This window comes from Aristolochia californica, unplaced genomic scaffold (genome assembly GCF_029961685.1).
Source record: "Aristolochia californica isolate CCGP_79_NKW_82.1479 unplaced genomic scaffold, dmAriCali1.0.hap1 SCAF_2, whole genome shotgun sequence".
Classification (NCBI taxonomy): Eukaryota; Viridiplantae; Streptophyta; class Magnoliopsida; order Piperales; family Aristolochiaceae; genus Aristolochia; species Aristolochia californica.
Window position 1 is genome coordinate 50,010,694 of NW_027181881.1, and position 121,896 is coordinate 50,132,589.

Here is a 121,896-nt window from a genome sequence, read left to right on the forward strand (position 1 = left end):
GCAGGGGATCTCTTACTGATGAGACTGTTTGACTTGTTTCTATTTCCGGTCAATTTCGGTGGCTCCTCTGCCTTTTCCGCACCTTGTTCAAGGCTTCCAGATTTTTCATTCTCCTTGTTCTCCTCGTTCCTATTACTTTGATCCAAAATACTTCCATGTTTCTGTGAGGCTACTTTATCTGCTCCAGTATACACCCGATCGTTTGCTCTTCCGGACACAATTTCCCTTCTTCTGGCTATCACATTTGTCCCACTGACTGAAAGACTCAGCTGGCCGGTGTGCTTAAGCGTTGATCCTCCACTGGTTTTTGTAACTCCCTTTTCCTTATTCTTTCTCGTTTCATCAACAGAAAATCCCCTTTGATGTAGCACAGACGAACCTTCTATTCTTAGGCTTTCTGTAATGCCACTCTGGCCTTTAGTTACAGGAGAATGATCATTGATTTTCCCCTGACTAAATTGCTCTTTGCAGTCATCTCCTTGAAATTTTAAACTAGATTTCCGAGTCTGTTTCGCGTCTTTAGATCCTATGTTGCATCTAGTTGTTGAATGTCCTTGGAGAAGACAATGAGTGCAGTAGGAAGGCAAGTTTTCGTAGGTGATTTCTTGCCAAAAGCCTCTTTTCCCAATTCCAATCCAGAGTCTTTTAGGAAGTTCCTTGAGAAGATCAACCTCGACACACACTCTGGCAACATTCGTTCGAGTCATTTTTCTCGTTGCCCCGTCCATGGCAAGGACTTTCCCAACCAAGCCAGTAATCTTGAACAAAAACTCTTCTTGGAAAAGGACTACAGGGAGGGAATGGAATGAAACCCAGACTGCAGCCAAAGATGGCTCCTCCCTGTCGGAGGTCCTGAAAAAAGGGCTCCATTTGAAAACCTTCATTAGACTTCCTTTGATGAACCACCGCTTTCTCGCCCAAACGTGGACCATATCCAACTGGTTTTCTAATCTCAGAAACACATGAGAAGGATCAAGCAGTGTAACTGACCATTCACCTTTGAGCTTCAGTTGATCGCCGATCCATTCTCTGATGAGGGCCAAGGGAGGTCTTGAGCCTGGGAACCTCCCAACAAGGCAGTGTTTGAACTTCTCCGCTCGCGAATTGACAAGAGACTCGTCAAAGGATATTGAAGGCTCACCTTCACGATCTGCCGTTTTCCTTGCTGGAGTTTCTATCCTATTACTCGTCCTTGATGGTGACGGTTTATGGTGTGGAGCAGCAGATGTAGAGCTGATATTAACAGCTTTTGGTTTGCCGTAGAAGGATTTGAGCACCCATTCCTTGGTTGATGCCTTTCCATTTTTCCGTCCTTCGGGGGAAAGAGTTTTAATGGGGATTTTCCTGGATTGGGAATAATCGATGGTAGTCTGATTGTAGATTCTGTTCGAGAAGTCCATACCTTTTCTTCAGAGCAGCAGCCGTAGCTGTTTTCTCATAGTTTCGATCGTTTCTCCAAGTGATGGACGATAGAAATCTCACGATTTTAGAACTTCGGTCCGCGTTTTCAATTGAAAACAATTTAAGCGAAAACTGGGTTGAATCTTCGTCCCTAAACATAGTTAACGCCTTCACCAGAAATTGAAACGAAGCTTCACCGTGAAAGCAACCCAACCATTGAAATTTCCCCGAGGGAGTATACTTCGCGGCTGGTTACTGATGAAATTTCCTGCCAAACCAATGGCCGCAAAACTTGATCCAACTCCATTTATTTTATAATATTTAATATGTTCAATTACTTAATTACCTATTTAAGAGAAGGAAGAGCAAGGGCAGTTGGCTGCCTCTCCTCGTTTAGGCACAAATTCTGCCTCAAACCCCAGTCTTTCGGGATGTATTGGTTAGGTACTGGCACATTTGGTATGAGAGCTGGTAAGTCATAGTTTTGAATCCCGGGAGGGGGATGTCGACTCAAACGACGTGGGGAGCGTTAGAAACTGGCCACCCATGCCTTACGTGAGAAGGCCTGTTAAGTTTCACGCTCGGCCTGGATCCTCGGTCCGGGGTGAAGTACCTATGTCTTCCGCTCCTGACAGGCCGATCTTTTGAGATGTATTGGCTAGGTACTTCAACGGTCAGGGGTGAAGTACCTATGTCTTTGTCTTCCGTTCTTGAAATATCGGACTTTTGGGATGTATTGGCTCGCGGAAGACATAGGTAGTTAACCCCGGACCTCCGGACAGCTAACAGATTTAGGTTTGCCGTAGAAGAACTTGAGCGCCCATTCCTTGGTTGATGCGTTACCATTTTCTGTTTCTCCGTTGAGAGAGGGTTTTGATGGGTATTTTCCTGGACTGGGACGTTGATGGATTGAAGATTGGGTTTGAGTATTCCGTACCTCTTCTTCAAAGTAGTAGCAGTTCTCTCATTATTTCTATCATTTTTCCAAGTGATGAACGCTTGAAATCTCACGATTTTAGAGCCATGGTAGTGTTTTTAATTTTAATTTTAAGTTTTTAACTGTTTTTAAGTTAAGAGATACAAGTGTAAGTGCTCATGTGCGGATATCAAACTCTTTTGGAACCCAACAAATAAGAATTTCACTTAAATACCTATTTAAAATAAAATATTTTTAAAAATACCGACGTCATCAAAATATTTCTAAAATTACCTAACTTTGACCGGTCAAATGCCTATGTGTGCAGTCAAAAACGACACATAAGCTTTGACTGCTTATGTGTTGCCACGTCATCTATGCAGTAAACATAGATCGACACATCATCTGACACGTCATTTTTTACCATGTCGTTTGCCACGTAAGCTGACACGTCATTAAAAAAATAATCCTCACCGTATTCCATCGTATTGTTTTTCAAAATAAATTATTTTAAATACCTTATGTGTCCCCTCTCATCTTTCTCCTCTCCTCTCCTCTCACCCTCTCACCGCCGCCTCTCTGCCTCCTCTCCTCTCGCCCTCTCGCCCCCTCTCCTCTCGCCGCCGCTCGGCCTCCTCTCCTCTCCTCTCGCCCCCTCTCCTCTCGCCTTCGCGCCGTTGCTCGGCCTCCTCTCCTCTCCTCTCACCCCCTCTCCTCTCGCCACCCTCGCCGCCGCCACTTGGCCTTTCCCTCTCTCCTCTCGCTGTCGTCGCTTGGCCTCTCCTCTCCGCTCCTCTCCTCTTTCCCCCTCTCCTCTCGCCCTCTCACCGCCGCTCGCCCTCGCCCTCCTCTGGCCTCACCCTCTCTCCTCTTGCTGGCGTCGCTCAGCCTCGGCCTTCTCTCCTCTCCTCTCCTCTCCTCTCCCCCTCTCTCCCCTCTCCTCTCCCCCCCTCTCCCCTCTCCTCTCCTCTCCTCTCCCCCCTCTCCTCTCCCCTCTCGCAGTGCCTGCTGCCGCCGCTCCCCACCGCTTGGCCTCAGACTTCGCCCTCGACGCCCCCTTCTCAATTAAAAAATTAAAAAATTAAAAAATATTTTAAATCGATAATAAAATATGTTAAATTAGTAATAGTAATTTTTTAAATTAATTATATATTTATTTTATTTTTAATTATTTTAAATATAAGGTAATAATAAATTTAAAAAAAACGTATTGATAAATTTGATTTTTAAACTCAAAACTAAAATTTTCAAAAAAAATTATTAAAATAATTTTTAAATCGATAATAAAAAGGTGTTAAAATGGTTAGAGTAAGATTTTTTTATAACTTATTATTTTAAATATAAGGTAATAAAAAGTGTATACATTTTTTTTTAAACTCAAGTAAAATTTTTATATTTTTTTAGTTAATAATATTTTTAATTGATAATAAAAGGTGTTGTAAGATTTTTAATTAACTAATATATATTTTTAATAATTTATTATTTTGTAAATAATATGATAAAAATTATATAAATAAATTATATTTTTAAACTCTAAAATAATTTTTAGGCTTCGAGACATAACATTTATTACTTTTCCCAAAGATAAATGTCCAATATTGTAGATATTAGGTAATAAAAAATGTATCTGATTTTTTTATTTTTTAAAAAAAATATTTAATTTTTATTTAATGACATGTCAGCTTACGTGGTAGATGACATGGAAAAAATGACGTGTCAGACGACGTGTCGATCTATGTTTACTACATAGATGACGTGGCGACACATAAGCAATCAAAGCTTATGTGTCGTTTTGACTGCACACATAGGCATTTGACCGGTCAAAGTTAGGTAGTTTTAAAAATATTTTGATGACGTTCCGTATTTTTTAAAATATTTTATTTTAAATGGGTATTTAAGTGAAATCCCCTAAATTTAATGAACACTGCACAAAAAACCCGTACTCAATCTGTAGTTTCCCCCCTAAAATAACAAAAAAATTCTGTGAAGTTCATGCAATATCACAAAAGAGAAAACAAATTTACCAGAAATATCACAAAAGAGAAAACAAATTTACCAGAAATATCATACAGACTACTGAATTTGGACAGATTCTCGCACGAAAGAAGACGGAAACTATCAGAAGATTGATCACCTTCCACGCTGGTGCAGGGACGAACTACTTCGTATCGGAAGCCACATCGTCACGTCCCTCTATGTCTTGAAAGAATCCTGAACTGAAAGGATTGGGAGGCATTTTCAGGTCACCAGTTTCCCCTTCCAGCATCTGCAACACTTTGCACATTGAAGGCCGATCGACTGGTATGGCTTGTGCGCACCATAGACCTACTAGAATCAACTTACGCGCACATTCGTCCTCTGCAATCCCTGCTATTCTCCCAAGTCCCGTTTCTGCTTGTTTATTTGCGTTTCCGTAAACCCATTCTAGCATATACTTTCCACTGATATTGTCTGCTTTAGTATCGATCGGCTTCCTCCTCACCACCATTTCCAGAAGCATGACTCCATAGCTGTAAACATCCAACTTGTCGGAGAATTTTCCGTGCAGCAGTTCAGGAGCTACGTACCCTTTTGTACCTCTGATGCGTGAGGTGTTCGAGCTGCTCAAGCTCCAGGGCCTGGCAAGCCCGAAGTCACCTATTCTGGGAAGAAATTCCTTATCAAGAAGGATGTTGCTTGGCTTTATGTCAAAATGCACGATAGGGATGTTGAAACCGCTGTGCAAGTATTCCAGGCCTCTGGCTACCCCAATTGCGATCTGAACCAGCTTTTCACCTCCCAGGGAGTTGGACTCAGAGTAGATATACTTATCGAGGGATCCATTTGGGAGGAATTCATAGACAATGGCACCATTGGAGCCCTCCAGACTGTAACCCAGAAGCTTGATAATATTACCGTGATGAGTCCTCTTTATGATGGTGACCTCACTGACGAATTCCTCTTCAGCTCTCATGGAGCAGAAGCGGATGACCTTGACTGCAACTGGACGGCCATCAGGAAGGTCTCCTTTGAAAACGGTACCAAAGCCTCCTCGGCCTAGTAAAGTGCTAAAGGATCTTGTTATTTTCTCAATGTCAGAATACTTGAATTCTGTAAGAGATGAATGTCCAGTAGAATCCGGACTGTTTTCCGCAGATTGGCTTCGCTTTGGTTTCCTCTCCCAGAAGAAGAACGCTCTCCTAGATGAGGAGGTCCTGTAAAAGACATGTGGCAAAACATAATAAGACTAGCTAGAAACAAGTAAAGGGAGGCTGTTTTTCTTCTGAAAATAGCGCCCAGAAACTCATCTTCTGCAAATATTTAATTGAAGGAATTGACTCACAAACTCCGATATACAACTCTATAAGCAGAAAAGAAAACAGAGAAAATCTGGGTAACTCAGAAAAGCTAAGAATAATAACTGCAACATGCTGGTAATATTGGTCTAAGAAACTTTTTTCAAATGGTAATATGAAATCTTGCCTTGTTGGTGTAGTGGAGGGAGATCCTTTTTCCAATCTTTTCTTGCTACTTTTTCTAACAATGGGATTCAAAAGTTCCTTATCGTCATCCTTGAAAAGGGTTCTGAGCACCCTCTTTCCAATTTCAGCATCGCCATCTCCTTCTTTCGAAGCTTTTTTCACAATATTTTTGCTCGAGAAGGTTTCCAAATCTTCCTGCTGTTTCTGTTTCTGTTCATCCTTTTGAAGATTTGCACGAATTTCTCTCGCTACATCATCGTGGTCATTTTCATCTTTTGATAAGCAGTCACCATCCTCACAGATTTCTTCAATTATCTGAACTTTCTCAGCTCGGACTTCAAGTACAATCTTCTCTGCGTTCTCCATCTCATTTCTACTAAACTGTACTGTATCCGGTCCATTCGCTGGGAGACTCTGCTCGGTGATCAAAGTATATGAGGTCTCTCCCTTGCTTCCAATATTTCCTCCGTCGTCTTCCCCGGATTCTGTAAGAGCACTTCTGAGACGGGATAAACGTCCTTTCCTCGAACCATTACTTTCATCTCTAGTTTGGCTCCGAAGACTGATTCCATCCTGTTCCCCCAGACTAAACTGCACCTGAGAGCCACTTTTCTTACTTCTAGAATTTGGAGTCTTGAGACTAGAGTTTGAATTTTTTTCCTTTTCTCGAGAATCACCTCCATGAGCCTTGCATGTGTCGGATGAGCGCCCTTGTAGACGGCAGGTTTTACAGTAAGACGGCAGTTTCTCGTATCTTACTTCTTGCCAGAAACCTCCGTCCCCTATTCCAATCCACATCCTTTTTGGAAGCTCTTTGACAAGATCAACCTCCACACAAACTCTAGCCACGTTTGTTCTTGTCAACTTTCTGGTGGGTTCGTCCATGGTGAAGACTTTCCCTATTGCAGAAGCAATAGAGAACAAAAGCTCTTCTTGGAAGAAGACCAGAGGCAGCAGAGGGAATAGCACCCAGACAGCAGCCAAAGACGGCTCTCCCTCGGAGGGTCTGAAACTGGGTGTCCATTTCAAAACCTTCATCAGATGGCCGCTAATGAACCATCTTTTTCTTGTCCACACATAAAGCATGTCTGCTTGGTTGTCTAACCTAAGAAAAATATGAGAAGAATCCAACAAGGTGACTGAGCAGTCACCTGAAAGTTTCCATTCCTTAGCGACCCATTCTCTGAGAAGGACTAAGCTCGGCCTTGATCCAGAGAACTTCCCAACGAGGCAGAATTTGAACTTGTCTGCATGTGAATCGATGAGTGACTGTTTAAAGAAAACTGCAGGCTCACCTTCGTGTCGGTGTGGAATTTCCTGATATGCGCAGGCGAGTTTCCGATCGATGGCCACAGACGGTGCTGAATTCTCAGGATTCGGAGCAGCTGAAGTAGAATTATTTTCAGAATTTTTGGATTTGGTACAGAACGATCGAAGCACCCACTCTTTAGTAGACATCTTTCCATCTCTTTTCTTCTTGGGCGAATCTCTTTCCTCAAACGAGAGTTTATGAATAACTTGGCCAAGTGATTCACTGTAACAGATGGCCGATTGGTTGTAAACTCTGCTTGAGAAGTTCATCTTCTCATCAGTTCTTGTGCAAACACAGTTGATTTTCTGGTTTCAATCGTGCAAGCTTGAAACCTTTTGAGCTCAGAAATCAGTCATTTTTTTTGTCTCTAGGAATGATTCCTAAAGAAAAGGAACAAATAAAAAGGAATCATGGATCTTAGGGAGCAAGCAAATGGCGATTAGACCGATCAGTTTTTGTATTATCCTGAAATTTACGCGAATCAACCCTAATAAACGTTTTGACTATTCTTTTGATTGATGCCGGCAGGGTTTGATAAGCAGGTCCCGAGTCACACTTGATATTATAAACAAGTCCTATTAGTTCCTCTCCAAAACAACTGGACCAGCAAATTTATGACCAAAGTTGAGAATTATTAGATCACGGAGGACTCCTCCCATAATTAAAAGAGATGCGGGTCCTTTTCAATTTTTGTTTCCAACGATTGCTTGGAAGGGACTATTCTCTTGTCGAGTAGCAAACCACAGCCTTTAAACAAGACAATATTACTCTTATAGATATTATTTAAATCCTGTATTCTTAAATAAAATAATTTAAATTTATTTTTTTCAAAAAAACCATGATTAAGATATTCCTTGTATAATTTTTTTTCTAAAATTAATTTTAATTATATTAAATAAAAAAAATATCTTCCTCTTTTCCAAGCTTGTTTTTTAATAATAGGGCTAAAAATCCAATCTCATCCCACCCTGGTTTTTTTATAACTCTCCATCCTCGTTTTCTCGACCATCGATTGGCTTATGACTTATTCGATAATTTGCTTAACTTTAAAAATACTTCATGTGTGATCGCCGTCACCACCTCACCCATGCGAGATTTATCCCTTCACCTCCCTCTCATCCCGTTTTATTAAGATTAAGAAAACCATTTAAAATTTGGCCATGTTAGAACCTTTTTTAAGTATGTGTCACTTTTTGTAGTTCTCTTAGGTAATCCACATCAAGATTTTATCCTTAGTACGTGACACCATCCTTTAAAACCTGTTAGATTAGACAACATTAAAGGACAGCCATCTACTATCCTCTTGGTGTCACAACAACAACTCCAAGTGTAGTCTCTGGACTAGTTTGAACGATACTCAGATAGTAGAGTTCTCTCTTTTCATGTCTAGAACTAATCGTCCTCTTGGTATGAAAACCTTGAAACACACAATGAGATGAAAAAAGAAGTAAAGAAAATAATTTAATGACTTAGTGAGTTAACTCACATAGAATAAATTGACTAGGAATTTTAGCAACATATGACACAAAATAACAGTAAATTGTGTGGGGATGAACTACTCCCTCATCTGTGATAGACGAAGAACACCCATCTACTAATTGCACAAACTTACATGAGAAAGGAGATAAATGTCTAAACAAAGATGAGGATTAAGAAGACACATGAAGTGCAAAGTACTTGGTGTAGCAAAATTAGCATTAGTTGAGGATGATGTGTTAGCCATTGTAGCAATAGAGATAGTACTTATGAGCTATGTCAATCTATGAAGTTTTTGGGTTTAATCTTGAGAGCTAATGACATATTCCTATGTATTGACGAAACCTTCGTGTATAGATGATTAGTTGGGCCATGCTGTTTTTTCAAACTTATCCCAATATTTATTAAAATTATGTTTGGATTGTCCATAATGTATACATTTTTTATCACCTCATCCATGACCTCGTCCTCCACTAGGGGTGGCTTCGAACAGAGCCGACTGCAACAACTAAGGCTTTAACGTCCCCATTGGTTTTAGACACAACTATACTTTCAACTCTAATTACTCTAATATAAGCCTTTTATAAAGTAGGAACATCATCATCTGCTCATTTATGTGCTCTTAGAACCTCATATGCAGGTCTTAACTCGTCCAAAAACCCAACGACCTATATTTGACCTTCTTCTCTTGTAAATTACTAAAAGGGCCATTTTGAACATTTTTTTCTTAGTTTCATAAGTTTTCACTAATAATGGGCGGAGCGGGCCATGAAACCGGTTCTCTCTGATGTCTCCAATCGCCTATCGCCAGTCTCGTGTCTCCAGTCGTGAGAAAAATCAGAACTCAAAAATCTGTTTGGAGTTCCTAAGGTTTGCTTATCTTCTCTCAATGGCGCGAATTGGCGTTCACCAAACTTCGCTCTGACGTTCTCGTTGGACCCAGAAGCCTGTATGACAAGAACCCTGTATGGAATCTCTTAATACCCGATTTTTTTCTCCTATTCTCCCTTCACCACAAAATCCATTTATTCATTCCCGCAGTACCTCCGGCAAAAGAGGTCCGAGAAGAATTATTTCTTGTTCCATTTCTCCCGACCCTTGGACTCTCAGCGATGGAAGTCCTGACTATAAACCGAAGCCTTTCAAAAAAAACCAGAAGAAACCACTCTCGGACGATAATGCTCGGCGAATTATTAAGGCTAAGGCGCGGTACCTGAGTCAGCTGAGGAAAAACCAGGGCTCTCAGGCTCAGACGCCGAAATGGATCACACGAACTCCTGAACAAATGGCTCTGTGGCTTGAAGATGACAGAGCAGGGCATTTGTACGGAAAACACGTGGTTGCTGCGATCAAGCTTGTGCGGAGTTTGTCGGGGAAGAAGGAGGGATCGTATGACATGAGAGAGGTGATGCGTGGCTTTATCACAAAACTAACATTTAGAGAGATGTGTGTAGTATTAAAGGAACAAAGGGGGTGGAGGCAGGTCAGGGACTTCTTTGCTTGGATGAAATTGCAGGTGGGTTCTGTGACATTTCTTTCTCTTTTACCGGTTCACTGTTTCGTACGCTCTTTCACATTGTGGAAATGTGGATTGCGCTCTTATTTTGGCTTGAACAAGATCAGAAATTTTGATTGTGAATAGGAAAGGGGATATTGGACAAATAAGATTATATTATTATCGTCTGTCACTTTTGCAAAAGAAAAAAAGAATCAATAAGAATTTGATTCTACCGTTTAAAAAAAAAAAAAAAAAAAAGAGAATTTGATTCTATGCAACTGGCTTTTGTCACTTTCACAATCCAAATTTCCGTTTTATCATCATGCATAATGGAAGTAATATTAGCGCAGTAATTGTCATCCTCTTTTGTTGTACATATCAAACTAGAATTTTGCTTCACTAATCTTCTTTTGTCGTTGCTGGAGCCATGTTAGATGTTCATATATTGAATATACAGTTGAATTTTCTGATGATCTTTTATCTGACTTCTTCTGGTCATGCAGCTGTGTTATAGACCAAGTGTCATTGTATACACCATAGTTCTGCGGATATATGGTCAAGTTGGGAAGATTAAACTGGCTGAAGAAATCTTTCTGGAGATGCTTGAAGCCGGATGTGAACCTGACGAAGTTGCATGTGGAACCATGCTTTGCACGTATGCTAGATGGGGCCGCCATAAGGAGATGATATCATTTTATTCTGCTGTTCGACAAAGGGAAATCATCCCTGCTGTTTCGGTTTTTAATTTCATGATTTCGTCATTGCAGAAGAAAACGCTACATGCCGAGGTTGTTGAACTGTGGAAACAAATGGTGCTCTTAGGAGTGAAGCCCAATCAATTTACTTACACAGTTGTTATAAGTTCATATGCTAAAGATGGTTTTGTGATTGAAGCCTATGAGACATTTGAAAAAATGAAAAAATCTGGGTTCATCCCTGAGGAAGTCACTTATAGTCTTCTTATCAGCCTGTTTGTGAAAAATGAGAATACAGATGGGGCTCTGAAACTTTATGATGACATGAAAAGTCATGGAATTGTTCCAAGTAATTACACTGCTGCATCACTTCTTGCTTTACATTATAAAAATGGAGACTTCAACAAAGCTCTTTCACACTTCTCAGAAATGGAACATTACAAAATTGTTGCTGACGAAGTCATCTATGGTATGTTAATCCGTATATATGGTAAACTTGGTCTGTATGAGGATGCAGAGAGAACATTTAAGGAAATCAAGCAGTTGGGTCTTCTTAAAGATGAAAAAACTTTTGTGGCAATGGCACAGGTTTATTTGAATAGTGGGAACCATGAGAAAGCTTTAAATGTTTTTGAGATGATGAAGTCGGGAAGTGTGAAATTTTCTAAATTTGCATATAGTTCTCTGCTGCATTGTTACACTAGGAAAGAGGATGTAGCATCTGCAGAAGTTGCTTTTCAAGCTTTATGCAAGTCAGAAGTCCCGGAAGTAGCATCTTACAGGGACATGCTGAATTTGTATATTAAAGTGGGTTTCTTTGAAAAGGCAAAGTTGTTACTAGCTCAGATGGAAAAAGATCAGTTGCAGTTTGATGAAGAACTTTGTAGGAATGCCATGAAACTTTACAGCAAAGAAGGTATGATAAGTGAGGCAGAAAAGCTAGTAGAAAAAATGCATGGTAATGGATGTAATGTTGATAAGTTTATTCAGACTACTTTAATGGTTATGTATGGGGGCTCTGGAAATATGGAGAAAGCAAAAGACATTTTTAATACCTTAGAAAGACATGATACTATTGCTGTTGCCCAGATGCTTAGGCTTTATTTGGGAAATGATGATTCTGATAGTGCCCAAACAATGGTGAAAGGATTGCTGGAGACAACTGGTGGCTTGTCCAAGACTAGTCAGCTCATCAACAAATTCATCAGGGAAGGTAAACTTATATTGCACTTTTGTAGAAGCAACATTGGTTTCACATGTATACACCTTTTACTAAAAAAAAAAAACATCGGTTTCACATGTTCCTTGTGTAACCTCTGGGAGCTTTTGCTGCATCTTTCTACTATTTACTGAGGACTTATAGTTTTAGATTTTATTATGACAGACGATATATCTAAAGCCAGGTTTCTCTATGATTACACAATCCAGCTGGGATATATACCTGAAGATGCAGCTATTGCCTCGCTGATTAGATTTTACGGAAAGCAAGATCAAATAAGACAAGCCCAAGAAGTATTTACACATCTGTCTGGTTCTCCTTCAATTGGAAAACCAATATATAGCTCTATGATTGATTCTTATGTTAAATGTGGCAAGTTGGGTGAGGCCTACAAACTTTATGAAGAAATGGTTGAGAAAGGACACAATCAGGACTCAGTCACCGTAAGCATTATTGTGAATGCTTTGACTAAAAGTGGTAGGAGGACTTTCTCATTTGCTGGTCCAATTTTCTAATACTTATTTATTTATTGTTCTTCTTATTTAGATCTGGATTAGTATAGATTTGGCCATGGAGCTACTGAACTAAATGAAAAATTAAAATTTTGGTGCATCATTAAGTTACTATTGCCTCAACATCTCAAAATATATAACGGAAGGTTTAGCTTTTCTTTGTTCAAAGGAGAAAAATGACTCGTTTCTACTCAAGTTTCTCAAGAAATATTTACCGTGTATGTCTTTGTTTGATTGCTAATGACTCGCACCAGGCAAATATCAGGAGGCCAAAAAAGTTGTACAAAATATCTTTAAGAGAGCAATGGAGCTTGATACTGTGGCATACAATACATGCATAAAAGCATTGCTTGAAGCAGGTTGATGAACTTTTTCTCCTGATTTTTCTGTTAGCTGGAGAATGCTTCAATCTAACTCTTTTCTTTGCCTTGTAGGTAAACTGTACTTTGCAGCACAAATATATGATCGCATGGTTGCTTCAAGTGTCATTCCATCAATCCAGACATACTGCACTATGATTAGGTAATAGTGTAGTGTGTCGTTTTATTATTCTGCAATGAAGGAATGAAACAGGACAACATTAATCGGAAACAGAAAAGCTAATTGATTTTCATTTCTTAATTTTTCTAAAACTGCTGGCTTAAATTGCAAGTTGTTGTACATGCATTTGTGAGATTTTGGCTCTGGACGAACTTCACTAATAAGAGTAAGCTATCAAAGTTGGCTTGATCTCCAAAGAATGCTGTGAATCAGTATTATTTCCTTTTTTATGGGTGCAGTGTGTATGGTCGAGGTGGAAAATTGGATAAAGCTGTAGAGATGTTCAATACAGCTTGCAGTTCAGGTCTCCCTATAGATGAGAAAGCATATACAAACATGATAGTCTATTATGGGAAGGCTGGTACTGTCTTTCATTTCCTTTACTCTTGTGTTACATTAGAAATATATTATGCAAGTTCTGAACAGGCATAAAGACCTCATGCTTGTCTCTAATTATATGTCAGTGTTATTATGCATAACTGTTCAGTTTATTCTAAAAAAGAGGTTCATTTTCAGTCTCTGGTGCCTAAATCTAGCAAGACGTACCAAAAATCCCAACGGTTAACTTGGACTATAATTCTTAAATGGCAACAGTAAAGAAATAAGCCTAACATTTACATAAAAAGAAAAAAGAAAAAAACAGATGTATATGTAGAATTGAATTTTTTTTTTTAAGAGCTCGATCTTAAATTGTTTGAAACCATGTTGCTAATTAGGTAATAATACAATTTGGAGTCACTGGTCATTATGGCCTGTTTCAATCTCCTGATCAATGTTATCAGAGTGGCCCTGGCCATTGAATCACAAAAGTGGCTGAGTCTGGTTCACCTTCAAAATCCCAGAGATTGAACAGGTCTTGACCTTATGCAGATGGCAGGTGGGGTGAGGACCCATTCTTGAGAGAGGAGAGATGGGGGAGGGTCCCCTGCACTCTGCATCATTATGCAGGAGTGGTTCCCCTCCAAGGTAGAGAGAGGAGAGGAATGGTGGTCTGAGGTGGCAGTCTTCTTGCCACTCCCTTAGCACCAGTGTGGATGGGTCCCTGCCCTCCCTTGTGTCATATGGGGATAACCCTTACCCACCGTTGTGCAGGGGAGGTCCCTCTTCCATGATAGTTTTTTCAGACTCAAAGAGGGGGCTGAGTCCTGTTGACTCCGGTTCAACTGGCTGGTGCCATCCAAGCCTGATAGTACTGTTCCTGATGGTCAAAAATTCCGTTTATATAATATGTTTTTGCATGTCATATGTCCTTCTTAATTCAATCACTACCCTGTAAAAGTTCTTGTTATCAGAATGTAGCATGACCTTTGCTTTGGTTTCTCACTCAGGCAAGACTGGAGAGGCATCACTTTTGTTTAACGAGATGCAAGAAAAAGGAATAAGACCTGGGAAGGTATGGGCTTATATCAAATGAACTGTATACTCATTCCATCCTACACCACATGGCCTAATATCAAATATTGTTTCCAAACATATATTTCCTTAATATAACTTGTCCACTATTTCTTATTGTAAGCAGGTTAGCTATAACACTATGATCAATGTCTATGCTACAGCTGGACTTCATCTTGAAGCAGAGAGACTTTTTCAAGACATGCAGAGGGATGGGTGTTCTCCCGATTCTTTCACATACCTTGCCCTCATCCGAGCTTATTGTGTGTGTCAGAAATATGCAGAAGCAGAAGAAGTTATTCATAAAATGAAACATAGTGGAATACATCCAACGTGCGCTCATTTCAATTGTCTCATATCTGCCTTGACTAAAGTAGGACTAATTCATGATGCAGAAAGACTTTATGAGGAGATGAAGCAAGCTGGTCTCTGCCCTGATCTAGCATGCTATCGAACCATGCTTAGAGGATACATGGATTATGGGTATGCAGAAAAAGGCATCCATCTGTTTGAAAGGATCAATGGATCATTGGAACAGGATAAGTTCATACTAAGTGCAGCTTTTCATCTATACAAATTCATTGGCAACGAATTCAAAGCTGGGAATATTCTAGATATCATGAATAGAGAAGGGGTTGCATTTCTGAAAAATTTGAAAGTTGGATCAAGAACTTCATCAAGGTGAGGTCAATGTTCTTGCATTTGCAGAGGTACCAAACAAAGGGTCTCAAGTGCAACTGCTGAAGATTCTGTGGCACTGCATGCAAATACTTTTCTGATTCCCATAACATGTGCTAATCAATCCCAAAACAGGTGACAACAGGAATGAAAATGCTTCGAAAACATGATGTAACTATATGAGTTAGGCCTGAAGTCATAAGTCTTTGGAGATGATTAGATGGCACTAATAGCCAAGCCTGGTGTAATCTACTAAAAGAAAACTCATTTCTGGGATAAAGCAAGAGCAAAGGTGTTGGGAGTACTGGATGCAGACAGAAACATTGTGAAAAGAAAATTACTCTAGTCAGCTTTCAAGGAACAAGAAGATTTATTTCTACAGGAGAAAATGGAAAAAATATACGAATCAAGTCTCATAATGAGAGTGGATAAGTTTCTGGGTACAATTGGAGAATGACATCATGGCAAAGCTTGTCAGGTTAAATCACTGAAATCACACCAACCTTTTCTCTTTGTTTCCAGTAAGTAGATCTCTCTGTGCCTCCTTGTCAGCCTTCTTGGATGGTAATGTTCTCTCTACCTCTGGGAGTCACAGAAGGATTCTATTCTTTACAATTATTTAGTATCTTAATTAATATTTTAAAAATATTAAAGAAATCTCAAATCTCAAATAATCTTATCTTTCGGCGCTATAAGAAGCGTCACTCGCCTAAAGCAATATGGGGCGTGGTAATTTATGTGATATTCTGTATTCAGACTCCAGACGCGTTTGTCATTCTTGACGTACGAATTTACGTTTCCGCGGAAAAAAGGGCGAGGTTCAATTGAATGTAATTGAACTATCCAGTCTGAATTTATCATATTATTATATTTAGTCGGAAATAGCCGTTGTGATAGTATTATGTGTGTTCTTATTTATTTTAAATGAAAAAAATGATAGGGTGAGAATAATCGACAGGAAACGTTGCCGCCCCACCCCCTCCCTACCACAAGTAGCCAACGCCCTGCCTTACACATAAAAACCAGGGTCTGGATGCTCTTTGAGAAACGATTCATACTGGGTCTGTTTGAGGGAGAGAAAGAGACTGGAGAGAGATGGGAGTGAACAAAGCAGAGGTGGAAGCTGCGTTGACGTCGAAGATGAAGCCGACCCATCTCGTAAGCCTGCAATTTCCCTTCTTTTACCGTGTTTTCTGCCACCTTCCCTTTTTTCTCCGTGCATCAATAAAGTATTGTGAAGCCCGGGCTTTGTTGAAGTTGATACGACTGCCGCTTAGGGTTCCTTCTTTTCTTCGAACTTAGAGAAAGAATAGAACGTAAGGGCGTAAGCTGTTTTTGTTTTATCAGGTTTCGCTGGGTACCCATGACGCACTCGCTTTTGAAATTTGTTCTTTTTATGATTCTGGTAGTTGAAAAAGAATTGCTCTATGTATTTTGTCCAATCGGAGACTTGGCGGAGAATATCTTTAGCAGTTGGCGTTCAAGCTCACATATAAATTGATTGTGAGGTTGTTTGCATTGTTGCCTGTTAGTGTTGTGAATTTGTTCTGAGCTTGTTCGTAGTCTGCGAATGCCCTGTGAACTTTGGAATTGGGTTCTTGTTATATTTTAGGAGTTTGATAATCTAAATAAAGAGATTAGCTCAAATGATACTCATCGGAATTAGCTTGATTAGGTTTCCAAACCTGTACCATTACTCCGTTCCGCCTAGTCGGCTACTTGCAGGGCATCACTTCAATATATATAGCCTTGTTGTCCCCTGTTTGTCTGTTTTTCTAAATGAACACCAGATATTACAATATGGCTTTAGGCTGCTGTGCTACTTTGATCTTGAGGGGGTTAAAATCAAATTTGTGGCTTCAGGATTTCCAATGTTTAATTTCACATGATTTCTACAATGTTGCCTTCTTGTTGGAAATCAAACTTGCAAACATTTTGTATTTGATGTCTTCCTCATTTCCTATTCACTTCTTTTAATGCAGGAAGTAGTCGACACATCCGGAGGGTAAGATCAATTTGGCAAAAGGCTACTAGAGTGATTTGGAAACCTATCTTTTGAAAATATTGAAATGTCTGATTGGTTGAGAAAGTTCGTTATGAATCAAAACGCACATGTAGACATATCCACAGCTGTAGTAATAATAATGGGCTTCTTGCTTTCAGATGCGGTGCAAGTTTTGCAATTGAGATAGTTTCAGAACAATTCGAAGGGAAGAGATTGCTCGAGAGGCACAGGTTGGTAAATGGTGCATTGGAAGAACAGATGAAAGAGATCCATGCGCTTTCCATAAAGAAAGCCCTCACTCCAGCTCAGTGGCAACAGCAAGAAGTGTCCAACAAAGCTGCACCTGCTCAGTAAGTGCCTTCTTTGATGACTGAGTCTGTAAACTCTTTATCTGCATTTACATGCGCTAGTCTGTAATTAAACCGCTTACTCTGTTCAGATACATGAAAAAACTACAATTCTACTTTGTACCCACTTCTTATTCTTTCATGCCTATGGACAACAATATCTTTGCCAAGAGTAGATGTGGTGTAAGCATGATTTTGGACATTGAGGATGTACTGGACTGGAAGTAAGTGCTGCTTTCTGGAAATATAATGTGCAAGGTAAACCTAAAGATAAAACAAATTAGCAGATCAACAAAATTTACATAGCAATAAGCTCAAAAAATTTGTCTCATCCCCCAATAATTGAAATTTTAATAAATATACATAATAACAGCACACAGTTACACACTTGGGAAAAACAGGAGACGAGGAAAAAATATTTATAAGTACGAAGGATTCAATCATCTGCGCCTTTGCCGGGAGAAGCCTGGGGATCCAACGGCCTGTGTTCCCCGGCTATTTTTCGGAGAATCCACAGGCCCACGGAAGCTGTAAGCGGCTTTGGTGGATTCAGGAGGAACTGGGTCTGAAGGCTCGATAAAACATGCAATGTTAAGCCGAGTTCTCTCAAGTTCAGCTTGAAGCAGTTCACTGCTGTACTGCTGCGCCTGTGCCTGAACAAATAAGAAGTAATTCATAAATAGTTTCAAACAATGCAACATTCCCCATAAAATCAAGAATAGTACTAGTAATAATACAAAACAGAATGAATTCAAGTAGATGTCAGAAAAGCACAAGCTCCTAGATGCAGATTCCAGAAACAGGTGGACATCAGGTTTCCAAAAAAATTCTCATGGAGGGTTAGTAAGCTTTCAGATTCTTGTGTGGCATTTAATTAAACTAAATATATTCTAGTGAAATTCCAGTACGCATGCCCCTCTGATAAACTAACTGTTTGTCTATCTTTTGTGAATTCTTCAAGTTCTGAGGGGTCTGAGATGTTCTGGCAAATTTTTAGACATAATGGATAGGGTTTATCTCACATCCGTATCGAAGGACAATAAAGGATCCTTTAGTGCAGAAAGAAATCAGAAAACATAGGGCTCCAGGCATCAAGGAACTTACTATCAGATCATCTGGAGACATGGTCATGCCTTGCTGCCTCTCATCTGGCATCCCATCTTCGCTCCCTCGAGTAGGTCGACGCTGATGACCTGGATTCTCCAGAGTCTCAGGGGCACTTTCCGTTGCCTTCTCTAATAATGCTGCTCGTAGTGCCTTGAGTGCTTCGTAAGCGTCATGAGTGAAGTATGAGTTCAAAACAACCTCAAAATATTCAAGCTGCACAAAGAAATGATAATTGTAAGGCCACTCTATATAGCCTTTAAATTTACCTATTGAAGAACAACCTGATAAAAATTTGCTTTTGAATAAAGAGAAAAAAGTTAGGAAATGACTACGAGAACATTTCACCTCAAGCATGAGTTGACAGAAACCATTTGCATCCAAGGACTTAATTTCTTTGGCTTTTTTCTCCTGGAAAAGGCTGAGAAGCGTATCAATCAAGCCCTCCACAAGAAATCCCAGAGTCTTCTCCACCATAGGCTTTGCACCAGCAAAAACCTGAACCAAGATGCATGTATAAGATATGGAGGTTTCAAATCCTCTTTAGCTATTTCCTGAAGTGGGCTCCCTGTGCAGTGCACTTACTCTGATGTTACAGATAAATTACTCAGAATAAGAAAAATTCAAGATTTTTACAAAATACCGTTCTTTCTATTCACTTTCCCTTTGATTTTCCATCCGTGCATAATAATAGCATATTATTTAAAAAAACTAAATTAAGCAAGACAAGACAGCCAAAAGTTTTGAAACATTTCAGTAGCTTGAACAACTTGCAAGACAAGTACATGTCAGAAATTATCAACCAAATCTCAAAATACTAGTGATATATTTAAAAAAATACTAATCCCAAATCAATAACCTTTTTGTTCTCAATATATGACAAGAATCAAGAAAATACTCTCAACAAGGGAAACTTTGCATGACAACTGCAAGGAGGCAAATAAGAAATTGCATAAATAAGTCTGCCACAACTTTACCTCTGCATGGACAGCCACAAGCGTGAGAAGTAACTCTACTGCTGCATCTCGCACACCCTGAGTATAGAAGAGTATCATTAATAAATTCTCTCCAAAATGGAACCTTCTGCTGAAGAACCACACGGTTCTGGTGGTATTTTAATTTTCAGTTTCCAGAATTAGGTATAAGAATTGTATTTATAAAAATATTTGGGAAAAAGGCAACATCAACAACTTAAAACTTCTAAGTTTCCTTACTTTGACAATAGGTGCCCCACTCCATTGAACTCCAGCATCCAAGAGATAATTCACAGCTGAAGTTCTGACCAAGTTTGCCTGATGAGAAAACGTGAACCAAAATTTCAAAGCATAATAATCATGACTCTATGCCTCAGTGAAGAAACAATAATGAGGTTGAATTGCTAGAGAACCATTTGCAATTGGCCTATCTCTGTTCACTGAGTACTGATAATATGATTAACCAAACAAAAGTGGTTACTGACTCATGAAGCTGAATAGCGGTGCCTTAGAAGGAAAGTTTGCCACAACTACGTATTAAAACTAACACAAAGCAAGCAGTCTTTGAACAAATATGTTAACAAATCCACACCTTTGCACGAGTATACTGTTCAAGGATCTTTTCCTCAAGTGCTTCAAATGACAGCACCAAATCTTGTATATCAGGATCCACCTCCTCCTCTCTGAAGTTTCAAAAGAAACATAACTAATTTCATTAGCCACGTATCCTTTCAACTAACCTGTCCAGGAACTAGAAAATCAAAGCGTACAGGAATAAAAAAGGACTAATTATTGGCCTAGCCTCTAGTATCTTTTGGATTTAGAAAACCTACCTGGACTGTGACCAGATATGCTTGTACTTGTTGTACAACTCGTATGAAAGTTTATCTTTGCAATAACCAATGTTACTTAAGATTATGAGCAGCTTTTGATGAGAATCAGAAGTATCAATGACAGGCAGCACACCATTTCCCTCTGCCTCATATATATATCCATTTTGCCATTGAGAACCTTCTTTGGTAGACCTACTTTGTGAAAGGTCACCAGCAATCCATCCCAGATAACCTGCCATAATATATGTGGAATGAGGATGAAAGCTTTAGAAATCAGAAAAGAGAGAAGTACAAAACACAAACAGAAAGGACCAAAAATTAAACAAGAAAAGAGAAGCATGCTGCATGTGGAAAACCTACCAGCAAAATCAAGTAAACAATTTATGAATGCCAATCTAATGGACAACTGAATTTCTTGAACTTGTTCAAACATATCATCTGATTTTACCGCCTCAGACTTTAAATCCTGAATCATCCTATTTATACAAACAAAATGAATTCAGACAGGCTATATAGTAAAATAAGAATAACAAAATTCACAGCAACTCATAAGAAGTACCTTTCCCATCCCCTTGGACAAGTTTGCTCCATTTTGAAGCAATTTATCCAAAGATTTGATTCAACTTTCATCCGATTCTTCACATTATGTTTTTCTTGAGTATAAAATTATTACCTATTAGTTTATACCATTGTATATGCATAGAAGGTAATTGTGCAAACAATTTTTAAAAGATTTGTTCTTGTAATTAAAATTGAACTCTCGGGTTAAGGTCACAATTCTTTATTTTTCTTAAAAAATGGAAAAGTAAATAACAGATTAAGAATCTCTTCCCTAAAATTTTCCCAAAAATAAGTATAGAACATATCATTTTTTTCAATATTTTTTTTCTTTTTTTTGAATGTCTATTACAGACACACCTCTTTTTCCTCAGTGAAACTTGAAACAAAAACCTCAAGAACCCCACCCGAAAGCCCAATCCACCAACCAATGTTGTCATTAAACATCTGCATTAAACACATACCCACTGATCTGATCCACTGCTGAGCTTGTCATTGCACGGAATGCTAAAGGCAAAAATGATATTTTATAGGGAGATTTGTCCCTTTCAAGAACAGATACTGCAGCCCATAAATCATCCTTCGATATTTCCTCAGTTGTTGCTCGCATCCAAGAGCAAAGTCTTAAAACATAAATCTTTGTGACCTCTGAATGAAGCATGCGCAGAGTTCTGACTGGCACAGGATCAAGAAAATGCGGTCAGAATAAAGTAAACATTTCACCCAATCCAGGTGGAAAATCCAGGAAGGAAATTACCAGCATTTGGAGGACCAGCATCTTTCCCTTCAATAACTTGGCAAGCTTTAGATATTTCTTTAATGGCATTACTCATGAAGGGGGAAAGAATGTTGGACTCTTCAAGATCACGGAATGTGTGGTGAACCTTCATGTGAACAAAATAAAATATGTCAATTTAATTTAAGGAAAATTATAAAATTGAACTTTTTAAAATTATTTCTGTGGAACAAGCTCTTTCAAAGGTAGACGGGAGTGTAAAATAACAAGAAAGCAGCCAATTGTTAGTGGTTGACAACTCTTTTTTTTTTTTTTTTTTTTGAAAAGAAAGAACTGTACCAATAGGAAGAATGTATTCACCTTAACCTCAAAAATGGATATGGTACCCTGTACCATATCAGCTACTTCGTCAAGAGAATGGCTCGAGTATTTGACATCATTGACCTTATCCTCGGCCTTATTTGGATTATACTTAGCATTTGCTTCTGGATCAGGAAGTGTGTTGCCAGAAGCAACTTGTGAAGCCTGCTAATTTTGAGATGACTCAGAAAGATTAAAAAAATACATAAATAATTTTTTCCAGGAAAACTTGGTTTTAGAGCAAGCTAAAAACACCTTTGCAAACTTCCCACTGAACACAGAAAGTGACAATCTCCAGAATGCCGGCAGATGATGGATAAGAACAGCAGTTAACTGGCGAATATATCTTTCTCGCAGTACATCAACTTCTTCACCTGATAAATCCACCAATTGGGCATCTGCTGGCCCTGGTGACTCCCCCATAAGAACTGAAATGTCAACGTCTGACTGATAAGAAAGCATGAAACACGTTAGATATAGGTAATGCAACAATCAGCATCAAAATTGTTAAGTAGTATAATGTAGTTATTCACTTTAGTTCTCTTGCATTTTTCATAAGTAATCCTAAGGGCACTCTTATAATTTTCACCAAACCTCATAATACTTTTTTTTTTTTTTTGAAATAGTACTGAGTTATATTAAAAGGCTCCTAAGAGTAAAATTACAAGGAGGGGGAACCATCCCAAACAATGACAGATTGCAGGGATGTTCCAAGTTTAGCTAATCTATCAACCGAAGAATTGGTTGATCTAGGAATACAATTCCATGTACATGAAATAGTAGATACAATGTCTGATATAGAAGAAATGGTGGGCCAATGACGCCAAGGAGGGGACGCCGTGCTAGAGCACTAACTAATAACAACTCTGGAATCCCCTTCAATAAGCAACTTTCCATGAAAACGACCCTTGAAAATTTTTAATCCATGGAGAAGGACAGTCGCTTCAGCGGTGTGGGAGTCAGCAATGCCAATCGGCCCTGCATAGCAAACTTCATCAAATTATGCTCTTCAATGGCACAATGTGTCCGGGCATCTTTCACTGAGTACATTACAGTCATTAGTTCCTTCCTTGAAGTCAACTACAAACTTACCACGTGAAGTCTGTGAGTTAAGCAAGCATCATCGAAGTTCCTTTCCTTTTCAATTTGAGAAATTTAGTGTTACTCCTTTTTCTTTAACTCATTCAGATGTTTGGAGACCAATTCAAGTTCCTAGTATTACTCAATCAAAGTACTTTGTATTTGGTAACCTGGTTATTTTTAATGAAAGATCGATCTGAAATTTTTTCTATATTTGAATCCTTTTACTATATGGTTGAAACTCAATTCCAAAATAAAATTCAGGTCTTTCATTCTGAAATGCCAAAGAATATCTTTCCTTTCAGTTTCAACAATTTTGTCATAAAAAAATCATTGTTCATCAAACTTCATGTACTTGTACACCTCAACAAAATGGTGTAGTTGAAAGGAAAAACAAGCATTTATCAAAGGTTGTTCGTCTTTCACTGTCCATGAATGTCTCTCAATTTTACTAACCCTATGCTATATTGATTGCTTACTATCATATTAAACACAGACCCTCCAGTATTTTTGGTCATAAAACCCTATTTTCTTCCCTTTTAGCAACACAACACACCTTTTCCATTCCAACTCGAGTTTTTTGGTGTGTATATTTTGTTCGTAACTTCTTACCAAGAAAAACTAAATTTAACCCTAAATCTTCGAAGTGCATATTTTTAGGGTATTCAGAAAATTAAAAAGGGTATGTGTGCTATAGTCCCTCATTGCATAAGACTTTTGTGTCTACGGATGTGGCTTTTTTAAAGACCAGTCTTCTCAGCCATTCTATTCAAAGGTTCCTCCTCCTCCTCTTTCTCCAAGGTTTGAGAAGTCTACAGAGTGAACCCAACCACTTGAACCATTGAACCAGCATATTTTCCAACAGCCGGAGCAGCCACTACATCTTCCCTCCTCACCACTGGCCAACCTTTCACCTGCTCAACCCTGTTGATTGTGAGATTAGTAATACTCCCTCTTCTCCTATTGTTTTCGGTCCTCCCTTTGATACTCGTCCCATAGCTATTTGGAAGATTCTTAGTCCAAGGCTTCCACATCCTGTCCGATGTCTAATTTTATCTCGACTCATCGACTCTCCTCAAAAGTGTTGCATATTTCTTGCTGCCGTATCTTTTGTGTCTATTTCTAGAGATCATATTGAGGCTTTGAATCATTCAAGATGGAGAGTTGGGAGGAAAAGATCACAACCATGCATCACAATCATACAAGGGACCTGACTTTTTTGCCTAGTGGAAAGAAGCCTAAGAGATGTCGACAAATATTTAAAATCAAGCATAATCCAAATGGTTCAGTTGTTTGATTAAAATCTTGGTTGGTTGTTAAAGGCTTTACTCAAACTATGGAATTGATTATGAAGAAAATTTTTCTTCAGTTGCCAAACTCAAACTCTGTAAGACTCCTATCTCTATTACTACAAATTTAACTTTGTCTATTCATCAACTTGAAGTGAAAAATGTTTTCCCCAATGGTGACCTCCTTGAAGAAGTTTATGTAATCCAAGCACCTGGTTTTGTGGTCGAGGGGGAAAAAGTATGCAAACTTAACAACAAAATTATAGATTTAAGCAATCTTCTCGGGCATGATTTAACAAATTTAGCAAAGTGGTGTGGGTTTGGCTTTGAGAGATATGAGATGGACCATTCTGTTTTTTTTTTAAAACATGTTGTTAATGGTATTATTCATTTGGTTGTATATATTGATGATATCATTATCACGGGGAGTGATCAAAGGGGGATTTGCCAAATTAATAGGAGCCAGGTAAAGCTTTTCAAACTAAAGATCTTGGTATACAAAAATACTTTATGGACATCAAAATGTTAGAATCTCAACATAGCATAGTTTTGTGACAAAGGAAGTAGGTCTTAGATTTACTTGAAGAAACAGGAACATTGGTTGCGAACCTCTGGATACTCCCATGGATTAGAATGTGAAGTTATGTGCTGCATTAAGTAATGATGAAGTAGATGTTGGTAAGTTTCAAAGGTTGGTTGGGAAACTAATCAATTTAAGAGTTACATGACCAAACATCTCTTTTGTTGTTCATGTCATCAATCAATTCATGCACAAGTCTCAAGTCTCACATTGGCATGCATTGGAAAGAGTATTGAGGTATTTAAAACTAAGTCAAAGGCTGTTATATAAGAACCATGGTCACCTTAACATTAAAGGTTTTCTTGATGCAGTTTGAGCCAAATCACCTAATGGTAGGCAAGTTCACTTCTAGCTATTGTACAACTGATGGAGGTAACTTAGTGACCAAGAAGCAAAATGTGGGGGTTGATCTAGTGCGGAAGCTGAGTATAGAGTCATGGCACATGTAATGAGTTTAATGAGGTCTTTACTCATAGAACGGGCTCATAGCAAAAATTCCTATGCAACTTCTTCGTGACGACCAAGCAACCATTCAAATAGCTACGAGTCCAATCTTCCATAAGAGAACAAAACACATTGAAATTGACTACCACTTTATCAAAGAAAAGTTCAGAGATGAAATATTTGCACGCAATACATTTTCTCAAATAGTCAACTGGGAGATATTTTCACCAAAGCAATTTCAGGTCTACTTTAGCAATCATGATCCAAGCTTGGTGTGTTTGATGTATTTACAACACCAGCTTGAGGGTGAGTGTTAAGAAGTATAATTTAGTTATTCACTTTAATTCTCTTGTATTGTTCATACATAGCCCTAAGGGCACTCTTGTAATTTTTATCAAACCTCATAATATAAATATATTTTAGAGATAAGATCGCCCCATTCATGACCTCAGGTAGGAGCTCCTCAACATGCACTCTCTTTGAGCTTCTTCTCCACTTGTATTCTCTTTCAATCTCTCACCCTAGTTATCACTCATCTCTCTTCGCTCTTCTCTCTTCTCTTCCTTCTTCTTCTTCTCCACTCAACACCTTAAGATTATGACACCCTAGAATCTAACAAAAAATATCAAGAACAATGGACAAATGAATTACAGCACTTACAGACGTGTTTGAATCTTGCTGCATCTGCCTCCACCTGGCATTAGATAGAACTCGCTCTCGGAGGTCATTATGCAATGCTTCCATTCGTGCTTCATGTTCTGTCGTGCACCTTTCTAGCAAACCTCGAATCCTGCGATTCTGTCAAGAGGGAAAAGAAAGTAGAATGTCAAAATAGAACCTGAACTACTTGTACAGCAGGAACAAAATTTTGCTTTACTTTTGCATGTGTTTGTATCTTTCCGAACCTGTATATTCAGGTAATGCCACACAGGATCTGACTCAGGTTCCAACTCTAACAAAAGCCTCACTGTGTTTTCAAGCTAGAGTAAGCAAGAAGCGAGATTATTGATAAGTCAGCAAGTTTATTTTAATGGCAGCATATCTGGAGTTTAAATCGATTTGATATTTATTCAACCACATTATCAAACTTCTTACTTCTGCAAGCTCGATCTGTGGATCTTCCATAGACTTGTATAGCATGGCTCGGAACTCCTGCATCACCTTTTCGACCTCTTCAACCACACGTTTTAATATTCCCACCTGATTTTTCATTTTTTGGAAAACAATGAAAAATGAGGATTTATAAAGAAAACCATGAAAGATTAGAATTTACATCTCATGAAGGACCAGGGTTTTTAAGTAGAACCCAAAAATATTTTATGAACTAATGTGGAAGAAGTCTTTTTTAAGTGTCTACATAAATTCCTCAAAAAAATAAGTGTCTACTTAAAAAATAAAATTACAGACAGTGAAACACACATACAATAAGCAAGTTCAAAGACAACCATCTAACTGTTCTGACTAGTTAGAGACTACTAAAATAACATCCATTCCGTCATCAGAATAAATGGCTGAACAAATAGACAAATAAACCTAAGAGGAAGATTGTTACATACATGAGAAGGCAAACCAATTGACTTTGCTTTTTTATATTCCCTAACAGCTAAATCATATTCCCCCTTACTAATGCTGCCTCTGATAGCACTAGGCAAATTGAATAATGTTCTGAACCTTTGCAGCATCCCTTGAACAGATCTGATTTTTTCAGCTTGTGCCTGCATTGGGGCCATTTACATAAGACAAATTAACTAATAAATAACACACCATCATAATCAGAGATTTCTACTAACTAGATTGAGGTGTGCACCATTTTTACACAACTAAGGGTAATAGCTATTTATCAGTAAAATTCTGAATGGATGAGCGGATAGGAGATGTTTCATAGCCTTTGTCTATTCCAAATTTTTTTCAGTTTCCTAGAGATCCTCAAATTATGGTTTCCTCCTCTTCCGCTGTTGGGGGTTAGAACCTAAATTTGAGGAGGGATCTTAATGATCAGGAAGCTGCAGAAACAGCCGGCTTAATCTCCTTCTTCAAAACACTTTTGTTACAAGAGAGGATCAAGATGAGTCGGTTTGGAAATTCTGCTCTTCCAGTCTGTCTTCAGTTTCCTCTTTTTATGGAAAGAATATAATCATGGATACCCAGTGTCATCAAGCATTTGGTTTGGTCTTCACTGGTTCCCCCAAAGGTTAAGTATTTTCCTTGGTGTGCATCAAAGAAGAAAATTTTACTTGTGAAAAATTTAGTAGGGGTCAATAGGTTCAAAATTCTGAATGTATAGTTTTGGAATGATGTTTCTGATTACCATTTTTTACTCACTACCCTTTTGCTTTTTCAGTTTGGAATGACATGCTCAAAAAAATTTCCTTGAACTCCTGTTTCCTTTCTTCTTCCCTAGATTTTAATGTTTCAGATAATGAAACAACCACTCCCACATTTGGGGAAGCACCTTTTGTTACAATTGTCTGGGCCATTTGGGAAGCAAGGAACAGTAGGACCTTTTAAGGAAAGACTATATCCATTGGCAGTGTTATTGAATGGATAATTCATTTTACTCGATCTCTGGTAAGCAAATAAATGCTGTTCCCTCCATAGGGCAGTCTTCACATATCACTGGCGCATGCTTCAGTTGTTTTTGGTCTCTCCCCCTCTCTATCAAGAGAGATGGTTGAAGCTCAATTTTGACAGTAATTCTACAAGTAATCTGGGCCCTGTAGGAGAAGGTGTCTTTCAAGATCATTCAGGTATGGTTCTTTGTGTTTATTCTGCCCCTTTGAAGTGTGTGACTCTACAGGGCAAAATTTCATGCTCTTCTCCTTGATTTAAGGCTCTATAAGCAGTTCTTCTCGCCACATCATTTTGGAAGGAGATTCAACTGTGGTGATTAGGTGGCTTACATTTTCAGTTAGGCAGTTACTCCATTACTATGGTAAAATTTGTTCTATTTATCAGGAAATTTCATTTATCAGGAATCATGTTGTAAGAAGTGCTGATAGCATTGCTGATTCTTTAGCATGATCTGGGTTTTCTTTGCAGCAATTAATTCCCATTGGATATCGGCAACTTTGGGGTTAATTCTGCTCTCTTGTTGTATTTTCCCTTGCATTTTCTTTCTCTTAAAATATTTCTATCTTTTCTTCTAAAAAAATAGCTATTTGCTTCCCGTACCTGTCTCTCCAATAGGGGTTCCAAAGCTCTTATTGCAATCGAAGTGACGCTCTGTATAGCATTGAACAAGTGTGTAGTTCCAGCACCTTCTGGATCTTGCTCTATCCTGTTCAGTTTCGACTCAATATCTGAAAAAAACTATATTTTCTCAGTTAAAATCACTAAAGCAAATATCATCCAATTGGTTGCCTTGAAGTGAATGTGTGACTTGCTTCAGCTCAAAGCCCAGATGTGCCAATTCAAAGAACACAATCCTCAAATCAAACTCATCACAAAAAATAACATATAGCTGATATCAAAAGTACTAGCTTACCATCAATTGTTGTTTTACAAGAGATGAAACAATCAAAATTTTCTTTGACTAATTGCTTCTTCTGCTGCGTTCTTCCCCTCAGATCAGTCTTTAAAGCAAGGGCACCAGACTCCAGATCTGCTGCACTTGTGTCATAATGGACCCTAGAGAGAAACAGCTTTGGCTCAAATTTATCAGAGTAGAAGTTCAGCTTCTCTGCAAGATGCAAGAGTCGAAAGTGGAATTATAAAAAGAACAAAAAAAAGTAAAAGAATAACTCTTTTTCTAGAGATGCAAAGAAAAAATACTAGAAGAAAAATGAAAAGAGGAAAAGAAAGATATGGACGGACGTACCACGAATATTTGAATCTAGACTTTCTAGCTTTTCTATAGAAATAGCTGGTGAGCTGTCTGAAGCATCAGTTATCAATGTCAATGATCTGCTATCTATTATCCTGTCCATACAAATATATCAAGTTACAAGTAATTGAAAAAAAAAAGCTCAGAGAGGAGACTTTAAAAGTTTTGTGCAGTATGTGGTGACAGCAAAAAGAATATGATGATTTCGCCCTGAATTTTGGGGCTTTAAACCATTTCTTCTTTTCTTTTTCTTTTTAATCTTCTCTCCTTCTTTTTTAGCAGTAAAAACGACACAATGCCCAAACAAACAAAGAAAAGCACTTCAGAAATGAAAGCTTAACCATCATTCAGAAAACACACCACACACACAAAAGAACGCAATCATTATCATGAAATAGTCATGAGATGCCATATGTAGAAGTCAAATATACCTTGTTCCTTGAATAAAGACATCATTACTCAAATCCCCACACCCCCACCTCCCCCCACCCCCAAAAAAAAGAGTAGATGAAACATAACTTTATAAGTTGCACACTAGTAAATCCAATAAAGAAAAACATAAAGAAGCCAATACAGGAGATGTAGTCAGTTTACTGCTTTACTTTCTCTTCTGCAAAAGGGAGTTCAAGTACAATCATTCTTCAGTAGTATGCCTAAGACTTCCTTTGGGAATATTGGATCAAAGAAGCTACAGAGTCTTAATTGACAAAATTTTCTTGAAGATGACGATTTTGTTTAAGTAAAGAAGAATGGATATAAGCCAAGATACAAAAAATTAACTAAAAAGCTACAAGAGGAAATATTCACAATCTGATTGGACACCAACCCCTCCTTGGCAAGCCTGTCCACCTCATTGTCTGCCTAGCAATGAACATGGGCTAAGAAACTTCTCAGTCTTAAACATTGTCTTGAGTAAAATACAGTAGAATTACTTATTCAAAAAAAAAAACATTGGAATTAAAGCATCATGGCATAGTTTTATTCTAGAGTAAGCTTTGGAGCAGAAAAATACATTGGAATATTCAAGATCAGATCCTGTTAATTACTCATTTTCAAATACAGAGGACACCTAAATATTGGATTTTCTTTTAAAATGTAGGTCTAACTTAACCAACAAAATATTGGACAGCAATATGCCCAAAGACATTTAGGCCCTTTCTGTTCATGGAAACTTGGGGGGGGGGGAAGGGGGAGGGGGATCTTCGCATCCCTTCAGTGAACCAGTTCCCAGTGTTAGATCCCAATAAATATATAATGACAGTACACCTTTCAAGGATGATTGATAATGGGAATGACAACAAATACCTAGTAGTCTCCAAGTATATTGCAGTCAATTAGAAGATTCCTCCTTCCTGACAGATATAAAAAATACCAACAATAACAATAATGATTCTCAATTTTCTGAAAAAGTCACGAAAGATTTAAGTGGGGATGGCAGATTTACCCTATAACCTGTTGTGACTTCTAATGCTTTACACATCAGCTTAAAAAAGATGGAATAAAATTTGTTTACCCATTTAAAAAAATTCAGATAAGATTATGCACTTACCATTATACCATATATTAAACAGGACATACATGGATAATGGGTAATCCATGCCCAATTACCCTAGTAATTGATTATGTTGAGGGTAATGCTGTAATTCTAAACCCAATATAACATTTCAAAAAAAAATTCTAACCCCAATATATTAATTCAATTATATTTCTTGAGTGTAAATGTCATAGCACTTTTTAAGATAATTAGTAAAAGATTGATTAATTATATTTTAATTAACACTCTTAAAAGTTCATACAATTTATAATGTATTTTGTGAATTTTAAATTTGTTTAAATTTTTTAAGTAAACTTGTTCGTTTACTCTGCTTAAATTGGGTAATTGGGAAAATAAATGGGTAATGGAACACTTTTTAAATGGTTTAACTAAAATAGGTAAAGGAATAAAATAAACAAAATAAAGTAACAGAATAGCCATGCCATATTGTTTTTACCCATTTATGGGCCTAGATTTAAGAAGGAAAGAAAAAATATCATTAAAAGAAAAGAAAAATGCATGGTTTCAAGGAGCAAAAGCATACACAAACCATACAAAGGATAGGGCCAACAAGGGGAAGGAGGTCTCGTCAATGAGGTCAAAGAGGCTTCACTCCTAGTCCAACTCAGCCAAATGACAGTTTCACTAAAAATGATACTATTTAAAGATAAAGAACATCTTCAAATTACATGATTTAATTTACACAATTCATTGGAATCTCCAATTCAACAAGTGATCAAGTCACTTGAACTTGAGACAGGCAATCCATAAAAGACTTAAAATACAACATTTTTTCCATAATATGAATATTTTTGCCTTTTTAAAGGAATGGTGTACTCCCATTTTTATTTCTTATATTATTAGTAACAATGTAAGTTTTTATATGAAAATGACATAATAAGAATTGTTATTATTATCATTATTGAGATCACCATCGCTACCAATGTCATCATTCAAAAAAATCCCATTTCCATTCTTTATAAACTCTTTTTCTATTATTAGTAGTAAAGGTGTAAGTTTTTATTTTCTATCAACATCATCATTCAAAAATAATTAAGAATGTTATAATCAAAAAGAAAAATAATTATTGTCACCACTATTGTCAATATTTTTGTCATTCCTATCATTGTTATATCATCAATATCAGCATGCCTCACATGGTGATAGGCATACATTTATTCATATTTGCCCCAACTTTATACGGAGTGTTCATGGGAAGATCCTTACCTTGAACAAGCTAAGGAGAAAAGGTACTGTAGTCAATTGTAGTCTTTGCAGGCAATTTGGCACTCACTATCGGACCATTAATAATCCACTACTTCATTGTCCCTACACTTGGAGAATTTGCGAGCACTTTCTAAACAAGTTTGGAATGAGGTCTAGGTTCCCTACTCCTTTAGAGAATGCATGACCCAATGTGCCTTCATTTCCTTCCCCAGAATTGACAAAATCCTTTTGATAACTTGTCTAAGTAGATATACCTTGGGGAATGTAGCTGGAAAGGAATAAAAGATCTATCAAGGGAAAAGAAGCCCTATTAACAGTGTCACTGAAAAGATCTCCCATATAATTTTGTGAGTAAGCAGCCTTTTCGAGGATCTCTCTCTCTCTCTCTCTCTCTCTCTCTCTCTCTCTTGGTGTGGCTGATTCTACCGCAGCTGAGCTACTTGTTCTAAGGTATTTCATTCAAGCATTAGTGGATATCTAATTATTGAAAGAGAGTCAAAAGCGGTCATAAATTGGTGTAAGAATGATCTTGATCCCCCATGGCAGCATTGGTATGTCTTTAATGAGATACAAGACCTACCTTTAAATTAAAGATCAGAATGATTTCATATTTCTCACTCTGTTAATTGTATTGTTGAATCTTTTGCTAAGGAGTAAGCCCATCAATATCTAGCTTTAAGAGGCACCCCCCCTTTCCTTCTTTGCGTTTCCTTTGCCCTTGGGCTTAACAAATCACTCTTTCTCAAAAAAAATATTTTCCTTAACTTCAATGTATTCCATATTTCTCTTCTACCATCTTTCTTATGCAAAGACAAAGAATGAGCTAGACAAAACACCTCCACAGAAGTAGGTTCAATAAAAATAGAATTTTCCAACATAGACTATGGAATTATATACTGTCATGGGAAGTATAGATTTGTACTTATTGAAGAAGAGTTCACTTAAGGGTGTGAAGAAGATAAAATAAAAAGCAGGGAATGAATTCCTATATATACTTTAACCACTCATTTAATCATAATCTAGAAAGAGAAAGGAAAGAGTGCTAAAAGATTTCAATGAGCTTACCCTAATCCAAGTGGATCTATAGATTCCATGCCTCGAGTTAACGACTGTGTATGGGTAATACCTTTCTGACCTGGTGCTGGTGCCGGTGCCCTCCGATCAAAGTTTAGAGGTACAGGTATAGATCTTGTCTCACGCATTTCCCTAACCCGGCGAGCAAGCTGCACAGCAAATAAAGGCAATCAAGAACTCTTTCACCAATATAAATTATAAAAACAACATTTGAATTGAATACAATTTTGTACATGTAACAATAAATGAAAAAGTTATCAGATATACCACTAAAGATTTCTACGTAAATGTCATAGTTACATACTGCACTACTGCAGTTAAAAGCATCCTTGTTTTCTTGTTTTCTTTTTCGTTTTTCCATTTTCAATGAGTTGTACTTTATGGCATATGATTACAGAAAACGAGTATAGAATTAAACAAACTCAACGACTAGAATAAGAATTCTCCTTTTTTCTCCTATAATATTGATGATTTCATTCAGAAAGTGAGGAAATAATAGAACAATGATCACAGATAGCTAGCTGAGGAGGCATAGACAAGAAATCATGAGCAAAAAAGCAGACCATACACAACAAGGAGTTGGACAGTAGTCCCATCACTTGCTATCTTATCAACAAGACAATTAGCAGAGCCAGAAGTAAGATATAACAAAATTGAAATATCTTTGACAAAAAGTAGGAACTCTTCAAAGATATACTACTGACACCAAGTGGACCTGTAATTTCAAGCAACATCCCAACAACTTTTGAATCTTCTTTTCATCTAGTAGGCTGAATAATATTTTGCTGAAAATTCACAAGCCTTGAAGGAGAACTCTGTTTCGGCCTCTCTTGAATCTAAGTTACCAAATAAACCATCTTAACTAGCTCATAGGTTTCAATACCACCAAGTCGCAATCAATTATTCGAATAGACAAAACATTGGAATCCTATGACAGAAAATTTTCAGGAACAGTCAATGGGCTAATAGGTCAACTACTCAGACATATCAGTTTTAAGATTGGCTTGGACAACATCGACAACAGCAAAAAAAGAACTCCTGCTCTCCGATGGTGCATCCTCCAAGAAAAAACCTGATTGAATTCCATCATACATAAAATAAAGCAAATCAAAGGAGATGTATAACCTTATCCTGCAGACAAGTAACTTCACTGGCCTAGACAAGATCCTTCACTTACCAAGGAAGCCCCCTCAAAGACCATACATATGTTCTCAGGAGTCTCCTGAATCCAACAAAAGGAGCAATTGAACTTTTGAGGATGCAACTCACCGAAACTGATATGCCTGCCATCCTCCAGCAATTCTATTCCTCAAGATTTTCTCAGAAATGAGGAACCCACTGATGTTCAGTGAGACTCGTTAATTTAAGTTGGGGGAAATTATGAAACTTTAGCTGTTAATGGATTAAAACTGTGAAAGAAGGGATTTTTCTACACCTTGACCAATCATCTAACTTAATGAGTTATCCAGTTTATGAAGGATAGACCAAACAACCCAACTTGAATAGAGGTTGCTGTCTTGCCTGAGCAGCATTTTTACCAAGGTTCTAGGAGGATTCCCCTCCAATTTCATTAACAATAACAATTCTCAATGTTCCCAGGACCTTATTTATCTTCATGTAAGACGAAATTTAATGATTGTCATGTTTGGAAAGCTTTAAAAAAAATGGGATAACATAGGCAGCTCCATTTTTGTTTACAAACAACGCAGTTGAGAGGAAAAAAGCATGAAACAGCATTTCAATTCCGAAAACACTGTACGGAAGTAAGTGAATCTAACAGGCCAACTCAAATTTATGAATGTACATTTTCTTAATTAAAGACGATTTACTTCGCAGGAAATCATCTTTGTCACGACAGACTTCTAAATAGTTTCAAACTATAAGCAACCAACATCTTCAGTCGGTCATTTCTGGAATGCAACCCAGTGCCTACCATCATTTATTCGTTTACAAGGTATACATTAAGTAGAACACGATACATAATTGATCAGTAAGCAGCACCGTACTACGCAACGCCAAGGACCAAAACAACACGAAATAGCCAACAAGATCAATTTTCAGACACACCGGCGACGTACCTCTGCCTCATCAACGCGCTTCCAGCAATCCGGCTCAGAACCATCCCAACCTAAGTCGACAGCATCATCCTTGCTGCCCCTCCGCTGGGACCGATTCTTGGCCGCAAGGCTTTGATCTTTCGAGGAGTCCTCATCCCCGGAGGATATACTAAGCAATTCAACATCCGAATCTTCATCGTCCTCGGTTCCCCTACGAGGTGGATTCTTCTGACTGTGCGGAGGGTTTTTAGCATTTGGATTCGCCCTCCCCTGTTCCTTCACAGAGGAAGGAGGTGGAGGGGGTCGAAGGAGATTGACAACCGGCTTGGAGGGGCGCTTGTAATTGACGTCACGTTGGGCTTGCTCCTTCAAGGCCATCTGAAGGAGCTCGTCTTCGTCCAACTCTTCGCTGTCGCTCGACATTTTTCTCTGTTCTAGCACTGCTCTCTGGTTTGATTTTTCTCGGATGGAATAATGTGGTGTGATCGTGTCAATCAGAACGAGGCGGAGAGAGAATTGTCTGCATTGTTCGATACGAGAGAAGAGCGAGTGAGATGGGCAGATGCGTACGTGCGAAGAGTGTGAACGAGTCTGCGGTTCCTATCCGTGTGAACCCAAGGGGCCGCATGGCCGGCCATATACGACTGCGAGGGATTCGCATCGGTCACAGAAGCGGGTCATGACTGCAGGGGTTGGGTCATGGGATATGGTTCGAGCTGATAAGGACATAAGGTAGCCTCAGCCCATTCCCTCTAACAATTAATAAATTTTAACCAATCTTATAAAACCTAACATAGAGAGATGATTAGATGTTTAACTCGATGATGATATTATTTTACATCATAATTTTTTAGCAAAACAATAATTAAAATAATTACTAAATATAAATTTAGAACCGTATAAATAAATACATAAATCGTAAAAAATATAAATTAAATAAATAAAAATTATTAAATATATTTATATTAATGATAAAGTGAAATAATTTTATATTAATCCTTGATGAGAATGGCAGTAATATATCTTTGAGAAATGGGAGAGGCGGCTAGAGTGAGTCAAAAATCAAAATGAATACAGAGGGGGGGAAGTGAAATAGAAAGTGAATCATTTTTTCATGTCAGTGTGCTCGATGTAAAGTGTATTAGAAAACATTTTCTTGTGTTAGTGCCCAAAATAAAAAATGTAGTGTAAACAAGAGAATAGATTACTTTTTGTAATATACTTAAATAGATAATAAACTTAAACAAACATTATTACTTTTATAATAAGTAATTTAATGTAATATTAAAATATATTAACATTATAATTAATTAAATAAAGATGTTACATTAATAAATTAAGATAGATTGTAGTTCAGTCTAAATTAATATAATAATTACGAGTTAAAATTAACTGTTTGCACTGATTAATTATAAAAAAGAAAATACTTAAACAAAAATGTGTACTTTTATAACGTCTAGATACTTGATCAAATTCTTAATTTAAATATATTTTAATTATCACTCTTAAATCACTAATTTAATATTGTAATAACAGTAATAAATATAATAAATAAATATATTATTTTATTAATAACATAAGATAGATTTTAACGTAGTATAAATTATTAATATAATTCAAAAAATAAAAATGATTAGTTTAATTAATTTTTAAATATAGAATAATAAAAGAAAAATACTTTATCAAATGATTACTTTAATATTATTTTAATTATCACTCTTAAATCACTAATTTAATATTGTAATAAAATTAATTAATATAATAAATAAATATAGTATTTTATTAATAACATGAGATATATTTTAATATAGTATAAATTAATAATATATTTATGTACTGAAAAAATATTAGTTTAATTAACTATACAAAATAAAAAGAGAGCGAGAGGCGAGAGAGGGTCGAGCAAGGGAAGGTCGAGCGAGAGCAGGAAGAGAGAGGAGAAGCAAAGAGGGCCAAGAGAGAAGGTCAAGCAAGGGAAGGTCGAGCGAGAGCCCCGTCCTTCCGTCCCCTCCATTGCGAATTTATCTCATCCTTCGCACCTTCACGACCTCACCCAAATGCCCCGATCTTCTCTTAGTTACCGGTGAGAACATCTTCACCCTCGTCCAAACTCAGTTGTTGTTTTTTTCTTTTTTGTTAAAAATTTTGTCGTGTTGTTCACTTCTGTTTTCGTTTTCCTCCTTTCGTAGCTGAAGCCACTTCAGCCGCTCAACGGCAAATCTGACCGGTTTGCGGTGATGGTGGTGGACTTGCAGTTGACGGGGAACATTTTGTTGTTTGCAACGAGTGTGCATTTCTAGTATGTAGGACGTGCCATGAGTATAAGTGCAGAAAAGGAAGCCAGGTCTGCCTGCAGTGCAAAACCAGATTCAAGCGTCTTAAAAGTAATGGATTTTGTGTCCATGTCTTTTACAATATCTTAAATTATATCCTTCGGCTGACTGGAAAATCGTTTTCCAGAGTTCTGAGATCTGATTTCGAAACGTCGTTGGCAATTCTTAAAAATCTTCCTTCGAGTCTTCCTCCTACCGTTCTCGGAATAAGCATGACTCATCTTTATAACCAAATACATTTCTTTCAAATTGCTTTTGGAAACTTTCAAATTTTTAGGGTGCGCGGTGATAAAGAAGAAGATGACATTGATGATTTGGAGAATGAGTTCAATTTTGCAGGAAGAGACAAGCAGGATATGCAGTATGTTATTTTTAAGGCCGAGCTAGTGATCAGAACGTGCCTCAAGTAGTTCATGCAATTCCTCCGGTCCCTTTGGTCACCAATGGCCAGATGGTAATTTACTGCTATCCTTCTCTTACCATCGAGTACCTGTAATCTTTTCTTGTCTCATATTTTTTTCTTACATTGTTTGAAGAGTATTTCTGTATTTTTTTATACTGATTTATAGTTAATAATAACGTAATTCTGTCTATTCTGCTCCCTCTTCTTTTATATATATTCGTAATTTATATCTATTTAAGACTTAAGTTTAATAATTTAATTCCATTCTGTTATTTTAATAATAATTATATTCCAACGCCTGCCAGAACTGCGTTTGCTGAAGGCACCAAAACCCTCACGATACAGAGAGAAAGAGGCTCGCCGCAAATGGTGATCAAACATCTTTCAGCGCTTCTTTTCCGTTGTTCCAATTATCATGCTCTAATCTTTTGTTCTAGCCAAAGACGGCATTTCTCCGTTTGGTCCAGCCCCAAAGATCCTGCTCTCGAATCAGCTCTATCTCGCAACCGCCGCTGGATAGTGAATAACCAAATTAAGAACATCATCCTTCGCTACCCTAACCAAACTCCACCTGTTAAGTTCATCCAGAAGAAATTCAAGACTCTTGACCTGCAAGGCAAGGCTCTCAACTGGCTTAAGAAATACCCTTGCTGCTTTGAAGTTTTTACCGAAGGCGACGAGAACTACTGCCGACTGACGAAACGCATGATATCCCTCGTCGAAGATGAAGGATCAGTACAAAGCAGTCGCGAACCGCTTCTTGTTGAAAAACTAGCCAAGGTATTGCTTTTGAGTTGCAATCATCGACTCCACGTGGTGAAGTTGAATGAATTGAGAAGGAATTTTGGCTTTCCAGACGATTACTTGCTTCGTATTGTGCCAAAATATCCGGAAATGTTCCGAATCATTAACAATTCTGGACGCAGAAATTCCATGGAGATTGAGATAATTTCTTATGACCCGGAATTAACTGTTTCCGTGATTGAGGCAAAGGCGCGGGAAATGAATGCCGAGCCACGCTTCACTTGTTGCCTACCGGTAAGTTGGGAGAAATCATGGCAAAGATTTGGGGAATTTAATGAAAAATTACCCTATATTTCACCATATACTTGTGCAGTATTGGACCAAGTGATTATGGAGAAGCGGGCGGTGGCTTTGGTTCATGAATTACTTTCTTTGATGCTTTGGAAGAGAGCTTCCATTGTAAAATTAGGACATTTTAGGAGGGAATTTGCATTACCGGAAAAATTGAACAGAATGCTGCTTCGACACCCAGGGATTTTTTACGTTTCTAACAAGTACCAGATTTATACAGTTGTTCTTCGAGAAGGGTATTTGGGCTCAGAGCTAGTTGAGAAGGATCCACTTGTGTTAGTTAAAGAGAATTTTGGCGAGTTAATGCAGGAAGGAGTTCATGAGTACAATAGAAGAAGATGTCAAGTGAATTTAGAGAAGAAGCGTAGAAAAGGCCTACTTAAGGTGAGAACTGATACTGAAATGTCTGAGGATGATAAGCCTGCAGGGCAGGCCCCTGAGTTATACAAATCTGAGGAGAGGAAGAGATTTTATAAGGTCTTGTTCGATGACAATGTGACATGGGAGTAACTTGCTGAGTTAGGGGTGATTTCTCAATAGATTGACTGAGGCAAGCCTACTGCCATTTATTTATATAATTGATTGTTCGGAAAAACCTTCATTGGCATGGTCAATGCCGAGTTTAGAAATAATCTGAGAGATGTCCCTTGTAGTATCTGATATCTCTCTACCGAACACTCCAGAGAGTTTTTTTGTCCAGTTCGAAGGTTTTGAGGATTATTTTGTGATTCTAAGGTCTGCTAATGGGGGATGAAGGAAAATGTTAACAGTGTGGCTTTGGTAGTCACTATTAACTCAGACAAGTGTGGTAGACAGATACAACTTTTTTAACTGCCTGGCATCAAAGGGATTTGTTGGCCTATCTTTATTTTCGGACATTTACTTTATGGGCATTTGAGAATTTATTTGCCAAAGTCCTTCCAATTCGATCTCCTGGGCAGTATTTTTAGGCTAATTTTTGCTTCTTTATGAGTTTCATGATTGGTGCAGCATATCTTAATCTCGGAGGGTTGTTACTAGCAACATTTGCCTCTGGATATTGATTGACTCATGCACTTGAGATCCAGCTTGGAGGGCAACAAACGAGTAAATGGGTTCATCTTTGAATTATTTTTTGTTCAATACTCCGAGCTGTAAGTGTGCCCTTCTTCATCTACTTGCATTTTATTTTGGAGCTTTGGTCCATACAGTTTGCTAGTTTTTCCTTTGAGACCGTCGAGTATTGAGAGGTATCTTTTGTACAAGCATAATATAGAAGAATATGAATTCCCTTTGATGCCGTTCAGAAAAGTCCATCTGTGTCATGATGAAAGAAATTTTTGGTAAGTTATTCATGGCGGTGCGACTACATAGTCCATTACAGGATGGCAGTCCGTCCTGTGATGGTAGTATAGTAGTAAACATTAGGGAGTGTGAAGATGGCAGTTGAACTGTTCTTCATTTTTGGTAGATTTTTTTAGAAGTTTTGCATACTGAAGAGTAAATGCTTTGTTATGATTGATCGCTTGATATGTGATGAAGTTCAGGGGGCCTCTACCCTATACTCACTGACGCTTTTGATGAAGTATGTTCATTGCTATGTTTCAGGGCGGGTTTCTGAGTTGTGGTTTACTGGGTTTCTTAGTGGACAGGAAGTAGGAGTGAGATATTTACCTCTCAAATATATTCATGTATTCTTACAAGTCGTCCTGTGTCATGGTTTCTGCACACTTTTTCTTCCAGGGATGTATTCATGCATTCTTGCAAGTTGTTGTGCGTGATGAATGTACTTCATGCATGTACAAATGGCAAAAGGGGAAGAGTGGGCTAGGATACAGGAACTAACCCTCAAAAGGCATATATATAAATGAGTTCATTGTTACAAGGAGATTTCATGAAGATTTGAGCTTTCTTTTACATGATTATTAGAAAGAAATGAGATGACACAGGAGCAGGTGGTCGACGGCACTCGGAGGAAAGCTTGTATTTTTCAAGATTATGCTGTTTTTTCAGCAGTAGCGGCATAGAGTGATTTTATTTCTTCAACATCATCATAGCTGCCAAGAAAGATGGGAGATCGCTGATGGATCTTCGTAGGAATCAAGTCAAGAGCCTGGCCAAAGGCAAATTTAGCTCTATTAGTTTGAACATGATATAGATCAAATGTAAGATGAACAAAATAATCAGAACAGAAGATTATGTATCAGCAATCTTTTCTAAGTCATTTACTTACTGATTGAGGTGGTGTAATGAAATTTTTTTTTCTAGAAAATCGATCAACATTTCTGAAACTGAACATACTTTATGAAACTGGGAAACAAAAATGTTAATTCAGAAGAAACGAAACGTACCCGTTCCTTGCCTGTAAATGCTTGACCTCCTGCTTGCTCCATCAAGAAAGACATGGGGAAGACCTCATAAAGTACACTGCATATGTAGTAAAAACTATGCTGATCATAAATGCTTGATATGTTGGATTTTACATGGAGAAGAAGCTAGTTATCCTTAGCAAACCGTGAATAATTAACCTAGCTGGTCATTATAGTTATTTGGAGGAAGTCAATAGATAAAAGTTTTTTGTACATACCGAAGTTTCCCATTTGGGCTCTTTTTGTCTGCTGGGTATAAAAAGATACCTCCATAAAGTAATGTACGGTGGACATCAGCAACCATACTGCCAATATATCTCAGTGATTTTGGAGATGAACCATCCTGAGGAAATTTGCAATTCTCCACAAACCTACATACAAAAATAGAAAAAGGAAAGAAAGAAAGATTCACAAACTACATTCCAACTAAGAAACGATATGACAGTAAATTTAATTAAGCGATTAAACTCACTTGGCAGTTGGCTCATCCCAGTTCTTAGCATTTCCTTCATTCACAGAGTAAATTTTTCCCTTTTTTGGGATCTAGATGACAGAGGAAAAAATATTGTATCATACATTTCAAACACACTAGTTTCCATGATTCAAAAGAGCTTGCTTCAGGTAAATTTTGAAACAGATTCACCAGACCAACTTCTCTATCAACATAATCAAAGCCTTATGCTGACAATATCGGCGTTGGCGAAATGAGTCTTGTCATTTCGTTATGACAAATTATTTATTGCTCCACTTTTGTTCCTATGAATTACATGAAATTTCTTTCACTAGGTTGTTTGAATATCTAAGAAACTACAGCGTTAAGACTAGGAAATTATATTCAGGAAACAAAATCATCAAAGATAGAAATTGACTGCTTAAATGAAAAAAATTCAAAAGTGAAACCTTGATGTCTGGATGAGTCAGTATAAACTCCCCAAGAGATGGATCAAGCGTGAAACCATTAACACCAGTACCAGTGCTCAGCACAAACTGCAACAAAAAAATTACCATTGAGATAATGAGGTTTGTATTGCTAATAAAGCATTACATGAAAGAAAAACAGATAGGACCTTTTAGGTGTTTTTTGAAGATGATTATGGACAGTTTTTTTCATTTTTATGCATCAAGACCTGAGAAAACATCCAAGAAGATGATATGGTCAATTTTACCGTGCAAGAGCTCCCATACATGCAATACCCAGCAGCCAGCATATTCTTTCCAGGTTGCAAGACATCTTCAAGTTTTGGTTCATCTGTGTCTTTCAACATATATATTCCAAAAATCTGTAAGGAAAATTTCACTACATTAGCTGAAGCCACCATACAGTGCACAACTAATAGGGATAGGATGGATGTCATACAGTTCCAATCGATACGCCACAGTCAATGTTGGAAGAGCCATCCAATGGATCAAATACAACACAGTATCTGCACTATTAACAAAAGATAAATTGAAGCATTAGTACAGGGCACCTAGCACAGATTCTTAAAAAAAAAGAGAACTGATATAGGTGTTGGTGAACATGCAAGAGTACAAGCACTTACCTCCCACCCTTTGATGCCTCCACAAAGGTTGCCTCCTCGTCCTCTTCCGAGACAAGAATACTCTGAAAAAAAGGATTTGAGATAAGCCTAGATACAAATTGTTTACCAAATACATGTGAGGAAGGTACAAATTCCCCTAACATGGTGTTAAACAAGACTTACTGTTCGACCACTACCGATCAGCGCCTTAATGAAAACTTCATTTGAAAGCACATCCAGTTTCTTCTGCTCCTCACCCTGAATGCAGGATAGGTTCAATGAATCTATGCTACAGTGCAAAATTAAACCCCACAAAACTGTTTGCTTACTTAAAAAAAAAATATGTTCAAGTGACTAAAAAAATTATACAAATGAAATGCAAATTGTGAACGGTGAGGGGCTCGATGTTTGACCTGAATTAGAAGATTTGAATGATAAACTTAATAATAAGTAGTAGTTTCTTGGGGTATTAGAGAGGGCCAAAGTAAGCAGATACGGTTTTGAAAGCAGAAATACTGCAAAAGGCTTCCATAACAATGTACTTACCAAATTTACCATTTACAGAATTTACCTGAACATTAGTCTCTCCAGCGAGTCCAATGAGTTTGGCCAACCCAGCCTGTTCAAATAGGAAATGAGAGTAAGACATGGATGATCAAACTTGTAAGAGAAGGAAGTCGAAGGGGAAACATTAACAAAGGAAACTTTCACGAGCAAAACCCATTGCAGATCAAATCAATGCTTAAAAAGTTTGAACAAATCAAGACAAGGTTATACGTAGGTCTTCTATTTTAACTTTTGAATGTTTGTAAATCGGCAAGATCTGAATCCACACATTAAATAGCAGGCTCCTTACTTTCTGTAAGTTTTGGATTTCTCCTTGTTTTCGGAAGAGACTTAAAACAAACCCATAATTATAAAAAATAGAACCGAATTGGAGCCGGCCATGAATGTCCTCTGCGTTTGTTTTAAGAAACCAACCAAATGAATTGAATTCAAATGAGTTGTAAAATAGCTTGAACAATTAAATCACTACATCTAGCACGATCCGTGTGATGGTCAATGATCAAAATAGGAAAAAGAATCAACCAAAAATTAAACTAAAAGTGAAAAAGTAAAAGACTTAAAAGAGTACTACCAATCCTTCCAGAAATTTAAACATTTTCAATCATCAGACTATACTCCCTCAATTCCAGCCCAGTACGAGTTGCCAAAATTATACTTGTATTACCCATGCATCAAACACTCCGAAGAGAAAGAAAGCACAAAAAGAGAGAAATAAAAAAAGACCTTGTTAACGGCACTGCAGACGAATTTACATCCGAGAACAATATGGCTAAGCAAGATGGAGAAATCCCCCCTCGACTCCGGATGTTTAGACTGCTCGTTGAGCACGAAACGGGTAATGGTCATCAAATCCGTCCGATGAGCATCCGCAGCGTGATCCATGTCTCCTTCCACCCAAAAATCCAAAACCCACCACCTATTTTTCGAGGTAACAGACCAAGAAAAAGAATCCGACACCTGTGACTACTTATAACTTATACCCAGTCGACGAGCGAGGAAGGAAAAACAGGTGGAAAGGGATAGCGCTATCTGATGTCACTGGAGGCGTAGGACGACACGTGTCACGACCGCCATGAACAAAGGGCAGGTGATCGTGGAGTGGCGGAGGTGCGGAGATGAAGATAACGAGCCTTTGGCTGGCTTGAAAACGGTCCTCCAGCGGCTGGTTTTGAGCAGTTGAGGGACGTTTTCTCGTGCTTTGTCCTGCTCGGAGCAAAGTCCAAAGATGGAGGGGTCTATAATTTATGATATCCGTCTTGGGAGGGGTGACGACTGATGAGAACGAAGAGAGAGGCATGAACGTAATATAGGAGTTGCAGAGGATAATCCCATTAACGGAAATGACAGAGACGAGGCGATGAGTCAGCTTCGATCATCTTCATTTCCTTAGTTGGCGGGATTGGCTGCTTTGTCTAGACGCAACGTAGCGACGCCAGACGAATGTTCCTGGAACGGAATTTGTCTGCAAGTCGTAGTTATCTGGAAATAATGGTGTGTTTCGATAAGATGAAAACTATGGAAAGTGTAAATTAAAATTCTCTTGACAAAAATTTTATGGGATAAACAAATTTAACTGAATTATGTTTATCCCACAAAATACTAAAAGGGAAGGAAAATGAGTTCCCATTGTCCCAATAGGAAATGATGGAAAAATTAATCGAGGGAGCATAAACACTAGAAGAAACGACTAACTAGTTATAAATATACAAGGGACATAACCTACTTATGAAGGTTTTTTGTTTTTTTCAACATTCAGATGAATAAAAGTTATTGTACATAGAGAGAAGAGAAATTACTTGGTCGTCAGAATCGGGAACGAATAAAAACTCTTTTAAATATTATTGACTATTGTCAAGAAGCTGACCAATATAACCTAAAAACTAGTCATTTAAGTGCGGAAAACCAACCTAATCAAGAGAGGATTCGAAGGCGAGACGTGCCGGACCTGGCTCTAATACCATATCAAGAGGCTGGCCAATACAACCTAAAAGATTAATCGTTTAAGTGCGGAAAGCCAACCTAATCAAGAGATGTGGACCAGAACCACCTCTAACAACTATAACAATCGTAACATTATCAATTCAGGTTTAATACATCTAAAGTTAATTAATAAGCTAAAAATGTTTAGTTTTTAACTTTGTGAGCCATTCCATTCCATTATCTCTCTTGCGAGTGGATAGTTGAAGCTGAACAAAATTTTTAGGTTTATCTTATCATACTAGTCATATTTGAAAGCAAACACATCTAGATAAAGATATTAGACTTTGCCTTTCATAAATGATTTAAATAATTCCTAGCAAATGTATAAGCATAATTCCAAATTAATATACATGTAACTCCGTTTTAATTAAAATTTGCCTTTTTTAAGTGTTTCAAGTTTCAACTATATCAAATTTTGTTCTCAATTTATGAGATGGCTTTTGAGTGGTCTGTATATTTGTTGAATAGATATTTAAACATGAACGTATATAGCCAATAAATTCGGTTTCAAACTGTAGCATTGAGTATTGAATAAGAAGTCATCTGCAACTTGGTTCACAATAAAGTGCACAAATTCTATAAGAGATTACAAACTAAAGATGTTTTTTTATAAGATTCTGCACTATTACAAAGAATGATATTTATATGTGCTTCATAATCAACCACTTTCACTTCCAAGAGCAAGGTTACTATTTTTGTTTGAAACCACTGAGTACCGAAGACCAGTCACTGCCACTGATAGCCCCGTTTTGATGAAAGCAAGAGGGAGGTTTCTCCTGCTCTATCAACTTGATGAACTGCACAATAATGAAGAGGAGGGAAACAAATATGAACCGGTTCCAAGCTATATTAAGAAATACAAGAATGACTCAAAGCTGCTAGCACACTGAATAAGATTCCAAACTTTCAAAAATTGTGGACAAAAAGAAAATTGAAAAGCTATAGGGCATGTGTTACAAAAATTGAATTCAGTCAGTGAGAAGCTTATAACGGTATTTTGCATCGGTAGTATTCAGGTTAGCCCCAGAGCAGATTGCAATGTTGCATCCGTAGCTTTTTTAAGCTTAAAATATCATATGCCATTTGTAAATAACTACCCCCCACAACGGGGTATATCAATAAAATTCACACCAATTTCGGTACTTTTTTTGGGTATTGAAAATGGATTTTATTCCATTGGATTTATTCCATGTTATATTTATCTTCTCATGTAAAGCTTACATTTTCTATTATAAATTGTATAAATACCACTCTTAATCAATTGTAAAGGTGTGGTTCAATTCATCCTCTAATGTGGTTCAGTTCAATATCCAACACACAGATGGCGAAGGTGAGAGAGAGAGACCTGAGATGCTTTCAGTTCCAATTCCTCCCACTCAGAAGATGGATCAGTACCTTCAACTATACCAGCTCCTGCATAAACTATCATGCCAAGGCCCTAGAAATGAGGAGAGTAAGCAACACATTTTGAGGATCAGATAACATGTCTCGAAACCAATTGTTGGATAGAGCTGATGTCAATTACCTTTTCGACTAGCGCTGATCGAATACCAACAGCAAATTCCGACTCTCTCCCTCCAAACCAACCAACAGGCCCAGCATACATTCCTCGATCAAACATTTCTAGGAAGATTATATAAACATTATTGTTCATACCAACTGATAGAATCATCGAATGAATGGCCTTATTACAGTAACTAAACACAGAATTCTTTAATCTTATACGTTTTAATATGCTCATAACTACAGTAGAAACACAAGGCATGATCCTATTACCAGTTTCTGCAATAAATAAGCGTGCCTCCTCAGCAGGCAATCCACAAACAGCTGGGCTTGGGTGTAGAGAAGACAAAATTTCAAACTGCAAATTAAACACTATTAGATCCGTCATATGTTAAAACAGGCCTTTTAATTTGATTATATGCAAGCGACTCAAAGGAAAAGAATGGATCAAATGTGAACTTGGATTTATGAAGCTAACAGATTTTGGATACAGGAAAACAAATCACCAGCAATTCAGACTGGTTATCTAAGTTATAAAGTTATTAATCATCTGACTATCCTGGTTTAGGGTCAACAAGACTTACTTTATAGCATCATTAAATGACAGTTTTTTTTTTTCTTCACTTATTTACCTCATCATCTTCACTTCTTAACCTCCCTGATAACTGGGCATAGAGGTGCTGAACTCTTGGAAGTTTCAATATTGCTTTCTTAGGTTCTACTATCACCTGATCACAAAGAACCTAGACAAAAACAACTGCTCAGTTACTAGAACAATATCATGATAACCACAAAACAGATTCACCTATGATAATGCGAACAAATAGGATAAATTCTTGGTCAGTATGATTCTGTAACGCTGCTGTGTCAACAATAAACTAGAAAGTCTGCATAATAATACTAAAATTCAGCTTACCTCAAGCTTCCTTCTAATGCTCTCTCGCACGATTGTGAACTCAAGGTGGTCTTTGGAACTGCCAATGAACAGAAAACCTCAATTACAACTTAAAAGCCTTAAAAATTATTTGCAAGCTAGAGCTATCCTTCCAAGAAAGCAAACACAGCTTGAAATGGGAATGCAACAAAAATTAGTCTATAGCTTCTATTTCATGATTGTATGGGAATAGGCATTGACAAGATGCATGCACGAGGCTTGAGTAAGCTTGCACCAGCATAAAAAATCAACCATCATATAGACAAGCAAATTCTTTAGAGACAATATGTTGCTAGCCTGTAAAAAGAAGACACCTTTTAAGCAACTCCTCCTCGATTTGGAGGTCTTGACTATCTGATCCACCCCTTGCACGAGTACCAGCCAATGCCTCACTTGAAATATCTAGATATCTTCGGTGAAATAGTTGCTCTGGCTATTCACAAAGTTATTCAGTTGTCAAAGCATAAAACCAATAGTTAGAAGAAACCCACTTAAAATGAAGCCTATCATAGGACAAAAAGAAGTTAAGCACACACGTGATACACTCTGTTCATGTCGTTAGCTATACTTTTCTGAAGGTTTGGCTCTGTGTATATCTAATGATAACTACAACCGTTGTCCTAAATCTTATAAGAAATTCACTGTGCTTCTGCACAATAGAACTTTTGGGTCAATGCGTATTCTGTGGATTTGGGAAAGAGGTACCTTGAGTATTCGTAAAAACATTTTGCTAAGCCAAATCAAATACCTTATGAAATGCGTAGAATACAAAATTGCACAATAAAAATTGTGAACACAAATTAGAGAAGAGAAATAATAAGGTTACTGGAGCAGAACATTGAATGTATTGAACATAGAGAAAAGTGTGGAAAATGGGAGAGGAAAGCAAAGCAAAGAATGAAGCAGCAGAAACCACAGAGGACAACTTAATGGCTGGAGTCTTGTAGGCAACAGTCGCAGATGAAGAGATTGGACAATCAGTTCCAAAGCTGATACATGCCCATGCAGGCAACAACTTGTGTAAAACTGTGCTTATAATTTTGTCTAAGTCCATTTTAAGTCATGAATCAATTAACCGAAAGCTAGTAATGAAGAGAATCCAAATAGGAGAAAAAGAAAGAAGTTGTACTAGCCAAAAAAAGGATATCTAATGATTGGATGCAAAGTTTGTCAATGATAATGAGAAACAGCAACTGGAAAGTTGATTGTTCCATTATATTTTGAATGGTAATGCAACTAACAAGAACTAGGAAAAGAAGTTCTTCCCTTGGTTAATTTTAGAATCTGTAATCAATCATGTGAAAACCAACAGACTATTTTGTCTTACAAATTCATGAACAATGTATCTCTCCAGAATGACAATTGAGGGCTAGATATGAAATTGTCAATCAGTGAGACAATATCATGTACTGTAAGGTGTGAGCTGCTCTCTAATATACCAGATAAGAACCAATCAAGTAAATATTTTTAGTATCCTGTGACCACTAGTCCGTGAGAAGGATTAGAAAAATAAAGCTTCTAATGCCACGTCAGAGAAAAATCAACATAACGGTATCTACTGAAAAATGAGAACATATCTTTCAACCATAGAATTTTTTCTTTTAAGAAAAAAAATTGCAGTTCCAGGCAACAACTTTTAGTTTCCGACCGATATGGGAATGTTAGAGTTATAAAGGAAAAAATGCCATATTCGGAGTCTAATTCATAAAATTAAGATGGGAATCACAAGGTATAACAAATACATTGTTCAGCTATACGGAAGGACAAGTGTAATATTTGTTGCATAGAACTGACTATACCGTGTTCCCAATAAAAGCTGGTGCAGCTGGTGGCTGTAAGCAGAACTGGTAAGCATGTTGGCCTTCATCCTGGTCATATTAATTTTCAAACCATATAATAAATTTGAAAATTCAAAAACCAACATACTGGAAGCGATATGATGATGGTTCACAAGTTGTTTACCAGTAACCGAGCTAATAACGCCACAGGGTTGATGTCACTACTAGGGACAACTCTACTGCTCCGTGCCAATACAACCTAAACCATCATGAATGACTGCATTAGTAAAAACTTTTCACATTTTGTCTATATTTCCTTTTCCCTTGGTATAACAGACTAAATCCTGTGTTTCAAATTTGATTATTCCATGTCAAAAAATAATCTTCTTCATCCATATTGACATTACATGAAAATGCATATACAACTAATAATACACAAAGTATACACAGACCGTGGACATTTGTATAATTTAGTATCCCTATGATGAATGGAGCAACAATATACCTTAGCCATTCCTGACCTTCTCTTGTTTATCATGTCTAAAGCTTTCTTAACGGCTGTATCCCAGGATGACTTGGTGGGAACATGAACCTGACTAATTAGTTTTGTTCCAGTGAAATCCTTCTCCAACTTCACATGTGAGGAGGAGATCTATACAATTACAACTTCAGAAGATTATACGAGATTTAACTTTTATAAAAAGCTGCATAAATATTTTTAAGTGAAAAAAGAGTCCACATAGGGCATGACATCATGAGGGACTTAAGAAAATGAGTCCCCAGTTTTGCAATAAAGAGAAATAGTTGGCAGACCTGATGTATTGTCGCTTCAAGTGAGCTTACTGCATTTTCCCATGTCCATAGAAGTGAACTATCCCATGCAATAGTACTGGCAAGCATTGAAGCTCCTTCAAGCTCATTAAGCTCTACCTGCTAGCCAGTTTCTACCGGCAGTTATTTAATTTGCAGGTGTTATGTACTACTTATGAACTCTTAATTAGTTACAACACAATCAATAGAAAAATGATGAATAAATAAATCCTGTGAACATTACATAATCTACTTTACCTGGGGAATAACAAAATAAAATGAGCCAAAACCCTCCCATTCAGAAGAGATATCAGTACTTGCATCAAATCGCAAAGCTCCATAAGCACGAATGAAAGGGCATTCCTTTGAGAGGAACCTTCACCAGTATAATTTGCAGCAAATTGTCAGGTGGAAATCAATCAAGTTGATATTTACACTTGAACGTTCATGGAGCTTAAGCTGTTTTCTAGCAATGCACATTGGCTCTCACTACCTCCCCTTGGGAACTTTTCTGAAACGCGGCTGGTTTGATCTCATGTAGTTACCTTACTGAATAATTAAACGTACTGGGAAAAGACGGCGTATCTCAAACAATTACATTACTCAAAATCCATGAAACATAGCTCCAGTAACCAGCAGTGGATACTACCTACCTCTTTATGCACCTCCAATCATCCAAAGTAAATGGATGAAACTGCTGAAAGAAAATCGCAGACCCTATGCCAGAAACTCTGAGCAAGTTAGGCGCTGTCCTTTTTGGATATTGCAAGCTGACGCCATTGGGAAAAAGATTTGATCCAGCCCTTTCACTTCTGCCTGAAAAGAAACAACGAGGAAGTACATGCTGAGCGTAAAGCCAGCTGACAGCATCTACTTGTTGTTGTATTGGTACCTGCGACAGAATTAAGTCAATAGAAGTGGTTTTTTTCTTTAAAGAAAAAAAAAAAAGGCTAGAAAGAGTTCGATAAGAACGGAAGAGGGCGCCGCAGCCAAAAAGAACTAGGACCCATGGAAAGAAGTTCCAAGTCTTAAAATCAAAAGAGATCAAGGACACCCTTTAAATCCACATTCAATAAAAAACTCTACATTCTAATTTGCCTTCTTCATAAAAAATGAAAAAAAACATTGACCATGAGTTTTCTAAAGTTGCAACTGAATTACCTTACCTCAAGACGAATAACTCCAGAGCTAAATTCAGGGGGATTCGACTTTAACTCAGAAATCGCCAACCTCAGCTCATTGATAGCCAACCATGGAGCTGAAACCGCCGGAAGAGTCCTAGTCTCACAGAGGCCGATGGGCAAATTGGGGTCTCCACAACACCCATTTATGGACATAGCCAAGCATTTTACATTGACACTCCGAGGCGACAAATGGACAGGATTTTGGACATTAGAGAATCTCAGTTTAGCAAAGCCAGGAGTTGTCGAACGTGAGATTGTATATGTAAGTGCCATCACAAACAGGGATGGCCGTCGAGTGTGGGAGCCAAGCAGAGGGCGGAAGGAGAAGTGATTGATTTCAGCAAATGATGAATGAATTGCACAGGGAGCAGTAAGGAAGACGGGTGCAGTCAGCAGGATACATGAACACGGACTTTGTGCGTATGTTTTATGGAGGTACTGACGTTCGAAAATGGAGCTTGATTCATAATCCAACAGCAGCTACAGGAGCGACAGTTATCCGTGGTGCAGATGCAGAGAAGTGAGGAGGATGAAAGACGGCAAAGAGTGACCCAGCCGCGCAAATTGATTGGTTGCTGATCTGTCGCGTAACCCAGACCAAAGATAAGAGTAAACGGTTTAATATTAATAAAGAGCTCGGCCAATTGAATCAGGAAGTGGCCTTTACGTAAATTTCTAAAACCACTCCAAAAAGACCATATTTGGGATAAGGTCATGTTTTGATTTTTTATTTTTTTAAATATGACACAAAATAAAACTACTTTGAAAATTATCTTTTAACTAAACATGATTAAGTTATAAGTTTAATTAATATTTTTATCATAATTTTTTTTTAATCATTATCTCATTTTCACTGACCAAATTCTATTTTAGTTCACAAGAGGTATGGGTCTCAATTGAAAGTTCTCCAGCTAAAATCAGCAAGTCCAAGATCAAATAGTTTGAATATCCCTAAGATATGTACAGGGGCTGTTCATCATTCACATTGAAATAAGAACATTTAAGACGTTTTTGGTATCTGTCTGCAGCACTTTGATTTTACATGCACAGATTTTAATTTTACACCAAATTCACAAACTGCACAAATACGAAAGGCTCTTCTAATGGAGGAAGCCAACATGCCATGCCGCTCCACCGACTGTACTTGATGGATGGAGTCAAAAGGATCGCCAACTTCTTGGACAAAAAGTGATAAGTTAAGAACGAGCAAAGATCGCCCAACTCATCCTTGCAGGAACTTATGGTGGCAGAACTCTTCGAAGGACAGACGCTTCCCTGACAAGATAACAACAATTCATTCTACTCACAACAATTGACATTTTATTTTAAACTATCAAAAGGTAAAGTAAAAGAATTTTTTTTCCACTGAACAATATTTATGTACCTGGATTTTTACACAATAGTCTTGTACACAAATCAACATAGTCAGGATGTTGATTATGAAGGATGAACTGAGAAAAAGGTAGACCCGTACATTTCTTGATATTCTGAAGCAACTGCAAAATATATATATTAATAACAACAACAACAACAACAACAACAACAACATGGAAGAGTTTAACAGAAGAAGTTGAAGGAAAACATTCACAGGGACGTAGAGCAAAAAAAATACTTGGACATTGCTCCTGCCACAGAAAGGTGGATATCCATTTAGAAGCTCAAAAAGTATGGCACCTATACTCCACATATCAACCTGTAACAACATCAGTAAAATTTGTTGAACAGCAATTTACATCCAGGAAGTAGAACGTCTCACAACACCCAACTGCACATGCAGTAGATAATGTACGCTGAACAGACAACCACAAGACCAACTGAAGCACGACAACCTGATTTCAGACATAGAAGTTAACAGATTGAAGTATTAGACAACTCTCATGGTCCTCAAGCAATTTGGCATCGGAACCAATGAAATACTTATTCAGCAAATATATTGACCATGGCACTTTGGACTTTTTGAACCAGTCCGTTCAGAATGTACACACTTCAAGATGTGGGTCCATTCACTTAAAAAATACCATTTGGACTCAACTTGCCAGACAGAAGAAATCAATCGTCACCTTTTCATCATACTTCTGAAACTGTAGCACTTCAGGAGCCATGTAAAAGGGAGACCCACAGACTGTTTCCACATGGTCACCAGGATGTACAACTCTGTTGTTAAGTAGAGAACGATCTAAGATTATTGAACAGAATATTTTCACTCAAGCAGGAAATATATGAATCGTGAACCGAGTAATGTTTTACCTTGACAAACCAAAATCGGATACCTTCAGCACAGCATCATTATCAAGGTGGGAAAGAAGAATATTCTGCTCCAATAATGCCTCTATTATGCTAGATATAGTTAATCTTGCTCAGAAAATAATGAATGATTCATTTACCTCTGGTTTCAAATCCCGGTGAATGATGTGATGGGCCCTGATTACCTCTAGTGCAGCTCCTACAAGGGCAAAGTTGTCAACTTACTATAAAGGAAATAGCACTGTTGCTCAAGAAATTTAGCTCATAAAGAACACACTACCTAGCTGCTGAGCAAATCTTCTGGCAATATGTTCATGGACCTGGCCATTTCGTTGAATGTAAGAAGCTAAACTTCCTCCCGCACAGAACTCTAAGACAAGAAATATGAACCTTTCCACCTGAAAAAAAAAGCCACAATTAACCAGAATCCTAGTTATAGAAGTAGAAAATCCTGATATATATTAGAGATCAATCAGTAGCAAGCCACTCCTAACAGGTTACAGAAATTCACAGCTAACTTTCTTGAAAAATTAGTCGAGCCCCTGGGCCCACAGTATTGAGTAACCACATAATTTGGTCATGGCAGGCCCTGCTATAATCATCTGCAGTATGAAACACGCTCTCAAGTGGGATTATCGCTCATCTTCACATCCTAGATTTTGCACACACAAAAGCCTATGGTTAAGAAAGCTTTTTCTTAAAATATCTGATAACCAGTACAAATATAAGACAAAAAATAGAATCAACAAGTGGTGCCGTAATCAACCTGAATATACCAAATCTAGAGAGAAACTGCCTAAAGTAACTCCACATCTTCACCTTTCAGAAGAAGGTAAATTAATCATCAGCACCATAGCCTTGTCCCAACTAAGTTAAGGCCAGCCGTCATCTTCCTTTTCCCGTTGTGCTTTACCATTTCATAGCTCCATTTTTAAAGTAGTGTCCTTCAAAAATTTTCTCCATCTCCACCGATATTATTTTGATCTTCCTCCATCTTTTGGTTAAATAGTCAATCAACAATCATAAACCTGCTTGACAACAGACTGGAGTTTTCTTGGCCTTATAGCTAAGATCAATTGTACTCTGTTCTAACATACTTTTTTGGATGCTTATCTTCCATAATTTGCCCAACATTCACCTCGAGATTACTAGTCACCCTCATCTTCTATAGGTGGTGCTTGTTCACTGATGACATCCAGCTCTAGACTAACCTCTGTGTTTTGCGTTCAACATTTTCTCTTTGTCAAAAACTGTGAAGGCCACCAGCAGCACACCAAAGAAGACACTTAATGAAAAACAACGTTATTCGACTTGTTCTTGGTATGCGTGGATATCTACAACTGCCTTTAAAGTTCAGTACTCTAATTGAAAAAAAATACAAATATGGAACAAAATATTCGAGCACGAGTAAAGACATCAAACCGAATCATAATGTCAGAGCGAGAGAGAGAGAGAGAGAGAGAGAGAGAGAGAGAGAGAGAATGATACTACTCCACAAAGATTTCATTTCAAGCATCAAAACCAAACACTATTGACTATTCATTCAAATAAACTTTTATGTAATAAATACCAGATTGACGTTGCAGAAGCAAACATAAAAACCCTATACAGTCGCAACTCGCAAATACTGCAAATCGGCCACTGTCGACCCTAAAATTGCCGAAATGATATAAAATAAACAAATTTCGAATCACAATCTAGTCTAACCTGAATTACGTCGAGAAGACGGATGATGTTGGGGTGGTTAACGCTCGCCAAAAACTTGACCTCGCAATCCAAGCAGTCCTTAAGATTTCTATTGAGTTTACAAAGGTCTATCTGCTTCAGAACCACTACTTCCCCGCTCGATCTATGCACTGCCTCCCAAACAACAGAAAGAGGACCCGTTCCCACTTTCCCTTTCAGTACATAGTCTCCAATCTTCGCTTGTACGAGCGATTCGCCGAAAATTTCCTCCATGCTCTCATCTCTTTTCCAGCCGGCAGTGATTTCTCTGCCCTATCAACGGCGAGGAAGCTGGCTATGGATCTTGTTAGGACATCGAAAGGGCAGAATGCGCCACTTATCCTGTCTCGTGTCGGGAGCACCTGCGGGACCCGCTATTAGCAAGAAGCTCGGGTCTGATAGAATCTGGAAACTTTGTCGGCCCACTTACATACAGAAGGTGTTAAAGAAAATATCTACATGGGCCGTCAAGTCTTCTTCAACAACCATGTTTACGCAGCTTCTCTGTCTCAGCTCCATAGCCAAGAGCTTCAATACTCTGCTAACCTCATCTGGTAACGGGTATGAATCGTCTCCTACCACAAACTCCTGTACCACATTGTTTACCTCAATCAAACTGCAACCAGGTGCTTTTTTCATCCCCTTGCTCCTTATTAATTTTCGCATTCTTGCTACCTCATCCCACATACCTGCAGCCGCATAGGTATTCGAAAGCAAGATGTAATTCCCAGTGTCGTCTGGTTCGAGTTCAACTAAGTGTTCCATTGCTATTATTGCGATTTTGATGTTCCCATGGGTTCTACAAGCACTAAGCAGCGAACCCCATATGGTAGCGTCTGGAACGATTGTCATCTTGTTGATTAATTCCAAAGCTTGATCAAGACAACCTGAGCGGCCAAGAAGATCCACCATACAGCCATAGTGCTCGATACCTGGAGGGATTGAGTGGTCCTTTGTCATTGAAGTCAAGTACTGCAATCCTTCACTGAGAAAGCCAGCATGAGCACAAGCAGATAGGACACCAAGATAAGTAATCCCATTTGGTTTCACGCGAGCTTGCTCCATATTTAAAAACAGATGGAGTGCCTCATGAGCCTTGCCATGGTTTGCGAATCCCCCGATCATTGCACTCCAGGAGATTACATCCCTATCTTGCATGCTGTTAAACAGCTGATAAGCCTCTTGGATACTTCCACATTTTACATACATTTCGATTAAGGCATTACAAACACAAACCAGCTTCAGCAATCCGTGCTTGCCTGAATAGACATGGAACCATCTACCTAATTCTAGAGCTCCTAGTTGGGAGCACGCCGGTAAGACTGCCACAATACTTATGGCATCGGGTTTCACTCCAGTGACCTGCATTTTGTGGAACACCTCTAAGGCTTCAGAATACAACTCATTTTGGGAGCAGCCTGAAATCATTGTTGTCCAAGAAATAATTGTTCTAGTTGGCATACTCTCAAACATTTTTGCCGCCTTTCTCATCTTACCCAGTTTGCAGTATGCAAATATCAGCGTGTTCCAAGAAACAACATCTCTATCAGTCATTCTATCAAAAACATCTTGTGCGTCCTCTAAAGCATCGCATTTAGTGTACATCTCCATGAGACTATTCTCGATGATAGAATTTGAGGCAGGCCCGCACTTACAAACTTGCCCATGAACCAGCTTCCCAAGATACAGGTGCCGAAGTCCGCCGGAAGCTTTGATCACGAAAGGATAGGTGAATTTGTTTGCAGTAACACGGTTTGATTCTTTTGGGAATCTCAGCAGCTGTTGGTAAATGCTGACAGCTTCTATGTAAAATTCGTTTTGCGTGTAAGCCTGAACGATGGCATTGTACAGAAAAACGTTTGGCTCATTCACTTGGCCGAAAATTAACCTTGCGTATGTTGTTTCGCCATACTTGCTGCATATGTTAACCATTTTAGTAGCTAAAAAGCTGCTTTCGGAGAGAGATGATTTCAGAATGTAGGCATGTGCTTCCTTCAATTGTAACATGTTATTGCTTTTTTGCAGCGCGAATGCTAGTCGATCTTCCATTTCTCTGACAACTTGTACGCTTATTTTCATTCCGAAACTGGAGCCTTTGATAAGAAGTAAGGAATCGAGTTAAACTCTGAAGCCTGTATAAAAGGACCAAAAAGGAAGAAAGTCTGAAGCCTGTCTAAAGTGTGAGTGTAATTGTTTGATGAAATGCCTGTCTAAAGAAAATTTGACGCTTACGAGTGTGGCTCGCTGTCGTGTCTTAACTGCTGCATTTGCGAACGAGCGAAGAGTTGTCAAGTTAATTAAAACGACATCAAATTGGCGTGATTCCAAAGTTGCCCCTACTTCGTCCTGTCCTCCATAATTACAAATAAATCATATAAGGCACAAAAGCTCGGGCGAGTGGATTCGCAGCTCATTTTTCTGGTATTTCGGGAAAGGCCAAGGGGCGGCTCATTTTGCTGCCACGCTCATTGGCTTGCTGATCGGCGTGCGGTCCTGGTAAGGAAAGCGAGGCCGGAGGGAGAACTCCTTTACGGTTTCATTTTTCCGGCCTTCCGGATTTGATCGGAACCTGAATTCAAGAATTATCAGCTTAATTCTCTGATATAAGTCATATATATCAGTCACACCCTAAAAGTTATAGGAATTCTAGGGTTTGGCTCTTTGACAAAAGAGAGAAGAGGAAGTCCATACAAATGCTGCTACTATGACGTTTTTGCGAGACATGATTCCAACATCGATCCTTTACCTTGTCGAGTCCGGTGATGTAGGCCTTCTCTGCTGATCTGGGAGGCAGAGGAACAAAAGCTGGTTCGATGGTGGATCAGGAAGAGGAGGATTTGCAGATGGCGTTGCGAATGAGTCTGCAGCCCTCGCCGCCTGAGCCTAAGCGGAGCAAACCGCGCGAAACCTTTGGAGATTCATCTGAAGAGTCACCGGAGGCTAAAAATAGACGGTTGAAGCGGGAGCTCATGGCGGCAGCCGCGGAGAAGCGGATGATGATCTCGAAGACGGTTTCTGCGAAGACGACTGAGAAGAAAGAAACTCTAGTTTCTCCTAATCCTGTAAACCAAAAAACTGATGCGGCTCGTTCTGGGCATGAACGGAAGGAAGCGAATTTAGGGCAGGAGCTATCTCCAAGTGATGCGGAACAGCTTTTCCTTATGGTATTTGGAACTGGCGTGTCAAAGGGTATTCTATCACAATGGTGTAATCAAGGGATAAGGTACTTGATTATTACAAGAATCGATCAATCGGTTTGCTTGTTTTAAGCGTTTTCTTTCCTGCATGACTTGATAATACTACAGGATTAATGAGGTTGCTTATTTTTATTCATGATAAAACGGTACGATAAAGAAACAAATGTTGTATGGGCGACAAAGGTATCTGAAGGATAGACATGAACAATCAAACATTAGAGAAACAAAAACTAACAAAGATAATTTTATTCCCAACAACATTAGCCAAGCAATCAGAGAATTTGTTGGCATTTCTGGGGTTGTGAGTCCAATGGTTGAAGCCCGAAGGCATATGAAGATCAATAATATCTTGATGAGAAATTTGAAGGAACTGTCGGGCTGAAGACTTGTTTCCAGAGAACTAGTTGAAGATAACTGCTGTCACGTGCCTAACTCAATGTTAAAAAAAAATGTTCTTTTATAGTATGAGGCCATGAAGAAGAGGTTAATCCTCTGGGATTTTAGTGTCAGTGACCAAACTGAGCGGACTATAAAAATCAGATTCCCTTCAGCATTATCCTTTGTTTCACCACCTCTTCTTGCAAATCCCAATTTTCATTTAGAGCAACAGCCAAAATTGATCTTTAGACTTCAGTGAAGCAATGGAAGTCCACCAATATCCAGTTCTTTCTAGTGCTAGAGCTAGGGAGCTGATTCATCAGTCATTCAATTGCTGCTGCAGGATTAAGTTGATAGATGTCTCTTATCATCAGTGCTTAAATGTTCGTTTTCTAAGGAGTAGAGGGTATGCCAGACATGGAACCAATGGAATATAAATTAGTGATTGATTGTATGATGAGTAAAGTAAATCCATGCATGTCAGAGTAATCATCTTGGTAATGAGCAAATATGGAAGGTCATTTGTCTTGATGTCATTTATTTCGGTGCCATAATGGCCCTGCAAGAGGAGTTATATGGAAGTTGATGGTCTCTGCATGAAATTGAAGATTGAAAATGTATATTGTTATAGGAGGTTATCGTGGAAGATTAGAAGGTTAGCTTCGAAAAATAAATGAAGTGAGAAGTCTTTTAATATCCTGGATTTTTATTCTCAATGGAGATATCTTAAATTTCTATAACACCGGGAAAGGGATATTTCATTGATGAGGATCCAAAGGATAAGACAGAAGAGGAATGTCACTATAGCAAAGACAAAAAATCAAAATACCAGAGAATCTCAAGCAGAAAAATAACACGAGTTATAAGAAAACAAAAAATTTAATCAAGAGGGAGACTATATTTAATGACAAGGTGTTGCCAAGTTGTCTCACTTCGATCCAAGGAATCTGCTATACAGGTACTTTGCAAAGTGTGAATCCATGACATGAGCATCTACCTGCAAATATCCTCAATCTCATTACAGTATAACAAGAAATCAATATAAAGATTTTACCCTTTTTTGCACACCACAGGAAGCGGCTTACAACCAGGGCACTGAAGTCTTCTAAGGGGTATTCATCGGGGACCTTGAGAGAGGTCATAGTCACAAAAGGAATGCATATAGGCAAACAACAAAGTATGATCCAGAAAAATGTGTTCTCTGGATCTTAATGCCTCCCCTCGTCATCTGAATTTAAGAGCCATCAAGGAGAAATAAAAGGTGATATACCTTAGATGCTTCATCATCGTTAAATGCTCTCCTTTGATTTAGGTTACAAGCATGCGTGCCGTGATTCCTCTAGTAGGAGGAAGAAACAAAAAAATTTGAGGCACCCCTATCAAGTCTGAAAATAAAGGGTAAGCTCTCGCCCAAGTAGCCGAAAGGTAATTAGGCTTTCATTTTTAAACATGGATTTGCAGGCCATGCTGAAATTGGCTATGGAGTGTACATATCAACTTCTGAAGGCTTTATAGCTTGGATGGGAAGCCGAGGAAGCCACAAACTCTCACTATATCTGTATTTAGCAGTGATTATCTTCCGTAACATGCCATCTCTATTATTACGGCGCATCCACAACCAGTTTGAGAGAAATGCTCTGATATCAATATCACCAATGTGAATGTTGAAAAGATTTTAAACAATTCAGATATATGTAGAATGTGAAATTTCTAAATGAAGTTCAAAGTTGGTAAATTTTTATTGAAGTTGGATCATGCAATCATATGTGGCAAATTTGAGCTATATAGCTGGTGTGCTAATCTTTGTTTGGGGAAGCAAGAAAAATGGTGCACGTCAAACACATGCTGATATTTTGACTGATAATGGGGGGTAGTCTTGTGAGAGGTGACAATTGTTATGATGGAGCAATGGAAAAGCCACCTATTAGTTGAAAGATTTTAATATTAAGCTGTTTGTGTTAGGATGAAGAGCTCATTTATTGTTTCTTCCGTGGACGTCCAAAAGCTTTAAGTGGATAAGGTTGCCGTTGAAGGACTTAATTCGTCTAAAGGTTAAAAACAATTCATCATTATTGTCCTTAAATCTTGATATTGTTGTAATCAATAGATTATTTGCAGGCCTTTAAACCATAAGAAAGAAGCTAGAGAAGCACAGCTTTGAATAAATCTAAGGCCACATATTTGTATTGATTTCACATTTTTTTTCTTATATGGATCTTGTGAATATGTCAGTTAAGTTTATTTTGGTTTGTCATTGCACATCACATATCCTTTTCTTTTTTTGGTATAATCTTCTCTTATTGATGCCGCTTTTTTTTAATAGGTAGGAGCTTAAAATTCATAGAAAGGAGCAGTGGATATGCCAATTGACAATTAGGGCTGACAAATTTACCAATTTTGTCGAGTAATTTGTAGAGTATAGAATGAAAAGACTTGTTTGAGAAATTTGGTTAAGATTATCCAATTACCCATAGGCTCTTTGTTATATGGAACAAATATGGGTGAAAGGTGTTCCATCCCCTCTGATTATGCGCTTACCCTATTATGTGAAGAGTAATGTGGTATTGTCTTCTCATATAAGATGGTTTATGTTTATTTAATTGGTATAGATGTAGAGGATAAGCTATTTTTTAAGACAACCAAAGATTAGATAATAATATACATAGTTAAGATTTTTATAGGTGTATATGATTCTTGATTATATTTTAAGTTTCTATGTTTAAGATAGTAGTTTGATACTATATTTATGATTATGAGAAGATTTATTTAAGTCAAAATAATTTTTATTGGCATGTTTGCCCATGGGTAATCAGGTTTATAAAAGAGAAGTGGAACTCCTTATCGGTTTCAATTTCCCAGTTTGCAGCTATAAGTCCAACATGGCGGCAAACTGAGAGCAGTAAGTTAAATGAGAAGAAATGAGTATTGTTAATAACAAGGAGAGAATGCTAATATCTTCTGTAGCTAACAGCCCAGCAATTTCATTGGCAGACCAGGGGGATGAGAGCGAAATAGTATCAAGGAGTGGATCAAATCTTGCATTTCCTAAAAAGGAAGCCAGTTTTGCCAAACCAGCCAGGCTTGGGCCAAGGTTTATGAGATATTTTATTTGGATAAAAGAATACTGGTGGAAGCAAGCTGTCCAATATAGATATAAAACAAAGGAGTGCAATCTTGGGTAGCTTATTGTAATTAATAGGTTAAAATCTTGTGCTGGACGGAGTTTATTTCTTGTTGGCAAACTTACGGAAGGGAGCTAGTTTTGTAGGACGAAGTAGGATGTTTGGATAGACTATCTCAAAAATTCCTTAGTATTTAACTGCATTAAAGGAACTAGCAGTTTCATGAAACTGTTTGTGTAAGAGTGAGAGTGTGAGTCTAGTGGTATTCTGTTTACATTAGGTGCATCAGGTCACGAGTTCGAATCGCGCCACCCCCCTCTCAAAAAAAAGAGTGAGAGTGTGAGATGCTTAAGTAGCTGTCATTCATCTTGTCACATACAATTGATGCTGGTCCGAAATTGTCCATCTCTGCCTTGTCCTACATGTGTCTATTGTGGTTTGCAACAAACATGGACCTTCATGAGGAGTCTATGGAAAGAGAAAATCAAGGTTAGCTTCCCATTATGTTTTTATCGATGATGACAGTTAAATTTGGTAACATGACCTGATTCATTCTCTTGGGGTGTGAAAACTTTCTAAAGTACATAAATAGTTGCTTTAGCTTTGTTTATTATGAGATGACAAAAATATGTACGGAGAGGTGATTGAACCTTTGGCTTACGGGGGTTTCGACTGTGGGATCTTGGGTCTGAGTCTCACCAAGGTAAGTGATTTGACATTCCAAAAAAAAAACACCAAGCAATTTAATGTGTATTCTGTAAAGTGATATTGTAAAATTTAATGTAGAACTGCGCATGTTAGTAAATACAGGTAGGTTCTGTTTTATTTTCTGAGCTCCTTGGTTTAAGTTTTGGGATATGAAGTTTTCCAATTATGGTTTATAATTATAGATAATGACAACTTGAAGAATTGTAATTAATTGGAAGAAGCTGTCTTCCTTATCCTTGGTGTTTAGAGAACGTATTCACATCGCAGTTGATATTGACCATATAAGGAAACAATGAAACCACCCAAACCCAGTTCTTCTGTGTTTGAAAGACTATCTTATCCGTTTTAGCATTTTCTTCTGTTGTTGATATATGCATATATTATGCCTGCAGGTTTAGCATCGATCCAGAAACATGTATGGGGCTTGTGCAACATGAAGGGGGACCCTGTGGTGTATTGGCCACAATACAGGTCTGACCATGATTGATGTATAATGGTCATTCTATTATTTTCCAGCATAGAGTTACTTATTTATGTCTATTTATTTGTGCTATTCACATCGCATTCACTACTGCTTGATTTTTGGTTCAATTTGGCTTTTTCTTTTCTGAATTTTAGCTGGCCTTCTTTTTTTAAACTTATATCCTTCCTATATATACAGTTACCCATAAAAAAGGGCTCTCTAACAATCCCTTCTTCCTTCTTCTGCAGGCCTTTGTTCTCAAATACCTGATATTTTGCTCAGATGAATTAGAAAACAGTGAACCAAGCATGTCGTCACAAAATTTGGCTCTAAAAAGGATTTCTCACAATGCAGTTCTAAGGTCGGGTGATTTTTCTTCTTTAACAGAAGATGGGAAAATGAGGTAGTAATACTTCTTGTCATGATTTATGATCTTGCCTCCATTAATCTATTAGAATTATCGTTCTTGTGTTTCAGCAAAATTTTGAGATCTCTGTTGACCATGTTCTTTCTTTCATGTTTTCCAGAGCATTGATTCTTAGCATGCTAGAAATCTTGTTTTTATGTGGAAGTAACAAAAGGGCTGTGATTGCAACATTTGGTGTTCTGAGCAACCCATCTGAAGTTGGCTCTCAAGATGATAAAAAAGATGAAGCAAGTATCCTCTGTCTGTATATTTTAGCTTTTGCCTTTGAAAACGATGTTTTTCACTTCTAATTTTTAGTCATGATTTCTTTTGCAAATGACCTAACAGATAATCGTCACTGCCTTGGAAGGTCTTCAAATTGAATCAGCTTCAGACTTACAGAAAGTGTTAAGAGTGAATGTTGTCACTCTGAGAACAGAGGCCTTTCATCACCTTAAATCTGTGCTTCCCATTTTCCAAAGTCGTTTGGGGGCACTGCTGTTTCTTATTTCTGCTTTACTTTCTCGAGGACTGGTAAGCTTGTTTTCCTTTGTAACCGTTTTATTAAGCAGATTTTGTTACTCTAGGAGTATTGATGTTTACACTTCTCTATCGAGAGATAACTTGTTTATCTCTTCCTGTCATTGACGAGAAATGTTGTTATGATACTTAAATGAGATCTTGCTCAATTCAATTCATTTCCTTTGGTTCAATGAGCACATAGGAAGATTTTTAGTGTAAGGCCTTGAATGCAAGTCTTACTAGGGTATGTGGTGCAGTGTGCCTATAATCAGCACTTCAAAAACGGTTATCAAGTTTGTGCTCAATTCAGTTCATTTCCTTTGGCTCAATAGCTACATAGAAGGGTTTCTAGTGTGGGGTCTTGGATTCAAGTCTCACTAGGGCATGGGGTGTAAGGCATACGAAATCAACATTTCAAAAATTTTATACTGCCATAAGTTTTACTTTTTCTTTTTCCATCAACAACTACGATCAGCTGTTTGACATCTTTTGTTCCTTTGATCAGTTGTTGGCTCTCTTTTGCAGTTTATTTACAGAATATTATATCTTTGACCATGTCCTAACTGGTGCACTAAATATTCTTTGATGAATAATGTTGCCATAACTTTGATGCATAACATTGATTTGTCCTCCATATAGCTCTATGAGCCAGATTTTGCAGTTTGAAGTTCATTTGTTAAGCTTGCATGTTCTCAAAAGATAGAAACTTTAAAGTTTTGAGTCATCCATTATTTAGAAATTATCTAGTAAACTAAAAGATATAGTGATTGGCCTGTTTGTGGCTGAGGATGACAAATCTGGTTTTAGACCTTCTTAGTAATCAGCAACTTAAACCCTTATAATAACCTGCTGTCATCTGAAAGGTAGACGTTCTTTAACTGAGAATGCATCCACCTCTTTGTGTATTGCTTAAGAAGTGTGATATTTTCCACTTGTGGATTCAGAAACTGTGACTGAAATTGTTCCTTGTGGTCAAAGTTCCTTCCATATGATATTGGGCTGCTGCTTCTGCATCATGTGAGGATCTTGCTGTCTAATCTTCTTTTTCTATCACAGTGCTCCTTTAGTGGCCAAGGGAATTTTTTTAAGAAAACTGAATTTATGGGTGCTATGGATAATACTTGCGTATCTGCATTCTTTGATTTGTCAGCTCTTCAGATGTTCATGCAAGTCCATATGTGTAGTAAGCAAATGTGATAGTTAGCATGAGATTGTTCAACTACTTCTTCCGTGAGAAATGAGTATTTTTATTCAGATTAGAGATCATCTTGGTGCAGGAGTCAGTCCAAGCAGACAGGGACGACCCTAGCCTTCCATTGGTTACAGCTCCTTTTGGACATGCCTCACAGGTATGTACGCATCAGATCATGTGCTTGGATCATTTCCATGGGAACGATCTACTGATAGGCTAGCAGAGGCTTGCTGCAAACCTGGTTCAGCAGATCCAAGCTCATTTTTTTCTTTTGAAATTTGTTAGCCTAGTAATTTCATGCTTTAGAGGCTTTTTTCTGCAAGGTGTGTTTGTGGTTGTAGTACATGAAATTTTCTTCTGTATTGATGAACCTTTTAGGAAATTTTTTATGTTTGAGAAGTTGTCATTTTATGTATAACAGGAAATTGTGAACCTACTGCTCTGTGGACGAGCTGTTCCAAACGTGTTTGATGGCTGTATGGATCTAGGAGGAGGCATGTCTCTGAAAGGAATACCAACAAGTGTGGAAGTTGGATTCCTTAGTCTGTTGGAATCTCTGAATTTCTGCAAGGTTGGGCAGCTCCTGAAATGCCCCAGGTGGCCCATCTGGGTTGTTGGCAGTGAATCCCACTATACGGTGCTGTTTGCCCTGCATATCTCCGTGCAAGATGAAAATGAATTGGAACAGCGGGAATCTCTCATCAGGAGGGCGTTTGATGCACAAGATCAAAGTGGTGGAGGAGGTTTCATTAGTGTTGAGGGCCTCCACCAAGTCCTTAGAGAAGCAAAGATAAATTTGCCAGCTGAAAAGCTTGACCGTTTATGTAGTTCAGGGTTCATTGTCTGGAGTGAATTTTGGCAGGTATTATTGGAGGTAGAGAGAAGCTTGGGAGGTTTAAAGGATTCCGCAGGTTCGATGGGGAGGAAGCAGTTTGATCTGTATCATTTTAATGGGATTGCCAAGTCAGTGATGGGTGGCCTCCAACTTGCAGGAGGGGAAATTCCATTGCAGAGACCAAGACTCACAAAACTGAGGGTTTCTGTCCCACCAAAGTGGACTCCCGAGGATTTTATGAAAGATGCAGGTTCTAGCTCAGGAAACGACTCAAGCGGTAAGGATGGTGTTGTTGAGGTGAATCAGCCAGAACGATCTCAACATGCACCTTTGGTGGATTGTATCAGAACCCGCTGGGGCCGAGCCATGTGCACTTGGGTTGGAGACCCTCCTAGTATAGTGTAAGAGACGTCATCGAAGAGTTCCTTTTTCATCTGTTGTAGTAGAGGTTGAAGACTTTAGCGTTCAGAAAGGCCCCGAGTGCTATGGTAAAAAAAATCAGCACCATGGCAACCCATCAATCCAGCGGTTTTATAATTGTAACAGATGAAGGTCGGTAGTACCATTTTTAACTGAAAGGGATACATAAGTGACGCATGATATGATTAACATTTTGAAATTTTTCGGTCAATGTCGACTTCACATTTAGATAAATCAAGCCTGATTGTTGCATATCATTCGTGAATCAACAATAAACTTTATTTGATTTAACTTAAAATAATTAACATGTAGCACCCAGTTGACATTGTATCTTGTGCTGGTAAAGTAAGATTTTAAACATCCACCTTTCGTCTTTCAGATAATACAAAATCGGAATACAACTTTAATTCATTGAGCAACAACTAGCTAAATCTTAGCCAGTTTGCTGCAGCGACTATTCTCCGTCTGTCGGCTTCTCTCTTTATCTCCTTCAAACGAAGACCAACAAATATGAAAATCTTCGCAAGGAAAACGACTTGGAGAAAAGTTCATAAAATACAAGAGCTAGGGGTACGTTCGAGTTCCCAAATAGAATCTTAGTCCTAGACGAACAACCAGATCCTCCATATCAAGCAAGCAAAATGTCACACGCTAAAATATTGAAATTTGGGAACCCGCATATTTGAATAAAATTTTGGAAACACAAAAATAGAAAAGAGAATGTAACCGAAAACAAGACTTCTTGATTCTTCATTTCTCAAAACGTAGCACAAAGAAACAATAACATGTCAATAGCTAGATGGATGTCGTTTTCCGACTAAGAACAGTAAACCCGTGAAGAAACACTATTAACAAGACAACCAAAATACAGGAACTTCCGGTATCAAGCTCTCTCTCCACGGATCCTCCTGGCGAGCTGGATATCCTTAGGCATGATAGTAACTCTCTTCGCGTGAATAGCACACAAATTAGTATCCTCGAACAAACCAACCAGATACGCTTCGGCAGCTTCTTGCAACGCTGAAACGGCACTACTCTGGAACCTGAGATCCGTCTTGAAATCTTGAGCAATCTCTCTCACCAACCTCTGGAAAGGAAGTTTACGGATGAGAAGTTCCGTACTTTTCTGGTACTTCCTGATCTCCCTCAGAGCCACGGTTCCAGGACGAAACCTGTGGGGCTTCTTCACGCCCCCGGTAGCCGGAGCAGACTTTCGCGCAGCCTTGGTGGCCAGCTGCTTCCTCGGGGCCTTCCCTCCAGTGGACTTTCTGGCAGTCTGCTTGGTACGCGCCATTTGTAATTTCGGAAGATCCTGCAACAGACGACTAGACGATTCGAGTGAAGACTACCGGGGGAGACGGATGGTATTTATAGGGAGAAACGAGCGAGGGAAGTTTGAAATTTTCGAGTGAAGCAGCGGGGAAGGAAGCTGTATCGTCGGATTGGAATGAGAATGATCGGTTGGGATTCGTTTTAAGGAAGGCACACGGATTGCGATCCCTGAGTGTAGTTCACGCGTTGCTTGTCTTCATGAATTAAGATTCCGTGCAATCTGTGCACACTATCTTCTTGTAGTAGGAGGGGGCCAATAGAGAGTGGCTTCTTTCAACTAGTACACCATGTGCTCTTTTTAGTGGTTTGAACATATTAATGTAGCAAATTAACATGAGGTCTTCTTCTAGTATGCCCTTAAGGAAAACAAACTAGACATCTATTTGAGAATGGTCAGCAACATTGAAGGAGTCATAAGTGCCAAACCCGAGTGGCTCTAGCTCTAACCCTACTTCCCATTCTCTGCAATTTAATATATGTTTCCGATTTGTTACAGAAATCCAAGACAGTAGATTAGTAATATTTTAAGGAGACCATCCTGATTGCTTCCTTGCATCGACCCTCTTTTTGTTCCCATCAGCTTTCGGTTTTGTACCGATTTGAAAATTGCAATGGTAAACAATGTCAAGTGGGTCCTGCAATTGCTTTCATACATTGAACCCTCAAGCCTCTTCCAGACTTCCCCCACCTTTCAATATTTTCTCATGTGAAGCAAGTCTCTTCTCCTTTCTACACAGAAGATGAGCCAAATCTCCGGAGACTGGTGTTTCCCGTGATTTTTTCCCAGGATTCTCGGCTTTAATCCCTGAAACGAGAAATGGGGCTCGAGCTAAGTTGCATTGCTTTTCTCCTCCTCTAAGGTAATGTTCTTCTAATTTATGGTGTATGCCTGTGTTTTTTGCTGGAGAAAGTGGGTCTAGATTTGGAAAAGGGAGATGGGTGTCTTGTTGTTGGGTTAAACGGTGGATGTTGAGATTCATAATTGGCATATTGAACTCTTCAACTTGGCTTCGTTACTTTTGAAAGAGTGATTGCCTTTCTTTCAATCTTGTGAGTTTCGTTGAGTGCTCGTGTAACTTTTTGAACTTTCTGTTGAGCAGAAAGGCTGCTGTTGATGAAACATTCAGTTTTGGGGATACGAACTACTTGGTTCTTCCTAGTGCCGGAACGATTGTTATTTGATCGTTTGGGAAAAAAAAGGAGAGTTGGTGGTTTGCATAGCAGTGTTTAGTCTGAGCAAGCAGTAGTTCAGTTCAGCTGATATATAAAAGAACTCTTTATGGCATAGAACCGAATTCGTATCACTAGATGGATTCGAATTTGTCATCTGGTAATATGATTCCAAGCACTTATGGCTTGTTGGATTTGCAAGGACCCTTGCATGTTCATCACCAACAAAATCCGCATTCTTTCTACCAACAGAGGAGCTATGAACCAAATTCTATGGCTCGGACCACAAATCAGAATGTTTTCCCTCTTATTGCGGGAAGTATGCAGGAATCCGATCAGTCTCAACAACTCTGTAAGACTGAGGGGGTTAAACCCTCCACAAGTGATGAAGATGAGCCAAGCATAGCGGAAGAAATTGTTGATGGACACCGTGAAGTTGGTGCTAGGGGGAAAAAGGCTTCTCTGTGGCAGAGGATGAAGTGGACGGACTCAATGGTTCGGCTTTTGATCATGATTGTTTCTTACCTCGGTGAAGATGCTCATGCAGAGAGTGGACATGGTGGGAGAAGAAGGTTTGCAGTTTTACTGAAGAAAGGGAAGTGGAAATTGGTCTCAAAAGTTATGGCTGAAAGGGGCTGCTATGTTTCTCCTCAACAATGTGAAGACAAGTTCAATGATCTCAATAAGAGATACAAACGGCTAACAGATGTGCTTGGTCGAGGGACTTCCTGTAAAATTGTGGAAAACCCGGCTCTTTTGGACTTAGTGGACCATTTATCAGAGAAGACCAAGGAGGATGTAAGAAAGATTTTGAGCTCCAAGCATTTGTTCTACGAAGAGATGTGCTCTTACCATAACGGGAATCGTTTGCACTTACCAGATGACCCTGCTTTGCATAGATCTTTGCAATTAGCCTTGAGAAGCAGAGATGAGCAAGATCTAAAGCAGAGTCAAGAGGACATGGTGGAAGATGATCAAGAAGCAGATACTGAAGACAGGAATGAGGAAACAGAGGAGAACACACACGGTGGTGTCAATGGGAGATCTTGCTGTTCAAAGAGGATAAGACAAGCTCAAGACTACAAGGACGACCAGAGTTTCAGAAATCCATCTACTACTCAAGATTGCAGTGAAAGGTCATATCACCAAATTGGTATGCCTGGTCATAACACACATGATGTGTTGCCTGATGCCAAAGCAGCTTGCTTACAATGGCAATGGATGAAATCTCATTCTCTGAAGCTGGAAGAAAAGAAATCACACTTACAAGCACAAATGTTTGAGTTGGAGAAGGAGCGATTCAAGTGGCAGAGATACAGTAAGAAGAAGGACAAGGAATTGGACAAGCTTAGGGTGGAAAATGAGAGATTGAAGCTTGAGAATGAGGAGTTAACATTAGAATTGAAGCGAATGGAACTACAATCTGATTATAGCTGACAGTGAGTTACATTTTTTCGTATTAGTATTTTCGGTATTCATATTTTCCTCAATTTCACAGATATATCCCATATTTCTTTTAGAGGTGTTTGGTGCTTACCTAAACTCTGTTGGGCTTCATCATGTGGCTTCTCACAGTGAGTCTTGAAAAAAATGCAGCAGACACAAAACGTTAAAAAGAAGACATACAGCAATAATGTCCGTAAATTTCGTGTTCGGACGCCGTGGCTACCGTTGGAGCAGTCGCCATTTTTTACCAGTTCACCATAAATATGGCGGGACCCATGAGAAAAAAAACGAAAAATAGTACAAGGGGGTAAACGGCATTACTTGTACGAGACGAGGATTCAGACGGCGGAAGAGGAAAGTACGAGCGGTGGCGTGCGACTGCTACTACCCAGTTTTCTCGAGCAGCAACAATCTGTCCACTATTGAAGCCTGGCAGGGTAAGGAGAAAAAGACGTATACCTTCGCCCACCGTTGCTCATGGGAGCTCACATTGTTCTTACTGTTCTCTAGACCTCTGTGGCGTCTGCCTCAAATAATTTTCTGTTTAATCATGGCGTCTTTTGGTTTATTTTATGTTCTGATTTAGTTGTCTGATGGATAATAACTGCGGTCTGGATCCTCCAACGTAGCAAGTAGGAAGCAGGATATAAAACCAGATGAGGACATGTAGGGAAGCCTGCTCCCCCTTCAACATCTCGAAACTCACACTTCTCCCCGTCTTCCCCTCTCTCTCTTTCTCTCTTTCTCTCTATACTAGCTACCGGAAGCTTCACAGCCCTCTTTCTGTAATAATGGCGGATTACGATCAATCGGCCGTCCCAAAAGAGACGGCGGTTCAGGCTTTAAATACTATCATCCAGCTTCATTTCGAGAAAACCCTCGAGAAGAAACGGGCCGTGGATCTCCAGAAAAAGCAACTTTTCAACAACTTCCACCTCTTCTTCATCTTCCTCTCCCTCATCCTCTTCCTGGAGACCCATTCGTCGAAACTCCAATGCCACCACATCTGGGTCCCGCTGGGCCTTCTCTCCCTCTCTCACCTCATTTTCTATGTCTCAGTTGCGCAGACACTGAGGTGCATCAACGGGTTCAAGTACCAGAGGAGGTGCCATAAACTGACGCTGGGGCTGGCGACGGAGCGACTGAGGCAGCTCAAGATGAGACCAACAGGGCACAGCCGTGGAGGTGCAGGTGGCGGTGAAGAGGAGGAGCTCGAGATTTGCTATCAGGAGCCGCCGGAGAGCTATTTAGGGAAATTCAAGAGGAACTGGGCTCTCTATTTTGGGTTCTTGCTTCTCTGTTACGGGTTTATGGTGGCGAGTTCGGTTGTCTTGCTCTGTGGTTAAGTCGAGTAGTTCTCCAGGGCTTTGGATGTCTCTGTTCAGTGTAAGCTGATTTTTGTTGTTGTTGTTGTTGTCGTCGTCGTCGTTGTTTTTCTGCGGAAAAAGATTGTCATTTTTCATTGGGCTGCCTGGAGAACCAGAAACGAAAACAGAGATGGTAATGGAGTACTGAATTTCCTTTTACATTCTGCGAGTTTCGATTGATATCACAGACATCTCCCATTCTTCTGAATGTGGATTGATTCGGCTATAAATGATCTTTTTCACATACCAGATTCCTTTTTGACTGAGAAAGATTTCACTTCTTCTGTTGAATAAGGACGGAGTGCATTTGTTTCAAGAAGAACTTGTATCGATCTCTTTTGTTTCTTTAAGCTAAGATAAGGAAATGGGTTGGATATTGGAAATGAATTAAAGAAAAAGGAAATGAACAAACCCATCCTCTCCTACCTCAGATCAAATGGTCTCGACCGATATCATGATGACCAAGGGATAACCAGGGGGTTCATTCAGAGTCCTCGTGTTTGTTGCGTCCAGTGTGTCCACAGTTAGTTGCTCTTCTCAAGTAAAAAATTAAAGAGTTTGAAATTTGAAAAAGTTGATTTACGACAGAAAGTCGCTACGGGTGAGTCAAAAGTAATCGACACCAGTCAAGAGTTTGGATTCTTTTTTGTCTCATATGGAGTATCTACTCTTAGCTACGATCTTTAGTTTCTATTCAAATATTTAAATACTTATCCATGGAATTTCATTGATTACTCACCAATGAAATTCGTATATATGAGATGTCAAATCATGATCTTTTAGCCACGAGTAGTGTATACAATTTGCCTTGATTTAATAAATGTTCATGAAACAAATAGAAATTATGAATAATAAAATTTTATAATTTATAATATATAATAATTAAATAAAAATTAATATATTATATACACAGCTATTATATATTATCTACCCACCTCTCTAGGCAATTGAAAATGCTTATCAATTGGTATGCAAACCACATCAAGTTATATTATATGTTCTACTATTCACCAGCCAAAACACCCAGGCTAAGGCAAGTATTTCTCTCCAACACTTTATTGTAGTATCATAGGTGAGTATTTCTCTCCAACACTTTATTGTAGTATCATAGGTGAGTATTTCTCTCCAACACTTTATTGTAGTATCAAACCCTCATACCTAGGTTTGTAATCTTCTTATTGTATTTCTCTTATCCATTCATAAAAAAAAGAACTTAATGGAATTATTGTTTCATACAAAATCTTTAGTTTATTAATCGAAAAAAAATATTAAATTGGTTAATCATATAAGGATGGGTCATCCAACTTCACAAAGAATAATTCTAAATGGATTAGTGAGTACAAAGATCTTGAGTTTATTAATTAAAAAAAAATATTTTTTTAATTGGTTAATCATTTTATCTTTTAAGCTGTTTTTGTACCTTTGAATCACCACTTAAGAGTTTCATATCGTGCTTTATTTAAGATCATTAAATTTGATCATGAAAAGAAACAAATTTGTTACAAGGAGCCCCACAAACTGGGGCTAAGACTGACAAAATAAAATGTCAAAAGAAGATAATGCTAACCGTAAAGTTAATAAGGATACATTATTACCGCTTACACATGGAAGCAGGGGAACTCACAGAGCTTGCTAAACTGAGAGAGCTTTGCGGAGAGACTCATATGCATCAACACAAAGCTTGAATTTTTCCGCAGCCATTTTCTGATTATGAAGATGTGTCATCATCAGGATATGTAATTATAAGCCAAAAGGAACAAAAAAACAATGAGTGGGGTGGATCTTAAAATATGTTAAACAAAAACTATGATTATTTATTTTTGAGAAAGGACACGATTTTATTAAAGCCCCAGGGTGGAAACATAGAACACAAACTAATGAGACGAATCCCTTATCATAAGGGATTATGAGGAAGGCCTATTTAGCAACAATACCATTAACTTACCTCAATACATGATTCCAATCACAACCACAACTAGAAGCAAGGCCAAGTGCCTCCGAGGAGGCTCCTCCAACATGGCTCCTTTCGAATGTTGTAACTATGATTTCATTTAATCCCAGATATTTGCTTTCCCATAAATGAAAAACAGAAACAAAGTCAACAAGCAATCTGACTCTTCTGTAGAAACGCACAGGACAACACTGCCAAGTATGAACAGAGCTTACACTCTTTAAGTAGTTTGGGTGACCAGATAGAAACTATTTTTTTAGATGAAGGGTGTATGGAAACTAACAGAAAAATGTTTGTAGTAGGGCAATTCTTCAAATATTAAAAAGACAAAAGAAACACCTCGAAGAAAAAGGGTTGAGTTCAGGACAACACTGTTAAATCCTACTTGTTTTGACCTCAAAAAAAGGGAAAAAAAGATGTTTTGATTAACTCAATGCAGGTCCAGGCTGATTCAATGTCATACCGTCTGACCACAATAATAGCCTATTATATTGAACTTTTTTTAATCCACACACATAATGCTGTGCCTCCTGTCATGCATGGAGACAACAAGGGTCAGAAGGGTCGACTACCTAAAATAGGAGTTAGGACTTTGTAGAGTTATAAATGGTATGGTTCTTAAGTGTAGGTAACTTGGTAGCAAGGTATAACTGGCTTATTCATATATTTTACTTAATATTTGCACATTTTCAAACCGATTGAGATGATGAGCACTACCCAGCAAGTACAATTCTAGTTTATTTTCCATCCTTGAAGCAAGAAACTAGACTTTAAATGTTAGCTATTCAATAGGTTTCCACTAATTTTGCATTAATGTTGGGGCTGCTACTTAAAGAATAGTGGCAGTATTTTAGGTATTTTTGAATCTGGAGTAATGACTACGACAATCATCATATGAACCCAGCAGATGTTTCATAATTACTAAGCAAAAGATGTTTCATAATTTCCAATAATAAGTAACTCAGGAGTATCGAAAGGGAGCCAGAAAATGGTTGACCAAAAGCATACACAATTGGACACGTAAATGGATGTCAGCCAGCCCCTTAGATCAACCTATGAGAGTCCTAAATTGCTAAAATCATGAAAGATCTTTTGGAAGTTGTGTCTATGAGCCAGCTAGAAGCCACATTGTGGATTAGGAGAACCTTAACTACTAGAAAAGAAAAGAAAATAAAATAGAGAAGAAATAAAAAAATTAAAACTTACTTGATAAGGGCCTTCATGTTTGTCGGGATGCCATTTCATTGCAGCTGCATGAAAACTGCAACAAGATAAACAAATGGCAAATTTATACTCAGGCAACATCTGACTAAACAAAAGGAAAATAAATTAATATCTGGTCAATCAGCAGCTTTTTAGAAAAAAAACCTACGCGCTCTTAACATCTTCCAATTTCAATGAGCCTGTCGGAGGCAACCCAAGGACAGTTCTATCAGTAGATGAGCCTATGGAACAGAGCTGTTCGTCCTCATCATCTTCTGTGTTGTCAGTTTCATCTGTTTCATCGCTACTACCCCAGTATCTAGTATTGCTTTTTGCCCAATTTGATCCATCATTTTTCAACTGGAATCCATAAGTGGAACTTCTAAAAGGATGATCTTCACTTGGCCTAAATGACCAAGTAAAGCATCTCCCTCCAAAAGTTGCCTCAAAGAATGTCTTAGGATCCTCATCATAGTCACTAACAAAGCCATCTTTTCGCTGCCGATCTGGTGAGGCAATTTACAACAAATTTGTTAAGAAAGCACATAAGAATCCAAGTCTGCAGTTCAAAAATATAAAACTTTGAGTTGAAACATGCAGTTACAATTCCATCAAGAAACTTGAATTTTAGAAAAAAGATAAAAGAGCAAAACAATCAATGTTTTACAGAAGCGACTAGTTTCTAGTTAGTAGCAAGTGTTGTTTCTCAATATACGGCCTGCTATTATCTTTGAATGAATAAATAAAAGGTCATTTAGAAAGTTTGTCTTGGTAGGAAAATTATGATTACGCGTGAATAAGAATACTCACGGTTCCAAAACCAAAATCTTCATCATCTCAAAGTTCTCTTGGAATCACTTCTACACAGGACCCAGAAGAACTAGAGGTAGACTATGTTTCCCTATTAGAATCTTATAGATATCATTTTTTTCTATTTCAAAAAAAAAAGTGAGATCATGAGTTTCCATCTCATGGTTGAACAAAGATGTGAAAGTTGAAGACCGTCTAAACACAGAATTAACTGTTGATTGTTTGCTTTTTAAAGATATTTCATGGTTGAACAGAATTAACTCATGATCTCACATTAACGAACACCTCCACCATATTGCCACTGAGCTACAGGTTCAGTTACCTTGTGGCTACCTACAACCTGAAATGAGGCATCAAAATAGAATTTGAGATAACTCAGTTGAATTTCAGGAGAATTATAAATCATAAAAAGTTCTGAAGTTCTTAAGACGAATGATAATCAATTATCAAGACATGGTGGGACTCAATAAACCATGATAATGCAGTCAAATGATGTTTTTTTAGTTTATTTTTTAAAATACCAAAATGCTTTTGTTAGGTATCAATATTTTTGTAAGCACTTTGCCGCCCATATTCATCATAGCTCAACGAAACTTACGTTTGTGACCTCCATGGAATGAACGGCAGGCCTTAGATCCCTTGCCTGATTGCTTTGAGCGTGCTTGCTTATGTTTCTTTCCTCCATTTCTGTTGCCGGTCTCCTCAAAAACCCTGTTGAAATCTACACCCTAGTAACAAACATAATATGTCATTGGCTGCAGACCAAAGTAGTAAGAACCACCGGCTTCTACAAAATATAGTTCGTGATCATGTAAAAAGTAACTCTAGGAAAACAAATTGATTGTATTTTCCCAAAAAGAAAAAAAGAAAATCCGTTGGAGTGATCATAGGACTAGAAGTAGAAAAAATTACCTGAAAACTGTTATTTGAACGCCTATAGGATGAACTATTATATAGGATATCTTTCAGAGCTTTCTTTGCATCTGCACGCTTTTGACGAGTCACATACTTAACGTAAGTCTGATCAAAGTGCAATCAGTCAGATTAGCTGGGCAATGAACTAATTGTATGCATCTGCATCAAACACATGAGAATCTACACCTTCCTACTTTGAAACTAGACTCCAATTTCAAAGGTGTATCCCATTGCTGATATACAACTATCATATTCAGTGAGGTAGCATTAAGACTAGCTCACCATCATCAGATTATAGAAAGCCACTAGTATTGTACTGTGAGGTAAAAAACATGTTGTCCATGAACATGTCATAGGCATTTGTTTCCAGGAAAGTGAGACAGCACATCGGGAATCGTATTCTCTGAGCTGCCTCCAGGTCACCAGCTCATTCATGTTACCAACTGTTCTTCTAGGGTATCATGGAATCTCCAATAACATGGCTACATGCTTGGCTAGAAGCTTGGTTTGTATTTATTCCATTCCATAAAAAACCCATCATGCAAACACAACATATCATAATTCAAACGTAGTGTAAATTGAATGACTAATTTCAGCTACATTTGCACCAAGAGAATAAAGCAAACTCAAAATTTTACATACCTTAGATGGTTGTTGTTCTGCAGCATCCTGCAAAGACATTCATAAAACGTTATGTTTGACAAGAAAAGTATTAACATGCCAACACAAAGAAAAAAAAAGTAATGGCAAAACTTCCGTTAAATGTGTGTACTGAGCAAATGAATTTTATCTCATCTTTCCAAAAAGAAAAAAATCATCATCCACCTCCTTTGGCAATAGTCAAATGCTGGTGTTATGGAACAGGCAGATAGATTGGCTTTAAAACTCTCCATATGCTTCAGGAATGGGCTTCATAACACAATAAGGTTCTATTCCCTCCCACCAGCTTTCACTGATGGGTTAATATAAAAATTTTATTCCATGAAGATCTTTTTTTCTTCAATGTGGTTGTTTGGTCAACAAGGTTCTTCCAAAAATTTCACTATGCAACGGAATCAAAGTGAGACATGTATGCATATAAAGAGTAAAAAAGCCATGTATTTCTTAAGTTGGGGAAAAGTGCTACTAGGTAGTGATTCATGTTCATCTAAATAAGTGATATGCCTTCTTTAAGAAGATAAGATGCTGTATGGCACAGTTTTGTCCATTTCAAAAGGTTTATGCTGAGGCACTATTGAACTGCTCTTTAAGGGAATACTTCTGGGATATCAAAAATTTGGATATACAAAAGTCAGGGTAGGATAAATATGTGTTGAGAAACAGATCCTACTCACTTTAGAAGAACAGAACAGATACATAATCTAGTTTTACTACCAAAATGAGTAACTCTAAAAAATTCTACATTTTGCCATCCTAAAATAATCTTGTTTTCCAAAAAGTGAAAGGGGGAAAAATTAGGTCATGAGACAAGCAACTTTTTAATTGATCAATCAATTTGAGTGTGTGAGAGAAGTATTCAGTATTTCTGAAGGAATTACAAGAAAAAACGAAATTTCGCCAAAGATGTGAATTAGGAAAAGTTGGTCGATGACAGATGCAGCCATGATTAATTTTAATATACCTTGGACTGATTTTTTTTAAAAAAAGATATATTGGGAAATAGGAAAACTTGGCAATATGTGTCACATGGAAAAAAAATATACTCTATACTGCAGATTATTAGAGATTCAACTAGGAGTGGTTCTGCTTTGTTTAAGTGAATATGGTTGAGGAACAAAGTATGGATTAGACATGCATATAGCCAATCCTCCAGAAAGTTAATATGCCGTATGGGTTCTACCTGGATTAACAAAATATAGGCAAGAGGTGCGTTAATAAAAATATGAATTTTTAAGAAAAATGGACTATTCTAGTATATAACCTGTAATGTAGCAGACTCTAGCTAAGAAGAAATGATCTGCTAATATCTTACTATTTAATAGCACTCTTCTTCTTCCTTGCAGGTCTCATATTACTTCCTCCGAAAATGCTTTCTATTAGTAAGCTGTGGAGACTCTTTATATCTCTGGTTTTTCTTTAATAAATTATCACCATTTATACCAAAAAACTGAAATACACTAGCACATACATCAGAAAAACAGCTACTATGTCTGAAAAAATTCCGATTAACAACTTTTAACTTTGAATTCTGTTTCAAGATGAAAAAGAAAGTTGCTACTGCTACCAGCGAGAGGATAATTGAGGCTTATTAAGATCAGAAAAGCCATACGATACATAATCAAATGACAAATATTGCTCACAAAACACTATTTAACCTAACATTATATTAACGGAAGAATATTCCTGAACCTCCCTGAGCTTATACTTTAAGGCGGCAAACTAGAAAAGGGCAGTTACTTACAGAAAGGAAGATTTTAAGTAACTAGTAAAGTCCAAAACATAAGTTTGGTTACATAGACTATTTGAATTGGGGGAAAATGACAATGTAGATCAAACAGAAAAAAAAATAACGAATAAATGAACTTCAACAAAACAAAAAGCAAAAGGAACAATGAGTTAAACAGCAAAGTAACAACTGACAGGTGCCCAGATCGTGGAAAAGAGAAGTATATAACGAGCCAACGTAAACATCCACCATGACGAGCAAAAACGATATTACCAAGTTATACTAGAGGAGAAAATACAGAAGTAAAGAACATACTTACGTTATTCCATTTGCTCTTCCATTTGGCATGGCAGGCAGGGGTTGAATGAAAAAGCTCAGAAGGACAATACGATGATAAAGAATTTCTCAGAATTAACAAGTTTTTCCATCCGTTTACTTGCATTTTCTATCTCAAAAAGCAAAAATTGAATAAACCCAAGGACGGTAGAAAAGAAAAGAAAGTGAAAAACATAAAATCAGAACCCGAAAAGGGTTGATCTTCGTCTGTATTGGTGCTCTCTTAATCTACTACTCTTCGGCGGAGCGCTTCCCATGCGGGGAAGAAAGGCTCTCACGGAGGACCACTTCCGCCTCTTCAGGTGGGCTGCGGGAGAGTTGAGAGCGGCAATGGAGCACGTGTGTGGCAGTGACCCTCTTCCGGTAGCAGAGATCGGAGCCATCCGTTTGGTGGGCTGCGCATTTCTTCGATTTAGGTATTGCGAGCCGAAAGTGTAACAATTTTTTACTTTTCTATAAATACTAATTATCCTTTTACTAATTTACCATTTTCCTTGTTGATTTTAATTTTAAATTAAATTCTAAAAGTAGGAATGTAAATTGTAGATTGTAGACTTACGGAGTTCACTAAAGGGGGGTTAGTTAACAAAACAAAAATTTGATCTTGATCTTCATCTTCAAAATAGGTATTAGTGTGAACAAGTTCATCTTCGAAATCTTTGAAATAGGGTGTTAGTGTGGACAAATTCATCTTCATCTTCATCTTCGAAATTTAAAATCATTGATTTTATTAATTATAAAAATGAGTTAATTAAACCAAATGCTTGAGTTAACAATATTTTACTTGCCACTATTAAATCACTAATACAATAGAGTAAATAAAAAATAAATATGATTAATAAATAAAAAGTATTATATTAATAACATAAGATAGATTTTTTACATGGTATTAATTAACAATATATTTTGACAAAATTAAAAATAATTAATTAATTAAATGCATACTTTAATTATATTTATTTATGAGAGACTTAAATATGAAGTTTAATATAGTAATAAAATTGAACAAAAATAATAAATAAATACATATACAACTTTATTAATAACCTAAAAGAAAGATTATTCAAATAACGGGTTTGTGCCTTTAATATTAAAATCATCAAGTTACAAGTTTAGTACATATAAACAACGCATGTTCAAAAGTAATAAGATACAACCATCATTTATCGTTCCACATGGAAGTCGATATGGCATCTCAAAATTGTGCGGCTCTTGTAGATTCTAATGCACTCTGCCTCCGAAAGCATGTTACTTGGCTACCCACATCCTCAAGACAATCACAATTAGGGGTGGCATTGAGCCGAGTCGAGCCCGAACCTGCCTATGTTCGAGTCGAGCTTCGAGCCGAACCTCGTCTCGAGCCTAAAATTGTTATCGAGCTTGAGCCCAAAAATTTTAACCGAGTTCGTGCCGAGCTTCAAGCCGAACTCGAGCCTCAACATACATTTAAAACTTTTCAAAAAATATATATCAAATAAATTGTATATAAAATTATGCATACATTTTACATAAAATTGGACATGATATCTACATAAAATTAGGCATAACCTATATATATAATATATGTATAAGATTGGGCATAACCTCTTCTTAAAATTGAGCATAATTTATGTATATAATACATGTATAAAATTCGGCATAACCTCTACTTAAAATTGGGCATAATCAATATACATAATACTTGCATAAACACTCCATAAAATTGTTTATATATTCCATAAAAACTCCATGAAATTATTTATACACTCCATAAAATAGTCTAAACACTCTATACACTGCATAACATTATAAATAAACTCCATACAATAATCAAACACAACAAAATTAAATGAAATATCACTATCAATTTACAATCACCCAAATAAAAACTATAAATCCATTATAAATTTACAAACTATAGTTGTTTCTCTTCATGCTAGAAAATAATATACGTCCCTGCATGAGCAAAATCTCCACCTATGACAAAAACAAAAAAATAAAAGAGTTATACTAACGCAAAAAACTTAAAAAATATTTTATAGTACATCATAATTTACTAACCTTTATGTAGTCAAGTCATACAGAATTATATATAGTAACTCGTTGTGCGGTTGCATCCCAACCGAACCCACTAGTGTTGATACAGTTCGTTACCGTTTGGTATGTTTTCTTCCATGAGCTTGCTCGATTCCTCACCTGCTCAACAGTTTTTTTTATTGACTGCATCTTCATTGAACTTATTAACACAGTCCATATATACCTCATGCTTCCATAGCCCATTAGGCAAATTGTTTCGTAGATTAACCTGCTCGACCAAGAGATCGAGGATTTTGCTATCGTCTTCGAAGGTCCAAATGTCATATGGTCGACCAGTCGGTTGTCTTCTTGTAGCCATGTATAATCTAAATCGGTCCTCATGGAAAAAAACTTTATCAGACAACCTTTACCCATCACGAAAACACAAACCATAAAAAATAGAATACCATGTGGTGGATATGTATAACACTCAAATCTCTTTACCACATGGCAAAAACATTCCATAGTACTTTAAAAATTCTCTACAACATTCTCAAACATTTCAAAATTAATTAAACTATTTTCACTACTGTATATGCACTAAACAATGAGAAAACACACACATCAAGTCCAAATTCACCGAACACCCCTGGTAGAGCCCCATATAACTTCGCAGTCACTACGAACTGTACCTCATCAGTGATGGGGGTCAGGTTTCGTTGGCTAATGGATGCCCGTGTAGGCGACTCACCCTTATTTGAATTGGACTAAAAAACCCCTAATAAAACCTCAGCCATAAACCATCAAACCCTAAAGTCAAACCCTATCACCTACTAAACTCTAAACCCTAAACCCTAGACCCCCTAAACCTTAGAAGCCCTAAACCCAAAAAACCCTAGAGCTTAAAAACACAAAACCCCCAAAACCTTCAAAACCCTAAACCCTATTACCTACTAAACTCTAAACCCTACACCCTAATTCCAGACCCTAAACCCAAAAAACCTTAGAGCTTAAAAACACAAAACCCCCAAAACCTTAAAAATCCTAAACCCCTAAATCTTAAAAACCCTAATCCCTAAAATACCCTAAATCCTTAACCATAAACCCTAAACCCTAAACCCTAATTACAGGACCCTTAAATATCGAGCAATAAACCGTAAAAATAATCCATACACGAATCAAGAATTTAGACTATAAACTGTAACCCTAAATCCCACAATAATGCACAAATAACCCCCAATTAGGCACTGAAAATAAATTTAAATCAAATAAAACACTAATTTAATAAAAAAAACTAGGATTTAGGCATACCTTCTGAAATTTGGGAAAAACCGAAGCCGAAGGGTGAAATCGATGTCGAATGGGGAAATTGATGCCTAATCAAAGTAGAAATAAAGCAATTGATGCCCAAATGTCCAAAATCGAAGAAAATTGAAATGGAAATGGGGAAATCGAACGAAATCGGAAGGTATTTTTGGGGGAAAGGAGAATAGCCAAAGAGAGAAGGGACTGGGAGGCCGAAAGGGAGAAGAGAGGGAGAAGACAGAGAAGAAAGGGAGGTCGAGAGGGATAAGAGAGAGAGAAGCGAGAGAGAGAGAGTCCGAGAGAAGAGAGGGAGTCATGAAGACGAGAGAGGGGGTGCGAGAGAGAGGGCGAGGCCGAGAGAAGACCGAGAGACGAGGTCGGAGACGAAAATCCGATCGATTTTATGGCAGCAGCGACGTCGGGGGAGCAGGGAGACGAGAGAGGGAGTGCGGGAGAGAGGAAGAAAAAACGAGAAATGACGACGCACGAGGGGGGGGGGGGGGTGCGAGGAGAGAGAGGGAAAAAAAACCAGCGTGCGTCCTTCAACTCAAAGAAGATCAAACAAGGCCTTCTTCGAGATGAAGGAAATTAAACCGTGGAGATGAAGGACCCATTCATCCCTTGCATCGAGATGAAGCTTCATCTGCACTCCACTAACGACTTCAAGTGTTGAAAGGCGTTATGCGGTTGAAGATCATCTCGTCTTTCAAGTTGACTCCCCCCTAAGGGTAAGTACTTTGATTACAAAAATATAACTAAGTTATTGTAATAATAATTATTTTTACATATTTTTATAGTGCTTCTATATTCTTTTACACTTTTTAAAGTTTTTATCATGATTGTAATTATTGTTAAGCAATTCACTAGGTTGATCAATTCATAACTCAATTAGGGGTGTGCATTGAGTTAAGTTAAACAAGTACCTAACCTGGAAAACTCAGATTGTGGGTCCCCCCCCCTATGTTGTAGGTGGGTATGAGGTTAGAGAAAATAATTGTCTAGGTTTGGAAACCTGAACCTAACTTGAATGTATTATATATATTTTTTTAAATCATGATAATATCTAATATATAGATACAAAATATATAATTTTCTTAATTTATTGGGTAATCTTGATTATATTTTATGTTAGACTTTATGCATTATAATAATTTAAATTATTATTTATTTATTTATTTTTATAAATTTAATGAATACTGGAATCGACCATGAAGTTGTCCCAGATTGGGGTACTAAGGACAAGGTTGAGGAGGTGTAAATAGGGATAAATATCCAACCTAGTAAGTGTCTTTTTTCTTTTTTTCTTTCTTACATTGTGACTAAGTTTTGATATATGACATTTACATTGAACTCTGGTTTTTCTGGTTTTCTCGTTGTCTTCATCTTTGATCAAATTTTAATATTTTGTGTGTCTAAGTCACTAGGTCCAAGTTCCCATATTTTAGTACAATGAGACTCAAAATGGTAGATAGATCCTAGGGGCAAGGTAGCTGAGTTGGAGGCAGGAGGCGCCTAAGAAAGGTCTCTAGGAGACTCGATCTTTTGCTGAGATTGTTGAAGTGCGAGCTACCCGGTCTTCAACTGATCCTACGTAACAAGAATTGCTTCCTAGGTAGCCAAAACATCATCGACCACTCCCTCGAGTGCTGTGAGGAGGTTGGGGAGGATGAACTCCCTTCTTCTATTTTTTCTATTTTTCTCATCTCCGCGAATTCAAATCTATCTGCGGAGGGCTTCGAACTGAGCTCATGTCCGGAAGCAACTCGATTAGTCAAGATTCAGAGAGTACACAATTCGCTGATGGGAGTGGGAGCTCCCACTTCAAGGAGTAGCCCGTCAATGGAGATTATGATTCAATCGTGCAAGCACGACAGCACAGTCAGTTCTGTATTGATAATGGAAAGCAAAAATCCACGATCCTCCACCACTTGAGTTTATTGGATTCGTGCCATTGTTTTCAGCTTGCCTGCTTCTCCCTTTTTGCCCAACATCGATAGTCATTTACGGGAGAATATATATTTATTTTCTTAAATGATATTTTAATGTATAAAAAATCCTTAAAAGAAAAAAATATCACACGATCCGTAGAACAATTTGAATCATATTTACTCAAATAAAAAATTATGGATAAGTAACCTAAAGATGATTTTACTCCGAATGGTCTCCTCAGTGGACTCCTCAGCGGACGACAGCGGTGGTCACATCTCTACGTGCTTTGCAGTACAATCCAAACTCTTTGTATTGTCTTTAATGAAATATCATACATGCTACAATTTTAGCTACACTCTATGGTAACACGTATCAATACAATGAACCTTGGTTTAAAAAAATCCTAACCAGTGCCAATTTTTGTCCTCTTCTTTTCCAGACTATGCGGGACCTTGGGTCCATGACAGCCATAATAGGAGATGATGAGCACAATTATTACCAACTCTCGTCCCCACCCATTCAAACCAGAAATTAATATTTTTAAAATAATTTAAATCGATAATAAAAAAATATAAGAGAAAAAAGAAATTAGTGAAGTGTTCACGCATCACATTGATTGCGTATCAAAGTTGACGTTGTTGGAATATGTACAAATGTGTAAATTACCGGTCAAAATTGGGTGTTTTTTATATTAATTTTGGAAATTAGTTATTTTTGTTAATATATTTTTTTAAATATGTAATTTAGAAAAAAAAAGGGTAAATTAAATTAAAGAACCCGTTAATGTCTCCCACTTTTTCCTCGTCTCCTCATAAATTCATTAAGAATTCCAGAGCCAGCCTGCGCTTTTAACTCGTCCAACTGTTATTATTTAAAATTTTCCTTTTTTACAAAAAAAAAAGAAAAGAAAAATTCCTTGGCTTGGGAAAGAATGTCGGGAGGGTCAAGGCGCTGAAACCGGAACTGCTCTCTGTGGTGCGGAGTTATATAAATGCAAGCCCTAATGGAAGGGATAAGCAGAACATTGCCCGATACAGAACATTCTTCGTTCTCTGTTACCCGCTCTCTGTCTCTCTGTCTCTCTCTCTCTCTCTCTTCGATCTCTGTTGCAAGAGAAGACATTTCAGTAGAAGAGATATAAAGAGAGATGGGAGGATGTGCGAGCAAACCCAGTGGTCTGAACGCCGACACCGCAGAGATCCCTCTCCCGCCTGAGAACTGCACCGTTTGCGATTCCAAGGCTTCGGAGGAGGCGTTAGCTGTCTCCGACACCAAGTCGGCGGAGGAAATCCAGAAGGAGGCGCCCAAGGTCAAAGAGATCAAAGTTGAGGGAGGTGACGATGGACAAGGAAGCAAACGGCAATCTCTCGGCAACTTGTTCAAGGAGGTAAAAAATTAATATCGATTAATGATATTTCAGCCTAACTATTTGCATGCACTCTGCTTTTCGTTTCTTTTGTTCGTCTCTCTGCGAGAAGAAGAGAAAACTTGGCTTCCTTTATGAAACTTTTTAGCAGAAATCGTGTGAAGAAACGACCATCTATTTATAGCTATATCATTTTTTCATTTTCTATCTGCTAAATTCCCCCCAAATTTCAGACGAGAAAAAAGTTCTAAATGTTTCAAGTGTTGAAGCAGAGGCGTTACAGATTTGTCAAAAAGCCCACGAGCAGGCATTGTTGTTAGGAGAAGGTCATGATATCAACTTTAAATTACATCAGTATGTAACGTGGCCCCATGAATTATATCATGCACTAATCCATCTCATGATCATAGACACCAAACAATGAATAATTGTGCCAGTTTGTTTTGTGTAAGTGGTATATATATAACGTTTAGCTTTCAATTAGAATAATATTTTTTTCCTAATCATGGGTGTTTGTGCAGAGTCATATCATGTATGATTAACTTTGAGGTCTCGCGTTTTTAATCAAGTAACTATGAATGATCAATCGTGACCCTCTTGTTCAAGGTTCTTGGTGTCCTCACCTCTTCATGATCTTGTTCTCTTCTTTATTTCTTTCTTTCTTTATTTCTTTACCACTGTTAACTTAGCTGTCGTCTGCAAAAGCAAAGCGTTTGAGGTGAGGTGTTCTCCATCTTTTCTAGAAATTTTTTATGGTAGTGGATAATTGAGGTGAAGAATCATTTCTGGGAATGGGGATTACTGTATCTTCGTCTTTTATATCCATCTCTGGCTGATTGAAAAAATGAAGCTTTGGAGTACACGGGGTCCGCAGGAAGGTTTAAGGGGGACAGTCTTTAATGGCATTTTGTTGCACCGGTGAATCGATTTTATATTTCACAGTAGATTGTCAATATAGAATACTGAGGTTCCTTTTTATATCTACTGAAATTGAATGTCGATCGATCTTCATGTCTGCAGAGCGAAGAGAAAGAATTAGCTGCAGCAAAAGAGGAAACAGAAGTAACGAAGGAGGTGAAAGTAGAAGCTTCGTCAGAGGTGAAACAGGAAGCTCAACCCATTGCTGAGGTCAAGCCAGAGGTGACACAGGAAGCGCTCCACCCCATTGCAGAGGTAAAGCCAGAGGTGAAACAGAAAGAACCCCAACCTATTGCAGAGGTCAAGCCAGAGGTGACACAGGAAGCGCTCCACCCTATTGCAGAGGCAAAGCCAGGGGTGAAACAGGAAGCACCCAAACCCATTGCAGAGGCCAAGCCAGAGGTACTGAAGCAGGAAGCCGGACCCGCTGCGGAGGCAAAGCCAGTGGTGAAACAGGAAACTGTGGTAACCCCTTCAGCAGATAAGGTGGAGATCGGTCAGAAGAAACAAAAGGAACAGGCGGCAGTGGGAGTGGCCACGCACGGCAAATGAACGATCTAAGAAACCCAGTGAAAGTGCGGCCGCGAAAAAGGATGAAGGTTGCGAAAAAAAGACCAGAGGCTGGTGGCTGCAGCGAGCAAGTGAAATTGTGAACTGACTGTTCCCGGCATTGATGTAGAATATTTGAAGTGATCGGTGTATCCGGCAACGAGGGCCAGAGACGTCCTTGCTTCTTTTTTTATATTTTTATTCAATTTGGTTACTCTGATTGTTTCCTTGTTTTGGATTGAAATGATATGAATGATTTTTTATTGTAGATTATTCAAATTTCAAGCCCCTACATCCCTGCTCTTCTATACACTTATATTACCCTTTACGGACGATCCTGGGGAAAATAAAAAGGACGATTAATGGAGAACGTAATTAACCATGGTCAACTTCTGAGCTGCCTGTGTTTGTCACTATTAGTATTCTTCTCAATGTCCAAATTAAGATCTTCACCTATATCTTGTTTTATGAGATGCAGAGGAACATAGGTGATTCAAAATCTTATATTACAAATGGGTTTTTTTTTTACCAAAATAACTAATTTAAAAAATATATTTCAGAAACAACGATGCCGTGAACTTATTTTGAAAAATACCCAACTTCGACCGGTTTTATTGTATATGTGTACAATCAAAGGTGACACATAAGTTTTAACTGCTTACGTGTCACACGTCATCTGCACTGCGTGAGTAGATGAACACATCGACTATCACATCACCATTTCGACACGTCATCTGCCACGTAAGTTGTGATGTCATTAAATGATAAAAATTTGAATAATATTTTTATTTTAAAAATCAAATTTATGAATACACTTTTTATTACCTTATATCTATAATAAAAAATATAATAAATAATAAAACACCATTTATTATCAATTAAAATATTTATTAATTAAAATTAAAATTTATCGTTACACTTTTTATTACTTTATATATATATTTTTAAAAATTATACTAATTAATTAAAAAATTTACTAACGTATTATCCATTTAAAATATTTAGAAATAGAAAAAAATCTTACTCTAACCCATTTATTATGGATTTAAAATATATATAAATTGAAACAATCTTACTCTTAAGTCTTACCCATTTATTATGGATTTAAAATATTTATAAATTAAAAAAATTACACAAAAAAATTATTTTAGAGTTTAAAAATACTATTTATTTGTATACTTTTTATCACCTTATTTACAAAATAATAAATTATTAAAAAATATATTAGTCAATTAAAAATCTTACAAAACCTTTTATTATCGATTTAAAATATTTATTAACTGAAAAATATGAAAATTTTATTTGAGTTTAAAAATAAATGTATCGATACACTTTTTATTACTTTATATTTAAAATAATAAGTTATAAAAAAATATTACTCTTACCTATTTAACACCTTTTTATTATCGATTTAAAAAATATTTTAATTAATATTTTGAAAATTTTAGTTTTGAGTTTAAAAATCAAATTTATCAATACATTTTTTTCAAATTTATCGATAGAATTTTTATTACCTTATATTTAAAATAATTAAAAATAAAATAAATATACTAATTAATTAAAAAATCTTTCTCTTACTTATTTAACACATTTTATTATCGATTAAAAATATTTTTTAATTTTTTAATTAGGAAGGGGGCGTCGAGGTCATGGGCAAGGTCGAGCGATGGGGAGCGGCATCAGTAGGCACTGCGAGAGGGCGAAAGGAGAGGGGGTGAGAGGAGAGGTGAGGAGGCCAAGGTCGAGCAGCAATAGCAAGGGAGTAGTGGGGAGCAGCAACAGCAGGGGAACGACAACATGCACTGCAAGAGGGCGAGAGGAGAGGAAAGGAGGCCGAGGCAGAGCGGTGGCGAGAGGGCGACAGGAGAGGAGAGGGGAAAGATGAGCGGAGAGAGAGATAGAGAAAAAAATAAGAAGTGAGGGTTTACGTGGCGCGAAATGATAAGGCAGATGATGTGGCATCTTACCTGGCAGATGACATGTCAGAATAGTGCGTGTCAGTCAATGTGCCTATCTACTCATACTGTATTGATGATGTGGTAACAAGTAAGCAGTCAAAGCTTATGTGTCACCTTTGATTGTACACATGTACAATGGACCAATCAAAGTTGAGTATTTTTTAAAATAAGTTTATGACTTCGTTGTTTCTCAAAATATGTTTTTTAAATTATTTATTTTGGTAAAAAAAACCATATACAAATAACCTAAGAAGTTCAACTTTACTTTGAAAAGCATGTGCCAGGGAATCCTCTCATTCCTAGTGGCATGTACTTCAAAAGAGTTTGTAAATCCACTTGTTTTTACTTATTTGACATGGTAAGTAGATGTCTCATATGTCGATCTCTTTTTTAGGGCACAATAGATAAGTAAAACTCTTTACTTGGGTAGCCTTGTCACTTTTGATGGATGTTGTTCTTTTCTTCTTTCTCAAAACCTTTAAAAAAATTAGTTAATTCTTATCCTACTTTGAACTTTTTTAATGTCATATTTTCAAAGGGGACAACCTTAGATGTTGTATATTTTCAAATACAACCTTCTAATTTAAGTATAGTAGACAATTAAAATAACATTAATACAAATTAATATTAAATATATATATATACTAAATTATTATATATTTTTTATTATTTTAAAATATAATTATTTTAAAATATTTTTATTAAAAAGTCAAAGAGGATACACCTTCCCACCCCTTCTCCCTTGCACATGAAGGTGAAAGGAGGGTAGTGATAAGGGATTATCTTCCCTTCGGTACAGAAGATAAGATCTCTTATTTTCATTAGGTATAGGAGATAAGATATCTGATGATTGTATTTATCTTTCTATTGTAAATTGTATATAAATACCAGTCTTCATCAATGTAAAAATATGGTAGTTCAACTTCTTATATGGTATCAGAGTCAATCAATTAATCATTTGCATCTACCTTCTTTCATTTTTTTTGTTCGAAATTCTCTCTATTCATCACTCCTCTGCAATGCCCTCTCCGACGAAAACTCGCACTGGCTGAGCTTTCGTACACCTCCAAAAATTCAAGTTGAGTGATCGGAAGTGATGGATTGCATCCCCGCCATATTTTCTTATTCCCATTCTCCGTTGCTCATGCGACATATACCCAAAATCGATCACTTCATCTTCAACAAGACCGCCAAAAGCCACAAGCAGACTACTCATGTCTCAACCTCGCCCCTTGTCCGTCCGACTCCTCTCTCATTGCCCGACGTCTCCATAGTCTCCTTACCAAGCCTGTATCTTCATCTTCTTTTTATCCTCTTCCCATTGCCGACACCCAAATTTCGTCGACAATCATTATTTCTTCCGTTAATGTCTTTAAAACTACCCATCACTGACGCATCCCTCACCGCCCCATCAGTAGCTGACACAACCTGAGTCAATGCCCTCCAACCTCCATCGTGCTACAACTATTGATTAGTCCCCACAGAAGCATCGCCGTTGTTGTAGAGGAAGTTCACCAGCGACCATCACTAGAATCGAGTCTCCGGGAGTCGCCGCCTTGGTCTCCCCTTCTTCCTCCTTAACACCTTATCTGTTTTGACTTGTGATTAATCTCAGACTTTATAATTAATTGATGGAAATGGAGCCCACGTACTGTGAACACCACATGTGTAGCTTAAGTGGTTCACACATGCAACAATTTTTTTAGAAAAAAGAACAATAAAAAAACCCTCATAGTAAAAAATTGCTTGCTCACTGCTTATCTTAAATACATCATCTCAGTAAGATTAATCACTATGTCCACTACAAACAAAACCCCAAATGCTCTCGTGCACTCAACAGTGCTCAACCTTCTCTAAAATTCAAGCCTCTTCTTCTTAGCTCAAATTTGTTCACACACTTCTCTCTTTGTTCCTCTTTTTTCTCTCCTCTCTCCCAAGAGCTAGAATTCCTCTCTTCTCTCATTCCCTTGAGATATCCTTACAAAGTTATTGCTACGTTCACAATTTTTGTTGTTAAGAGACAAGATTGGTTTCTCTACCTGTGGCCTATCTTGAGGGGGCATGATAAGGAATTATCTTCCCTTCAGTTCAACAGATAATATTTCTTATCTTCTCTTCGGTTTAGGAGATAAAATATTTGACGATTATATTTATACTTCTGTTGTACATTATATATAAATACTACTCTGAATCAATGCAACAACGTGGTTCAATTCAACCTCTCATCCTCTCATAGGTAGTGGCTGCCCTTAACGTACTCCCTCATGTAAGAAATTGAGAAAGGGAGGAGAGGGCAGCGCCCTTCCATGCATATTCACACAAAAGTATGGGGTTTGGAGAGGGTCTTCTTCCTTCCCTCCTTTGCAAGGGGGCGCTTGCCCACCATGTAGAAACAAGAGGATGACTTTCCTTCCTTCAAGTATAAAAAGTAGGGGAGGGCAAAACCCCTCCATAATGAAAATCAAACGATATGAAAGTCAAAACAATAATGAAATCACCTTCCACAAGTCAAGTAACTAATATTTTATAACATTTAAAACTCAATGCATATAAATATATAGCTCTCAATGACAAACTTCACTTGAAACACTATTTCTTGGCTTTTGATGTCACTATACTTTGAAAAATCACTTAAGAGGCACTTGGAAGCTTTCATATTCATGTGGGCAAGTTGGTCTTGAAGTTTGAGTTTAGTTTCACATATACAACATGTTTCCCAATGTTTCAAAACTAGTTGTTAGAGTTGATAAAGTTGATTTTGATATTTTACAAAAAATGGGTGAAAATATGCTCAAAAAAATTTACAAAATAATCAATAAATCCTTATTTTTCTGGTAAATATGTTGGTAGGTCACTTACAATATTTGGAGACCTATAGTCCTCTGAATCAATCTCTGAAATTCTAATAATTTGAAAATCTACACTATGGGGTTGACTCTGTTGTATGAGAGTAGAATCCATTAGCTCCAACTATCATTTTTTAAGTCAAATCCTTCTTTGAGCACTCAAATCCATCTACAAAAAAGTTTTTTGCATTGGGGCCACTCCGTTTGGTAAGAGTAGAATCTATTGTCTTTAACATTCACATTTGAGGTCAAATCCAACTTTGACTACTTGAATCCACTTGCATTTTTAACATTCCCATTTGAGCCAACTCTTACTTTTTTTGTCCATTGCTTATAAGTTGGTGTCGACTCCTTTTCCATTTTTACCAGCTATAAGAGGCTGACTTTATCTGAGTGTGCACAACTCCTTCATGTTTATATTTTCTTGTGTTGTATTTTTGTCTTGATATATAGACTCCCTATATGATGAGTTTAACTAAGATTGTTCTTTTATAATGTTTTCAGGTGAGTTTCATTTTTATTAATCTACATATAAGTATTGGGGTTGATCACTTTCAATCATATGGAAATAGTATTTGAAGTGTGTCTCCTTATACAATTAGGTTTGATTCACTCACCCTATGTGATTACAAGACACTAATTTTGACTTATTTTAATACATAGATTAACATAATTGAATAGTTTTGATCTAAATGCCCTCTATGAATTAGGGACGGGCACAATTAGGGGCACAGTTCAAATGTGTGATCAGAACAATTTGATTGAGTACAAATGGATAAAATTAGTGTTATTTTTTAAAAGAATGTTTAATTATTGAATAAAATTTATACATAATTATGCAAGGTTAATGTGCAGAGGATATGTTCAATTTTAAATAGAGGTCATGTCAAATTTTATGTAAAATATATGCATAATTTTATATATAATTTATTTGATTTATATTTTATGCAAAATTTTAAATCGAGATCGGAGCAGGAACTCCGTTGGATTAAATGTCGCAACTATTAGGCATATAATACATTAGCGTCAGATTTGGGAAAACCTGCCGACGTTTTGCACTGGTTTTTTTCTGACCGCCTCCCCTTCCTATCCCATCCCAACTGTGAGTAAGAACTCCCGAAGCGAAGTTTTTGGGCTTGAGGTCGGATTCCTCGGGGCATGTTGGCTTGTCCTGCCTTCTCCTGCCTTAAAATCCGCAAGGAAAGCAGCCTCAGGCATACACTTTCCTCTTCGCAGGCTGCGTATCGAATTTACTGGCAGCGGCCAATCCCAGGCGGCCAGGCCTTGCAGCTTGCATTGGGGTCCCTTCTTACTTTTGGTGTTTCTTACATTTTTCAACCCAGTCAGCCACCTTCTGTTCCTTCTAGTGCTTTTGTCGATAAAGGCTACAGCATTTCTTTGGAAATCCTAGTAAAAATACTAGCTAGATCTGCCACTATCCCTCCTGTAGGAAAGTAGCTCGTCTTCTCCCTCCCATGTCGTAGCCAGTGAACGAGCTGGGAAGTGGGAATTTCTTGTGGGTAACTCTTCTAGGCGGATTTTAGTTCCGAGCATGATTTGAATTGCTTTTAACCCGATGTTGGCTTTTTTAAGATCTTCATTTAGGATAATTTGGCTTATTTCTTCCGCCACACACTCCCTAAGGAAAAAATTATCTCTCTCAGTTGAATCCGGCTTGGATATTCCTCGGAAGTGGTCGTTCCTTTCCTTTCATTTCAGAGAAGAATGTAAGTGGGTGTAGGTAGTGTGGTAATCCCACTCAACAAAACTTAGTGGTTCTTGCAGTATTAAAGTTGATAAGACCTCTGAAATATCATTCGAATCATGTTCAGTACATATGTTTCTTCAGACAAAAAGGGAAAATTATTGTAAGGAGATTTTTTTATGACCAGGCATTTCAGACAGTGCATCGTGTTACCTTTCGAAGATCATAGTACTGTTAACCGTTGCCTGTAATCCTTCGTATACTGCATATAGAGGAGCTCTTCCATCTTATTCTTGCAAGAGAACCTGGAACTTTCTTTCTCTTCTTCTAGATTCCATTCAGTTAATTTTCTTAGGCGGATTATAGCAAACATGGCACAAGCTTTGGCTTTCTTCCAGGCACAAGGGCCTTACATTGTAATTCTTTTCATACAGTTTGTGTACGCTGGAATGGCCTTGTTCTCCAAGCTTGCTATTGACGAAGGAATGAGCCCTTTTGTGTTTGTTGTCTACAGGCAAGGAATTGCAACTCTTGTCATAGCTCCTTTCGCATACTTCGTAGAAAGGTGAAGATAAATAACTGTTTTACCTTTTCCTGTCGAGATAGTTAATTTCCCTGTACTCTTTCGTCACTATACGCCCTGCCAAATTTCTAGGAAGAAGGCTCCTCCTGTATCATTTGCACTGCTCTGCAAAATCTTTTCCATTGCCTTGTGTGGGTAAGTCCGTCTCGCTATAGTTAACTCTACCAGTAAGATTTAAGTTGTAGAAAAATCTTCACTGTTCGCCCATGTGTGTGGTGAACCAAAATTGTCTTAAAAGGGTCGTCAAATTGTAGGATCACCTTGAGTTTGAATCTCTTCAATGTGGCACTGAAGAACACAACCGCAACAATGGCCAGTGCTTCCACTAATGCAATCCCTGCCATTACCTTCATCATGGCCGTCATACTAAGGTGAATGACATATCCAACTTAATTTCGTCCCAGACGACAATTGGAACCTGGCTTACTTTTTCATTTTTCTGATTTCAGGATGGAGAAAATCTCTGTTAAGCATTCGTTTGGAGTGGCTAAATTAGTGGGCTCTGTTATATGTGTCTCTGGCGCTATTATGGTGGCGTTCTACAAGGGTTCTCCTATAATGTCAACCAGTCATCGTCCCTCAATTCAAACGGATCATCATGTTTCAGACCTTCATGAGGTTCTTTCCCGATTTGAGTTGGTGAAAGGTTCTCTGCTTATGCTAGCTGCAAATACAGCTTGGTCCTTGTGGCTTATTTTTCAGGTTCAAGAAAATCACATTGGCAGATCTTTGTTAATTGATTCTAATCATGAGTAAACAGTACAGAACAGTAACGTAAAGAAAATTTTACTTAAGAAAGATTATCTTTTCTACGTCTTATTTTCAACCTTGCTTTTGTTTTTTCTAGGGTCTTCTTCTTCAAGCTTATCCGGCGAAAGTACATCTTACTGCTATCCAGTGCTTTTTTAGTTGCATTCAGTCCGCCATTCTCGCCGTGATTTTGGATAGAAACCCAGATTCATGGAAGCTGGGTTGGGATATTCACCTCCTATCTGTGCTATACTGTGTATGTTTCTTAATATTTTTCAACCCTCATCGTCCTCCCTGCACTTGCAATATTTTCCATATTTGCTTTTACTTTTCCATTCGTCTCTTTTAATGTCATAATAGCAAACCCTATTGTATGGATTGAGATTTTTTGAGATGTGTGACTCTTCAATGACAGTTTTCCGAACTTCATTTCACTTGCTGTTATAGCAAATTCCGGTACATCTGAACCAGAGGCACCTTAGTGTGGATCACACAGAGACACTATTTGGTTCCCCAACTTGCTTTTTCAGCAAATTGCAACCCCTTTCACTTTTTTCTATCACTGTTAAACAAAGCATGAGAAGTATATATTCTAAAGAAGACAACAAAACACCAGCATTTTCGCCTCAAAGATCAAACCATGATGATGAGTTATGTAGTGACCTCTGGTTCTTGGACAGAAAAAAAAAAAGTATTTGTTTACCTTACAGAGCTAACAACTTCAAGTGGAACGACAGGGAGTTATTGTGACAGGACTCAGCTACTGGTTGCAAATCTGGTGTATAGAAAAGAAAGGCCCCGTCTTCACAGCCCTGTTTGCCCCTGTTTCGCTCCTCATAACTGTCATATTTTCAGCTTTTCTGTGGAAAGAAATGCTACACTGGGGAAGGTTAGAGACTGATATCATCGACGATCACTTTCATTCTGAAACTGCTTTTTCTGATAGTTTTGATATTGATGCCGCTTGCAACTTTTGTGGCAGTGTCGGTGGCGGTTTACTGCTTGTGGGTGGTCTCTATTTGGTTTCGTGGGGGAAGAAAAAGGAAGAGCGACTTGCAGAAAGTGGAAACATTATGTCCTCAAAAGCCTGAAAATACTTTACAAACTGTGAAGGTTTAGTACGAGAAAGCTTCGCTCGTGTACCATGGGTGGGTGGGAGGGGAGAGGTGGATTCAAATGTGAATTTGGATCTTTTGGATCTTAGACGGATATCTGGATCTGAAATAAATCGTTTTTGATCAAGAATATTTTAGAATTAAAAATAAAAGTTTGGTTAATTATGTTAATTTAAGGAAATTGTTTATGGTTTATGTGATTTAATGTGCGATTGTAAAAAAACTAATTAAATTAGTTATTTACTAACGATTAATAGTTACAAGTTAATATTGAGTTACAATTGGTTACTAGTTAATTATTAACAAATAATTAATTTTAAATTAAGTAATAATAATTAGTAACAATGAATTATTGTTTACTTATAATTATATGATTTATGATTATATATATTTTTTATAATTATTTAACTATCAGTAAATAATTTTATGCAAAATTAATAATTAATAATTAACTAGCGTTATATAGTAATTAATAGATAATAATTAACCATTTAATAAAACATTAGTTATTAATAATTTAGGGTTATTGATCATTTGGAAAGTTTACGATTATTTATCATTGTTTAGTCTCAGGAAAAGTCAGATTACGTGGCCATTCAAAGAAATACGCCATGTCAGCGGGTCAAATTTGACCAACTAAACAATGATAAATAAAGTGGGGTTAGTCCACAATGAAGTGAAAAATTGAATTGAAGTGAGATGAATTGCTTCCACTTCAACTCATGTTTGGGTGTTAGTCCAGGCCAGTTGAAGTGGCTGGAAAACAGATTCTAGTGTTAATGCTTGGGAAACAGATTCCAATGTCATTTTCTAAATAAAGAAGAGAATGAGTACATAATTAACCAATTAATGATTACAATTCATTATAAATTAATATACTAATTACGTGTAACTAGAATAAATTATATAAAATTAATAAAAATTAAAAAATAACATAAGGGAATATAATAAATAAACATAATGGTTTAATTAATTATAGCAATTGGATAATTAACCAATTAATGATTAAAATTCATTATAAATTAATATACTAATTACGAGTGACTAGAATAAATTATATAAAATTAATAAAAATTAAAAAATAATATAAGGGAATATAATAAATAAACCTAATGGTTTAATTAATTATAAAAATTGGATAATTAAACAAATTAATGATTACAATTTATTATAACTTAATATACTTATTACGTGTGACTAGAATAAATTATTTAAATTACATAAAACAGTTAAAAATAACATAAATGAATATAATTAATAAATAAATTATTTTTTAATAACATAATATATAGTATAAAAATACTTAATAAATAAAAATAAAACACGTGACAAAAAGATATAAAATGACAAAAACTTTCTTTGCATCCGCAGTATAATGACATTTGCCATATGCATCGATAAGACTATTTGTGACATAAACATCAAACTCCAACCCCAATTTGATAGCATATGAGTGGATCTTTTTGCTCGCATCAATTAACTGCAAGCTAGCAATTGATTTCAGAATAGTGGACAATGTTGTCTTGTTACAGTTAAACCCTTCTTTTTGCATCTCACAGAAAAGTGATATGGCTTCTTCATCATTCAAATTTTGTACGTAGGCTGAGATTATAGAATTCCAAGAAATTAAATCCTGCATAGGCATCAAATTGAAAACCCTTCTTGCATTCTCCATAAGACCACATTTTGAGTACATATCAACAAGTCCCACACAGACAAATACATCAGTATCAAAACCCACTTTGATCAAATGTGAATTAATTTGCCTGCCCAAATCGATCATTCCCATGCCTGCACAAGCTTTAAGAATACTAGATAGAGTGAACATGTTTGGAGTTGTGCCTAACACTTTCATCTCTTGCAACAATTCCAGTGTTAGATCATGGAAACCATGAAGAGCACAACCTACAATAAGAGTGTTCCATGAAACAATATCAGGTAGCAAAATTTTCTCAAAAACCATCATAGCAGCTTCAATATCTCCTAATTTAGCATAAATATTAACAAGTGCATTGGCTGAAAAGGAATCAACATCATATCCAAGTCGTATCAAAGATCCATTAGACATGCAACCTTTCCATACAACATTTACTAGTTCGCTCAATTGGCTATGCAAAGAAAAGCCTTAACTAGTTCACTGAACTGGCTATTCACAGAAGAGAAGACCTTTTACAAGGTCGCACTGATACACTTTAGCTATCAGGTACAACAACTGTCTTCAAGCCAATTTATAAAAGACTTACTGCTTAGTTCGGTTTATGATTCTACAATAAATTCAAAAACAAGATACTGATGTTTATGCTATATCTTCTAAAGGAACCATACTGACTCATGTAAGTCAGCACTGATAAAACTTCTGAATCTGTTCTCACATAATAATCTCCGCCCTATGGTCTTCCAAACCTCCTTTCAGTGAAACACTGAATGTCACTCTACTTTACCTCAAGTTTATTTTAAAATCGTGAAAATTTCATAGAAACAGCTCCAAGAAAACAAAATGCAAAGAAGTCAGGCTTTATCCGATGGGGAAGTTTCTCCCTCAACGATATGTTGCAGACCGCCTAGCGTTTACATTTACCTAAATTCAACCACACAAATACAACACAGAGAAGTCATTCCTCATTTCGAGCTCCCATTTCTATAGAACTTACTTTTGAAATATATTCAACCATAAAAGGAGAAAGAAGTGACATTTTTTTATAAGAATTTAAAAAATAAAATAAAAAAACTGACCATGAGTCGAACTATAATTGTTTGCAACAATACATAACAAAATTTTCTCAAAAACCATCATAGCAGCTTCAATATCTCCTAATTTAGCATAAATATCAACAAGTGCATTGGCTGAAAAAGAATCAGCATCATATCCAAGTCGTATCAAAGATCCGTACAACATCTAAACTCATCAGGCATCACTCCAAAACTAAACCCTAGACCTTAAAACCCTAAAAGTCCCAAACCCCAACTCTAGTCCCAAAATTAAACCCTATCAACACGAATTTGAACCCTAAATCCCATAAACCCTAAACCTACATCCCAAAATTTGGGCACAATCAAGATAAATTACGCACAAAAATTCAAATTAACTCAAACACAACACTAAATTAGTTGAAAAAAAAATTAGGGTTTCGGATTATCTTCTGATATTTGGGGGAAATCACCACCGAATGGGGAAATGTAAGCCCAATGGAAGAAATCGACGCCTAACTGTCGAAAATCGAAGAAGATTGAAGGAAATCGAAGGATATCGAAACCGGAAAAGGTTAAATCAAAGGAAATCGAGGGAGGAGGAAAGAGAAGAGCAATAACGAGAAGGAAGAGGGAGGCCGAGAGTGAGAAGAGATAGAGGCCTAGTGGCAAAAGAGAGAGGGAGACGAGAGAGGGAGAAGGAAGAGAAAGGCCGAGAGAGCAAGAGACGAGAGAGGGAGATGGGGCGAAAACGAGAGATAAAGGCGAGAGAGTAGAGGGAGCAGAGAACGAAGACGAGAGCCGAGCGAGAGGAGCAGAGGGAGCAGAGAGCAAAAACGAGAGAAGAAGGTCGGGCGAAAAAATTCGTCGGGAGACGAAGGCCGAGAAGAGGACAGGAGAAAGAGAAAATGAGAAAGGATTTTTAGTTTCGGGGGGGGGGGGGGGGGGGGGGGGGGGGGGAATAAGCGACACCGTTGCTCTCTGCAACGGATTTTTAGTTTCGGGGGGGGGAGGAATAAGCGACACCGTTGCTCGTGGTAAGTCGATGATTTGAAAAAATGGGCGGAATCAGGTTTCCGTCGTTTTTGCCTGAGGAGATGAAACGGTGTTATCTCGCTTCAATTCAATTCATTTTGTACTAACACCTTATTTATGATGACCTAGGTAATGCGGGGGGGGGGGGGGGGGGGGGGGGGAGGGGGAAGAAGCGACGCCGTCGAGAGGAGAAAGAGGAAATGAGAAAGGATTTTAGTTTCGGGGGGGGGGGGGGGGGGGGGAGGGGGGGGAAGAAGCGACGCCGTCGCTCGTGGTAAGTCGATGATTTGAAAAAACGGGCGGAAACAGGTTTTCGTCGTTTTTGCCTGAGGAGATGAAACGGTGGTGTTATGGGGGGGATTCATTCCTCTTCATTGTGGACTAACCCCCCTAAGGATGTATTGATGAAGCCTAGGCGGCCACCCAATTGGTTGGTGGCCCCCGTATTACTATAAATGACACTCTCGGCCGAGCACTTCTCCAAGCTCTACAAATCTCAGCTCCGCTACAGAGAGAAACGGGGAAAGATGAAGAAGAACGCTCTGGCCTTCGCACTCATCTTCTTATTTCTCTTCTCCGCTCATCATGAAGGCGTCGAAGCTCAGGCCGACTGCTACGACGCTTGCAATATGGGCTGCATCAACCCTGATGGTAAGTTATCTTTCCATTTGCGACCCATCAGCCGTTATCTTCAGTCCGGGTTATCCTGTGTCCATGCGTCTCAGCCGCCGGATTTTTTAAACTTCAGTATGATGCTTGCATTTTTGTTTGATTTTCTCCCTGAATTTTTTTTTTTTTTTTGTGTGCTATACAGTGAGGCTTTATCGGAGGTGTGACGACAAGTGCAGGATCAGGTGTGAACCCAGTAAGTGTTTTTCTTGTCTTGAACCACTCAAAAACAATTCGCTGAATCACGTACTATTTGCTCGAGTGATTCATCTGATTGATTTTCACTTCAATTGTGTATAAATTTTATACGAAAAACAACACTGATAGCAGTAGAGATTATGGTATGGAATTGGTCCTGACACTGTCGACTCTGCAGATGTGGCTGCTGCTGGAAATCAAGGATAGGAAGGGCCATACCCTGTTCGTCGACCGTCGGCATTCTAAAAGAATAACTAGCGTAGAACTGCAACATTTATTGGCTCCTTTGCTTCAATCTCAGTGTCGTAACTTGTACAAAATATTTCTCTTTCATATCTTATAAAATCTTGCCGCTTGTTTCGTTTCACCTATACCTCAAACGATCTCCGTGATTCGATAGATTTTATGGTTCGGACGTCGGACGTGGGCGATGATTCACCACTGGGCTTGGGCAGTTACATGGCTAATCAAAATTTGTGACATTGAGATGGCTATCTGATTAACAAGTGATCTTTCGATTTAAATATGTGCATTTTTGCATGAAATAACGGGAGAAGTACTCTGCCTGTGTTCTTCCTCTCCATATATGAGAAGGGTGTTGAAGATACTGTTACAGATATATCGCCTTGATTCAAGGCTCCATTTCTGTATATTCCGTTGAGAATAATTAACCTTGATTACAGGCTAATTCTTTGTATAATTTCTATTTCAGATTGATTGTAATATTCTGTATATGGCATTGTAAAGCTTATAAATTGATCATCAACTCCACCTTCGAAGTGTGGTGGTTTTAATCAAATCCTTTCATGGTATCAGAGTAGGCGTTCTACCCTGTCTCTGTTAAGCGATTCTAAATTTTTTTTCTCTCCGCTGAGCTTCTCTACCCCTTTAATTTTTTCTGCGGCGTCCCTGTTCTTCGCCTCTGTCATCGTCATCGTTGAAGAAAGACGACAACTTCGCTTTCTTGGCGGAGCCGGTGGCAGTGCATCCCATCGTTGTTCATCTCCTCTGTTTGTCGTCTACTCTCTGTCGTACGATGCAAACCTCCAGCCGAACGCGAACCAATCTACCGTCGATCGCTGTCAGATCACCGTTTGCCGGTTTCTCCTCCACCGATTTATTTTTCGGCTTTGCTGCTTCTCGCTTCGGTATTTACCGTCGCAATCTGTCATCGATCACTGTCCGATCTTCATCAACATCACTATCCTCACCCCCATCTTCATCACTTACATCTAGCGTAACCTTTATATCTTCTCTTCATAGTAATGAGAATTGAAAGACTTCTTTTTGGTTATCCATAAAACCATCATGAAAGCCCATCATGAAAGCCCATCATGAAAGCCCAGCCATTACTGTCTTTCTGGAGTTTGGTTGGCCGTAAATTGGGAGAAGAGAATGTAGGCCTAAACATGAATTTCTAACGACATGAAATTCATCATATAAATTTAAACGGAAACATAGATCATACTTCCTTCCATACGCTTCAGATTCCTTCTCTCTGTTCTCTGTTAGGCGCTTCCGATCTCTGAACACTCTCGGTGATGGTTGAAACTGAAGGGGCTTGAGTGACAAGACGAGGGGCCAAACTGAATCCAAAAAATGTAACTGTGCCAACCTCCCATCAAGGTATTAATGGTATCATGTTACCGAGGGAGTTGGTAGCAATTTGAGACAATACTTAATGAGAAACCGTTTCTCATGATAAAACGGTTAACATTCCCCCTCTTGGTCCAAACTTCTAATATAATCTTAAACCCATCGATAATCTGAATTTAAGTAATAAATACATGAATCATGACAATATGTTCTCTAATGACGAGTATTATCTTTCATGTATTACTATGTATTTATTTCTTATACTTTATGAATAAACCCTATGTTTACTCTTGGTCCAACACAGATGAATTTTCTCAAAATTAAAGTGCACATAAATATGAGAAAAAACATCACATTAATTAAGAATTTCACTTAAATAACATTGTTCATACAATGAAAAATTTACATAATGGAACCAAGTCCCATATTCACTACATGATCCTTGAATTTAAACGGTGGCATGCCCTTAGTCAAAGGATCTGCAATCATGAAGTCAGTGCTTACGTGCTCAATGACCACTTTCTTTTCTTTAACACGTTCTCTTATGACCGAATACTTTATGTCGATGTGTTTACTTCGACTTCCACTTTTGTTGTTCTTGGCCATAAAAACAACAACTAAATTATCGCAATATATTTTTAATGGCCTAGAGATAGAATCCATAATTCTAAGCCCAAAAATGAAACTCTTAAGTTATACACCATGTGAAGTAGCCTCAAAATAGGAAACTAACTTGGTTTCCATAGTCGACGTGGCGGTCAAAGTCTGTTTGGCACACCTCCATGATATTGCTCCATTGGCCATCAAGAAAATGGATCCTGATGTTGATTTATGGGAATCAATACAACCAGCAAAGTCAGAATCTAAATAACCAATGACTTCTAGATTGTCCGTCTGTCTATACCATGTAGTCTTTGGTTCCTTGAAGGTACCTCATTACTTTCTTTGCAGCTCTCTAGTGGTCTAACCCGGGATTACTCTGATATCGACTCAACATTCCAACAACAAATGCAATATCAGGTCTTGTGCAAACTTGAACATACATTAGGCTTCCCATAGCATAAGCATATGGAATGTCCTTTATTTGTTCCCTTTCAAGGTCGTTCTTCGGGCATTGGTTCAAATTGAACCTATCACCCTTCACAATGGAAGCTACACTTGGTGAACAACTCTTCATCTGAAATCTCTCTAATACTGTATTAATACAGCTTTCCTGAGACAGACCTAAGATACCTCGAACTCTGTCTCTATGAATCTTAATGTCAATGACATAAGATGTCTCACCCATATCCTTCAGATCAAAATTGTTAGAGAGAAATTGTTTTACCTCATGAAGAAAACTCTTATCATTGGTTGCTAGCAAAATGTTATCCACATATAAAACAAGAAAAAAGATTTTGCTCCCATTGACCTCTGGTATACAATGATCCATAATGTTTTCTACAAACCCGAGTGAAGAAATTACATTATGGAATTTCAAATACCATTGGCGGGATGCTTGTTTTAATCCATATATTGACTTTTTTTAGCTTGCCAACCAATTGATCACCATCACTAGAGGGGAATCCTTCAAGTTGTTTCATGTAAACCTCCTCTTCACGATCTCCATTGAGAAATGTTGTTTGCACATCCATTTTTTGCAACTCTAAGTCAAAATGGGCTACTAATGCTAAAATAATGCGCAAAAAAATCTTTCTTAGATACAGGAGAAAAAGTTTCCTTGTAACCGATTCTTTATTTTTGATTGAATCCCTTAGCAACAAGTCTTGCCTTGTATCACTCAATGTTGCCTAATGAGTTTTTCTTTGTTTTAAAGACCCATTTACATCCAATGGCTTTAAATCCACTAGACAACTCAACAAGATCCCAGACTCCGTTACTCTTTATAGAATTCATCTTTTCCTTCATGGCATTGTACCATAATCTGATTCTTTGTAACTCATGGCTTCTAAAAAATACATAGGATCATTTGCGGTTCCAATGTCAGATTCTTGCAGATACATAATATAATCATCAGGAATTGATGATCTCCTGAGTCTAGTAGATCTTCTTAATATTGAACCATCATTTTCCTGAGAAGTATGTGGTTCAACTAGTTGTTCAAAAGTGTTTGGCAACTCTTGAAGTACCTAATATACTGGAATGTCGTCAGCATTTTGTGGAACTTCAATGATTGGTTGTTCAACACCAGTTTGTACTTAAGGGGTGCTGTGAACAAGAACCAATCTATCACTTGAAGGGGAATGTTGAGATTCTGAATGATCGTTCTCAAAAACTATGTTCCGAGTTGGATTCTACCCACTGATCAAGTCATTTTCAAGAAATTTTGCATTTCTTGATTCTACAATCCTAGTGTTATGAGATGGACAATAAAATTTGTAACCTTTAGACCTTTCAGCATATCCAATGAAATACCTACTAATGGTCCTTGGGTCCAACTTCTTCTCTTGTGGATTATAAATTCACACTTTAGACGGGCATCCCCAAATGCGCATATGTCACAAACTCGATTTCCAACCTTTCCATAATTCAAATGGCGTTTTTGAAACAACCTTGGTTGGAACTCGATTTAATATATACACTGCCGTCTTAAGTGGTTCAGTCCACAAAGATCTAGGAAGATTGGAGTTGCTAAGCATACTCCGCACCATGCCTAATAATGTTCAGTTTCTTCTTTCTGCTACACTATTTTGGTCCGGAGAACCATACATGGTATATTGGGCAACAATCCCATGTTCTTGAAGAAACTTTGCAAATGGCCCAGGTGCTTGTCCATTCTCTGTGTATCTACCATAGTATTCTCCACCTCTATCTGATCTCACGATCTTAATTTGCTTACCGCATTATGTCTCTACTTCAGCATTAAAGATCTTAAAGGCATCTAATACTTCATTCTTGTTATAAAGCATGTAGAGATACATGTATCGTGAGGAATCATCTATAAAAGATATGAAATATTTCTGACCAAATGAGTCCATCTCTGGACTACATATATCAGTATGTATGATCTCTAATATGGTTAAACTCCTATTGGCACCTTTCTTTGACTTGTTAGTATGCTTTCCCTTAATGTAGTCCACACAAGTCTCAAAATCAGTAAAATCTTGAGTATTAAGTACCCCTTCATTCACTAATCTTTTAATTCTATCTATGGAGATATGACCTAATCTTCAGTGTCATAATGTAGAGGAATCCTCATTAAAAACACCTCTTTTATTACCAGTGTGAACATGCATTGAACCGTAAGTGGCATTGCTTTGTAAATTAATGCTATAAAAACCATCAAACAATGTACCATTCCCAACACAATCAGACTTATAATATAAATTGAAAGATGAGTCTAAAAAATTAAAAGAATATTCATAAGGTACAAGCCTTGAAACTGAAATCAAGTTTTTGGAGAAACTTGGAACATAAAAGGTTTTTTCTAATTTTAAAACAAAGCCACTACTTAAATTTAAATAGCAAGTTCCTATAGCTTCCACATGTGAGCTCATTTGGTCTCCTGAGAAAATGTTATACTCACTTCCCAATGGTTTTCTTAGGTTTTGCAAAACCTGCAAGGAATTCGAGATGGATTGTTGATCCAGAATCAATCCACCAAGTGTAATTATTGACATTAACCATATTAGATTCATAACAAACAAATGAGGTTGGTGTACCTTTGCCAGTAAGCTATTTCTGAAACTTGGCGCATTCCTTCTTCATGTGTCCCTTTCTTAGGTTTTACTCTTCCCTTTTTGTTTGGCTTGATACTTGCCTTTCCATGTGTTGCCAGCATGACACTTCTCCTTGTTCCATCATCGGTCTCCCTTTCTCTTGAACACACATGGTCAAAAGTTCATTAATTGACCATTTACATTTATGTGTGTTGTATTAAATTTTGAAGGGTCCATATTGGTGCGGAAGGGAATTCTAGATGTAATGCACCACGAAAGATTCTGACATATCAACCTCGAGATTTTTTAATTGAGCCGCAATATCCCTCATTTGTATGATGTGCTCGCACACACCTCTCATACTGGTGTGCTTTAGGGATGAGAACTTCATGATTAGGGTGCTTGCTAATGCCTTATTTGAAATGACAAATTGTGCATCAATGGCTTTCAGCAAGTCTTTGACATTTTCATACTGCTCAACAGAACCACGAATACAAGCAGCAATTTTAGTCTTAATGAACATTACACTAAGGCGATTAGATCTCTCCCATCGTTCATAAAGTGTAATTTCAACTGCAGTGCTGGTATCAGTAATTACTGGTGGTTTGTCTTTCTTAATAGCATAATCTATGTCCATCCACCCTAAATGAAGAAGTATTCTCTCTTTCCAGACCTTATAGTTATCTCCCTTAAGATCAGGGATATCACAACAAATATAAGAGAAATGTGCAGGTTGTACAACTGAATAAAATTAAAAATTACATGCTTATGTTAAAATTGATGCCTGAATAAAATATCATGCTTTACCAATGTAAATCATGCTTAAAAATTAAATCAATTGACATAAAAAACATTGCTTATGGGCTAAATGTTTTTTTAATTCAAGCATATTCAATATTCTTTATGAGTAAACTAGATGATAAAACTATCAAATTATTTATGAATTCATAATTCCTGTGGGTAAATTATGGATAATTTGATATTTTATCCTAATTAATATATACTCAAATATAATAAAAATTCATGTGGGATAAAATTTATTATATGAAGTATAACTAAGTACAATTAATATCTACTATTTCTTTATGATAAAACTATCAAATTATTTATGAATTCATAATTCATGTGGGTAAATTATGAATAACTTGATATTTTATCCTAATGAATGGGGGCATTTCTTTAATCAAGAAGGTATAGCATCTTGCAAAACTCGCGATTTATTCTTGATGATGAAAATACGCATGGGGGAGGATATAGAAAGTTAAGCGCATTGGGAAAAATGTTTGCGTTACATATATAACGATTTTTTAAAGTGGCTCCGACTTTATGATGGAAATTTGGCCATCGTGTGAACTGCTATACCTTCCTTTTAAGCCATTGCTCTCTATTTCTGTTGGGGAGTGTCGTTTTTATGAGGAATTATGTTTTCCTGGTTGGAGAGTCATCGGGAATGTCGAGCGGACACAGCTGATCATACAGACCAACAACAATTGGTCAGGACAGCGTCGCTGAGTACTCGTAGTGTGGGCAGTCTGTGGCTCTCACGTCACCGTAAAGCGTCGGTGTCAGCACTGGCTTCCATCCTGACAGGTTTGCTGGGGTCGACGACATTTAGAAACACATGCTAACCAAGTTTCTGCACACGGCTGGAGGTTGATGACAACCTCAAGCTGTGCAGAAACATAAAAATTAAAAACATAAGGTATTTTGGTAAATATCGGGCGAGTTGTTTAGGGCTGAGTTATTTACGACTTGTCGTTCCAACTCGGCAACCGAGTCTCTCTTTAGTGATGACCCACTCTAGCGATACCGCTAGGTCGCCCCCTTCGGGATTCGAACTCGCAATGTAAGTAGTGGCTCTGATACCAAATGTTAAGCACCTAACCAATACTACCCAAAAGACCGGCCTGGTAGGTAGCGGAAAGCCAAACACTTAACCCAAGATCATAACATTACACACCCCTTGTAGAAAGAACTTGCCCTCAAGCTCTTACGAGCTGATGCTCAACAAACTCATCCGTTACGAGCCGACGACCATGGCGGTCGACTCCAGCGATGGCCCACTCTAGAAACACTGCTAAGTCGGCCCCTCAGGGATTTGAACTTTCAACGTAAGTAGTAACTTTGATACTAAATGTTAAACACCTAGTTAATACTACCCAAAAAATTGGCCTAGTCGGTAGCAAAAAATCAAACAATTAACCCAGGATCATAACAGGGATCTGCGGCTCAAATTAAAGCCATGAAACAAGTAGTTGGCAAATTAAAATGACTTACCCAAATAGGCCGCATGCAAGCGCTTGCAACAAAATCATTCATTTTAATGGAGGCCGAGCATTCCTACGATGGAGACGAGAAGAAACATTTTTTAATATCATTAAAAATATACAATCTTCAATAAGCACTTATGAAAGAAAATTTACCTCTCCATAAAGAATGCGACATGAGCTAAGAAAGCAGTTGCGAAGACGTATCTATAAGCAAGTAAAACCCTCAAGTTCACGCCGTAATAAATGGCTAACTTATAAAATATATTTACTATTGAAAACAAGACAATCATCAACAACACAAGCTTGGACCAACTCAAACATCTGAAAACGCCACTGGCAGCCATTTCCGTAGAAGAAAGGATGGAGAATGGGAGGGGAGGATGAACGGAGAATGAGAGGGGACGATGTACAGAGAATGGATTTAGGGAGGAGGGACGATGTATAATGTTTGGTTTACCTAATTTAATGTTTAAGTATTATATTTTAAATAAGTATACTATTACAAGTTACTACTCTTATTTTTCTCATTTTGGGGCACTAACACTGGAAACTGATTTTCAGTGCACATGAACTTGTTCACACTAATACCCAGTTTGAAGATAAAGTTCATGTAGATAAATGAAATGATTTTAAAGCAGGAGATAAAGATGAACTTCAAATTTTATGTTTGTTGACTAACCCCCTCTTGGTTGCGTCAATAAGGTTTGAAAGGTGGAGAACCCCAGCTCCCTCCCATTCAATGGATCCTACCTCCAATTTTCATTCTCTTATGAAGAGCACAAAGAGAAAAAGATGAGAAGAGAATAGGCCTGAAACATTTTTTTATTTTTTTTATGAAGTAGAACCCTTACTCAAATAGGCTTTTATATAACATATTTTAACACAGAACATAATCATGACCGTAATCCATAATTTTTATGTAAACCCATAACTTAATGTTCTTTAATATGTAAACTAGTGCAAAATATTTGGTTATTTAATACGAATTTGAACTAGCATGTGTGTACCTTTCCAAATCCAACTCCAGTAACCATCTCTCCCCTAAGGAATGTCACCACAATGTTAGGATTGGGTGGTGTCTGATCTTTGAAAAGTGGATTCGATAAAATAGATGCTGGCAATCAGTACTCCCAGCAAGAAATGAAATGGGCGAAGCATATCCAGTGGTAAAACTCGCAATCAGCCAGAATCCGGTCTGATAAACTTTCTTATCCTTATGACAATGAATCAGGTCCGTAAGTAATGTGGAAGAGTTTAAATACCTCGCACAGTCCTGATTTTTTACTCCATTTAACATCTACGACAGCTTCTGCTTTTTTCAAGTCTCATTTGCTAATTACAGATGGCAAATTCAGCTTCTGATCGTATCTCTCCATTCTTTGCTTCTTCTATCTCTAGTTCTCTGCTGTTGCTTTCTTCAACTGGTAATATTTTGCTTTTTCCCTCTTCAAGTGCTATTTCTGTACTTTTTTCTTGTTTTTCTGCTAGTTTTCTCCCTTTTTCTTCCTTGCTCTTTCCCCAGAGAACACAGTACAGAGCTAATACCATTAGAACTCCACCTAAGACACTGCAAAACAGAGTTACAGGTTAGGACAAGGGGGATCCAAACAGAATCGGCCTAACCCAAATAACTTCATCGAATCAAGCTGTTGAAATCACCTCCCAAGATGAATTACTTCTCCTAGAAAGAATCCTGACAGAAGGGCTGTAATTAGCAAAGAGAGAGGACTGAACATGGCTATGAAAACAGGGCCCTTCTCATGAAGACACCAGGTTTGCAAGTAATATCCAACACCTGAGACTACCATTCCCTGCAAAGTATTTGTATTGGTTATTTCTTATCTGAATCAATGAGTATTTCATCCTCCTCCTGATGGTTGAAATCATTGCTAAGTTCCTAGTGTGATTTGAGGTAAAGCCCAGAAGCCTTCTCCTTTGTTATAAATTATGATATTGAAATTCTATGAAACTTGAGATTAAGCAGGTTTACGTAATTACGCAGTATGCTACTGTGATGAGTCCATTCAGACCCAACTTCCAGTGAGAAAGGTCCCGCTCGAATGCAATGGCGACGAAGAACGATTGCACCGTGCTGAAAACGCTCAGCAGAGTGGTGAAGAGCAGATTGGGAAAACTGTGTTTCTTCAAAAATCTACCCTGTTTGAGAAAACAAAAGTGCTCCTCAGTATTCAGTAAGCGTAACAGTGCTCCACTGTTCTTCTGCCATTGCTGTACCTACTTGGTCGTGGAAAGGAAATAAACATTACTGGGAAATACCTGCAAAACGACGCAGAGTGGCCATGCTGTATTGCATAGGGTAATGAGAAAAGTTCCTAAAGCCCATCGCTTGTTGCTGTGAAAAGAACCGTGCTCTGTTTCATGGCGTGAACCATGAAGATGCTCCCAAAACTGGAGTTGAGGTCCTTTGTATACGACCACTGTTACAATACCGCCGATGCACGTTAAAACGCCAGCCAGTTTCGCTTTCCCAGGAAGAGATCTCACGTTTACAACTTCTGTTCTGCAGTTTCAAAATTAAGAACTTAAACAAGTGGCTATTATCATCAGTCTGCAAACTGGCCTTAAAAATTGTTTCTGATTCTTCCCTGAGGATGACACCATTGTCGTAACTGTAAGCTAGATTTTTCTTAGATATAGAAAGAGAACAGACAAACTAGATAAGAAAACTGACATCTGAGATGCGCTTCTGCGCAGGAACAGATAAAAGGATCATAGCACTTTGTTTTAGTAATTCAACTTCTTTCCCTTTATTTCATCAGTCACATTCCAATATGGATCGGGCTTCAAGCAGTAAGCGGATTACTTAACCAAGCATAGACTCTAACGCACCTCAAGAGAGTTGACCAGACAAAGGTGAGAACAGGAATGGTATTAACAGATGCAGCTACCAGAGTTGCAGTAGTGTAATGGAGGCCAACTCCATACAAGTTCAAGGTCAACGTAATCCTACACAAAAACCAGAGCAATCTTCAATCACTATGGTCATAATGCCGAAATGAGAATCGTCCTGCTTGAATCTTGTGGCCGCCAAAGATCAAAGCAGACGAGAGTCAGAAATTATAACCATACCCAAGAAGAGCAAAAAGGAAGATTTCACTCATCATTCTAGCTGATAGTCGAGGAGCACCACCACTCCTGCGAGTCAGTCGGTTGTCATTGTTAGGGAACCATATATTTAGTAAGAAGAGGAAGAAAAGATAAGCGGAAGATGGGTTATAACCTTAGAACCAAGATGGTGACGGGAAGCAAGACAGCAGTGGCAATGGCTTGTCTATAGAAAGTGAAAACGAAGGTGTTGAGTCCATGATTGAAGGCAGCCTTGGAGAGGAGGTGGGAGCCTGCGCCTATGAGTTGAATGGCAATCATGGCCAAGTAAGGCTTCTGGCGTTGAATGAGAACCGGACGAGACATCCACCAAAACATCAGGAAGTGATCTTCTCTGGGATGCTCCCTCGGACTATATAGCTTGAGAAAGGACACTGTCGAGGTCATCTATGACTTGTTCGTTACTTTACCCTTCCAATGAAGGCGCTTCTTTACCCTGCAAGAAGTGTCTACACCTTTCATCGCCCGCTTGCACATGTCCCTGTTCACCCCAAAAATAGGAACGAAACTGTTGGGCAGTTTCTTTTGATCGGAATTGATCTCTTTCAAGTGGGGGCTGTGTGTGCCATCCTCCCCTTTTGAAGATTTGGAATAAGAATTTATTCAAATGCAATAGCCTGTCATCTTTTTCCCAGTTCAGTGCATTTTTCCTGTCCTCTATTTCAAGGGACAGTGACAGTTATCTCTGTGCATTGCAATGAGGGCACCTAAGGTATGGTCGCTGTTGCGGTTTAATGGCCTGAGCCCTCAGAGCTCCTCTCTTTCTCTCTGCTCTCCACTTCAATCGTGAATTAAGGCTACCGAAAGTGGAAGCAATTCTATCAAAACCAGAGAGGGCAGAAAATCAAAAAAGTCCCTAATAAAACACCCAGGAGTGATAGATGGGACCAACCCATTTCATTTGGGAATCTGGAAGTGTTTGTTTTCAAATGTGGATGAAATGAAATGAAAGCAAACTGCGGTGGGTTGTGTGTGTGTGAGTGAGAGAGTACCAATCTAATCAATGAATTATGTCTCCTTTTGTCTTCTCCCCTTCTGGTTTCTGGGCTGGGGCACTCAGAATGTGGATGGCCGGGACTTGATCTTTCGCAGTTTCAATTTGCTTTTAGCCTCTTTTAGAGATCAACTTGACATGTGGAACTCCAGTGTGAAAGGGACTCACTGTTTACTTTTGTCCGCGCTTACCAGGCCCAGTTTAGTCAATCACTTTCACTTAAAGAACTGCTCAACTTTTAATATTAGTGTTATCCAATCAATCCTTCTCTATCAACTCTTAAATTTCTTATGCTCCGAGAATCGGATTCACAGCTCAAGAATTGACATGCTTTTCACTTCTTTAAAGAGTGTCAACAGTTCAGTAATGGAGGTAAAATTGGCTGGCTACTTTGGATTAAACGATGCTATGCCATAGCTTTAAAGCGTTCTAATCAGACAATTGAACACCAGTTGAGATGGTAATATACTTTCACCCGATGATCGCTTTTCCAGATATCCCTCACCACCCTTAAAAACATCAAATGGAATTATTAAAGAAAAAGCAGATTCATTTCCCTTGCTTCTCCCACGTGAACTGAGGGGGCCTGCCAACGTAACGAACAACGCTACAGTTGTTTGATTCACAAACACCAAAGTTATTCAGTTTTTATCACCCGTTTCAGTTCTGAAATGTTCAGATTTTCTGATATGTTTCAGTTCTGGAACTTTATCGATAAGTCACATTCTGTTTCTGGGTTTTCTTTCTTTTTTTCTCGTTTTTCCTTTTTATCTCGCGGTCACATGCTCGAGTTGAGTATTTGGGGCTAAAGTTTTCTAAAATATCATTTTTTGATCTAAAGTTTTCCAGCCCTTTTTGAGGCCAGAATACCATTTTCTCTTTTGAAGATGAGGATTGTCCTGCTGAAGCCCAAAAAAAAAAAAATCTAACAAAATTTTATGAGTGATGGGTGATGGAATTATGCAAGCGATGTAGGCCACTTCAGACCCAAAGTGGCTTGCGGTGTAGTCAGGGTCTTCAACTCATGCTGGTCCATATTTAGCCTGTGACTACTCTTCCCAGTTTTCACCAAATATGTAAATAGCTTCACACTATTTACATAATGTGACTTAGTGCACTTATATGTCACCTCTGCCTACCATTTTCTTCCAAAATGATGCTTGTCTTTTTCATATCAGACACTTGTTTCTTCTTCTTCTTCTTCTTCCCTTTTTATGAATTTCAACTCTTAATTTGCTTTTAACGTTGTCCCTCTTATTCTTTCTCCCCTTGCCTTCTTTCCCATTATCCCTATATGACAAAGAGTAAAGAATACAAATACGGGGCAAGAGCGACATACTTTGTTCGTTCGTTACTGGTAGAGATGATCGAGATACCAAATAAAGATAAATTCAACCTGTAATTTGTATCCTATTATCTCTTCATCAATGAAATATACAGTAATTATTAATTTCTTCTTCTCTTTAATATCGTCAACAGGGTATCAAAGCTGAGCTAGCTCTATCGTCCTTTTTCTCTCGCTCTCTCGCTCTGGAAGTGGAAATCAAATCATCTCTAATATCCTTTGTCTCTGTCAGGTTACGTCCATCTTGAGTCGACCCTTAATGGACCCACCTTGGACTCGAGACATACATCTAACTTGACTCTGACCCATTAAACAATTTCGGTTTCGAGCTCTGTGATCAGAGTGTCCTCTTCGGCGTGCTCTCTGCCTTTCGCTCTGCTATTCCTCTGCTCCGTCTTCTTTGCTTTTTGCCCATAGGACACAGTAAAGGCTCCCCCCACCCACCGTCAAAGCTCCGCTGATAACACTGCCCACCAACATCTTAGATGCTCAAAACATTTTTCAAGTAAGAATCAATGTTTCATCTTAAATTACTGAATTACTTCTCCAAAGATAGAAACCGGGGAGACAGTTGTGACTAGCAGAAGGACTGGAGTGAACGTAGCCGTGAAAACTCGGCCTTTCCTCTCGATACACCAATTTCGCAAGTATGAAGATAATCCAGAGACCATGATTCCCTGAAATATATACTGAAAAGGTCAGCTTCTTCACGGATGCGCGTTAAATGAGGTGAAATTGTTTAATCTGCTACCCAATGTTTGAAAATGTTTGCGAGTCATTTAAAGTAGAGAAACTTCAATTGAATAGCCACTATGGATCATGGAAGTGCTCGGTCTAGTCTGTTACACAGTAGGCCACAGTGAGCAATCCGACATCCAAATGCAGTTCCCACTGCGACAGGTTCCGCTCGAATATGATGGCGACAAGGAAGGATTGTAAGGAGCGGAAAACGCACTGCACAGTTGTGGAGATAAGCTTCGAACAATTTTGTCTGTTCTGGAAAATTTTCGCCTGTTTGATAAGAACATACTGCATGATCAGCTGTTTGCATATTCAGATTCTATCTCATGCAAGGATCACGAAATCTGTTTTGTGTTTTTTCTTAAATGGTCTTGCAAACTAAGTTCAAAACTGTAACCAAGCCTTCAAATCTCTGTCAGAGTGACATTTAATTACCTGCAGGACTACCCCCAGAGAATATGTCATATAGCTTAAAATGATGAGAATCGTTCCCAGAATCCTGTATTTGTTTGTACGAGCAGTTTGATTCTTTTCATGGTTTGGCCGATGCATATGCTTCAGAAACTTCAGTGTAGGGCCATGGTTTAAAACAAGTGCTATGATACCACCTAAGGAGGCAAGAACACCCAGTAACTTAATCTTCCCCGGGAAGGTTCTCACATTAACAGTTTCAGCTCTGCAGCACACTTCCATACCATATAGTGCGAAATATTGAGCTCTACTCTTTAATGGGTGGGAAGGGAGGATACACAGAAACTCTTTTACATTAATAAACAGGAACTGATTTTCTTTTCTTTTCTATTTCTTTTTTCCTCGTTGAAATCTCACCTGAACATAATGGCCCAGGGAAATGTGAGTGCAGGAATGGTATTTGCAGTCGCAGCTACCAAAGCTGGAGTGGTGTAAATCAGAGCAATCCCATACAGGTCTATTGGTACAGTAATCCTAAATAAACAACACATACGTTAACATCGATTGACATCCTCTTCCCATTACTCAGAAATCAATATCCATGTTCATCACCAGTCTAGCCATGATCCTCTGTCAGTACTACAGTTCAGCTAGTCATCTTGGTACCGAAGTTGACCTAATGCCCTAGTAATATAAAAACATACCTACCCAAGAAGCGCCAGCATGAATATCTCGCAGAAGACCCTACATGACAGCTCTGATGCTCCATGCCTGCATTTCGTGTCATCCCTGAAAAGTATCAGTATCAAACAGAAACGGGAGCGGATGACCAGAAGAAGAACAACAACAAGAACAAGAAACAGCTTTTCTTTCACCTTTCAACAATAAACGTCACAACAACTAAGAGCACACTGGTAATGGTTTGTCTGTAGAAAGTGAAGATAATTGTGTTGAGGCCAACATCAAAGGCAGCCTTTGCGAGCAGATTGCCGCATACTCATAATAATTGAATTGCAACGGCGAAAGCATAAGTCATAACGCTCTCCATGACATGTGAATCCATTTGATGTTAAAAGGGTTCGTATGGTTCAGATCCAGGATCTCCGATTCACAGCTACATTGCTCTGCCTCTGCAAAGGAAATCCATAGAGCTTCTTATCATCAACATTGCTCTGCTTGTTGAAGTAACATGAATTTGTCTGAATCGATAGAGCTTGCTGGTTTTGCCGGTAGTGGAGCATTTATAAGACTAATATTGCGTAAAGACTGAAGAAAAGAACCTTTAAATGATTTATTTGAGACTGTGAAGAAACATTTGGTCTTATCTATGACTTCTTTTGTTCAGTTGAGGAAAGCACAATGCACAGCTGAACAATGTGCCAGCTCCTATAATCTCATCACCAGGCACTAGAAGATTATCGCAGGGAAAAATCTCGTTGTCTAACGTGAACTGTAATCTCTTTCCATTAGTCACTAATATGACTATTGCATCTGAGTGCGTGTGCGTCATCTATCTCTATCCCTTACTTAATATCTTCAAATTCTTAACTCGGTATTCTTATTTTGTTTCTGAAAGTGCTTCTATAGCCCATCTGCTGGTCCTTTCTTTTCTTGATCAGTCCCGGCCAATGAGGCAAATTGTTGGTTGGATTTTATCTCCAGACTCAAGAAGGGTTGTATGATTGAGGTTTTTATTTTATGATTGGGAGATATTTTTAGAGATTGAAGGGAGTAAAGAGAGTTAAGAGATATCCGTTGGATTAAATTTCGTAACTTAGAAGATCGAAACTGGAATGGCTCAAAACAAAAAGGAGGAGCCTCTCTCTCTCTCTCTCTCTCTCTCTCTCTCGCTGATGGGCTAACTATTACGTAGCATTTCCTTCTCTTCTATGGAGCCCTTTTCTGCAGCAATGCTATTTCCTTGTATGCTTCTTCCTTTGTCTTGGCCCAGAGGACACAATAAAGACCCAGCACCATCAAACCTGCGCCCAGAAGACTGCAGCAATTCAACAGAAATCAAAACTAAGGTAAACCAAAACAATACTAAACCCAGTCACCGTAAGTCACTTTCTAATACGAATTAGTTCTCCGGGGAATAATGCTGACAGAACAGTTGTAAGCAGCAAAGTCAGAGGATTGAACATGGACATGAGAACAGGCTTTTTCTTCTTCAGACACCAAGTGTGCAAGTAGAAAGCCAAGCCACAAACTATGATTCCCTGCAAAACATTCTTGGTGTAAAAACTGAATAGCATCCAAGAAAGGCTACTCAGCTATGATTTCAATTTAAGCTGGTTTCTTCGTTTAATTACACAATATATGACAGTGAGGAGTCCAACATCGAGACACAACTTCCACTTAGAAGAGTGTTTACTTACACAATCTCAGATATAAATCCCAGACCTGTTTCTGATTTTTTTGCTAATTTTCCTTCTTCTCTCTGTTTCTACTGCTTAGAATACCCAACAGCACCTTCTCTATTCTGACAGCCTGATGAGTGGGTAAGCTTTGTAAAAACAAAGATGGTGGACTGTTTTCCATAAACAGGCATTGCTTTATGTGCATGATACATATGTCATGTAGATCTTGTGGTTGAGATTTAACACATTTCTAACATAAATGTATTTGATTGTGTTTGCCCACACACACCCTTGACCCAAGGATAGTTCAGGAATCAAACATATTGACTAGTAGATATCACTATGAGTTAAGCTGTAATATAAACAAAAACCCACCTAGTAGTTTGAACCTTGCATCCCTAAGGGCAAAAGTGCTATTAAGAACCTCACAGGGTAAGCATTTGCCCAAATGCACTCTTGACTAATGTGAATTTCAGTAATCGCTCACTCAATATATTTAAGGATAAAAGTTCTATTAAGAACCTATCCTGATAATAGCATAATTTTGCAATGCCTCAGTGATTAGATCAACCAACAAATGTTGAGATGACCTATAAGAAAAAATGATTTTTTTTCTTGAATTTTTCTCTCACAGAATAATACTTTACTTGAATATGTTTGAAAGAACTATGACATTTGGACTTTTTTTAGAGCTATAGCCACAATATTGTCACACAAACTAATTATTGGGTCCTTTGTATTATCAACGATTTTTAATTCTATAATTAACTGCTTCAACCACATGGCCTCTTTTGTGGCTTCTGAGCAAGCAATATATTTAGCTTCCATTGTGGATTGAGTTGTGCAATCTTGTTTTTTACTACGCCATGAAATAGTACCACCACCAAACATAAAAGTATACCCATATATAGACTCTAATGTATTAGGACAACCTTTGTAGTCTAAGTTTGAATATCCTTGTATTTGTAGTTGGTCAGCACAATAAGCTAGATATGTGACTTAGTGCCTTTAATGTATCTTAATACTCTTATCGCAACCTCATAATGTGTTTTACATGGATTTGAATGATATCTTCACAAAAGACCAACCACTTCGTGTAAATCTGACCTTGGACATGTCATTGCATATATTAGACTTCCAACTAGAGAGGCATAAGGATATTTGTCCACATCCAGTTTGTCAAGCTCATTTAGTTGACATTTTTTGTCAAATTTTGTCCTTTCACAATAAGTAATAAATCTGAATTATAATTCTCCATGCCAAATATTCAGATATCTTTCTTGAGAAAAACCTAAAAATTTCAACTTTTCGTCCCCATAAATTTTTATTCCCAAGACGTAGGAAGCTTTAACAAGATCAAATTTATGTGATAACCATTTTTTTTTTTGTGACAATTACGAATAGAACATCAACCTCAACAATTAAGATGAGTATTTTGCTCCCATTGATTTTAGATAAACCCAAGGGTCAATGGATTTTCTCTAAATTCATATTTTGTAATTACTTCAAAATTTTAAATGTCATTGATGAGGAGCTTGTTTGTCACCATATAGTGGTTTAAGAAATTTTCAAACTTTATTTTCTTGCCCTTGGACTTCAAATCCTTCCGGTTCCTTCATGTAGATGTTCTCGTACAAATCTCAATTGAAAAAAACAGTTTGTACATATCCTTGATGCAATTCAAGGTCATAAAAGGCAACCATAGCCATCAAAATTTCAATTGATCTTTTATACATAGGAGAAAATGTCCCATCAACTTCAACTTGAGTAAATCCTTTTGCAACTGTGTTATGGTCTCTAGACATGGATCGAGTAACATGGCATGGGAGTTGTGAATCCAGCGCTATAAGTGAGTTGCTGAACTCGATAAGGAAGAAGAAAAATCCTTTCTTGGTACTGATCTCGAATTGGAAGGGGAAAAGCTCTTTTATGAAGCTAATCTGTTGTTGGATGGTAAGGGTAGAAATCCCTTACTGTTGCTGGACAGGAGGAGAAAGACCCCTCTTTTGATCACGGAAAAGAGGGTTTGGGTCCCTCTTGGTTGCTGCTCATGATAGGGTTAGAAAACCTCAATTTTGTATAACTTTTGGATCACGTCTTAGGGTTTCCTTACCTTCTTCTTGTTGGTATTGATGTTTAAATTAATGGCACCAGTGCTGCTCGTGAAAAGAGGATGGAGAATCCTCTTTTCTTGCTCGGAAAAGAGGGTAGGGACCCTCTCTTGATGTTGTTGATGAAAAGGAGGTTGAAGCGTCTGTTTGAACTCGGAAAAGGGACAACAACTCCCCTCTCTTCCTCGATAGAGATCAATGGAAAACAGTAATCAAAGATGAGAGAAAAATAATTCAGATTCTAAGGGAACCTGAACCTAAAGCTCATCAAGGAGACCTCCAAACCCTAGAGCTCGTCAAGGAAAACTCCAAACCCTGTTTACCTAATTCAATGTTTGCCCTTTTCTCATTCCATTGCCCCCCAAGTAGGCTTGGCGTCCCCCCTAGTTTTAGGATTAAATATTATAATTCTACCCCTATGGCAATTTAACTTAAATAATGAATGAAAATCAAATTTAAAACAATATGGAAATAAACTATTAACTCTGTAACTCAGTGCGCCTCCGTTGTATGACTCGATTAGCTATTGAGTCCACAACAAACCGATCCGAATTTATATGTTTAAATCACACCTTAAGAATTCTTTGTTTCTTGAATACCCATTTTATACCAACAAAAGTAATCTTTTTTGGAAGGTCAACAAGATAGAAGATACTATTTTTCCTCAAGGACATAATTTCTTCTTCCATTGATGACATCACAAATTTGCATTTTTACTTTGTATAGCATGTATATATATAAAGGATCACGCTCATACATATCAGGTGTCATGTTATATGATTCTATGAGGTAAGTCAAATGACCATCACTAATACTAGCTTTTTTACTTGTTTTTGGCCTTGTAGAAGGAAGTATGATTTGTAGAGCTAAGGTTCCTACATATGAATCTTTAATAGTTAATCGAAGTCTCTCTCTATTTTCATTTGCAAATGAATCTTTTTGAATTTTGGTATTTCTTCATATATTACTTCTCCTTCTGATGCATTTATATTGTTCTAAGTTTTGGATCTTTCTGAATATTCAACAAATCTATATTTAACCAATTTGTCTTGCAATTTAAATACAGATTGTCCAGATATCAGGGTAATATAGCCTAAAACACGTATATACTTTAAACTGGGTTTTAACCTATTCATATTTACGTATAAATTTGGAATGAACTATATTTAAAATATCAATTATTGTTTTGATAACTTCGCCCCAAAAATGTTCAAGTAAATCAGCTCTACACATCATAGACCATATGATTTCTATTAGGGTTCTACTTCTCTTCTTTGCTATTCCATTGATCTTTTGAGTTAAGGAATTGTAGTTTGTCTACAAATGGTATTCTTCTACGATACCTTTTGTAGAGGTTCCCTTGTTCTGGGCCAACTTGGGACATTTCACCTCTATGTGTCTAGATTATTAACAAATTCTCTAATGTGTAGTTTCTTCATTCTTCTTCAGATTTAGATTTGAATGACATTGTTTTCCTATCTTCTTCACTTGAGGAACATGTCTTTTTGAAAACCATTTTTCTTTTAGATTCCATTTTTTTTCTTCCCAAGAGCAACATTAGTAGGCTCTAAAGTTTTTTATGCTCTTCTTTAGTGGCACACTCATTGAGTAAAATCATCCAATGTCCATTGTCTATCATTTATGTTAATTCATAATAAATATTTCATACGACTTTGACAAACTATGCAAAATAGTATGAATTGCATAATCTTCTTCTTGTTTGGTCCTGATGTCTGCAAGTTCATTGCATAGTCAATCATTTGTCATACGTGATCTCTGACTAATAAACTAGAAGGCATATTAGAGGTTTTCAATTTTGAAATTAAATCTTGCTTTTTAGCTTTTATGGTCTTTGGCATTCTCATATTTTTCCAAACCGTGCTTTACCATACTATCATATTGTTAAGCATGAATAATCTTGCCATCCTATTTGTGTTTTCCCATTAGGGTCAGCTTTCAAGGTAGG

The 121,896-nt window shown here is 37.8% G+C and overlaps 17 protein-coding genes across 21 annotated transcripts; 8 read left to right on the forward strand and 9 right to left on the reverse strand.

Annotated features, from left to right (window-relative positions):
- The first annotated feature begins 9,391 nt into the window (after nucleotides 1-9,391).
- On the forward strand, nucleotides 9,392-15,939 carry LOC137955773 (pentatricopeptide repeat-containing protein At5g27270). Its single transcript, XM_068802891.1, has 8 exons — nucleotides 9,392-10,082; nucleotides 10,568-11,972; nucleotides 12,144-12,455; nucleotides 12,745-12,849; nucleotides 12,925-13,012; nucleotides 13,270-13,391; nucleotides 14,359-14,423; nucleotides 14,550-15,939. Exons 1-8 carry the CDS (start codon nucleotides 9,534-9,536, stop codon nucleotides 15,105-15,107), a joined length of 3,204 nt encoding a protein of 1,067 aa, XP_068658992.1. The 5' UTR covers nucleotides 9,392-9,533; the 3' UTR covers nucleotides 15,108-15,939.
- Nucleotides 15,940-16,080: 141 nt separating this feature from the next.
- Nucleotides 16,081-17,568, forward strand: LOC137955394 (protein BOLA2-like). Its single transcript, XM_068802311.1, has 3 exons — nucleotides 16,081-16,258; nucleotides 17,083-17,105; nucleotides 17,264-17,568. The coding sequence occupies exons 1-3, from the start codon at nucleotides 16,196-16,198 to the stop codon at nucleotides 17,457-17,459; spliced, it is 282 nt and encodes a 93-aa protein (XP_068658412.1). The 5' UTR covers nucleotides 16,081-16,195; the 3' UTR covers nucleotides 17,460-17,568.
- Nucleotides 17,569-17,657: 89 nt separating this feature from the next.
- Nucleotides 17,658-35,652, reverse strand: LOC137955393 (exocyst complex component SEC5A-like). Its single transcript, XM_068802310.1, has 21 exons — nucleotides 35,147-35,652; nucleotides 33,060-33,217; nucleotides 29,228-29,328; nucleotides 28,895-29,089; nucleotides 28,582-28,709; nucleotides 26,967-27,125; nucleotides 26,506-26,610; nucleotides 26,316-26,390; nucleotides 26,071-26,208; nucleotides 22,273-22,464; nucleotides 22,018-22,182; nucleotides 21,679-21,805; nucleotides 21,386-21,596; nucleotides 20,724-20,839; nucleotides 20,364-20,595; nucleotides 20,123-20,213; nucleotides 19,771-19,848; nucleotides 19,534-19,590; nucleotides 18,905-19,054; nucleotides 18,557-18,772; nucleotides 17,658-18,105 (listed from the first exon to the last, which is right to left on the reverse strand). Exons 1-21 carry the CDS (start codon nucleotides 35,546-35,548, stop codon nucleotides 17,893-17,895), a joined length of 3,309 nt encoding a protein of 1,102 aa, XP_068658411.1. The 5' UTR covers nucleotides 35,549-35,652; the 3' UTR covers nucleotides 17,658-17,892.
- Nucleotides 35,653-37,036: 1,384 nt separating this feature from the next.
- On the forward strand, nucleotides 37,037-40,658 carry LOC137955582 (protein WHAT'S THIS FACTOR 1 homolog, chloroplastic). 2 transcript variants are annotated; one of them, XR_011113170.1, is made up of 5 exons: nucleotides 37,037-37,208; nucleotides 37,315-37,509; nucleotides 37,798-37,912; nucleotides 38,167-40,089; nucleotides 40,544-40,658. XR_011113170.1 is itself a non-coding variant. In XM_068802592.1 (4 exons), the coding sequence occupies exon 4, from the start codon at nucleotides 38,228-38,230 to the stop codon at nucleotides 39,464-39,466; it is 1,239 nt and encodes a 412-aa protein (XP_068658693.1). In that variant the 5' UTR covers nucleotides 37,037-37,208; nucleotides 37,315-37,509; nucleotides 37,798-37,912; nucleotides 38,167-38,227; the 3' UTR covers nucleotides 39,467-40,658. The 2 variants fall into 2 exon arrangements, 1 of the variants encoding a protein (XP_068658693.1); XM_068802592.1 differs by having other exon boundaries at nucleotides 38,167-40,658.
- A 273-nt stretch (nucleotides 40,659-40,931) lies between these two features.
- On the reverse strand, nucleotides 40,932-44,808 carry LOC137955583 (fructose-1,6-bisphosphatase, cytosolic). The gene is made up of 11 exons (XM_068802593.1): nucleotides 44,115-44,808; nucleotides 43,396-43,443; nucleotides 43,008-43,082; nucleotides 42,846-42,907; nucleotides 42,662-42,728; nucleotides 42,471-42,584; nucleotides 42,205-42,291; nucleotides 41,777-41,847; nucleotides 41,523-41,675; nucleotides 41,287-41,362; nucleotides 40,932-41,048 (listed from the first exon to the last, which is right to left on the reverse strand). Exons 1-11 carry the CDS (start codon nucleotides 44,271-44,273, stop codon nucleotides 40,932-40,934), a joined length of 1,029 nt encoding a protein of 342 aa, XP_068658694.1. The 5' UTR covers nucleotides 44,274-44,808.
- Nucleotides 44,809-45,874: 1,066 nt separating this feature from the next.
- On the reverse strand, nucleotides 45,875-51,853 carry LOC137955246 (isochorismate synthase 1, chloroplastic-like). Its single transcript, XM_068802107.1, has 14 exons — nucleotides 51,563-51,853; nucleotides 51,050-51,288; nucleotides 50,655-50,772; nucleotides 50,400-50,516; nucleotides 50,092-50,238; nucleotides 49,771-49,845; nucleotides 49,608-49,676; nucleotides 48,123-48,241; nucleotides 47,791-47,848; nucleotides 47,507-47,617; nucleotides 47,148-47,232; nucleotides 46,897-46,994; nucleotides 46,717-46,809; nucleotides 45,875-46,168 (listed from the first exon to the last, which is right to left on the reverse strand). The coding sequence occupies exons 1-14, from the start codon at nucleotides 51,851-51,853 to the stop codon at nucleotides 46,061-46,063; spliced, it is 1,728 nt and encodes a 575-aa protein (XP_068658208.1). The 3' UTR covers nucleotides 45,875-46,060.
- A 667-nt stretch (nucleotides 51,854-52,520) lies between these two features.
- On the reverse strand, nucleotides 52,521-55,883 carry LOC137956723 (serine/threonine-protein kinase ATG1t). Its single transcript, XM_068804315.1, has 8 exons — nucleotides 55,532-55,883; nucleotides 54,105-54,222; nucleotides 53,965-54,023; nucleotides 53,828-53,892; nucleotides 53,641-53,734; nucleotides 53,193-53,273; nucleotides 52,965-53,076; nucleotides 52,521-52,855 (listed from the first exon to the last, which is right to left on the reverse strand). The coding sequence occupies exons 1-8, from the start codon at nucleotides 55,781-55,783 to the stop codon at nucleotides 52,803-52,805; spliced, it is 834 nt and encodes a 277-aa protein (XP_068660416.1). The 5' UTR covers nucleotides 55,784-55,883; the 3' UTR covers nucleotides 52,521-52,802.
- Nucleotides 55,884-55,975: 92 nt separating this feature from the next.
- Nucleotides 55,976-57,628, reverse strand: LOC137955247 (pentatricopeptide repeat-containing protein At2g20540). Its single transcript, XM_068802108.1, has one exon. The coding sequence runs from the start codon at nucleotides 57,626-57,628 to the stop codon at nucleotides 55,976-55,978; it is 1,653 nt and encodes a 550-aa protein (XP_068658209.1).
- Nucleotides 57,629-57,975: 347 nt separating this feature from the next.
- On the forward strand, nucleotides 57,976-67,003 carry LOC137955501 (uncharacterized). Its single transcript, XM_068802470.1, has 7 exons — nucleotides 57,976-58,772; nucleotides 63,347-63,425; nucleotides 63,666-63,820; nucleotides 63,945-64,071; nucleotides 64,172-64,357; nucleotides 65,623-65,694; nucleotides 65,959-67,003. The coding sequence occupies exons 1-7, from the start codon at nucleotides 58,363-58,365 to the stop codon at nucleotides 66,775-66,777; spliced, it is 1,848 nt and encodes a 615-aa protein (XP_068658571.1). The 5' UTR covers nucleotides 57,976-58,362; the 3' UTR covers nucleotides 66,778-67,003.
- A 512-nt stretch (nucleotides 67,004-67,515) lies between these two features.
- On the reverse strand, nucleotides 67,516-68,141 carry LOC137955511 (histone H3.2). Its single transcript, XM_068802484.1, has one exon. The coding sequence runs from the start codon at nucleotides 68,084-68,086 to the stop codon at nucleotides 67,676-67,678; it is 411 nt and encodes a 136-aa protein (XP_068658585.1). The 5' UTR covers nucleotides 68,087-68,141; the 3' UTR covers nucleotides 67,516-67,675.
- A 573-nt stretch (nucleotides 68,142-68,714) lies between these two features.
- Nucleotides 68,715-71,880, forward strand: LOC137955502 (uncharacterized). Of its 2 annotated transcripts, none has more exons than XM_068802472.1 (3): nucleotides 68,715-70,733; nucleotides 70,870-71,177; nucleotides 71,800-71,880. In XM_068802472.1, the coding sequence occupies exon 1, from the start codon at nucleotides 69,433-69,435 to the stop codon at nucleotides 70,729-70,731; it is 1,299 nt and encodes a 432-aa protein (XP_068658573.1). In that variant the 5' UTR covers nucleotides 68,715-69,432; the 3' UTR covers nucleotides 70,732-70,733; nucleotides 70,870-71,177; nucleotides 71,800-71,880. The 2 variants fall into 2 exon arrangements, with proteins under 2 accessions (XP_068658573.1, XP_068658572.1); XM_068802471.1 differs by having other exon boundaries at nucleotides 70,891-71,177.
- LOC137955507 (uncharacterized) lies at nucleotides 71,186-72,351 on the forward strand. The gene has a single exon (XM_068802479.1). The coding sequence runs from the start codon at nucleotides 71,397-71,399 to the stop codon at nucleotides 72,084-72,086; it is 690 nt and encodes a 229-aa protein (XP_068658580.1). The 5' UTR covers nucleotides 71,186-71,396; the 3' UTR covers nucleotides 72,087-72,351.
- Nucleotides 72,352-73,543: 1,192 nt separating this feature from the next.
- On the reverse strand, nucleotides 73,544-80,026 carry LOC137955505 (uncharacterized). 2 transcript variants are annotated; one of them, XM_068802477.1, is made up of 7 exons: nucleotides 79,692-80,026; nucleotides 77,629-77,655; nucleotides 76,984-77,061; nucleotides 76,670-76,799; nucleotides 75,431-75,767; nucleotides 75,265-75,319; nucleotides 73,544-73,811 (listed from the first exon to the last, which is right to left on the reverse strand). In XM_068802477.1, the coding sequence occupies exons 1-7, from the start codon at nucleotides 79,812-79,814 to the stop codon at nucleotides 73,740-73,742; spliced, it is 822 nt and encodes a 273-aa protein (XP_068658578.1). In that variant the 5' UTR covers nucleotides 79,815-80,026; the 3' UTR covers nucleotides 73,544-73,739. The 2 variants fall into 2 exon arrangements, with proteins under 2 accessions (XP_068658578.1, XP_068658577.1); XM_068802476.1 differs by having other exon boundaries at nucleotides 76,984-77,091.
- A 5,951-nt stretch (nucleotides 80,027-85,977) lies between these two features.
- LOC137955508 (plasma membrane-associated cation-binding protein 2-like) lies at nucleotides 85,978-88,038 on the forward strand. Its single transcript, XM_068802480.1, has 2 exons — nucleotides 85,978-86,324; nucleotides 87,324-88,038. Exons 1-2 carry the CDS (start codon nucleotides 86,085-86,087, stop codon nucleotides 87,771-87,773), a joined length of 690 nt encoding a protein of 229 aa, XP_068658581.1. The 5' UTR covers nucleotides 85,978-86,084; the 3' UTR covers nucleotides 87,774-88,038.
- Nucleotides 88,039-94,530: 6,492 nt separating this feature from the next.
- LOC137955504 (WAT1-related protein At1g43650) lies at nucleotides 94,531-96,730 on the forward strand. The gene is made up of 7 exons (XM_068802474.1): nucleotides 94,531-94,844; nucleotides 94,935-94,997; nucleotides 95,117-95,233; nucleotides 95,312-95,564; nucleotides 95,710-95,868; nucleotides 96,350-96,501; nucleotides 96,595-96,730. Exons 1-7 carry the CDS (start codon nucleotides 94,651-94,653, stop codon nucleotides 96,701-96,703), a joined length of 1,047 nt encoding a protein of 348 aa, XP_068658575.1. The 5' UTR covers nucleotides 94,531-94,650; the 3' UTR covers nucleotides 96,704-96,730.
- A 1,300-nt stretch (nucleotides 96,731-98,030) lies between these two features.
- LOC137955248 (pentatricopeptide repeat-containing protein At4g39530-like) lies at nucleotides 98,031-98,795 on the reverse strand. The gene has a single exon (XM_068802110.1). It carries the CDS (start codon nucleotides 98,793-98,795, stop codon nucleotides 98,031-98,033), a length of 765 nt encoding a protein of 254 aa, XP_068658211.1.
- On the reverse strand, nucleotides 98,415-112,320 carry LOC137955503 (WAT1-related protein At5g64700-like). Of its 2 annotated transcripts, XR_011113159.1 has the most exons (9): nucleotides 112,084-112,320; nucleotides 111,933-111,998; nucleotides 111,693-111,809; nucleotides 111,120-111,363; nucleotides 110,841-110,999; nucleotides 110,502-110,653; nucleotides 110,105-110,409; nucleotides 108,850-108,912; nucleotides 98,415-98,632 (listed from the first exon to the last, which is right to left on the reverse strand). XR_011113159.1 is itself a non-coding variant. In XM_068802473.1 (7 exons), exons 1-7 carry the CDS (start codon nucleotides 112,284-112,286, stop codon nucleotides 110,175-110,177), a joined length of 1,176 nt encoding a protein of 391 aa, XP_068658574.1. In that variant the 5' UTR covers nucleotides 112,287-112,319; the 3' UTR covers nucleotides 110,010-110,174. The 2 variants fall into 2 exon arrangements, 1 of the variants encoding a protein (XP_068658574.1); XM_068802473.1 differs by lacking the exons at nucleotides 98,415-98,632; nucleotides 108,850-108,912 and having other exon boundaries at nucleotides 110,010-110,409; nucleotides 112,084-112,319.
- Nucleotides 112,321-121,896: the final 9,576 nt, after the last annotated feature.

What these genes read in the sequence shown, in the direction of transcription:
- LOC137955394 (XM_068802311.1), top strand. Translation starts at nt 16,196, where the DNA reads ATGGGAGTGAACAAAGCAGAGGTGGAAGCTGCGTTGACGTCGAAGATG. An exon ending in AGATGAAGCCGACCCATCTC is followed by an intron (nt 16,259 to 17,082) that starts GTAAGCCTGCAA and finishes CTTTTAATGCAG; the next exon opens with GAAGTAGTCGACACATCCGG. An exon ending in GTAGTCGACACATCCGGAGG is followed by an intron (nt 17,106 to 17,263) that starts GTAAGATCAATT and finishes TCTTGCTTTCAG; the next exon opens with ATGCGGTGCAAGTTTTGCAA.
- LOC137955247 (XM_068802108.1), bottom strand. Translation starts at nt 57,628, where the DNA reads ATGAAAATAAGCGTACAAGTTGTCAGAGAAATGGAAGATCGACTAGCA.
- LOC137955505 (XM_068802476.1), bottom strand. Translation starts at nt 79,814, where the DNA reads ATGCAAGTAAACGGATGGAAAAACTTGTTAATTCTGAGAAATTCTTTA. An exon ending in CAGAACAACAACCATCTAAG is followed by an intron (nt 77,092 to 77,628) that starts GTATGTAAAATT and finishes CACTTTGATCAG; the next exon opens with ACTTACGTTAAGTATGTGAC. An exon ending in ATTCCATGGAGGTCACAAAC is followed by an intron (nt 75,768 to 76,669) that starts GTAAGTTTCGTT and finishes TTGCCTCACCAG; the next exon opens with ATCGGCAGCGAAAAGATGGC.
- LOC137955507 (XM_068802479.1), top strand. Translation starts at nt 71,397, where the DNA reads ATGAGGACATGTAGGGAAGCCTGCTCCCCCTTCAACATCTCGAAACTC.
- LOC137955582 (XM_068802592.1), top strand. Translation starts at nt 38,228, where the DNA reads ATGGTGATCAAACATCTTTCAGCGCTTCTTTTCCGTTGTTCCAATTAT.
- LOC137955501 (XM_068802470.1), top strand. Translation starts at nt 58,363, where the DNA reads ATGGTGGATCAGGAAGAGGAGGATTTGCAGATGGCGTTGCGAATGAGT. An exon ending in ACAGAAGATGGGAAAATGAG is followed by an intron (nt 63,821 to 63,944) that starts GTAGTAATACTT and finishes CATGTTTTCCAG; the next exon opens with AGCATTGATTCTTAGCATGC. An exon ending in CTTTTGGACATGCCTCACAG is followed by an intron (nt 65,695 to 65,958) that starts GTATGTACGCAT and finishes TATGTATAACAG; the next exon opens with GAAATTGTGAACCTACTGCT.
- LOC137955511 (XM_068802484.1), bottom strand. Translation starts at nt 68,086, where the DNA reads ATGGCGCGTACCAAGCAGACTGCCAGAAAGTCCACTGGAGGGAAGGCC.
- LOC137955508 (XM_068802480.1), top strand. Translation starts at nt 86,085, where the DNA reads ATGGGAGGATGTGCGAGCAAACCCAGTGGTCTGAACGCCGACACCGCA. An exon ending in TCGGCAACTTGTTCAAGGAG is followed by an intron (nt 86,325 to 87,323) that starts GTAAAAAATTAA and finishes TCATGTCTGCAG; the next exon opens with AGCGAAGAGAAAGAATTAGC.
- LOC137955503 (XM_068802473.1), bottom strand. Translation starts at nt 112,286, where the DNA reads ATGTTTTGGTGGATGTCTCGTCCGGTTCTCATTCAACGCCAGAAGCCT. An exon ending in GTCACCATCTTGGTTCTAAG is followed by an intron (nt 111,999 to 112,083) that starts GTTATAACCCAT and finishes ACTGACTCGCAG; the next exon opens with GAGTGGTGGTGCTCCTCGAC. An exon ending in CACTCTGCGTCGTTTTGCAG is followed by an intron (nt 111,000 to 111,119) that starts GTATTTCCCAGT and finishes TTTCTCAAACAG; the next exon opens with GGTAGATTTTTGAAGAAACA.
- LOC137955502 (XM_068802472.1), top strand. Translation starts at nt 69,433, where the DNA reads ATGGATTCGAATTTGTCATCTGGTAATATGATTCCAAGCACTTATGGC.
- LOC137955248 (XM_068802110.1), bottom strand. Translation starts at nt 98,795, where the DNA reads ATGTCTAATGGATCTTTGATACGACTTGGATATGATGTTGATTCCTTT.
- LOC137955504 (XM_068802474.1), top strand. Translation starts at nt 94,651, where the DNA reads ATGGCACAAGCTTTGGCTTTCTTCCAGGCACAAGGGCCTTACATTGTA. An exon ending in ATCATGGCCGTCATACTAAG is followed by an intron (nt 95,234 to 95,311) that starts GTGAATGACATA and finishes TTCTGATTTCAG; the next exon opens with GATGGAGAAAATCTCTGTTA. An exon ending in CCTTGTGGCTTATTTTTCAG is followed by an intron (nt 95,565 to 95,709) that starts GTTCAAGAAAAT and finishes TGTTTTTTCTAG; the next exon opens with GGTCTTCTTCTTCAAGCTTA.
- LOC137955393 (XM_068802310.1), bottom strand. Translation starts at nt 35,548, where the DNA reads ATGTCGAGCGACAGCGAAGAGTTGGACGAAGACGAGCTCCTTCAGATG. An exon ending in CAATTGGTTTGCCTTCTCAT is followed by an intron (nt 26,611 to 26,966) that starts GTATGTAACAAT and finishes ATGAAAAATCAG; the next exon opens with GTGGGAATATTAAAACGTGT. An exon ending in CATATCTGGTCACAGTCCAG is followed by an intron (nt 20,214 to 20,363) that starts GTAGGTTTTCTA and finishes TTGAAACTTCAG; the next exon opens with AGAGGAGGAGGTGGATCCTG.
- LOC137955246 (XM_068802107.1), bottom strand. Translation starts at nt 51,853, where the DNA reads ATGGCACTTACATATACAATCTCACGTTCGACAACTCCTGGCTTTGCT. An exon ending in CTGGAGTTATTCGTCTTGAG is followed by an intron (nt 51,289 to 51,562) that starts GTAAGGTAATTC and finishes ATTCTGTCGCAG; the next exon opens with GTACCAATACAACAACAAGT. An exon ending in CAGCTTTTATTGGGAACACG is followed by an intron (nt 48,242 to 49,607) that starts GTATAGTCAGTT and finishes CTTTGTGAATAG; the next exon opens with CCAGAGCAACTATTTCACCG.
- LOC137956723 (XM_068804315.1), bottom strand. Translation starts at nt 55,783, where the DNA reads ATGGAGGAAATTTTCGGCGAATCGCTCGTACAAGCGAAGATTGGAGAC. An exon ending in TCCGATTTTGGTTTGTCAAG is followed by an intron (nt 53,735 to 53,827) that starts GTAAAACATTAC and finishes ACTTAACAACAG; the next exon opens with AGTTGTACATCCTGGTGACC. An exon ending in ACTATTGTGTAAAAATCCAG is followed by an intron (nt 52,856 to 52,964) that starts GTACATAAATAT and finishes TTATCTTGTCAG; the next exon opens with GGAAGCGTCTGTCCTTCGAA.
- LOC137955583 (XM_068802593.1), bottom strand. Translation starts at nt 44,273, where the DNA reads ATGGATCACGCTGCGGATGCTCATCGGACGGATTTGATGACCATTACC. An exon ending in GTGGCGTATCGATTGGAACT is followed by an intron (nt 42,585 to 42,661) that starts GTATGACATCCA and finishes TTTTCCTTACAG; the next exon opens with ATTTTTGGAATATATATGTT. An exon ending in TGTATGGGAGCTCTTGCACG is followed by an intron (nt 42,292 to 42,470) that starts GTAAAATTGACC and finishes TTTTTGTTGCAG; the next exon opens with TTTGTGCTGAGCACTGGTAC.
- LOC137955773 (XM_068802891.1), top strand. Translation starts at nt 9,534, where the DNA reads ATGGAATCTCTTAATACCCGATTTTTTTCTCCTATTCTCCCTTCACCA. An exon ending in ACATACTGCACTATGATTAG is followed by an intron (nt 13,013 to 13,269) that starts GTAATAGTGTAG and finishes TTATGGGTGCAG; the next exon opens with TGTGTATGGTCGAGGTGGAA. An exon ending in AGTCTATTATGGGAAGGCTG is followed by an intron (nt 13,392 to 14,358) that starts GTACTGTCTTTC and finishes TTTCTCACTCAG; the next exon opens with GCAAGACTGGAGAGGCATCA.